The sequence below is a fragment of the Benincasa hispida genome, chromosome 9 (assembly GCF_009727055.1).
Source record: "Benincasa hispida cultivar B227 chromosome 9, ASM972705v1, whole genome shotgun sequence".
Lineage (NCBI taxonomy): Eukaryota > Viridiplantae > Streptophyta > Magnoliopsida > Cucurbitales > Cucurbitaceae > Benincasa > Benincasa hispida.
Genome location: NC_052357.1, coordinates 61,178,568 through 61,316,234, shown reverse-complemented (window position 1 = coordinate 61,316,234; position 137,667 = coordinate 61,178,568). Strand labels below are relative to the sequence as shown.

The 137,667-nt window shown below is 34.7% G+C and overlaps 4 protein-coding genes across 14 annotated transcripts; 1 reads left to right on the top strand and 3 right to left on the bottom strand.

Annotated features, from left to right (window-relative positions):
• Positions 1-29,127: 29,127 nt before the first annotated feature.
• Positions 29,128-29,804, bottom strand: LOC120084835. Its single transcript, XM_039040652.1, has 3 exons — positions 29,756-29,804; positions 29,344-29,684; positions 29,128-29,235 (listed from the first exon to the last, which is right to left on the bottom strand). The coding sequence occupies exons 1-3, from the start codon at positions 29,802-29,804 to the stop codon at positions 29,128-29,130; spliced, it is 498 nt and encodes a 165-aa protein (XP_038896580.1).
• Positions 29,805-48,127: 18,323 nt separating this feature from the next.
• LOC120086396 (bifunctional nuclease 1) lies at positions 48,128-52,461 on the top strand. 4 transcript variants are annotated; one of them, XM_039043025.1, is made up of 12 exons: positions 48,128-48,281; positions 48,399-48,546; positions 48,978-49,286; positions 49,443-49,613; positions 49,716-49,765; positions 49,850-49,906; positions 50,043-50,108; positions 50,188-50,262; positions 50,620-50,738; positions 51,481-51,572; positions 51,959-52,017; positions 52,158-52,461. In XM_039043025.1, the coding sequence occupies exons 3-11, from the start codon at positions 48,986-48,988 to the stop codon at positions 52,009-52,011; spliced, it is 984 nt and encodes a 327-aa protein (XP_038898953.1). In that variant the 5' UTR covers positions 48,128-48,281; positions 48,399-48,546; positions 48,978-48,985; the 3' UTR covers positions 52,012-52,017; positions 52,158-52,461. The 4 variants fall into 4 exon arrangements, with proteins under 4 accessions (XP_038898953.1, XP_038898951.1, XP_038898955.1 ...); XM_039043023.1 differs by having other exon boundaries at positions 48,199-48,546; XM_039043027.1 differs by having other exon boundaries at positions 48,199-48,546; positions 52,125-52,461.
• Positions 52,462-58,533: 6,072 nt separating this feature from the next.
• Positions 58,534-60,398, bottom strand: LOC120086625 (AAA-ATPase At3g50940-like). The gene is made up of 2 exons (XM_039043363.1): positions 59,234-60,398; positions 58,534-59,134 (listed from the first exon to the last, which is right to left on the bottom strand). The coding sequence occupies exons 1-2, from the start codon at positions 60,227-60,229 to the stop codon at positions 58,742-58,744; spliced, it is 1,389 nt and encodes a 462-aa protein (XP_038899291.1). The 5' UTR covers positions 60,230-60,398; the 3' UTR covers positions 58,534-58,741.
• A 68,058-nt stretch (positions 60,399-128,456) lies between these two features.
• Positions 128,457-133,711, bottom strand: LOC120086295 (inositol-pentakisphosphate 2-kinase-like). 8 transcript variants are annotated; one of them, XR_005484184.1, is made up of 9 exons: positions 133,340-133,710; positions 133,136-133,257; positions 132,566-132,775; positions 132,175-132,322; positions 131,348-131,385; positions 131,124-131,234; positions 130,312-130,911; positions 129,215-129,413; positions 128,457-128,965 (listed from the first exon to the last, which is right to left on the bottom strand). XR_005484184.1 is itself a non-coding variant. In XM_039042860.1 (9 exons), exons 2-8 carry the CDS (start codon positions 133,235-133,237, stop codon positions 129,270-129,272), a joined length of 1,353 nt encoding a protein of 450 aa, XP_038898788.1. In that variant the 5' UTR covers positions 133,238-133,257; positions 133,340-133,710; the 3' UTR covers positions 128,457-128,965; positions 129,239-129,269. The 8 variants fall into 8 exon arrangements, 6 of the variants coding, with proteins under 6 accessions (XP_038898788.1, XP_038898789.1, XP_038898785.1 ...); XR_005484185.1 differs by having other exon boundaries at positions 128,457-128,943; XM_039042860.1 differs by having other exon boundaries at positions 129,239-129,413.
• Between the last annotated feature and the right edge of the window lie 3,956 nt (positions 133,712-137,667).

Below are 137,667 nucleotides of genomic sequence, written 5' to 3'. Positions count from 1 at the left end.
GATGGGGTCGGTCCATGGATTTTCCTTCCTTTTGCCGCATTTCGCTCAAAGGGTTGAAGGGAGATAGTGCATCAAGCTGTTCGCAAGGGCCAACTTGATCCTCTTCCCTAGGGATCCCAGATGAGGGAACCCTAAGAGAGCCGCCGACTCCAACTACCGTCCATGTACGATCCATACTAGATCTTACCAACTGCCCATTAGCACCTCGTTTCCTTTTGTAGATCCATTTATAGCCTATAGGCTTAACCCCATTAGGTTGATCTATAATATCCGATACTGAATTGAAGTACATAGATTCCATTTCAAGATCCATAGCTTTGATCCATTCATCTTTGTTAACATCCTTCATTGCCTTCTTATAAGGCAATGGATTCTCAACTTCGCCATCAGCTACCATAGCTAGGATTTCAATTAAACCCATATAGCAAATAGGTGGGTTCGCAACCCTCCCACTACGTCGAGGTTTCCTCAACACTTGAGGTGTGATCTTTGGGTTCGGTATTTGCATGTTCTCAAATGTGCTCGTGCTTCCGAAGGTGAAATTATTTCTGTAAGTATAGACAACCACACCCTTTCTCTATAAGTATTGATTTTTTTTATGAAACTGTAAGTATTGAATTTTTTTTATGAAACTGAAAGTATAGAAACTGTAAGTATTAAATTTTTTTTTTATGAAACTGTAAGTATAGAAACTGTAAGTATCGAATTTTTTTTTATGAAAGTACGTTTTCACTCCAAAATTATTGATTTGCAATTAAATTAGCAGATTTGATGTCAAAGCATAACTATTGTATAAAAAAGGACCAGTTCCAATTTTGAGACGTATTCTTTAAGTAATAATAGACTTTCTAAAGAGAAGTAAAATATGATTTTGTTTAAATTTTTAACAATTATTATACAAGTTAGCATCCTAGATTTGTTTGATGGATATTCCTCTCGAATTTCAGAACAAGTATATGGCAAAACGACTGGGGAACTCAATTTGAGGGTTTGAGGAGATAAATTTGTTTAGTTTCTTGTGTTTGTAATTAGTAAGTTTTATTGTTTATGGTTGTGTCTTTTGCATAATTTATTATGTTTCTAATTAGTTTTTTTCTTTACATTGATAACATTTTTCTCGAATTGATAAGTTATTCATACATGCTTTTAGGGTGTTACTTGCTGTAGAATATACCAATTGTTTAGGTACCGTTTAGGTACATGCTTTTGATTTTTGAGTGACATGTTGTTTGAAATTTAGGTGTAAAATATGTAGGTGTTTGTTTAGGATATAAAACCTTCCATGGAGCTTCACGTTTCTAAAATTATGTGTTTTTGGCTATTGGGTGGGTTATGATTGATGTAATTATTATAACAATTATAAGTAAATGAAACAATTAGAACCAATCATTACATGGAAGACATACAAAAGTTAATTATAACATTTATAATTTAACCTAAGGTAATGTCATGCTTCATGCAATGTTTATTCATTACTAATATATAATAATTATATAACTAAGTAATGAACTATGCTATAACATACATTCCATACAACCATTCAAGCTTATATTATAACACTTATAATATAAATTATGCATGGATATGCTATTATGCATGCATACATATACTATAACTCTTATATTATATGATGCATGAGTATGCTTTATGTAATTTAAATCATGCATACTAGTATATTATAACACTTATAATTTAAAATGATGCATGAAAATAAATGCATAAGCTATGGTGGGTTTTAAAGCTATATGATATCCATTATGACATATAAAATAAACATACATCACATATATATTTAATCTAAAAAATTGATGGATCGGGATAGAACCTCTCTAAACAAGAAAAACAAAGGCTAATTATTACATAATTTGAGACCACCAGTTTGGAACAAGTGAACCGAGTCTTGAACCACTTGCCTCGAACTGCTCCACAAAGAACCCATGCAGCTGATCAGGTAGCAAACGCCTAATAGTCAAGCAGCAAGGTGTCAAGTCTATGCGATTGCGTAGCTAATGACTATGCGATGAGCATGATAGTCTATGTGATCGTGTAGTAAAGATGAGTGTGTCAAGTATCATATACTATGCGATCTCGTAGTTAATGACTATGTGATAAGCATGCTAGTCTACGTGATCATGTAGCACACAAGGATGCGTCAAGTATCCAATACCGCGTATCGTCCAACAAGCAAGCATCTGTGTGATCATGTAGCCAACGCAACACGATCGTGTAGCAAAACCTACACGATCGTGTAGCATTAGCTATGTGATCGTTTAGCAAATGCTACACGACGTGTAGTAAACTTTACACGTAAGAAAGTTAACTCAATTCTAAATAAGTTTGTAGAAGGACGTTTCTTGAAAAGAGTTCTGGATTTTGAGTTATGAATTTTTGAAGTTGAAACAGAGAATAGCTGAAGAAGCAGACAACTGCTTAGGAAGAACAAGCAAACAGCTCACCATGGAGAGCGAGAGCGAGATGAGAAAGATGGAGATCTCGTTCAGGATGATAATCTCGCTGATTTTGTGATGAGGATCTCGCTCAAGGAGGAAATCTTGCTAGAGATGAAGGCTGAATCTCGCTGGTGAGGAAGCCAAGTTTGTTAGAAGAGGTGAGTATCGCTAGGATGAAAATGTTGATCAGAAAAGCTTGGTCTCGCTCATGATGAGGATCTCGCTCATGAGGATCTCACTCATGATGAGGATCTCGCTCATGAGGATCTCACTCATGATGAGGATCTCGCTTATGAGGATCTCACTCATTATGAGGATCTCGCTCATGAGGATGAATTCACTCATGTTGATCATTTTGCTAGTAATGCTATCTTTGTTGATGAAAGTTCCTTTAATAAATGAATTAATTGAGGTATTTTACTAAGAATTCTAAGTAGTTTAACCAAGAATTATGTTCTTTCAGGCCAAGAAGAGGTAGGAGAGGCGTATAAACCGTTAAGAGCCCCGACGAGCTGTGAGTGACTAAATGAACTTAATGTTTTCAATAATTATGCATATAAGGCCAAGTAAGTTACAGTGATGTTAATGGTGAATTTATACTCCCTCAAGCAACAAATTGTTAATGAATAGCTTAACGTATCTACCCCGGCTTGTATATGTTTAACACAGGCCTAGAGGAAGTCTATGATAGAATGAGTTCTTGTGTAAATGATATGCAATGAAACTTAATTTGATGCTACGAAATAGACCGATACTGAAGGACATGGAGAAGTTAAATAGGTAATAGTACCAAAGGTATTAACGGTACTTAGAAAACTCCATGTGCACGTAGGTAGTTCTGAATGAGAGGCCGAAGTATGGGTCTCCTAGGCCATACACCACCAAAGGGAGGCCGAAGTATGGGTCTCTTAGCTGGTAATAGACGTTGGGAGCTAGAGCGTTGTAGACTCGTTCTCAACTAAGGAATAATGATGTTTAATGATGTACAAGAATGGTTTTGAGCTATATTTAGAGAAAGTTGCTTGAGATATTCATCGGTATATTTACGTGTTTATAGTGATGTAATGCATGACGTAATATGAATCTATAGTCACTCACTGGGTTACTAGCTCACAGATTTTCTTTGTTTCCCTTTTTCAGGTAGCGGTCAGATTCCTCAAGGTTGATTCTGTTGCTGCTTGCCACTGAAAGGCCTGGCTTATTAAGAAGACATAGGTTGATGATCTGTTTATGTACACATGTTCTGAGAGGGACTAGGGCTTTATTAGAGTTGTTTGGGCCCATCTGTGAATATTTTTCCCTTAGATGTTATGTCATGGCTGTATGCATATGTTTATATAATATTATGTAGAACCTTAAGGAGGCATACTGTATGCATACATTATTAATGTTTAACAGGTTGGCATTTAGATTGGAAGGCTAAGGTGGTAAGTGTTGGCAGTAGGGCTAGTAACTACCACGGTCATATCCTCTTTCAAATTAAGAGGGTATCAGATGCTTGTCAAGTATTCAACACAGAACTCTAAGAGAAGCTTACCTTGCCTGTTCCAGGCAAGGAATTTAAGATTTATTGTGATGCATCCCGACAAGGATTGGGATGTGTGTTTATGCAGGATGGGAAAGTGATTGCATTTGCCTCTCGTCAACTTAAGAAGCATGAGAGCATTTATCCTATGCATGATCTGGAATTGGCAGCAGTTTTTTGGCTCTAAAGTTGTGGAGACATTACCTATTTGGAGAGTGCTACAGAATATTCACATATCACAAAAGTTTAAAATATATATTTGCTAAAAAAGAGTTAAATCTAAGACAAAGAAGATGGATTGAATTGATTAAAGATTATGACTGTTCCATTACCACCCAGGTAAGGTTAATGTTGTAGCGGATGCACTAAGTAGGAAGTCCTCGGGACCCAAGACCATTATTGGTACAATGAAAGGGATGCTATTGAAGGATTCAGGAATTCTAAAACTTCCTTATCAGTGGAACCGTTATGAGGAGTGATAGCTACATTCAGGTAAGGCATACCCTAGTGGAAGACCTTAAGCAGGATCTGTGGAAAGACCCTGACCTTCCGAAGATTGCTGATGATGTAAGTAAGGGAATCAGAGTTGACTTTCAATTGAGAACAGATAATGTACTAGAGAAGGAGGGAAGAATGTATGTGCCTAATAAGCTACAGCTTAAGCAAGCCATTCTGGAAGAAGCACATAGTTTTTCTTATGCTATACATCCAGAGGGCACCAAAATGTATAGAACTTTAAAGAGATCTTACTGGTGGCCTAGGATGAAGAAAGACCAGGTACTCAGAAATAAGATGATTCCTTTGGTGAAGGTGCTATGGCGTAATCATGGAATCGAGGAAGCTACCTGGGAACCTAAAGAACAAATGAGGAAGAAATATCCTCAACTTTTCAAATGACATATCAGGTAAATTTCGAGGACGAAATTTCTTTTAAGGGGGAGGTGAATGTAAACCCCGAACTCTAAGTTTCCTAAATAAGCATGTCTAGTCAAGGGAGTGTTATATTAAATACTTGACAATTGGAAATCTATGTTTATTTATAGAAGTTAGAGAGAAAGAAAAAGAAAAACATATTAAATGAGGAAGCTCATTTATTGGCTTTGGCTGGAGACACTAAATGTGGGGGGTGACGTGGCGGTTTAATCCTTGAACTCGGGAGGCGGCAGGAAGTTTAAAAGGAAGGGAAACTTCAAAAGCATGGTTTCGACAATTGGCATGAGCGAATTTAGTGAAATTGGTGCCATTTGAAATCTGGGAGAATCTAGTTTTCGAGGTTGTCTTGCCAAAGAAAAATTTCAAGAGGAGAAGAAAAAAAAGTGAAGAATTTGCAGAAGAGGCAGAATCTCGGATTAATCGTGGCCCGAGGTGAATATTGGAAGCTCCAGGTCAAACCGTAAGGAATTTTCGGCTGAAATTTTAAGGTAAGAAAGTTACTCAATTCTAAAAAAGTTTGTAGAAGGAAGTTTCTTGAAAAGAGTTCTGGAGTTTGAGTTATGAATTTTTGAAATTGAAATAGAGAATCTGTATAGAAGAAAACAGCTACTTGGGAAGAACAAGCAAACAGCTCACCGTGGAGAGCGAGAGCGAGATGAGGAGGATGAAGATCTCGCTCAGGATGATAATCTCGCTGATTTTGTGATGAGGATCTCGCTCAAGGAGGAAATCTTGCTAGAGATGAGGGCTGAATCTCGCTGGTGAGGAAGCCAAGTTTGTTAGAAGAGGTGAGTATCCCTAGGATGAAAATGTTGCTCAGAAAAGCTTGATCTCTCTAATGATGAGGATCTCGCTCGTGAGGATCTCAATCATGATGAGGACCTCATTCATGAGGATCTCGCTCATGATGAGGATCTCGCTCACAAGGATGAATTCACTCATGTTGATCATCTCGCTAGTAATGTTGTCTTTGTTGATGAAAGTTCTATTAGTAAATGAACTATTTGAGGTATTTTGCTAAGAATTCTAAGTAGTTTAACCGGGAATTATGTTCTTTCAGGCCAAGAAGAGCTAGGAGAGGCATATAAACCGTTAAAAGCCCCGACGAGCTGTGAATGACTAAGTGAACTTAATGTTTTCAATACCTATGCATATAAGGCCAAGTAAGTTACAGTGATGTTAATGATGAATTTATACTCCCTCAAGCAACAAATGGTTAATGAATAGCTTAACGTATCTACCCCGGCCTGTATATGTTTAACATAGGCCAAGGTATGTTGTGAAATCATTACAAAAGTTAAGATTCTAATGTTTAAATATGCTTCCTAGAGGAAGGCTATGATAGAATGAGTTCTTGTGTAAATGATATGCAATGAAACTTAATTTGATGCTACGAAATAACCCGATATTGAAGGACATGGAGAAGGTATCTGGGTAATAGTACCTAAGTCATTGACAGTACTTAGAAAACTCCACGTGCACGTAGGTAGTTCTGAATGAGAGGCCAAAGTTTGGGTCTCCTAGGCCATACACCACTAAAGGGAGGTCGAAGTATGGGTCTCTTGGCCGGTAATAGACGTTGGGAGCTAGAGCATTGTAGGCTCGTTCTCAACCAAGGAATAATGATGTTTAATGATGTACAAGAATGGTTTTAAGCTATATTTAGAGAAAGTTGCTTGAGATATTCATCTGTATACTTACATGTTTATAGTGATGTAATGCATGACGTAATATGAATCTATAGTCACTCACTAGGCTATTAGCTCACAGATTTTCTGTGTTTCCCTTTTTCAGGTAGCAGTCAGATTGCTCAAGGTTGATCCTATTATTGCTTGCCACTGAAGGATTCGGCTTATTAAGAAGACTTAGGTTGATGATCTGTTTATGTACACATGTTTTGAGAGGGACTAGGTCTTTGTTAGAGTTGTTTGGGCCCATCTGTGGATATTTTTCCCTTAGATGTTATGTCATGATTGTATGCATGTGTTTATTTAATGTTATGTAAAACCTTAAGGAGGCATACTATATGCATACATTATTAATGTTTAATGGGTTGACATTTAGATTGGAAGGCTAAGGTGGTAAATGTTGGTAGTAGGGCTAGTAACTACCACAGTCATTTCCTCTTTCAAATTAAGAGGGTAATCTGGTAGCTCTTTAATTAGACTCATGCATAATCACATCAATCTTCATTGCCATTGCTAGTTTATCCATTTGTTCTTTTACTTTTATCCTTATACTACAGACTATTTAAGTTATTACTTAAGGCATGATTCACTTGTATGTCTCAGATACACGCGTAAGTTACATGAAATAACCAAGGATCTTAGATTATTGGATTGAGTAAATGCAAATAAAATAACATTTAGTTTCTTAATAATAATATGTATAAAATGTTTACAAACTACGAGACCACCGGGAGATTTAGGACACCAATCCCAAAAATCAGAAGCTCCAACGATGTGAGATTAATTGGCTAAACTTATTAATCAAATTAATCGATATTTATTATATGTGGGTACACTCCACTAAAGACCCACAACTACACTCCTCTCACTACAGATATGTTTCTGTGACCATGGATATAAACCAATAACAGCAAGTTAGTCCTTCACGAGTGTTCGTAGCACCAGCTGGTCAAATTACCATTTTACCCCTAGGTTACCTCTATTGAGGTTGATGCCCTAAATCTCGTAGGGTTCTATGATACAATTAAATTATTTGAATTATAAGTGATATAATTGTCATAATGTATTTGATACATTATAGCTTAAATGGAAGGAAATAAATATATCAATCAGATTCAAATATATTTTCTATGAATATGATTGATAGTTGTTAAATTTAATATAAATGTGATTTATAATAAATGCCATAAGATAAAGAAAAAAAACCATAGTTTATATTCTATGTCATACAATATTAAAACTATAGGTTATATGTTATATTTGATATAACATATAATTTAATATAAATATAATATGATAAGTTAGTTATCATATTTATTTATATTTTATTATTATTATTTTGAATAATAAGGAAGGAAGTTACAACTCCCTTCTCTATCTTTTTCTCTCCACCCACATTAGTGGGTCGTAGTTATATTTTATGGCAAGTAGATTAAAAGAAAAAAATAGTTTTTCTTTCTCAACTACTGAACAATTAATGTTGAACTTATTGAACGATTGAATGAGTGTTACAAAAAAATTCTATGAGTTTTCCTTGTGTATGATATCTCTCAATCTTCTTCTTCCTCTACCTTAAGTTTTTTTCCCTCAAACAAAAATAGTCGGAGCCCACCACTTCTGGGTTCTCACCCCGAGAATACTAAGGACTACGTTGCAATTCTGTCCGGTTTTGATTCGAGAAAATCTTGAAGAAGGTCTTTAAGAAGTTGTCGCATTTGTTCGAGGGAGTTTCACGAAGAAAGTGTTGGGTTATATGTCCTAAAACTCATAGTTTTGTAAACAATAAACATATATGAAGTTTATTCAGACAAGTGTTGTGGATTGTTTAATAACTCTAAATCCAATAAACTACGAACCCTTGGCTATTGTCAGGAATACTTGGACTTTATGTGTAGACATAAACTTGATCAAGTTCGAGTAAAATAGCCTAAACTGTCTATAGTACTTGGATTAGTTGGATACCTATTTCTAGAGATACTATTGAATACGACATGCTTTATGATTGTTACAAATGTTGTAAAGTGTCATAAACGATGTGATCAGTTCGTTCATGTAGAGACATGTGAGCGGGGGTGTTCTACAAGATGAGATTGTGTAAGACAGACTACGAAATATTCGTTGTTACGTATTAACACCATTTATTATTAACACTGATTAATTTCACTTCTTGATGACCTAGATAACTTGATCTGAATCTTGAGCTATCTATGAACTCCTGTTTATTCATGATTGTCCCTTGATCTGCATAGGTGAAGGTAAGCTTAGCATCGCTGCTCAATATGCCTCCCATTTCAGGGATAAGAATGGGTAGAGGTTGGGGATATAGAATTTGCAAGATGAAATTCACTTCTACCTATTTTAGGGATAGTAGAAAGGTTGTTCCCTTAAAGGCTGATCCCGTGTCTTGAATAGGGGGCCCCATCCTCTCGTTGGCCTAAGAGGGAATGGATTTAGTAATTAGGATCCTAAATCAATTTTTCATTAGGAGGACAGTGGTACTTAAGGAGAAAAGATGTAACTTAGGGGTATTTTAGTATTTGACCTAGCTGAGGTTACAAATAACCTGTGAAGGATCAATTTATTGATGACGGTTATATCAAATAGACACATAATATATCTACAGTGAGGGGAGTGCAATTACAGGCTATAATGGACAACCTTGTTAGTTAATGAATGTTGATTAACTAGGTAAAAGAGTTTGACCGGTTAGTCTCAGATCATTGGAGCCCATGATCTGTAGGTCCATCGGATCTCCTTGCTAGCTCAATATGGACAAAATTGAAGCACTAGTTGAAGTGAGAATTTGAAATGTTCAAATTCGGTCTTAAGCGTAAATTGTATTTTGTATGGAATATAATTAGCAATTAATTAATTAATTATTTTTTAGAATATACTTGATCATTAGCATGAAAGTATTTTTTTAAACTTGATTAATGTGATTAATCAAAGCTAGGTGTTTTAAATAATTTAATATGTGATATTAAATTTTTTTATTTTTATGAAATTGAAATTGTTTTAATTAAATAATTTCTAAATTTTGAAAATTGTATTTCATTTTGTTATTAAAAAAATAAGTTGGTGGAAAAATCCGACATTTGGATTTTTCCACTAACTAAATGGACTTTGGAGTGCCATTTCCCAAGCTTGACACCTAGAGATTAAATGTTAATGGAGTTTGAGGCGGAAGACCTGCAAAATGAGATTTTGCATGTGTTTTCTGTACAAAATGCTTTGTTTTTTAAATTTGCAAAACTAATGCTTCCACAACTTTTGACCTAAAATCATCCACCTCTTTTCTCTTTACTCTCTTTATTTCTATAGTGAAATTCCCTTATTTTCACTAACATAACGGTCCCATAACCATGTTCTTCAACCGGAGAATAGCAGGATTTATCGTTGGTGGTGTCAACCGAGCTTGGGAGAGGAAGATTGCAGTGGAGTCTTCAAAGGTTGTATTCTTTAACCCTTTGCATGCTTATTCTTGTTCTTTTTGCAATTAGAACGTTGTCGATTTCATCGCTTTCGTCCGCTGTGCATGCGTTCTTTATGTTCCATCAAATGGTATCAGAGCATGCTTATAACGTTTTATTGCATTTTGGTAGGTGTTAATTCATGTGATGAATGTTTGGTTGACTAAAGTGGATACATTACGGTTTTGGCATAAGTTTTCATTTAATTTCTTGTTGACATTTGTAATTGCTCACATGTATATGAGCTTTGATGTATGGCAGAGGGTCTGTAAATTTGCTAGAGTCATTAGAGTTGTTTATAGGCTGTAATTGCTAAGTTTCGGGAAAGAGGACAACTTCAATTTGGTGGAGAAAAGCTTACAGACCCCAGTCTGCCTCCCAAACTCAACCCGCAACACCTTTCGACCCAGTTGTTGAAGTCCCGTGCATGCCTCCATTTCATACTCGTGACCTGAGCCACTTTGGAGGAGCCCTGCGTGTGCCAGCTGTCATCTTGCCCGGGCTACCCGCTTGCAACCCGTCCGACCAGTTCCGTCAGCAGCGCCACGCGCACCAGCTGCCTCGTTCACCCAACCTGCCTGCGTGCCCACTTCGCGACTCTACTCGCGCCCTTTCGACCTGCATGTCCTATGAGTTGACTTCGTGGGCACACGTTAACCAGCCGGTCTAGATGGTCTGGACTGGTCTAGTTGACCTGGTCGAGGCAGTTTGACCAGTTTAACCTGGTTTTTGTTGTTTTCAAGCCGTTCATGTGGTTTTTGGCCGGTTCGAGTTGGTTCTAAGTGTTTGAAGCTTGTTCGAGGGAGCTGATTGCTAAATTATGTAATAATTTAGTTATTTGTTTGCTTTTAATGTCAAAACTGGTCCACTTTAGTGTTGTTTACTTATTATGCATGTGATGTATAATATTGTTTGATTAATGTGTGCATAAAGCATGCCATATAGTTTTTTAAAAAACCCTACCAAAGGATAAGCATGTGGTATGCATTTGTTATATATTATAAGTATTATAATGTATATAGTATGCATGCTAGGTTTTAATATAAGTGTTATATTAAAGCATGTTGGTTTAAGGAAGCATGTTATAGATGAATGTTCTAGGGTTATAAATGTTATAATTTATTTTATAATTGTTATAAAATAACCTAGACTTTTAAAATCTATAACAAAGATAAGATGCATGCTCAGCCTTTTTAAGAGTTAGAATAGGTCGATTACTTGTAAAAATAGAGTTGTTTCCTTACTCGGGGAGATCTTGTCTAAGGTTGGGGTACTTAAGTTGACGGTTTATAGAACGCCTCCTACCATGAAATCAAACTGGTGTCTAAGTCAATAACCCTAGTTTTATGAGCATGCGTGAGTGGTGTAAGGTAATAAAATGGGTTTATCATCTAGACATCATATGTTAATCTCGGTATAAGAGTTATATTAGGAAAAATCACCTCTAGACATAGGTTGTTAAATATTAGCATGTTAATAACCAAGTAAATACCAATCTTTTATAAAATAGAACACTTCAGTGGGAGATTAATAGTATATGATATATATTATTTCTAGCTCTCACGTCCCTAAGAGTTCACACCATGAGATCTATGCTTGGTTTCGAGTTGCTATTAGCGGCAACCTCCCTTCGAAAAGTGTTTGCATAGGTCAATAACAAGGTGAATAGGGGAAGTAGTTCATAGTAAGTGGGTGAAGGGTTTGTGTCAACACGTCCTACAGTTCCTTCCATTAGGTCACACCGTGAGATTCCTATGTTGCGCCTGCTGGTTGGCTTTATGCGACCCTTTGCTAGTCGTTTAGCGACAGCTATCCCTTCGGAGGGTTGTAACATAGCATTCAGAATACCGTGAACTCTAGAAATGGATAGGGTTTCTTAGGTCCATTTTCAAACAATTGTTTCTCTTTCGAGGGCTTGTTTGATTTTGATCTCTATAATTCGAAAGTAGCAGGTATACACTTACAAGACTTACTAAGGATTAGTAAAGTTCTTGACCAAATAAACAGTAACTAAGTACTATAAGAATAAAAGTTGTTCTGGTATTAGTATTTATTCAAGAATGTCTTGATTCAGTGAAGGAGTAGTCAACTGCCCTTCGATGGGGGCTATTTTGACTCACTAAATAATGAGAATGGATACATTATTTTTGCTAAATAAATTGGATTGAAAATAGTTAAAATCAATTCTCTAATAAATTTGTTTACTTTTTCAGCAATGTCATCATCCCTTATACAACTGCTAGCTTCTGAAAAGATTAATGGCGATAATTACGAAACTTGGAATCGAATATTAACAATAGTAGTAATAGATGATCTTCAATTCGTTTTAACGGAGGAGTGTCCTCCATCCCCTGATCCCAATGCAAACCGAATAGTTCAGGATGCGTATGGTCAAATTTAATGAGAAGGCTCGGGTTTATATTTTAGCTAGTATATCTGGTGTGCTGTCTAAGAAACACGAGAGGTTAGCTACCGCAAGAGAGATCGTAGACTTTTTACAGGGCCTGTTTGGACAACTGTCCACATATGCCATACATGACATAATTAAATTCGTTTACAACTGGAGAATAAAGGAAGGAACCTCTGTAAGGGAACATGTTTTGAACATGATGGTTCATTTCAATACTGCAGAAGTAAACAGAGCCATCATGAATGAAAAGAGTTAAATTAGATTCATCATGCAGTCTCTTCTGAAGAGCTTTTTTCAATTCAAAATGAATGTAATGATCAATAATATTGAGTATAACTTGACGACTCTTCTCAATGAACTCCAGATTTTCGAATCTTTATTAAAAAAAAATAAAGGTTGAGAGGCAGAAGCAAATGTTGCTTCCACCTTAAAAGAAAAAATCCAGAAAGAATCGTCTTCTGGGAGTTTCTTTCTCCAAGAATAGAAGTATTCAAAAGAAAAAGAAGGAAATTGGGAAGGGGAAGGCTTCAGCTGCACAGAAAGGAAAAAAAGAAGTTGCCAACGGGAAATGTTTCCATTGCAACGAAAATGGGCATTGGAAAAGAAATTGCCCTAAATATCTTGCCGAGAAGAAAGCTGAAAAAGATAGACAAGGTAAATTAGATTTACTGGTTATTGAAACATGTATAGTGGAGAATGAAGATTCTACCTGGATATTGGATTCAAGGGCCACTAATCATGTTTGTTTTTCTTCTCAGGAAACTAGTTCCTTGAAGCAGCTTGAAGAAGATAAGATTACACTCCGAGTTGGATCAGGGGAGCGCATCTCAGCTAAAGCAGTGGGAGCTGTTAAGTTAACTTTTGGAAATAGATATCTGTATTTAGAAAATGTTATTTATGTGCCTTTTTGTAAAAGAAATGTGATATCTGTTTCTTGTTTGTTGGAAATTTTGTACAAAGTAAATTTTTGTCTTAATGAAGCGTTCATGACAAAAAGAGGTATACAAATCTATTCTACAAACCTAAAAAGTAACTTATATAAGTTAAAACCATCTAAAGTTGAAGCTGTATATAACACCGAAATGTTTAAAACATCTTAAACTCAAAGAAAAAGGCAATGCTTTTCTCAGAGTACCTATCTTTGGCACTTGAGACTAGGCCACATTAACCTCAATAGGATTGAGAGATTGGCTAAAAGTGATCTTCTAAACTAGTTAGAAGATGTCTCTTTACCACTATGTGAGTCATGTCTCAAAGGAAAAATGATAAAAAGATCTTTTTCTGAAAAAAGTCTTTGAGCCAAAGAAACCTTAGAGCTCGTGCATTCGGACCTTTGTGGACCGATGAGTGTTAAAGCATGGGGAGGTTATGAATATTTCATTAGCTTTATAGATTACTATTCAAGGTATAGTTACATTTACCTAATTCATTTTAAGTCTGAAGCTCTTGAAAAGTTCAAGGAATTTAAGACCAAGATTGAGAACAAATTAGGTAAATCTATTAAGACACTTCGATTAGATCGAGGTGGGGATTTTTTTACTTGAAATTTTAGGACTATATGATAGAACACGGGATTCAGCCACAACTCTCTACACTGGAAAGCCTCAGCAAAACGTTGTATCCGAACAGAGAAATAGAACCTTGTTGGACATGGTTCGGTCCATGATGAGTTATGCTCGGTTTCCTAACTCATTCTAGAGGTATGCAGTAGAGACTGCAACTTACATTTTGAATAACGTTCCCTTTAAGAGTGTTTAAGAAACACCTTATGAGTTATGGCAAGATGTAAAGCTATTTTATGTCATTTCCGAATTTAGGGTTGCCCGACAACGTTGGTGTAAAATCCTAAGAAATTGGAACATCGTTAAAAAATTATGTATGTTTGTAGGTTACCCTAAAAGAACGGGAAGTGGTCAGTTTTATGATCCTCAGGATGATAAGGTAATTGTATTGATAAATGCCACATTCTTAGAGGAAGACCACATTCGAGATCGTAAACCCCGTAGTAAACTAGTATTGGAAGAGATTTCAAATAATGCTACAAACAAATCAACAAAAGTTGTTGATCAGCCTTTCTCATCAACAAGAGTTGTAGATAGATTAAGGACGTTTGGTCCATCACATCCTAGTCAAGAGTTGAGAGAGCCTTGACGTAGTGGGAGGGTTGTGAGATAGCCTGACTGCTATATGGGTTTAACTGAAACCAAAGCCAACATACCTGATGATGGCTTAGAAGAACCATTAACATATAAACAGGCAATGGAGGATGTTGATCAAGATTAATGGATCAAAGCCATGGACCTTGAAATAGAGTTTATGTACTTTAATTCAGTCTGAGAACTTGTAGATAAACCTGACGAGGTAAGACTTATCGGATGTAAGTAGATCTACAAGCCTAAAAGAGACCATATAGGGAAGGTACAGACCTATAAAGCCCGATTAGTAGCAAAGGGTTATACCCAGGTTGAGGGGATGGACTATGAAGAAACCCTCTCACCTGTTGCTATGATCAAATCAATCAGGATACTCTTGTCCATTGCCACTTTTTATAATTATGAAATTTTGTAAATGGTTGTCAAGGCTGCCTTTCTAAAAGGAGATCTTGAAGAGAGTATTTATATGGTCCAACCAGAAGGGTTCATTGAACAGGGTCAGGAGCAAAAGGTTTGCAAACTGTACAGATCTATTTATGGATTGGAACAGGCATTCAGATCTTGGAATATAAGATTTGATACTGCGATCAAATCTTATGGCTTTGAACAAAATGTTGATGAACCGTATGTATACAAAAAGATCATCAACTTCACTGTAGCATTACTAGTTTTGTATGTAAATAATATCCTCCTTATTGGGAATAATGTCGGATGTCTCAAACATCTTATATAGATAAGGTGTTGTCTAGGTTTAAGATGCAGGATTCCAAAAGAGGTATTTTACGTTTTAGGAATGGAATACATTTTTCAAAGGAACAATGTCCTAAGACACATCAAGAAGTTGAGGATATGAGACGGGTTCCCTATGCATTAGTAGTCAGAAGTCTGATGTATGCAATGCTATGTACTCGTCCAGACATATGCTTTTCAATAAGGATTGTCAGTAGGTATCATTCCAATCTTGATTATGAATATTGGACTGCTGTTAAGAATGAGGAGAATATTGCTGATCCATTCACAGAGGCTTTCCCGGTTAAGATTTTCGAGGGTCACCTAAAGAGTTTAGGACTACGTGTAGAATAAATAGGGCAAGTGGAAGAAAATGTGGGTATGAGATTCCCTAGTTTATTGTATTTAGTTTTCTCTCACAACACTCAACTTTGTTCTAACCCACTAGGAGTTTTAGTCCAAGTGGGAGTTTGTTGGGTCGTATGTCCTAAAACTCGTAGTTTTGTAAACAGTAACCATATATGAAATTTATTCAGTCAAGTGTTGTTGATTGTTTAATAACTCTAAATCCAATAAATTATGAACCCTTGGTTATAGTACTTGAATTAGGTTGGGTACCTATTTCTGGAGATACACTTGAATACGACATGTTTTATGATTGTTACAAATGTTGTAATGTCTCATAATCGATGTGATCAGTTCGTTCATTTAGAGACATGTGAGCAGGGGTGTTCTACACGATGAGATTATGTAAGATAGACCACAAAATAATCACTGTCAAAATAATTACTGTTACGTATTAACACCGTTTACTGTTAACATTGATTAATTTCACTTCTTAATGTCCTAGATAACTTGATCTGAATCCTGAGCTGTCTATAAACTCTTGTTTATTCGTGATTGTCCCTTGATCAACATAGGTGAGGGTAAGCCCAACGTCGCTGCTCAATATACCTCCCATTTCAGGGATAAGATTGGGTAGATGGTTGGGGACATAGAATTTGCAAGATGGAATTCGCTCCTACCCATTTTAGGGATTACAGAAAGGTTGTTCCTTAAGGGCTGATCCCGAGTCTTGAACAAAGGGCCCCATCCTTTCGTTGGACTGAAAGGAAATGGATTTAGTGATGATGATCCTGAACCAATTGTTCATTAGAGGGACTGTGATACTTAAGGAGAAAAGATGTAACTTAGGGGTATTTTAGTATTTGACCTAGCTGAGGTTACGAACAACCTGTGAAGGATCAACTTATATCAAATGGACACATAATATATCTACAGTGAGGGGAGTGAACCTACAGGCTATAGTGGACAGTCCTTTTAGTTAACGAATGTTGATTAATTAGGTTAAAGGGTTTGACCGGTTAGTCTCGGATTGTTGGAGCCCATGATCTGTAGGTTCATCGGGTATCCTTACTAGCTCAATATGGACAAAATTGAAGAACTAGGTGAAGTAAGAATTTGAAATGTTCAAATCCGGGTTTCAGAGAAAATTGTATTTTATATGAGATATAATTTACAATTACATATTTTATTTATTAATTAATTATTTTTAAAGTATACATGATCATTAGCATGAAAGTGTTTTCTAAAACATGATTAATGTGATTAATCTAAACTAAGTGTCAAAGATAATTTAATATGTGATATTAAATTTGTTTAAGTAATTTAATTTAATTGAAATTGTTTTAATTAAATAATTTCCAAAATTTGAAAATTGTATTTCATTTTTTTTTTATAAAAATTAGTTAGTGGAATAATTCAATTGTTGAATATTCCCACTAACTGAGTAGACTTTGAAGTGGCATTTCCCAAGTTTGCACCTAGAGATTACATGCTAGTGGAGTTTGAGGTGGAAGACATGCAAAATGGGATTTTGCATGTGTTTTGTCTACAAAAGGCTTTGTTTTTTTAAATTTGTAAGACTTATGCTTCCTCAAGTTTTGATCTATAATCTTCCACATCTTTTTTCTTTACTCTCCTTCTTTCTATAGTGAAACTCCCTTATTTTCACTAACAAAACGAAGCCACAACCATGTTCTTCAACTGGAGAATAGCGGGGATTTACCATTGGTGGCGTCGTTCATGCACGGGAGAGGAAGTTTGCAGTGGAGTCTTCAAAGGTTGTATTTTCTATCCCTTTTGCATGCTTATTCTTGTTTTTATTGCAATTAGAATGTTGTCAATTTCATCGCTTTCACTGTGTATGCATTCTTTATGTTCCATCAGTTTGGACACTATTTCTTAGACAAGTGAACTCCATGCCTGAAAGCCATTAAACCCTTCTTAGAGTCCTACATCGAATATCGAATCAACATTTTGTCGATATAAGTCGCTTGATACATAGCTAATTTTTTGTTCTTACAATCCCTAATGATTTGGATCCCAATAACATATTACGTCTCTCCCAAATCTTTCATTTGAAATTAGACTGCTAACCATTTTTTAACATCAGTAAGGTATCCTACATCATTCCTAATAAGTAGGATATTATCCACATAAATACTAAGAAAACTATTTTATCGTTGATGATTTTCTTATACACACAAGGCTCATTAACATTTTGGTCAAAACCAAAAGATTTGATCACAACATCAGACCTAATATTCCAAGATCGGGCTGAGACAAAAATATTCTTTTTAAGATTGTCATTCAGAAAGGCTATCTTGACATCCAGTTGCCATATCTCATTGTCATAATATGTGGCTATGGATAAGAGAATTCTTATAGACTTAAGCATAGCAATAAAGGAAAAAGTTTCCTCATAGTCAACTCCTTCTCTTTGGGTATAACCCTTTCTTACATGTCTAGCTTTAAAGGTATGTACCTTCCCAGCTAAACATCTCTTTCTCTTGTAGATCCATTTACACCCTATGGGTTTAACCCCTTTAGGTGGATCTACAAGATCCTATACTGACTTGAAGTACATCGACTCCATTTCAAGGTCCATGGCTTTGACCCATTGGTTCTTGTCTACTTCATTCATTAGCTGTCTATAAGACAATGGATCCTCAACACCACCATTTGGTATGACGACCTGAGTTTCAGTTAAACCCAAGTAATAGTCAGGTTGTGCTATAACCCTCCCACTACGATGAGGAACTCTCAACGATTGAGAAGGACGAGACTGACTTGAAGTGCTATTCCTTCATTTACTCTTGATGAACGACCAGCATCATTTAATACTAATTTGCTTCGTGGTTTATGATCTCTCGTGTGATCTTTTTCTAAGAATGTAGCATATCGATACAAACACTTTTTTTTCTTGTGGATCGAAGAATAGACCACCTCTCGTTTCCTTAGGGTAAACAATAAATTGGCGAATGAGGTTCCAATTTCTTAGGATTTTTCACTAGCACATGTGCTGGACAACCCTAGATCCTGAAGTAGTGCAAACTAAGTTTACGCCCCCCTCCATAACTCGAAAGGTGTTTTAGAAACATTCTTCGATGGAATGTTTTAAAGGAACTCTAATTATAGAGGACCTTTGAGCGGAAGCGGATCGTTCTAAACTCTATTGTGAAAGAATTCAAACATTTATAATCATACTAAACAGATTATGCATTAATCACTAAATTACAACATGGTTCTAAATTAAATACAAAGGATAAGAGAGATAATACCTTTGAAAAACTCTTTCTTCACGGATTTCCCTCGAACAAACTCGAATGCAATGAGCAACTGGAACTTGATCTCCCGAGTATCAACTCGATCCTCGAACAAAAGGTCACAACTACAACATTACCTTGGTATTCTTGATGTGAGAATCCAGGAGTTGTGGGCTCTGGCTTATTTTGGAATGAGGGAAGGATTGGAGTAAATGATCGAGTATACGATGACTGTATCGTGTAGCAGATGAAGGTCTATCGCATAGACTCGACGCTCGATCATTTAGATATGAGTAATATCGTATAGTAAACTCAATCTTATCGTTTAGAAACTCGATAGTCAATTCTAATAACTTGTTATCGTGTGTTGTGTATGAAGGAACTAGAGTTCCTATCGTTCCAAATTCATTGTGACAGAAATACCGTATTCACAAATAAACATACTTGTTATGCATTTAACAACAAATTATGGCATGCTAAGAACAGAACTTAAATGCAAAGGAACGAGAGACATAATAGTTGAAGAACTTTTCTTCCCCTGAACTCTCGCTCTCGTTAGGAACGACAATTCACTTAGTCGCTATGATCGCCCAGTCTATCGTCCACCAAATCTCACTGTCGTCTACCACCAAATGGTTTTCAACACAAACAAGCCGCAAGTAGGATACTACCACTCAGTAACCTCGGTATTCTGGAAGTGAGAATCTAGGAGGTGTGGGCTCTGTTTGATTTGGTAGAAGGGAGGAGGAAACAACGATCGTTTACAACAACCAAGCAAGTGGGAGAATTTGGTGTCCATCGCGTAGACGGGTGCTTGATCGTTTAGCAAAAGGTGCATGATCATTTAGTAAAAATGGGGCTAATCATTTAGATGATCGTTTAGGTAAATCGCTTGTGTGCCCAATCGTTTAGAAAAGACTACACGATCGTTTAGGTAAATTTGAGCTATCATGTAGGCTTTCATTTACTAGACGATGGGCGGTGTACTTATTGTGGAACGATTGTCTGATATCTTTTCAAAATGAAAACTATTTTCATTTTAACATTTAGTTACGAAAACTGATTGTAACCTCCCACTATCTCGTGCGGTATAGAGAAAAACCAACAATTATCTCATAATTGTTTCAATAAAAAATAAATATAATCATATTATATTTATAATCTATAGTTTAATATCACATCATATGCAACATATAAACTGTATTCCTTTTCTCTTCCACTAGATATAAATCATATTTATATCATTTTCCTCCAATTAATGTATCTCATACATCATGCCAACCATATCATATATAATTGACCAGTTCAATTATATCATATAAATCGAACTCCCTCTAGTCAATTTGAACACTTCAAAATGACCCAAAAACTTATTCTCAACTTGAATCCATTGAGCTACCAAGGGGGCTTTATGAACCTGTGGTTCAAAGCTCCAACGATACGTGAATAATTGACTAAAATCTTTAGCCACGAGATCCATCATCTGTTAACTGTTAGACATTCCACTAAAGACCAACAGTTGCACTCTTCTCACCACAGATATATTTCTGTGTCCATCAGATATAAACAATAAACAGTACGTTAACCCTTCGTAGATGCTCGTAAGTACAGCTGGGCTAATTTATCGTTTTGCCCCTATAGTTACATCTAACTCCTTAAGTACTATTGATCCCTCTAATGAACAATACAACATAGTCCTACTATGTGTGGACAACTCTCAGGCCATAAGAAGGTGTGTGGCGCCACATGGTTCAGACCCCGGAATTAGCCCTTAAAGGAGCAATCTATCTACTTACCTCTGCTTCAGGGAATGAGTGAATTTCATCTTGTGTACTTGAGTTCTCAGCTCCCAAATCAGACGAATCCCCAAAGTGGTAGGTTTGAGTCGGGAATTTGGCGATTCGCACTCATACAAATCAAAGGACCACCCTCAAAGGCAGAAGTTCCCAACTCACTCAAGATTGGGATCATGTTACCTATGGTCATCCTAGTGAAATGAAGTCTCTGTCATGAATGGCGTTATCTAACGAGACAATAACAGTTTGTGGTCCGGTTTTATACAAACTCCTTTGTATAGGACGCTGATAACAGGCAAAAATGCACGTTATCATAGTGCTAAGTTCTTAAACAATGATGGATTACGTTGATGAAATATGTTAATTTGCGTCCATTAAGTATCAATTTTATAATATTGCGATCGCATGCGTTCAACGCATTAGAACAGTTGATTTTTGTATTTTTGTGCAGAATATGCGTTAACGCAATGCAAGAATTGCGATCATAGGAAATCATTGGTCGAGCGCAACATCACTGCAAGGCTTTTCGATGATTGTGTTCGCAAACATTCGCCCAAGAAGGATCGCCGCAACTTGGTCAGCGCAACATGGTGGCCGCATCTGGGTGAAAGGCTAATCAATCACGATGGGACAGAAAGCTGATGACAGTCGAATCCGAACTAAGTTGACAGCCGATAACGATCACAAAGTACATTCAGCTTTTCGATGACAATTATTTGGCACATCAGTCAGGAATTAAAGTCGTCCCATCTGTACAACCATGAGAGAGAAGCCGCCTTTCACCATGGACACTCTATAAATACCAAGGGAATTCTTCGGAAAAGGGGTTGATGAGTAGATCAGTTCACCCTTCCTTTGTTCATACGTCTTTGTTCTTAGTTTTCTTTCATTTTAAGGCGGAGCAAGAGAAGAGTGGACGCCGAAGATCGCTCAAGGAAATTCGAGAGAGAACCTTGGGGCGAAGAAGCAGAGAGTGGGCCGACTCTCGCGAGAGCGAGATTATCTTTTAAGCACAAGTAGAAATCAGTGTAAAAGCCTGGACAGCAAGAGATTGCTTCCAGGCTCTTTATTTTATACTTGCATTGTTATTTTGTACTTCGTCTTCATATTTATACAATGGAAGTTGTATTTCTACATCTGTTCACTCTCTTCGCATGCATGAGTAGCTAAACTAGTCGAATGGGTTGGGGAAAACTAAGTTAACATGACCTAGGAAGTTACTTTCTTGCGATTTCTTGATTTATGTTGTGCCAAATACCTTTTAGAGCTACTCGAGAGAGTCTAAAGAAAGAACCTAATGACTCGAGAGAGCTAGGTTAGAATCTGGACTCGAGAGAGCAAGATTAAAACTGCATAAACAAGAGATAAGGACTTAGAGATAAGCTCTGTTTGTCAACCTGCATCGCATGCATCCTAGAGATGGGAATGATATTATGTGGTCGCCTTATTTGTGTGTGTGTCATTTCATCATCGCATAAATAGGAATAGAGGCTTATGTGTAGATCCTATAGACTTAGCGCATATATATCGCATGCGTTCTAACCTTAGAAGCCATGGCATTCGCACCGAGAGGTGGTTTACTGTTGTATGCATGTTGCATGATCACATAGCATGAACACATCCTAGGAAGTGTTAGCTGAAACTTTTCTCAACCCGTTCACCACATACTCATCGCATCTTCAGTTTACCAACTCTTTTCAAATTTTGCCACATTTATTTATTTTTCATCAACACAACAACTAATTTATTTATCCGGTTACCGCAAAGTTCTTCACAAAAATTACCGACGCAATCTGTTTTCACAAGTCCCTCTATTCGACCTTGGACTTACTAGGAAACTTAGAGGAATTTACACTTGGATTCCGTTGGGGAAACTTAAGTGCACAACGCAATTTCATCAATGCATATCATCCACATTTCCACTTCACAAAATCAAGCATCAGACGCCCCCGCTCGCATGTCTCCACATGAATGATGAGGATCAGATCATCTGCAGCAAGTCACAACACTTGTAACTATTCTAGAAAGCGAGTCGCATCCGTAGCGTCACTAGGATAAGGTCTTCCCCCTATATTCATATACTACAGACCATTTTGGTTATCACTTAAGGCATGATCCACATGTATGTCTCCGCATACATACTTAAGTTACAACGACAACCAGAGTTCTTAGCTTATTGGTTTGTGGTAAAGCAATAAAAACAGCCAATGTTTCATAGACAATAATGAAGAAAAATATCATATATTATTATGTCACAAGCGTTTGTTCAATATAATGTTACAAACTACAGGACCCAACGAGAGTTTAGGGCAGTGTAATGAATAGAAAAATCATTTTTCTTCTTTATCCCACTTAGCCATAAAATCGTCTAACCACCCACTAAGGGTGGTAATTTGAGAAAAAAAAATTTAATTATCTCATAATTAATAAATTATAAATAAATACAATAACTTACTTATCATATTATATTTATAACCTATAGTTTTAATATTGCTTCATATGCAACATATAAATCATAGTTCTTTTCCTATTTTATGGCATTTCATATAAATCATATTTATATTAATTCCTCCAATCAAATAATGTATCAAATACATCATATCAATTATATCATATATAATTGAATTAATTTAATTATATCATATATAATCAAATTCCATCTTATTAATTTGAACATTTCAAACTAACTCAAAAACTGATTCTCAACTTGAATCCATTAAGCTACCAAGGGGACCTTATGGACCTATAGCTTAAAACTCCAACTATACGTGAATATCTGACTAAACTCTTTAATCACATTATCCACCATCCGTTTACTTTCGGACACTCCACTAAAGACCAACAGTTGCACTCTTCACACTATAGATATATTTCTGTGTCCATTGGATATAACCAATCAATAATACGATGACCCTTCACAAATTGCTCATAAGTATAGCTGGGCCAAATTAACGTTTTGCCCCTATAGTTACATCTAACTCCTTAAGTACCACTGATTCCTCTAATGAACAATAGATCATAGTCCCACTATGACTAAATCCTTCTTGGGCCAAGAGAAGGTATAGTGTCATATTGTTCAAGCCCCAGAATCAGCCCTTAAGGGAGCAATTTATCTATTTACCCCTACTTTAGGGAAGGAATGAATTCCATCTTGTGTAGCTTAGTTCTCAGCTCCCTAATCAGACGAACTCCCAAAGTGGTAGGCTTATTGAATCGGCGATCTGGCCATTCTCACCCATGCAAATCAATGGATCGCCCTCATAGGCAGGAGTTCACAAATCATTTAGGATTAAGGTCATGTTACCTATGATCATCCTAGTGAAATGAAAGTCTCAATTATGAATGGCATTATATAATGAGATTAGACATTTCGTAGTCCGGTCTTATATAAACTCCTTTGTATAGAATATCCCCGTTTGCATGTCTAATACATGAATGATCATGATCAGATCATTTGTAGCAATTTACAACATTTGTAACGCCTACAAAGCAGGTCATACTCGTAGTGTCACCAGGATAAGGTATCCCTCCTTATTCATATACTACAGACCATTTAGTTTACCACTTAAAACATGATCCACTTGTATGTTTCCACATACATGTTTAGTTACAACGGTAACTATGGATCTTAGTTTATTAGTTACTGGTTAATGCAACTAAAATATCTCATATTTCATAGACTGAAGTGAATAAAATATCATATATTATAAATCACAAAGTGTTTGTTCATACAAGTGTTTACAAACTACAAGACCCTACGAGATTTAGGGCGTCAACCCCAACATGTTGTTCAAGATATGAACTGTAGTCTCTATTGCATACTCCCAAAATGAGCTAGGCAATTGAGCATAGCTTATCATAAAATGAACCATGTCTAATAAGGTTCTATTTTTCCTTTCTCATACATCTTTTTGTTGAGGTGTACTCTTCATCTCGATCAGATCGAAGTATTTTAATAGTCTTACCTAAAAGATTTTCAACTTCTGCCTTATACTCCTTGAAATTTTGACTTATGTTCCAGTAGGTATAAGTAACCATACCTCAAATAATCATCTATAAAAGAGTTGAAATATTTGTACCTTCCTCGAGCTTTTACATTCATTGGACCATAAAGATCCAAATATATGAGCTCTAAGGGTCTTTATCTCTATTACCTTTTCCACTAAAAGGTATTTTAGTCATTTTACCCTCAAGACAAGATTCACATGAAGGTAATGAATCATCTTCTAACTCCCTTAGAAGTCCATTCTTTACCAATCTCCCGATCCTATTGAGATTAATGCAACCTAATCTTAAGTGCCAAAGATAAGTATTATTGTTACTTGGAGAAATTCTTTGCCTTTTAGTTTGAGTATTAGTAGTCTTAAACATCTCATTATTTAAAAGTGCTTTTGTTTTGGATGGTCTTAACACATATAAGTTGTTTTCTAGTTTAGCCGAACAAATATATACCCTGTTTTTTTGTAATGAATGCTTCATTACTTGTAAAAGATAATGAATACATATGTTCGATTAAGCAAGAAATAGATACTAAGTTCCTTTTCATTTTAGGAACAATATATAGACTTTCTAAGAACATAAAAATCTATTTCCAAAAAACAACTTCGTAGCTCCCACTGCACAAGCTAAAATGACATCTCTAGTTCCAACCTTGAGCGTCATTTCACCGTCAACAAGCTGCTGGAAGGAACTAGTTCCCTATAAAGAAGAACAAACATGATCAGTGGCTTTTAAATCAAATATCCAGAGATTGTGGTCTTTTTTCACTAAACATGTTTCTAAAACAAGTAAATCACATTACCTTCCTTTTCCTTCTTCTTCTCAGCAAGGTACTTTGGGAAGTTCCGCTTCTAGTGACCTTCTACACTGCAGTGGAAGCACTTACCCTTTTCGATCGCTTTGGCAGCTTTTCTCTTACTCTTCTCAGCAGAGGGAGCCTTCCTTTTTCCTCTTTTCTTCTTCTATACCTTCTTAAGACCAGAAGATGAGGGTATAGACTTATTTCTTGAGGATGAACCCTTATGGAACTTTTTGGAATGGGCAACATTTTCCTTTTCTTCTACGGTCCCTTACCTTTCATAAGAGACTGGTAGGTCTACAACTCATTTAGGAGAGTCGTTATGGTATACTGGATTTTATTCATAACCGCATTGATGTAGAATTGAAGAAAGCTTTTCGAAAGAGATTCTAGAATAAAAGACACCCGACTTTGCTCGTCAATGACCACCCCATTCATTTCAGCCATGTTGAACTAGACCATTAGGTCGAGAACATGTTCTCTAACTGATTGTCCTTCCTTCATACGTGCATTATAAACATATTTGAGGGCCTCGTGCCGGATCTACACTGCCCAAACATAACCTGGAATGACTTCACGATCTCACGAACAGTGAGTATGACCTCAAGCTTCTAGTTAAGTACAATAAAGTCGCCAAGATATAGACTCGGGCCTTTTCATTAGCCTTTATCAAATAGTCATATGTATCCCTAACATTTAGGGGTGCATTTCGATCGGGGACCTAAGGACACTCCTCAATTAAGACAAATCGCATATCACCGATAACAAGAATCGTATTGAAGTTCGATTTCCACGTTGCATAGTTTTCACTGGTTAATTTCTCATTTTTAATTAAAGCGATAATTAAGGAAGACATGCTGAAAAAAAAACAGACAAACGACGTTTTAGTTATCTTTGTCTTAACCCATCACATAAGACATCCAATCAGTGTAGCAAAACCAGTCAATCATATAACCCTAAATGAACCGTTGATTTGATTTTGCAAGGATACTTTAGAGGTTTAGGACAACAGCCACCGAAATGTGATCAGCTATCTTTCCCCTGAATTGAGACTATCTCAGCTAATAACTAATTCCAGAATAACTCTTATTCCTATAGCACTTAGCTACCGTTAATTTGGTCAAGAATTCATTAACTCGTTTAATTCATCATGTAAGTGTGATCCTTTCATTTTCGAATTTCAGAGGCATGCTTCAATAGGTTACCGTTAGGAAAGACAATTGTCTAAAATTAACCTAAGAAATCCTATCCATTTTTCGAGTTTACGTTGTTCCAAAACCTATAGTCAGGCCCTCCGATAGGATGGTTGCTCTAGGACGACACGCACGCGAATCATAAGAATCCCACGGTGCAATCTAATGAAGGAGACCGTTAGGATACATTAACACGTGACCTTCTCCCACATACTCTGAACATTTCCCTCATTCACCTTGATATTGACCCATGCAAATACTTTTCAAAGGGTGGCCACGCCCATGACGACACGAAGCCAAACATGGATCTTATGGTGTGAACTCTTAGGGACGTGAGAGTATAAAAATGATATATCTTATATACCAATTTTCTCCCACTAAAATGTTCTAATTATTTTAGGATTTTATTATACTTAGCTAAATTTCGACTAATGAATCTATCTAAGTCTATCCTATTATAAAGCTTATAATAAGATCTTTGTACTAAAATTCTAGGTGTATTAAACCATTTTATTTACCTAGTGACATTGCATGCTAATAGGACCTCGGTTAATTCCACTCAGGTTTCAATCCAGTTCTCAGTTAAGAGGTGTTACATAAACCTCAACTTAATTACCTCCAGTCTGGATAGAACTTTATCAGTTGAGTTCCCTTATAACTTTAATCCTATTTGTCCTACTTAGTCAATTTTAAACTATTTTTTAAAAATAAAAAAAAAACTAAGTAATTATTCTAGTCTTATTAGAAATGTGATCTTAGGTCTAATTAATTTTCAACAATTTAAAATTAATATATTTTTCCTAAGATACTATGTTTGCATACAACTCTCTATTATAGGTTAATGGTTGCTAATCATTAATTTTTATAACTATTACAAATTTTAATGATTAGTCCTAAAACATGCTCACTATGATTTTAATTAATTAACAATCATATTTTAGTTAAAAAATTAAACCATATTACATGTATTTCATGACTTTAATATAACCATTATATTAAGTTATGGATGTATCATGCTCAATGCATATTGATTTTCAATTAAGTATAATACTTATATAATATTATGAAAATCAACTAAGCATATTCATATACATTAATAAATATAACTAATTATATTTTCTAATTACTGTCATGCAACATGCTTTTCCAATTTCATATATTTAACATATCGCATACATTAAATAAACCTTGAAATTATAAACCATGTATTTCATACCATACATTATAACACTTCTAATATACAAAAAATGCATGAACATGCTTAACCTCAGGTGAGATTTATTTAAATGACATCCACAAAGTATTTAAATAGCTAATGAACCTGCAATTTTGGCCCCTAGGATAAAATAAAGTAGTAAATTACACTAATTTAGCTTATTTTAATTTAAAAATTTCTTCTGCCACTCTAGAACCGGACCAAACCAACTGAACCGAATCACGAACCTGCGAACCAAGCGAACCAAATCAAATTGGACCACCAACTAAACCGCATTGAACAGGACCCGCTTTGCTAAACCTAATTCTCTGCAGAATTGTGTAGGGATGCAAAATGTCGGCAAAATTACGACTTTTGGCCAAATTAGTCTCGATCTTCATCGAAACAAATCCTAATTCTAGACCCAGACTTATAGAGGAACAATTTACAATAATAATGCAAAAAAAAAAAAAAAACAGTGGGGTCTTTACATTGATCATATCAAAATTGTAGATCTAAGGCCAAATATTGCAGAAAACATTCATAATGTAGTAAATCCCACCAAACTAATGCTAAAATAATTTTTGATTGCCAAATTGATAATACGATTTGGATTGATAACAATTGAAGGGATGAAAACCCTAAGGCACGGCGGAAGCCAAAACACAAAACCATTCTGTAGAATTTGTTTGTTGAATTGAGATTGGGCATCACCACTTGGAAACCTCCCTATTCTTGCACGGAATTGAGGCTATAGAGAATTGTGGGATTCTCTCTTTTGGGATTTGGAAATATCACAGAACGATTTTTTCTTCCTTTTCTCAAGAAGAAGAAAATACACACAGAGTTTGAGAGCCCACTTTCTTCTTCTGCAATACAAAACTCTTTTGTTAGAGAGAGGGAGAGAAAAACGTGGGATTGAACCCATGTTTTCTCGTAACTTCCCTAAAATGAGGAGTTAATTTATTTAATTTAAATAAAATAAAATAAAATTCAATTAAACTAAATTTATTAATTAAATCGTATTTAATTAAATGATTATTTAAATCATATTTAAATGATTTCCTCTCACATAAGCTATAGTTTTAATGTGCATCCAATGTACATTAAATTTAACCTATAGACATGGTTCATTTGACCCTTCCCTTTGTTCTTCTTTACTAGAATACTCATATTTTTTTAAGAAGAAGCAATATCAGGCTTATTAGAGGATGATCCTCTTTTTTCTGCAGTAGTAACATTTACCTCTGGTTCTAGTTCTTTTGCTCTCATCATGGTCTGGTAAGCCTATAGCTCATTGAGAAGCGTAGTCAAGTTATACTTTATTTTATTTAGCAGTGCGTTCGTACAGAACTACAAGAAACTCTTCGGAAGAGATTCAAGAATAAAACCAACTTGACTCTTCTCATCAACGACAGCACTGTTTACTTCTGCCACGTTGAAATGGACCATCATGTCCAGGACATGTTCTCTAACAGAGGCTCTTTCTTTCATATGGCAATTGTAAACATTTTTGATTGCATCATGCCTCAAGGAGAAAGATAGTTGTTTAAACATCCCACGAAGAGATTCCATAATCTCTTTGGTAGTTCTCACGCTCTCATGTTTCCTAGCCAATACATCAGATATGTTGGCAAGTATATAGGCAGGTGCTTTCTCGTTAGCCCTGATCCATTTGTCATATGCATCCCGAACATTTCGGTTTGCATTTGAGTTAAGAACGGGAGGACATTCCTCTGTTAAAACGAATCTTAGGTCATCTATCACCAGTATGGTATTTAAGTTTATTTCCACGTAGCATAGTTACCCTCGGTAAGTTTATCAGCAGCCAATAATTGTATTAAAGAACTCGTCATTCTTAAAATATAAACAAATTTTATTAATGATTTTCTTTTAAACCCAATCATGTTTTAGCAAAGTAATAATGTACCCAAACTTCATTATTTTTGCAACGATACTATAGTGAGTCAGAATAAGTGCTACAGTAAGGCAGTCAAATAATCGTTCACTAAAGCAAGACATTCTTGACTAAATACTACCGTTTTTTAGCTACCGTTTTTTTTCAGAACTTACTAACACTTTAGTAATTCCATAAGTGTAACCCTCCATTTTCAGACCTCAAAGGTCGGCCCCAACAATGCTACCGAATTGGAAAGTCAAGGTTGGAAAACGACAGAAAAAATCCTATCCGTTTCTAGAGTTTAAGTTGTTTCGAATCCTATGTTACAACCCTCCAAGGGAATAGCCATCGTTAAATGACTAGCAAGGACGACATAAAGACGACAAGCAGGCATAACATAGGAAACTCACGGTCCAAACAAATGGAAGAGACCATAGGACACGTTGACACATAACCTTCACTCACTTACTATGAACTACTTCCCTCATTCACCTTGATATTGACACATACAAACACTTTCCGAATGGAACAGTCGAGGTATAATCGACACGAAATGTTGTATAGACTTCACGGTGTGAACTTTCTAGGGACGTGAGCGTTGAAATCAATATATTGTATATTTGATTTTACATTGAACAACTTCCCTTCATTCACCTTGATCTTGATCCCATGCACACACTTTTCGAATGGAGCAGTCGAGGAATAATCGACACAGAGTGTTGCATAGATCTCACAATGTGAACATCTTAGGATGTGAGATTTAAAATCAAAACATCACTTTTGATTTTACTGTGAACAACTTTCCCTATTCACCTGATCTTGATTCATGCCAACACTTTTTTAATGTAGCAGTTGAGGTATAATCGACACGAAGTGAAACATGAATCTCGATGTGAACTCTTAGGGACGCAAGATCTAAAAATAACATATCGTATACGTTATTAATCTTTCACTGAAGCATTCTAATAAATTCCCAGTGAAGTGTTCTAATAACATGTCATATATGCTATTAAACTCCAACTGAAGTGTCTTAATATTTGTTTGGGTATATTTTTACTCAAGTTTGTTCTGGCTAAATAAACAACCTAAGACTAGGTGTTTTTCCAAGTACAATTTTTATATTTGGATCTAACCTACGATGTCTAAGTGATAAACCAGTTTTAAAACCTCACACCTCTCATGTATTGCTCATAAAACTGGTTAACAACGCTCAATTATTCCACCATAATCCCCAGGTATGAAGGTGTTACGTGGACTGTCAACTTAAATACCCCCAGCCTTAGACATGATTATAAACCGGTTGAGTTTATAACCATAATTTACAAGATTTTGACCTATTTTAACTATTAAAATAAGTGGTTAACCCACGCGAGCATGCAACTTATCTTTGTTATGGATTTTAAATGTCTAACCCAATTTTATAATAACTTATAAAATTATAGACATGCTAAGCATCAATAACATACATCAAAGGCATTCAACATTTAATATAACATTTATATTAAAATCTTTGAAACCCTATACATGCATACTATATATTATAACACTTTATAACATACCTTCAATGCATGTAACATGCTTTCTATGGTGGGATTTTAAATCTACATGGCATACTTTATGCACATACTTGATTTATTTAATTATAACATACATCACATGCATAAATAATTAAACACAAATTAATATGGTTTTAGTTTTGGCATTTTCAAGCAAGCAAAGTGTTGATGAACGCTAGGATTGATGCTAAAAAGATATGTTATGCTATGCTCGAAATGATGCGATACTACATCTAGAAATGCGTTAATTATGAATGTTCTTGTAGTATGCCATACGTTGTCACAAGTTTCCTTACGTTGGAACCAACTGTAATTCCATCGCAAGTTTCTCGGTATAATTCGAGATCGAACACAGGGATTGTTTGAGGTTATTGTGGTATGTTTGTGATATATGTGACCAAGTGTTTCAATCTTTAAAGAGTGTTTTGTACAAGTATATAAATTTGGCGTAAAGTAAAGGAAAGCGGCAAAAAAAATGCGATAATAAAATAAGTACAGTAAACCTAAGCTAGATGATACAAGATACAGGCTTCATGATACAAGATGCTGAGGTCCAGGCTGGCTGTGAAGGTTATACGAAGAACAAAGAATGTGGCGGCAAGTCTTATGTACAACACAGAAAGAGAAAGATAACTAATATAAACAGCGCAAGTTTCTTAATTGCATTGAAGCTATAAGTACGGTTCTACTTTTCTCTTGGCGTACACCTTTCAGTGATCGGCCGCACTCCCACATGTCTATGGTGAAATAGAGAAGAATGTAATGAACGCAAGGTTACTTCCATGTCTGGAAGTACTACTTGCTTTAGTTAACACATTCTTCTAACTTTCTCTCGATAGATCAGAATGGCATCTTCACTTCTGCTCTCACAGGTGAAGATGCCGTCTAGCATGCCTTAGCTAAATGCATTTATCTCTTTAACACAAGTTAAGTACTCGTTTAATTCATATTAACTACGAGGGGATTAGGAAGACATCATGGAGAAAGTGATTAACGGAGGAATGGAAGTAGACAGAAAATGGGATATGAAAGCAATCGAAACATTTAATATATCTATTAAGCGTTTGATACATGGTGTGAATGAAGAGATAAAGAAGGTGAAAGACAATGATGAAAAGAGATAGAACAAATACAAGCAAGTGCCAACGTCTTGGCACCAATTCGGGTGGAGATCTGCTTGCCGGATTGGATGGATCTGATGGATGGATGAGCTTCCCTCTCAGGCTTGCTCAACCGGTAGTAGGGTTCTCAACACAGAGCTTCTCGTCGAGTATTTGGCAGAATAGAACTGAGACTCACCTCTCGGCCTTGTCTCGTCTTCTTCCCGGATTTCCTAAGTTAAGCACTCAGCTCAGCCTTTCCTCTCAACACTTTGGCAGCAATTAGCCCCGTATCCAGTAGCATATTTTTTCTCTGAAATCTATAGGGTATATATAGGTGAAGATCTTTGACTCTGGCCTTGTGGTCCCCACTTGTTGTTATGGAAATTCCAAAGATGGAGGGATATTATTCCTTCTGTTATGCAATCAGGCTGTCAATTTTGCACAATTGTTAGTTGTACAAGTGTCACAATCCTCCGCTTTTGCGTTGCTCAGCTGCATCTTTCGATCATGCGTTCGCATGCGGTATTGTTTTTATTATCGCATGCGGTTGAAAGTCAACTCTGGATCGACTGTCGCATTGCGCCGTCATTGCGTTAATTGTCTCTTCATTATTGATTGATGGGCGCATTGTGACAGAGATGCATTGATCAGTTCTTATTGAGCCTTGAGCGCAAGCGGTGACTCGGTTTCCTGCAAAACAGAGTAAATCTCTTTTTCTTCCATCTTAAAGATGTTAGTGGGTGTAATTACGATAATTTATAATTATTGTATTTCGAAGCTAATTTTCATACAATTGGCGCATATTTATTCTCTTTTGGCCGCAATATCTAGATAAGGCAGTATAAATAACTTGTATTTCTACAAGTTATCACAAATGCCTAATTATTACAAAAGTCGACAAAAATCGCCTCCAAAACACTTTTGGATCGCTCGAACTGCCTTGAACCGGACCTGAACCTCTCGAACCGAACCTCTAATGCTCAAAACTGTGCTGAATCGAGCAAAAATATCGAGGACCATCAAGCATCGAGTATGCCATCGTGCATTGAGTATTTCACTAAATATCATCGAGTATGCCATCGAGTAACATCGAGTATGGCATCATGCATCGAGTATTTTACAAAATACCATTGAGTATGAGCATCGAGTACTATCAAGTATGGCATCGTGCATTGAGTATTTAACAAAATACCATCGAGTATGAGCATCGAGTACCATCGAATATGGCATCGTGCATCAAGTATTTCACAAAATACCATCGAGTATGAGCATCGAGTATTTCAAAAAGCACCATCGAGTATGAGCATCGAGTACCATCGAGTATTTCACAAAATACCATCGAGTTTCTCATCGAGTATGGCATCGTGCATTGAGTTTTTCACAAAAAACCATCGAGTATGGAAGATGGTTGCTGTTTTTTTGTAATAAATTAGTTATTTGTTTGTTTTTAATGTCAAAATCGGTCCACTTTAGTGTTATTTACCTATTATGCATGTGATGTATAATGTTGTTTGATTATGTGTGCATATAGTATGTGATATGGTTTTAAAACCTCACCATAGGAAAAGCATGTGACATGCATTTGTTATATCTTATAAGTGTTATAAAATATATACTATGCATGCTTAGTTTTAATATAAGTGTTATATTAAAGCATCTTTGTTTGAAGGAAGCATGTTATAGATGAATTCTCTAGGGTTATAATTGTTATAATTTATTTTATAATTATTATAAAATAACTTAGACTTCTAAAATCTATAACAAAGTTAAGATGCATGCTCACTTAAGGATAACCATCAAGCAATCCCAATTTTCATAGAAAATAGGTTGATCTCTTGTAAAACCGAAGTTACAAGAAAACTCACCCGACAAGATCTTGGCAAAAAGTCAGATAAGATGACTAAGGTTGAAGGTTTTTAAGTTGACAGTTCACGGAACACCTACTACCTGAAGATCGAACCAGCATCTGAGTTAGGTTAAACTAGTTTTATGAGCATGCGTGAGCCTGTCTCTTATACACATCTAGATGTGTATAAGAGACAGGAGTTCACACCGTGAGATTCATGCTTGGCTTTGGGCCGCCCTGGGAGCGAACTCCATTCGGAGAGTGTTTGCACGGGTCAATACCAAGATGAATAGTAATCGGATGGTTGTAAGTGGGAGAAGGAAGCGTGTCAACACATCCTACGGTCTCTTCCATTAGTTCGCACCGTGAGATTCCTATAATGCGCGCCCTGGAGCGACCTTACCAATCGGATGGTTGTATTATAGGATTCGGAACTCCGCGAACTCTAGAAATTGATAGGGTCTCTCAGGTCCGTTTTCATTCTTGTCTTTCCAACTTTGGGAGCATAATGATTCCGATCTTTGAGGTCTGAAAATGGAGGGTCACACTTACGAGAATTACTAAGTGTTAGTAAATTCTTGACCAAAGTATCGATAACTGAGTTACTATAGGGATAAGAGTTATTCTGGTGATAGTGTCCAGTCAAGATAGTCTTGGTTCAATGGAGGAATACTCGATCACCCCTCGGTGGAGGTTATTCTAAACCATTGAAATATCATTGCAAAATATAATAATGAAGGGTACATTATTAGTTTTTTTGATAAACTTTATTGGATTTAAAAGATTAATGTTTTTTTTACTAAAAAGGATATATTTTTCCATTCAGCATGACTAGCTCTTTAGTTCAACTATTAGCTTCTGAAAAACTTAACGGTGACAACTACTCAACATGGAAAACAAATATGAATTCAACACTAGTAATAGATGACCTGAGATTTGTCTTAATTGAGGAAGTTCCTCAGGCCCCTGCCTCGAAAGAAGCACAAGGTAAATATGATTTACTAGTTGCTGAAACATGTTTAGTGGAGTATGATATCTCAACCTGGATATTGGATTCAGGAGCTACTAATCATATTTGCTTCTTTTTTTAGGAAACTAGTTCCTGGAAAAAGCATGAAGAAGGTGAGATCACCCTCAAGGTTGGAACAAGAGAGGTTATCTCGGCCGAAGCAGTGGGAGACTTGAAGTTGTTTTTCAACGATAGATATATCATACTTAAAGATGTTTTGTATGCTCCTAAAATGAGACGGAATTTAATATCTATCACATGTATATTGGAACAAATGTATAAAATATCTTTCGAAGTTAATGAAGCGTTCATTTTCAAAAAGATATTCAAATTTTTTCTGCTCTACTTGAAAACAACTTATATAAATTAAGACCAACTAAAGCAAAATTTGTTTTAAATACTGAGATGTTTAGAACAGTCGAAACTCAAAATAAAAGACAAAAAGTTTCTTCTAATGCCAAGCTATGACACTTAAGACTTGGCCACATAAATCTTAAAAGGAATGGGAGATTGGTTAAGAATGCACTCCTAAATCAGTTAGAAGACAATTCTTTACCTCCATGTGAGTCTCGTCTTGAGGGAAAAATGACTAAGTGATCTTTTATTGGGAAAGGTCTCAGAGCCATAATGCCCTTAGAGCTCGTACATTCGGACCTTTATGGACCGATGAATGTCAAAGCTTGAGGTGGGTATGAATATTTCATCAGTTTTATTGATGATTATTCAAGGTATAGTCATATTTACCTAATGCATCACAAATCTGATTCTTTTGAAAAGTTCAAGGAATATAAGGCTGAAGTTGAGAATGAATTAGGTAAAACAATAAAGACACTTCGATCAGATCGAGGTGGAGAATATACAATTCCAAGACTATTTGATAGAAAACGGGATCCAGCCACAAATCTCTGCACCTAGTACGCCTCAGCAGAACGGTGTATCAGAAAGAAGAAACTGAACCTTATTAGATATGGTTCGCTCTATGATGAGTAGTGCTCAATTGCCTGATTCCTTTTGGGGATATGCACTTGAATCTGCTGTCCATATTTTGAACAATGTTCCCTCTAAAACTGTTTCAGAAACACCTTATGAACTATGGAAAGAGCGTAAAAGTAGTTTATGTCACTTTAGAATTTGGGGTTGCCCAGCACATGTGTTGGTACAAAATCCCAAGAAATTGGAACATCGTTCAAAGTTATGCCTATTTGTAGGTTATCCAAAGGAAACAAGGGGTGGTCTGTTTTATCATCCTCAAGAAAACAAGGTATTTGTATCAACAAATGCCACATTCCTAGAGGAAGACCAGATTAGAAATCATCAACAAAGCAGTAAAATAGTGTTGAAAGAAATTTCAAAAGACACTACAGATAGAGGTTCATCTACTAAAGTAGTAGATAAAACTAGTACATCTGGTCAGTCACATCATTCTCAAGAGTTGAGAATACCTCGACGTAGTGGGAGGGTTGTTCATCAGCCTGACTGTTACTTGGGTTTAATAGAAACATAAGTCGTCATACCTGATGACGGCATAGAGGATTCATCGACCTATAAACAGGCGATGAAAGATGTGGACCATTATCAGTGGGTCAAAGCCATGGACCTCGAAATGGAGTCTATGTACTTCAATTCTGTTCGGAAACTTGTAGATCAACCAAATGATATAAAACCAATTGATTGTAAATGGATCTACAAGAGAAAACGAGACCAAGTCGGTAAAGTACGGACTTTTAAGGCTCCACTTGTGGCAAAGGATTATACCCAGAGAGAGGGAGTGGACTATGAAGAAACTTTCTCTCTCGTTGCCATGTTAAAGTCGATAAGAATACTCTTATCCCTTACCACCTTTTATGATTATGAAATTTGGCAAATGGATGTCAAGACAGCCTTTCTAAACGGCGATCTTGAAGAGAGTGTCTATATGGCTCAACCAGAGGGGTTTATTGCACGTGGTCAAGAACAAAAGGTTTTTAAGCTTTAAAAATCCATTTATGGGTTGAAACAAGATTCTAGATCCTGGAATATAAGGTTTGATACTACGATCAAATCTTATGGCTTTGAACAGAATGTTGACGAGCCTTGTGTTTACAAGAAGATCGTCAATTCTACTATAGCGTTCTTAGTTTTATATGTTGATGATATTCTACTCATTGGGAATAAAGTAGGTTACCTAATTGACATCAAGAAATGGCTAGCAATGCAGTTCCAAATGAAATATTTAGAAAATGCACAGTATGTTCTCGGGATTCATATTATTTGGAACCGCAAGAACAGAACACCAGCCATGTCTCAAGCATTTTATAGAGACAAAATGTTGTCTAGCTATAAGATGTAGAATTCCAAAAGAGGTCTGTTACCTTACATATATGGAATTCATTTGTCAAAGGATCAATGTTCTAAGACACCTCAAGAGGTTGAGGATATGAGACGCATTCCCTATGCTTCCGCAGTAGGGAGACTGATGTGTGCAATGTTATGTACTAGACCTAACATATGATACGCAATAGGGATAGTCAGTAGGTATCAGTCCAATCTTGGATACGATCATTGGACTGCCGTTAAGAATATCCTCAAGTATCTTAGGAGAATGAGGAACTACATGCTCGTGTATGGCACTAAGGATTTGATCATTAATGGATACATTGACTCTGATTTTCAAACCGATAAAGATGTAAGAAAATCTACATCGGGATTAGTGTTCATTCTGAACTAGGAGCAGTAGTGTGGAGAAGTGTGAAGCAAAACTGTATTGCAGACTCCACAATGAAAGTTGAATACGTAGACATATGTGAAGCAGCAAAGAAAGCAGTATGGTTGAGGAAATTCTTGACAGATTTGGAAGTCGTTCCAAATATGCATCTGTCTATCACCCTATATTGTGATAATAGTGGTGCAGTTGCAAATTAGAGAGAACCAAGAAACCACAAGCGCGAAAAGCATATTGAGCGAAAATACCATATGATCCGGGAGATTGTACATCGTAGAGACGTTGTAGTGACCCAGATATCTTCTGAGCAAAACATTGTTGATTCTTTTACAAAGGCCCTCACGGCTAAAGTGTTTGAAGGTCACCTACAGAGTCTAGGTCTACGAAGTTTGTAAACTAGGACAAGTGAGAGAACTTTTGGGTATATTCCCTAGTTTATTGTATTCATATGTTTATTGTACTCATATGTTTCTCCACTTAAATTCAACATTGTTGATACTCCACTAGGAGTTTTAGTCCAAGTGGGAGTTTGTTGAATTTTTATGTCCTAAAACTCTAGTTTGTAAATTAATAAACATATTTGTTTTGTTTTTGATAAAGTTGTTAATAAAATTGTAATCTTTAAATCCAATAAACTAAGGTTCTGAGGCTATTTAATGTAGTTTGAACTTTATGTAGTGCATATATGGATCAAGTTCAATATATAGCCAAAATGGTCTATAGTATATGAATAAGATTGGGCGCCTTATTCTGGAGACACTATGGATGTGGCCCACTTTGAAGTTAGTACAAATGATGTTATCCTGAATCATTCATATAGAGATATGTGAGTGAGGGTATCCTATGCAATGAGTTTTCATAAGACCTGAACATTAAATAGTCACTTTTTAACGTTCTAAATGTCGTTTATTTATAAAACTGACTATTTTGTTAATTGATGACCTAGGTAACTTAATCTTAATCCTGAGCTAACTATGAACTCCTGTTCACTCAGAATTATCCTTAAGATCTACATAAGTGAGGGCCCAATAAGCCTCCCCATTTTAAGGTAAGATCGGGTGAATAGCTGAGAACAATAGGGTGCAAGACCGGAATTCACTCCTACCCGTTATAGGGATAGTAGATAGGTTGTTCCCTTTAGTACTGAATCCAGGTCTTGAACAAGGGGCCCCACCCTCTCCTTGGCCCGAGAGGGATTCGGTTTATAGGTTGGACCTTAAACCAATTGTTCATTAGAGGATAAGTGGAACTTAAGGAATAAGATGTAGTCTCGGGGGTAAAACAGTTTTTATGACCCAGTCGAGATTACGAACAACCTGTGAAGGATTAGCTTACTAATCATGGTTATATCATATGGACACAAATATACCTATAGTGAGGGGAGTGCAACTACGGGACTATAGTGGAATGACCCGTGAGTTAATGAATGTTGATTAGCTCCATCTAAAGAATTTAGCCAGCTAATCTCGGATCGTTGGAGCCCATGATTTATAGGTCCATTAGGTTCCCTTACTAGCTCATATGGAATAAACTTAGAACAGTATGATAGAATAATTCGAATTGTTCGAATTAGGTGAAGAGAAAGAAACCGACAAGTATATGTGATATAGTGGTCGATTTTTTAGTTTAGAGATACAACTTTAATATTTAAATATGATTTAAATATCAAGAATATGAATACGTTCATATTCGAAAGCTCGGAAATAATGGAAATGGTCAAAAATGTAAAAATCAAAGAGTTGACTTTTGACTTTGAAAAGTCAAACTTTGACCAACCTTATATTCAAATGTGATTTGAATTTCAAGAAAGTGAATGGGGATTTGTGCTCGGTAGGTCAAAATTAGTCAACACGGAAAAAATCATAAAAAGTCAAAATGTTGACTTTTTGGTCAAAGTTTGACTTTGACCAAATGACTATTTTGCCCTTTGACTAAAGTTAGTAGGAAAATCCAAACTTTTGTTGGATAATTCCACTAACAAAATAGTGGGCTAGGTGTTGGCTTATAGTGGATACATTAAGCCCACTAAGATAGTGGATATAGGTGTTGGGTTTTTATGGATTTGTTTCATGCAAATGTTGCATCGCTTTTTTTCTATAAATTGGGCTTTTGAATTTGGATTAAAGATTTTTGCCATTTTTTGCAATTTTTAGTTTCTCAAAATTGGGCTGAAAAAATTAAAAACCCAACCCAAAAAATCTCCATCTTTTTCCATCTCTTTCTCTCTCTCGGTTTCTTCATCCACCGGGTCCCACAATTTGGTTCTGAGTCCAGAGGATAGTAGGTCAATTCTAGTGGTGGTCCAGAAGAGTTCAGGTCGAGATTCAGCGAGGAAAAACGGTTTTCGGGAGCTTTAAAGGTAATTTTTAATTACTGTTTTTTTCCTTCAAATTGCATGTTTTTTCCTTTAAATTAAAAGTAATTAGAGTGTAATTAGATCCTTTTTCCACTGCGTATGCTTCATGTTCCATCATGTTCATACATGTGTTTACAAACTACAACACCCTATGAGATTTAGGGCATCAACCTCGAATCGATCCATTTATGGGTCGAAACATGCATCCAGATCTTGGAACATTAGATTTGATACAACAATCAAATCTTTTGGTTTTGATCAAAACGTTGATGAACTTGTATCTACAAGAAAATCATTAATGATAAAGTAGCTTTTATAATATTTTATGTTGACGATATCCTACTCATTTGGAATGATGTAGGGTACCTTACTAACATTAAGGAATGGATGGCAGCCCAATTCCAAATGAAAGATTGGAGAGATGCACAGTATGTACTTGGGATTCAAATCATCAAGGATCGTAAGAACAGAACGCTAGCTCTATCTCAAACAACTTATATCGACAAAATATTGACTCGATATTCGATGCAGAACTCTAAGAATGGTTTGTTAACTTTCAGGCACGGGGTTCATTTGTCTAAGGAACAGTGTTCTAAGACACCTCAAGAAATTGAGGATATGAGACGTATTCCATATACCTCAGCTGTAGGCAGCTTAATATATGTCATGCTCTACACTAGGCCAGACATTGGTTATGCAGTGGGAATTATTAGTAGGTACCAGTCCAATGCATGGTTAGACCACTGGACAACGATTAAGAACATCTTCAAGTATCTTAGGAGAACGAAAGACTAGAAGGTAGTGTATGAAGCTAAGGATTTGATCCTTATAGGATATACAGACTCTAATTTCCAAACTGGCAAGGATTCTAGGAAATCCACGTTAGGATCAGTGTTTATCCTGAACGAGGGAGTTGTAGTATGGCGTAGTATCAAGCAAGGATGCATTGTAGATTTCACTATGGAAGTTGAGTATGTAGCTACTTGTGAAGCAGCAAAGGAAGTAGTTTCACTAAGGAAGTCCCTAAGTGATTTAGAAGTGGTTCCAATGGACTCGCCCATCACCTTATACTATGATAATAGTGGGGCAATAACCAACTCTAAAGAACCTTGCAGTCACAAAAGAGGAAAGCATATTGAGAGGAACTATCACCTGATACGGAAGATTGTGCAATGGGGAGATGTGATCGTCACAAAGATTGCCTCAGAGCACAACATTGTTGATCCATTTACAAAGGCTCTCTTGCTAAAGTGTTCGAGGGTCATCTAGAGAATCTAGGTCTACGAGACATGTACGGGCAAGTGGGAGATGTGTAATGGGTATATGAATGCCCTAGTTTATTGTATTTAGCATTATCTCACTTTTTGGATTGTGTACAATCCATTGACTAGAGTTTTAGTTCAAGTGAAAATTTTTTAGGTTTTATGCCCTAAAACTCATAAATAGTAAATGTTATTAATTGACTGTCATCAATAAAAAGTTATAGATGTTAAATCAATAAATGTTATTGTTTGTATTATTGTCTATTTTGTCTTAAGAACCCTAAATCCAATAAACTAGCATCCAAGGTTGTCTTATGAGTCTTGAACTATATATGGAGATATATAGGGTCAATGTTCAAGATATAGCCTAAAGGGTCTATAGTGTAGGAATAAGGTTGGGTACCTTATCCTGTTAACACTATGGATACGACCTACTTTGTATTTGATACAAACGTAATGATCCAATACGTTCGTGTAGGTGACACACAAGTGAGGGTATTCTATGCAATTAATTTGCATAAGACTAAACTGCGAAATAGTAACCACTAGATTTAACACCGTTCACTAGTTAGGTTTCTATTTCAATAGGATGACCTAGGCGACTTAGTCCTAATCCTAAGTATATTATGAACTCATGTTAATGAGGGATTGTCCTTTGATTTGTATGGGTGAGGGTGGCCAAATCGCCAACCCAATATGCATGCCATTTTGGGGACAAAACTGAGTGGCGAGTTGGGAACATAATAATACATGATAGAATTCATTCTTTCCCGTCTTAAGGGTAAGTTGATGAGTGTTTCCTTAAATGGTGTCTTTGAGACTTGAACAAAGAGCCCTACCTTCTCATTGGCCCGAGAAAGGTTTCTGTTTATTAGTTGGACCATAAACAGATTGTTCATTAGAGGAGCACTGGTACTTAATAAGTCAGTGGTAACCAAAAGGTAAAACAGTAATTTGACCTAATTGAAGTTAGATTACTCGTGAAGGACTAACTTGCTGGTATTGGTCTATATCCGTGGACATAGAAAAATATCTGTAGTGAGAAAAGTGCAATTGTGGGTCTTTAGTGGACTATACGCACAATTAACAAATATTGATTAATTTGGTTAATGAGTTTAGCCAATTAATCTCATATCGTTGGAGCTTCTGATCTATAGGTCCATCAGGTCTCCTCATTAGCTCACTAGAGGATACTTAGGGATAATTTGAATTACTTACATTAATTTGAGGAACCTATATATTAATGTGGTTAATATATAATTAATTATGGGTATGATTTATAATTAAATTGGAAAGTAATATTTGAATAAGATTCCAATTAATTAATTGAAGTGAATTAGATTCATAAAGAATTAATTAATAGAGAAGTTTTGCACATATACATGGGATGTATATGATAATTAAATATACACATTAAATTGGATTTAATGTATAAATAGTTATTTAATTATTGTGCAAATTAAAATTAAATAAGTGTTATTTAATTGGGCCAATTAATTAAATAAGTATTATTTAATTAATTATAGAAAATTAAAATATTAAAAAAAAGACTTGTCTCTTCTCTATATAAAGATCTTCTTATGGCCCTTTGGGAATACTGTGAGACACACATTCTTACCAAAGAGAAAGACTAACAATACACAACACCCTAGTGTTATTGTGCATGATTTTCTCTAAAGGAATCCTCTCTACTCTCTAAAACTCTTTTCTCCTCTCCCTCTCCCAATAGTTAGATACCACCTATCCCTCTATTGGAATCCCAGAGAATAACGAGATTACTCTCGTGGTAGTATTCGAGATTGTTCAAGATGTTCGTGATCAAAATCGTTGGAGATCCGTTCGGTTGAACTAGGAGAGGATTGTTTGTGGCACTTGGAAATCTACAAAGGTAAGAATCATTCTAATCTTTTCACTAATGCATGCTAATTTTACATGTCTATATCTTATGTTTTTGTATAATGATTTTGTTTAATGTAAAATCAATTTGTGGAATGCAAGATGTTCTAACAAAATGCTTCTGCTGTGAGATTCGATCTCCCCCTTCACTATCTTTCATTAACCAAATTTTTACAGTGTTGTCCATTTCAATCCTAGCAATGTGATAAATATCTGATGGATCAAAATCCTAAAGCAAATATATTGTCAGTACAATTAATATCATAGGTTTCAAACCAACCAAAATATGAGTGCATAAGAGTTCACTTGACATACAATTGGAAGATGGAGTAGGAGATGTGAAAATTACAAAAAATAAATGTATGCAGTCTATCCTGACCACACTTAAGACCTCATTATGTTGACCATCTGCACTAGCAAATACCAATTGTAAATAAATGTATAGAAGCTTGTTGACCTTTGAAAGAATAAGATCACCGAACAAAGCCGTAAGGGGAAAGCGCAACCAAAGGTTGTGGAATGTTGCTAAACGATGACAGGAACGTACCTAAGCTGTACATTAGGTTGTCGCCGCTAGTTTTCTGAAGTGGTGTGGTTGAATCAATGCTGCAGGTGTGTCATACGTGAAGATGGTCACCAGTTATTGCTTGCCTGTCGCCCTAGCGTTGCCAGAGAAGTGTCATCACCATCGCTCGATGGTGGTTGCTGTACCATCGCCGGTCGCTGCAGGTCATGAGTGTGCTGGTCGGGCATCAACAACACGTAAAAGAGCGGGAGTTTGGACGGGCTGATGCAATTCGCGAAGGATGTGGGGAAGGAGGAAGAGAGACAGAGAAAAGATAAAGGTGGGCTAGGGATTTTCTTTTCTTTTGAGAGGGAAATAAAAATTGGAAGGAAGGGAAACAAAAAAAATAAGATTAAAAAATTATTTGGGATTCAAAAGAGAGGGTCACCTACAATGTCGGTTTTAAACCGACATTATAGGCACGCCTACAATGTCAGGTTTAAACGACATAAAAAAATTCGTTTTTTTTTTTTTTTAAGAAATTGATATTGTACATCCGTTTTTAGTTTTTTCCAACCGACATCAAAAGCTAAATTTTTTGTAGTGCTTGCATGTTAGGCTTTTTTTCAAGTAGGTTTAGCCCCCTAAGTTGAGTTTATCAGTAATATATGGATGCAATACATGTATTTTTTTTTTTTTTTTTCTTTTTAAATTTTTTTTTTTGGTTCCTCGTTGAGTTGGGTTTGTATTTTTGCGTTTCTGTTATTTTTTTTCCTTCTGTTACTCTGTATTCATACCGTCTTCATTGTTTCAAACCATTTTTTTCCTCCCATTTTTTTTCCAAATCTTCTCCTACCCCTTCAGTAATAGATCATGCATCTTCCCAACTCAATTCAACTCAGCATTCTAAACCTAGACATTCCAACTTGACCAAACTCTGCACCCTAATTTAACTCCACATATAATTTCACTCCTCAAATAATAATTACAACTCAATTCAACTATGCACGCCAACGCTCTTTTCTAAAATTTAATAACAAATATAAGTAGCAAAAGAAAATGTTGATTGAGAAATGTAAACGGTTGGGTTCAAACTGGTTTGAGAATTAAATCGCTACAAATAGACAGAAAATGAAAAACTCGAACCAACCTCCCATGTTACATAGCCAAACCATTTGAATGAATTTGACTAGAATAACAATACTCTCCACACCCATTGGGGTAACTTGGTTGGAGAGTTTTTTTTGGAGGGAATTGAAACAGATATCCAAAACTTATATTTGTTTCATAGTTTTCAATACTTTACATGGTAATAAGCTATTACAAAGCATCATCTTTCCCATAGACGAGTTTTTCTTTTCAAATATGTTGGTTTTCCATTTTTCCTCCTTTTTTTTAATTTTATATATAATTACATATTAAATATATTTTGTTTGTTAATTAATTATTTACTGTTAATTTAACAAATTTAATATAAATAAATATTTGATATAATAAATCAATAATAATCTATCAGAATATTTACTTAATTTATTTTTACGATAAAAATTTATTAAATGAATGTAATTACATATTTACATAAATTATTAAATAATTAGCTAACAATATCTTAAATATGTTTAATTACTAAACTATGATTAGTAAAACATAGTTAGTACAAAATTTATTTTTTAATAATAGTAATAGATTACTTATTTTCTTTTTATTATCAAATAATTATTTATTGAGAATAATTTTAATTAGATCATTTCATAATCATTATTGATTATTTATAATCAGTTCATTATTTATTGTGATTAATTTTATTACTTCATTCATTGTTAACCTATTGTATTTGTAAAACTGTTTTAGTATTCTTTATTAATATTATTTGTTAATATACCATATTTTAATCTTATTTTTTCATTTTTATATAATATATTATTTATTATTTAATTAAAATTTAAATTATTAATATGGAAGGAATAGTTAAGTATTAGATTATAATTAATATGATATTTATTAAGTATATTAATTAGTTAATTTTAATTATAAATTACTCTATTTTCAACTATTTATGATTAAAAATATTCATGATTCTTAATTAATTCATTTTATTAATATATTGAACTATATTTATTGTTTACTTAATTAATCTATTAGATTTGAATAATAGTGGCAGGCTTAATTTTATAAATTAAAAATAAATTAATTTTTTTTCATAAAATTGTGATAGTATATTCCACGCAAAATCAAACAAAATTGTCGATAACCCTCAAATATATTATTTACTGGTATCCTAATTCTCAAACATTCATTATTCTTAGTATCTATAGAATTATGAACCAAAGGACCCTCATGTAATCAAATTAAAGTTTCGAAATTAGTATTATGATAGAAAGATTTAATGAAACAGTCAAATATTAATGTCACATCCACTGAGCTGTCACCGCCGAAGTCTTTTGAGAATAGATATTTTATAGGGAAACTGAAATAGAAAACTGATATTTTTTTTGAGCCGGAGGGGTAGCCTTATCCAAGAACGTTTCAGGACGATTGTGATACACGTGGCAGTGAGCGGACCCTTTGATCTGGCCCGCCGCCGTCGACGGTTGAGAATATTTTATTTATGACGTAAGCCAGAATACAGGGTGAAGATTCCGCAGACCCAATTTTATCCATTGCTTTGCTTTCCTTCGAAAAGGTCACAAACACCCTCCAACAGTTATAAAATTTATTTGGCTTATTCCCCATTTTCGCCTGCACTCCGGATATTTTTCCTTAAAAAATATATAATGGATTATTCGGGTATTTCTCAAGAAAATAAAAAGGAAAAAGGAAACACAAGCAGGCTCCTTCTATTTTAGTTATGTGTTTTTTTTTAAAAAAAAAAATCAATTCCTCTTTTTAAAAATATTTTTGACTGAAAAATCTAGTTCAGCAATTTTTTTTTTTAAAAAAAGACAATAAAATAATATAATAATTTGAATAAATATCACTCTATATTTCTCAATTTTTAGTTGTATTAATTTAAACTCTGAACTAATAAATATAGCAATTCAAACTCTGAATTTTTACCTAATCATTTGAAACTTAGAATTTCAATTGATTAAAACTACTAAATTTTTAAAAATCAATCATTTTAGACGATACGTTATGATTATCTTTGAAAACCATCAATATATGTGTGTAGACTTTTTTCAAATGTCAGTATGGACGATTTTAGTTCATGCATAGATGATTCTAAAATGAATTTTTGACCAATAATCTAAATTGATTCATTTGTAAAGATTTAGGAGTTTAATTGATACAACTATAAGTTTCACACGAGGTTTTTTCAAACGTAACGTAATAAATGGTGTAAATTATTACACTTATAAAAACAATATTTAAATTGATTCAAATATTAGTTTAGGGTCTCAATTGATACAAAACTTTTTAGGGATATGAATTAAGATTTTCCCTAGTTTTTATTTAAAACAGTACAAGATGTGAATACATTTGTAAATTTATATAAAAAAAAAATGACGTAAAAAAATACAACTTAAATGATATAAAACTTGTAATGGTCAAATATTTGAATTCTCTGTCTTGAATTCTGTCTTGAATTTTTTAAAAAGTTATTGGAAATGGTTAATAAGAACTTTTTTTTTTTTTTTTTTAAGTTAACAATACAGATGTATTTCAATAATTTATTTAAACATAAAAATGAAAAATGAAAAAAATAAATCTCTAAATAAGAGGGATCAAGTTATATTTTAAACTTGATCTCCTTTTTGTTTTAACCACAATTGAATTATGTGATTAAAACTCTTTAATAAAAATTAAGAAGAGATCAAAATAAATAACTTCAAAGAAAAAAGTTTAGTAATGAAATCAACATATGGAAAGTACACTAATGTTCCTAATGAACATGTCAACAGTACAATAATGATAATGAAGTACAGCAATCAAAAGAATATTTAAAGAAGGTAAAAGACATCAATTACCCTCTCTTCCACACTAAATAATTAATAAATATGTTTGTAATTTTCCAACTCCGTCTTTTTCTTTAATCTTTCTTAATGGTCCGAGGGCCAGAATGGTAATTTAGAGTACATATGAGTGAATGAATAATTAAGCAATGGCGTGTGCTATGAGCAAAAGTCTTCATTCACACTCCTTTGCAGACTCCATTTATCTTCTTCCCCGTCTACCGTTTCTCCTTATCCGTTCATCTTGTCGGTCTTTTCTTTCCCAGTTCTGTCTTTTGATTTTCCGTCAATTTTCTTCTTTGATCTCTGTCGTTGATAATTTGTGAGCTTAAATTTAGCCATTGATTCCGTTGTTGAATTCAGATTTTGGGTTCTAGAATTCCGCGATCGAGAATCTGGCGGAAATTGTTTTACCGGATCAAGCTGTGATCGCCGATTTTTAGCCTACTATTCGGAGACTCCTGTTACGAGTTTTGGTCGTGATACGGCCTGATTTTCGTATCTATAAAAGGTAATGGATCTTCAAACACTTCCGAGTGTTAAGACTGATGATCAAGACCCACTTTATTTCCCACTGACGATAATGATAGATAACCCTGATAGGTAATGGAAAACGTTGAATCCGACTCTATGAATCGTTTATCTACTCTTTTTTCTTTGTTTTCCGTGGAAATCTCGTCGCCAGGGTACTGATTTTTTAATTTATTTAAACTGATGACTCTTAGCACTGTTTAATTTTCATCGCCTGAATTTGCTTACTTCAAATTTCAATTTCCTTTAAGTGAAGACTTTAAGTTTGCAGCGTTCACTAATTATATGCGTTCGAATCGCCAATTCCTTAAGCAAATTTAGTAGTTGTTGTAATTTTTGTGTTTTTTTGGTCAAGATTGGGGATTATGTATATTAGTTTTATCTGATCATTTTCATTTGGGTGAACTGAAGGACGCGATATGGGGTCGTTGCAAGGACCAGTTGTTTGCCCTACTTTTCGTGCGAAGCAAGCAGGGTTTTGTTCGTTGCCAATCAATCGTTCTTTAATGGCTTTTAGTTCTCGAAGAGGTGAATTATGGGGATTTACCGGGCTCAACGGTTTGAATGCTAAGTTACCAGCTATTTCTCTCAAAGGTTGTGCTAGAAAATGCAAGACATTGCGTTGCAGCTTCAGTTCATCATCTGACGACAACGGAAGTACAGCCGAGAACTTCAACGAGAAGGATGAAGAATATGTTGAATCGAGCGTGGTTGAGGCTGGTATGCTAAGCTGATGGCTTAAATCCCATGATTAGCGTTTTATTTTAACGAATAGAATGTCTATATATTGGGAATTTAATTCTAATGTATGTTAATTTGTAGTTAGATGGTGAATTAAATAATGGAAATGCCGTTTGGTTTGTTTGTGCTGTATAGTTGAGGTGAAAAGTGGTGCCGATGGTTTCGTAATTAAAATGAGGGATGGTAGGCACTTAAGGTGTGTTCACAACAACCCTCACGGCGGGCATCTGCCTGATTATGCTCCACATCCTGCAATTGTGTTGAAGATGGAAGATGGGACTGGTCTTCTTCTTCCCATAATCGTGTGTATGTATTAGTGAATGATAGTTTCAAACATGAGCTTAATGTTATTGTACAAATTTGATTCTCTTTTCTATATGGCCACTGTCAACGTTCCATCTTTTGCAGTGGAAATGCCGAGCGTGCTGCTTATGGCTGCTGTGCGCAATGTTCCAATTGTATGTTTTCTTTATCTTCTTTTGAAATTGGATATATTTTTTTCGGAATTTGAAATTTTAACAGTTATTACTATTTGTTTCCAGGCCAGACCAACAATGTATCAAGTGGTAAAAGAGATGATCGACAAGATGGGTTATGAAGTATGCTTTGCTCCATTTTTCTGTTTTCCCACCTTGTCTTCTGAGTTTACTCTGCAGTATAGCTATAGTATATGTTTTTAAGTGGGATGTGGCCTCTTTCTAATGTTAATCACGAAGATTTTATTGACCAATTCAGGTCAAACTTGTAAGGGTTACCAAGAGAGTGCATGAGGCATATTTTGCTCAGTTATACCTCTCAAAGGCACGTATAAATTTCTCCCTCTGGATTCTTTACCCCTTTCTTAGGTAAGTATAATAGAGTAAAATTGTGTGTGTTTCAGATTGGTTGTGACACTGACTGCCTCAGCTTTGATCTCCGACCTTCAGATGCTATAAACATTGCAGTCCGATGCAAGGTAAGTTAAACAGTTTCTTGCATGCCTTTTCTTGGTTGAGAATAGAGACTCGGGTCAAGTGCTTCTTTAAGTTGCTGAAAGAATTGCTGAAATATTTCAGTCAGTATGTGGCACTGAATTGCCTGCAACTACATAAATAAAGAATTGCTGAAATATTTCAGTCAGTATGTGGCACTGAATTGCCTGCAACTACATAAATACTTTGTCATTTGGGCTTTTGAGTAATTTGCTCATTTACTATTGGTCACAGAATGTCTCTTTTCATTTGTATGAGTTCTATTTAGATGTTTTTTCAAATATTGGGCATGATTATGTGCTATGATTGCTGAATCATGTCACTTCTTGCAATTGATGCAGGTCCCAATTCAAGTGAACAAGTATCTTGCATACAGTGATGGTATGAGAGTTGTTGAAAGTGGGAAGCTGTCAGCCCAGGCCCCTGCTACGGATGGCTTATTATTCACCGAACTGGATAGGTAATAAAATATTTTTGCAGTCTCATTTTCTTTTGTAGAAATTAATTGCTAAGAAACATGGACAAGCTGTAAGTTTATTATACACATAGACAAGGCAATGCCTTGTTCCTAATTAGAACAGAGGATATATAGAGGTTGAGGATTTTCTGTGGACTTCAGCATTTTCCACATTACTAATCTAGTATTTTAAACTATGATACATCCATTTAAGATAGAATTTGATAGAACGGATACAATATGTAACAGTAGAAGAAGTTGAAGTGGCTAATAACACATAAATTGATGAAATATGTTATATCAAAGGTTTGTAATGGAACTGCTACCAGGGCATACAGTTCTCAAATGGTTTGTTGTCAGAAACTCAAAATAAAATGTTGGCACTTGTTTATACTTAAATGAAGAATATTGATAGTTCTCATTCAAATAGACCATTTTCTGTTTATATCTGCATATATGTAAACAATATTTTACTATAATTTAACTGTCAGTGTTAGTGTCCTATCTATGTAGGATCCGAAAACGTTACCAAACTGAAGCACTAAGCTTTATAGTTTGAGTTTGTTCAACCTTTGTAGATGGGGCTTAGAAATTGATCTCAAGATTTTAACTGTGCGGAGAAAAGTTCTCCATTCACAAATTGCTGTGGACAGACTAATGGCCCCTTATATTCTGTCAACAGAAATTTGAGACTCTGCTTCATTTGACTAGAGAAAATGGTTCAATTGAATTCTTTCGTTTTCAGGCCTAGTGGTCAGCCTTGTGTTGAAGCCAAAGAGTTCAATCTCATAAGGAATATGCTGATTGCTGCTGTTGAGGAGCGCTATAGAGATGCTGGTAAGTCTGTTTCTCAATAATATATATATATATGTTATGGCATGATCATCATACTTATGTTCATTTATGAATGTTCTAAATCAATTTCATTTCCTTGATTTGGTACGGATGTTGGTGTTAATGTGAAGACAACATCAAATATGTGAAATCAGAATACCAAAAATAATTAATTGCTTTATATGGGATGGCCTCGTTGTTATACTTTTCCAATCACAAACAAAATGCCTTCTGTTTTGGATAATTCAAATAGTGTATCGTAGGAATCCTCCCTCTGTTTAGACAAGTGCTGTTTTAGGACAAAAATAAGCCCCATTGAGATGGGAGTTTATTCAGTTTTTGAGTTGAGCAATATGCATTTGGTTCTCATGGATTGTCTGGTATTTCAGCTCAATGGAGGGACAAACTCAATCTCCTAAGGGCTAGGAGGAATTTGGCATAACAAGAGGTAGGGAAGCTCATTTATTATCCTGTATTAGCTGAGATGTTGATGGCATATGTTACACTTTCTATATTCAATGTTTCTGTCCCACTTTTTCTTTTGGTGGAAACAAGGGAATAGAGACTGAAAAATACTTGCTGTTTCAGTTACTCCTGAAGATAGCATACCTGTACATAGAACGGAATTGTTCGTGGCCGAGGTCGGTTTGCGTGGGTGAACTATGTTGCCTCTTGCCTCTTCTACTTGCATTATGTATTTAGCAACTCTGTGAATATACATATCTATATATATGTGTAGATAGAACTTGGTTTCGGGTCCTTGGATGTGTTGGTGAAATGCATGACATAACCAATTGCTTTGATGCTTCACAATCACAATGATGAAGTTCTGAATGAACTACATTGCTTATTTATAGCAGTGACAATCGCCAAGAGTCCCATTTTCCTTTTACTCGCTGACTTACATTTAGTATAGATGGTATATATTGTATATTAAAAGATCTTTTTAGTCTAATCATTGTTGGGTGGGGAATCATTTTGAAATGGTGATGGCTTGTTTATCAAATTATACTCGAATTAACAAAAAGGAATAAAAGAATTATAAATGAAGTAACGATCCAAGGGATGAAAGCTGTATATTCTGGTCTCTGGGTATTGAATTTGGACATTTGCATATTGATCTGCTTTAAAAAAATAAGACGATAATAATCGTTTATTGATTTTATTCTTATGCTTGTTTATTTTATTTATTTTTTAACTGATGAACAGATTAGACTACTGATTTAAATTTACTAACGTATTTATAAGTTTAAATGTAGATAGTGTGTGGGATGAGGGATCAAATTTCTGAGATTTTACCTCAAGGTTATTATATACTTGATGTTTACATTGTTCGTACTTTAAATATGTTCTTAACAATTATATAAGAGCTAACTTCGTAATTTAATTGGGAGTAAATTAATTATTTATTTGCAACTTGCAATTAAGTTAACAACTTGCTTATTCTTACAAAAAGTTGATATTATAATGTGTTCTATAATTTAACAAGTACGCCTAAAAATAATATATATATTTTTTTTTTTTTAGAAAAACCGTCTATATATGTTGGTAAGCTTCATTTTGATTCTATGAAGACATTATTTCTCATACTATGGTTACATTGCTGAAATAAAAATTAACATGAGAGAAATAAAACAGAGAAATATGATATTCATAATACTACCAACTAAGAAATGCAAATTTTGAAGAGATGGAATCTAATCCATATAGATGACCAACAAGAACTGTGTGCTTGGCTCCCCTGAGTATAAATATCGACAATTAATCGACCTGCACGATCACAACGCGAAAGATAAAATTAGTCTCTACCAATGTGCAAAAAAACCCAATCCTGATGTGCAAAAAAATCGCTGAACTTATTTTACTAATTAATTAAGTTCAAGTTCTCCTAATTAAGTGTTTAAGGTGTGTTTTAACATTAATGATAAAGGTCACTAAGCATGTTTAATTAAATCACATGTCTAAAATGTGAAAGAAGGAAAATTTTCTAAGTGTTACGAGTATATGCATCTAGGTTGTAAACATAGTCGACGCATAGAAAGTTGAGAATAACAATGGCAAGTCGGAAAGGGCAAGAAAATATGTTTAGTGTGAAGAGGCGCATGTGGCCAATTCTATTGAATTATGCAACATACATGTTAGGTGGAAATTAATTAAGCAAACTCTTCATGCAAGGCCAAGTGTAAATAGGCTTAGGAAAGAAGGAGACTGTTTTGTCAAATGTTTTCTAAACCTTAAGTGAGGAAGTGTTGCTGCCATGTGAAGATTTTGAATGTTGAAGAATTCTCGGCAAACTAAAGGAGAATTTGAAGAATCCCTGATCAATTCCAAAGGAAATAATGCTCAAATTCTAAGGTAAGTAAAAGCTAAGTTGTGTTTTAGCAATTTCCTTAAAGGGAGTTTAGTTTCTATGAATGCTGGAATTAAAGTTAAGAACTCTGGAAGATTGAATTTGGAATATGTTATGGATGAATAAGCAGGCAACTGCATACGAAGAACAAGCAAGCAACTAATCCAGTGATGTTATGCATTGATGCATACAACATAGTCAGTTTACAACAAAGGCGCTTGGAGTACATCGCATAGTAGACATTCATCACATAGGCTAAGAAGGTGTTTTAGCGCTTATTCGAAAAACCTTAAGGAAGGATTCCCAATTATAAGCCAAGTTATAAGGTAAGATGGCTAATGATAGCCGATGCGATGAAGATGGTTTCGATGCGTCGAACTTAGTTATGATGCAATGAATTATTAGTATGCAGTGAAGTTAAGTTATGCATTAAGCTAAAAGAGGAGCTAATTATGTTGACCAAGGGACCTTTTCTTTTCAGGGTAAATGCAAATAGGAGAGGCATACAAACCCCTTGGATAAGTAGCTCAAGGCAGTGAGTAACAAGTTTTAATTTTAATAAATGTTTTCTAATGTGAGTTTTATAAATGAATTTCAACGCATAGACAGTTCATATGAAATTTTATATTATGATTTTCTTCAATGCATGCCTTAAAAATGAATGTTGATCGTATGATCCATGTTTTTAAATGATGAAGTTATTTATGAGTCTAGCATACGTTTTACAGTAAGCCCATGTTATGTTGTACCGCATGATAAAAATTTATCAAGGAAATTTTATAAGCATACTCCATATTTTGCAAGGCACTATGCGATGTGAAATCATGAAGTTTGATCATTTCAAATGCATATTCTGTATATGTTCTCAAATGTCTAAATGTTTGTGCCTTATACAAACCCTACTCCAATGTTGGTACCGAAGGTATGATAAGGTACCCAGATTTCAGTGATGTTAGAGATCCTTGACACTGAAGGTATGGTAAGGTAGTCAGGACCCAATTCAGCTTTGCGTGCACATATGACGATGTTATTGAGGTTGATGAGATCGAGAAAAAGCCCTCTTTCTCAATTAAGGTTATTAGGGATTGCGCAAAAGGGCTCCCCCACATGTTCAGGCAGTGGAGTAGTGATTTTTTTTCAGAAAGATGCTAATGAGTTTATTTCATGATTTTTTTATATGATATATTTTTGTGATTTCGGTTCCATTTCCAAAACCTTAATTATAATTGTATAACTGTTTCCTTGATAAGTAAGTTTATGTTATTTATGATTTAAAGTATGTTTTATTTAAAATAGTCATCCACCATGCTTCCTAGCTCACTTTTTAAAAATGTTTTCTTCCCCAGGTAGGATCATTGATATTCATAGTACTACCAACTGAGAACTGAAAATTTTGAAGAGATGGAATCCCATATAGAGGACCAACAAAAACTGTGTGCTTGACTCCCTTGAGTATAAATATCGATAACTAATCAACCCGCACGATTGTAATGCGAAAGATAAAATTAGTCTCTACCAATGTGCAAAAAAAAAAACCCGATACTGGTGTAAAAAACCCAATCTTGGTATATAGTTCTTGATCTCAATTTCTGTACGTGAAAGGTGTAACCTGATCTTGATGTGCAAAAAAAACCGATCTTGACATATAGTTTTCAACCTCACTTTCTGTACATGAAAGGTGTAAATCGTTGAACTTGTTTTTACTAGTTAATTAAGTTTAAGTTCTCCTAATTAAGTGTTTAAGGTGTGTTTTAACATTAATGGAAAAAGTAAGCTAAGTATATTTAATTAAATCATGTGTCTAAAATGTGAGAGAAGGAAAATTTTCTAAGTGTTACGAGTATGTGCGTCTAGGTTGTGAACATAGTCGGTACATCGAAAGTTGAGAATACCAATGCCAGAAAGGGCAAGAAAATATGTTAAGTGTGGAATATTGAGTCTCGGGTGAAATAGAAGGAAGTTAATGCTCAGAGGAAGTAGAGGACTACATGCTTGGAGCTATGAGGCACCATGCAGCTAGTTCTATTGAACTATGCGATAGAAGATTATGCGTTGAAGAGAGAAGGAATAAGTGGCTGCAAATCCATGCAATGAAGTTAAGTTGAGAGTGAGTAAGCAAGTGGTAGTCTTGTAGGCGTCAATGGAAGGATAAACATGTCCGATGGAAATTAATTAAGCAAACTCTTCATGCAAGCCCAAGTGTAAATGGACTTAGCAAAGAAGGAGGCTGTTTTGTCAAATGTTTTCTAACGCCTAAGTGAGGAAGTGTTCCTGCCATCTGAAGATTCTAAAGGTTGAAGAATTCTCGGCAAACTAAAGGAGAATTTGAGGAATCCCCGATAAATTCCAGAGGAAATAATGCTCAAATCTAAGGTAAGTAAAAGCTAAGATGTTTTTGAGCAATTTACTTAAAGGGATTTTAGTCTTTATGAATATTGGAATTAAAGTTAAGAACTCTGGAAGATTGAATTTGGAATATGTTATGGATGAATAAGCAGACAACTGAATACAAAGGACAACCAAGCAACTAATCCAGTGATGTTATGCGTTGATGCATACAACATAGTTAGTTTACAACAAAGGCGCTTGGAGTACGTCACATAGTAGGCGTTCATCGCATAGGCTAAGAAGGTGTTTTAGCGCTTATTCGAAAAACCTTGAGGAAGGATTCCTAATTATTAGCCAAGTTATAAGGTAAGATGGCTAAGGATAGCCGATGCGGTGAAGATGGTTTCGATGCATCGAACTTAGTTATGATACAATGAACTATTAGTATGCAGTGAAGTTAATTTATGCATTAAACTAAAAAATGAGCTAATTATGTTGACCAAGGGAACTTTCCTTTTTAGGGCACATGCAAAAAGGAGAGGCAAACAAACCCCTTGGTTGAGTAGCTTAAGCCGGTGAGTAACAAGTTTTAATTTTAATAAATGTTTTCTAATGCGAGTTTTATAAATGAATTCCAATGCTTTGGTAGTTCATATAGAGTTTTATATTATGATTTTCTTCAACGCATGCCTTAAAAATGAAGGTTGATCGCATTATCCATGTTTTTAAATGATGAAGTTATTTATGAGTTCAACATGTGTTTTATACTAAGCCCATGTTATGTTGTACTGTGGGATGAAAATTTATCAAGGAAATTTTATAAACATACTCCATGTTTTGCAGGGCACTGAGCGATGTGAAATCATGAAGGTTGATAATTTCTAATGCATATTCTGTATATGTTTTCAAATGTTTAAATATTTGTGCCTTGTACAACAAACCTTACTCCGATGTTGGTATTGAAGGTATAGTAAGATACCCAAATTTCAGTGATGTTAGGGATCCTTGGCACTAAAGGTATGGTAAGGTGGTTAGGACCCAATTCAGCTTTGCGTGCACATATGACGATGTTATCAACGTTGATGAGATCGAGCAAAATCGTTTTCTCTCAACTAAGGTTATTAGGGATTGCGCAAAAGGGTTCTCCCACATGTTCAGACAGTGGAGTAGTGGAGTTTTTCAGAAAGATGCTGATGAGTTTATTTCAGGATTTTTTTTAATATGATATATTTTTATGATTTCGGTTCCATTTCCAAAACCCAATTCACTCTTTTAAAATGTTTTCCTCCCCAAGTAGCCGTGGTTGTCCTAAGGCCTAGTAATTCTCAATCAGATCCACATAGACTGGAAGTCTAGGTGGCTCATCATGTTTTGTTATTTAGTTTTTATGTCATTGTAGGGAGAATAGGGTAGAGTTCGTGTTGACTAGATGTTGTATATAAGCTTGGTTTCAGAAACTATTATGCATGTTGATGCTGATATTTCTGATTAGTAGTAAATTATATGCTTTAAGCTATTGCTGAAACTATGTGTTAAATTCTAGACAATTATAAATTGTTAATCAGGTTTAACAAGTGCTAAGGATACACGTTTTCAGGAATATGTTGGACAGTTAATGTGCTTCGCATCTCTTTTTGGATTAAGAGGTTTATCTGAGAAGAATGTGGCAAAAGGTCTCTATGATTCTTTTTCTGATGGTTGTTTCTTGAAGCGTAGGACATAAAGTTAATGGTTCTTGTTTGATCAGAATGGACGAGTTTGATCTGAGGACAATTTCCTTTAATATCAACTTGAACGGGTCAGCTTCAACACCGAAGTAAGTATGATTCTGTTTTTCCTTTCTTCTGTTGTATCTGCATATAAAATGTCAACGTTACAAGTTCCAATCATGTCCGTGTTCTTGATTACGAAGATTCTGTACTTCCATGAAGTCGATCATATTGTAAACCTTCGTCTTGTTAATTCTATAATCGAACTTCGTTGTTGCTTGAACTTGAGAAATTACTGCTAGGATATATCATCAAAATAATCTCCAGTCAGAAGAGAATACTGTAATTTAAATGAGCAAAACGAGAGAAAAGGACTGATGCAGATTAAAACTGGTTGACCTATAATGGATTATGTGGAGATGTTCTACAATTTCCATTAGTAGAAAAGGAGGAATTCGACGGAGCCACAAGCGCATCTAGATTACCGGTGCTCTCTCTTATCAACTATATTAGGCTAGTAGACAGATGTGGCTTCTTATAGTAGCTTTCTTTGTTTAAGAGAAAAACCTGCGAAACCTCCATTAATGATCTAGTGTGTATAGAAAAATCGATTCCTGAGATGCATGTAGCATTTTCCATGCTACAAATACAAACTCCGATTGCATCTGTACAGGAAAAATAATTCAGTTCGACGACAAGATATGAAAGCATAGATAATGCTCTTAATTCGAAAATTGAGTAAAATTTCTAGTTGACTTCAAGGGGAGGTAACAGTAGCAGCAAATCTAAGCTTTTCCTGAGTCTGTTCTGAGGTCTGGCAGTCGAGTTTTCTCTTGCTTGCCATGGAGGAATTGAATGAGGCCTTGAAGTGAACTTGTAACGTTGTCACTCTTCATTAGCTCACCAGCTAATTCAGCAGGCGTTGCCTCAACTTTATCTAATAGTTCTTCAATTTCTTCAAAGAGGGGATGTTCCTGAATTAATAGGTAATTATATGCTAATATCTTGAAACCACTAAGGTCGCAATAAGACATATGCAGGAGCAAATCCGTACGCCCAGGTCTCAACAATGCCGGATCTAGCCGCTCCAGGTGGTTCGTGGTTAATACCACTATCCGCTCGTCTCCACAGCTCGACCATAGGCCATCAATGAAGTTCAATAATCCAGACAGAGTAATCTGATTACAACAAACAATTTGATAAGTATCATCCTCAATATGTCATCAAGCTTTAGATGGGAAAAAAATTTAGTTTCTTGTCGGTCAGGGACCTACTACCTTTTCATCCTCAGCAAACTTGGTTTGATTTTCTGAATCTGAACTCCTGTCTTGCAGCTCAATAGAACAATCAATGTCCTCAATTACTAATATTGAACGACTTCCAGTGCCAATCAATAGCCTTCTTAAATCTGAATTGCATTGGACTTCCCTCAGATCCATATCATAAATGTCAAACTTCAGATAGTTAGCCATGGCTGCAACCAAGCTTGATTTCCCTGTTCCTGGTGGTCCATATAACAAATACCCACGTTTCCAAGCCTTTCCTACTCTTTTATAATATTCTTTCCTCTCAATAAACTTATTGAGATCGTCGATCAATGTCTTCTTAGTTTCAGGGTTCATGGCTATAGTGTCAAACGTGGCTGGATGATTGAGGTCGATTGAACCCCAATAATCAGTCCCACTATAATCTATTGTATGGAGCTTCACGGCTTTCTTCTCATCTCTAATGGCATTTGCTTCTCGTAGAATATGTAGAAGATAGAATCTTAGTGCCATGTCCCTGTGTTTCTTGTGAAAGCTTAGCTCGAAGTGTCTAACATCTGAGCGCTCAAGCACATTACCGTCGCGGTTCTTACTTGAAATTGGTTTTTCAATACGCGAAGAAACCAAAACCCACTTGAAATCGACACCTTCGAATATGTCAATAAGTTCTTGATTCCTATCAATGGTCACGGCTAATTCCTTCTGTTTTTCTGGCTTGTGGACCTTAATCCTTCCCGAGGATGAAGAGAGCTTTGTGCCCAAGTAAACATTAGCAGCGTCAAACATTTGGTTGGCGGTAAGCCCATCAAGTTCTTCGATAACGATGATGAGTTGGGAGGAGAAACGGGTTGAGAAGTCATGGAGCCGTGCGAAGAAATAGTCTCGAACCGCATCGGGAATTAGTTCGTTGTAGAAGGTTCGGAGGAGCACCGCGGAGGCGGTGAGTGATGCCACCGCCGATAGAATGGTCTTGGCCGAAGGCAAGCTCTCCTGTGGATTCACCATCATTTTGGCGAGCTGAGGGAATATAGACTATGCTGGGAGAGAATATCTGTGATCAAGGTGGAGAGATTTAGAGGCCTTTTGGTCGTGGGTTTGAATTGCTTGGAGAAAAAGAAACTAGAACCATCTTCAGCCGCTTCGGAGGTTTAATCGGATGTCATATGTCAGTGGAGATGGGTAGTTACGATTGATTAACATTGTTCGGAGTCTTCGGACACGGAGACTGATTTGATGAAGAGCCCGGGCATTGGATCCACAAAAGCCCTTTTTTAGTTCAATATTGGGCTTTTGCAAGGAACCTTTTGAGCTGGGTTGGTTGTGCAAGTGTGTTCTACGTGAAACTGTCCGAGCCCATTTATTTGGAGGCCCCAATTATCTAATCAGGTGGGCACGGCAGAGATGCTCCCTCATCAACATTATGCGATGGATACATTGGTTAATGGTTAGGAACTGGTTTTGAAAAATATCTATTTTTACGATTTTTCAAAAAATTGTCTATATGTTTCGATAGGTGCGTAGTCGATTTCTTTTCTTCCAATTTTGCTCTCCAATTACGCTATACTCGAATATGCATCCACCTTTTTTTTTTTTTTTTTTTAAAAAAAAAAGAGAAGAGATGGGGTGTAGTTAAATGATTTTTTTTTTTTTTTTTTTTAAAAAAAAAAGAAAAAAGAAAATTAACTTTTTTAATTTTTAAAATTTTTTTATGGTTTTAAAAACCGATTTGATGGGATTTCTTTTTGGGTTTTTCGGGATGAACATTTTAAATTTATGGGTGTTTGGGACACTGAGTTGAGATAGGATATTTGGAGTTTATATGTTTATAAAATTCATATATCTGTAGAGTTCATAATTTGTATTTGGGGTGCATAGTTATTTAATCTGAGTTCATATGTATGTGTTTGGGGTGCAGAGTTAAGTTCATATGTTTGGGTATCTGATGTAGGTTTTTTAAGTCTGTGGTGGCTGTTGAAGCCCGAAGTTAGTTGCATGAAAGTAGTATAAGAGTTGGTTACTAAAGTTTGTATAAGAGTTGGTTACTAAAGTTTGTCATCGGAGGTAGTTGTCGAAGCCTCAGATTAGTTGTTGGAATTGCTCCCTCAAAGGTGGTCATCGAAGGTAATTTTCATTGGAGTTTGTAGTCGGAGGTGGTTGTTCAAGCCTACAAAGGTGGTTGTCGAAGTCGGTCATCGAAGTTTGTTGTCCGAGCCTAAAATTGGTCGTCGGAGTTAGGTCATCGAAGGTGGTTGCTGGAGCCCAGAATTAATTGTCGAAGTTGGTCATGCAAAGGTTGTCGGAGCCCAAATTTCGTTGCTATATTTGTCATCGGAGTTGGTCGTTGGAGTTTAGAGTTGATCATCGGAGCCTAGAGTTGGTTGTCGAAAGTGGTTGTCGGAGCTAAGAGTTAGTTTTCAAAGTATGACAATGGCCGATTAGTAGAACCATAAAAAATATGGGTAAAATGTACATAAGAAAGTAAGAAATTTAAAGGTGAAAGGAGTGTTGGTTTAATTTTGAAAAAAATATTTACCAGATATAAATTATTGTCTATTTTGCATTATCAATTTTGAAAATAAAATCAATTTTAAATATTTTCATTTTTAGCGCGACGCACTAGATTTAATAATGTATTTTGGATTCAATATGATTTTTTTATAAAAAAAAAAACTAGTTATATAGATTTTGTGTTTTTTGATTTGTTATAGTTTCCCATAAATCTAGACGAGAATTAGTTGTTTCATTTTTTTTAATTGAGTCGATAATTTAGTATGTAGATTTTGTATGTAGAAGATTTTAGAAATAGAGAAATATGGAAAACTATTTACACAAAATAACAAAATTTTAATATTTTTTTATAAAAACATATAGAAATCTATAATTATCAATCGGTGATAAAAATGGATAGAAATTTATCATTGATAGATGCGGATAGAAGTCTATCAATGTCTTTTTTGCTATAACAGTAAGTAGTTTGACATTTTTTCTGTTTGTGAAAACTTTCCTTGTTTATGTATATAAATATTGTTTAATGGATTGATGAGCAGTAAGGGCATATTTGTCCATTTTTTTTTTGTTAATTATCAAGTAATTTAATTCAATATTTTACATTTAGTCATTTTTGGAATATAAATTGAGTTTAGATATTTTTAAAATACATTTGTTCAGTCGCCCCTTAATTTAATTATTGAAAAATTGTATTTTATGTTGCATTTTGAAAATGGAAAAAACATATTCAAAAGCTATCCATCTTTCAATCGTCGAGCTACTCTATCAATATTTATAAATTTTAGACGAAAAATTCATAATCCAAGGGTGGAATCATTAATTAGTGGTGCTTTGATCCTTCTTTTTAAGAAAAGCCTGGGTGTATATTAGGGATTTAAAGACAAGTAAAAGTTCTTAAATTCTACAAAGTGATGCTCCAATTGTTTTTTTAGGCTAATTTCGTTGATAAAAGACGAGAAATTTGAATTAAACCCTATATATCATGTTCAAAACTAAATTAAAATAAAAATAATGATGATCCTCCTAAAAACTCGTAGTTTGTAAAAATTAAACTTATTCTATTAACAAAAAAGTTATTATTGAAATTTCTATCAATAAAGATGTTATTGAATTGCATTCTTTTATAAATCCAATAAACTAACCCATGGCTTAAAACTTTATTTAGAGATATAAAAGAGAATCAAGTTTTAGTATATAGTCAAAACAGTTTGTAAGTATATTGATAAGATTGGGTACCTTATCCTGGGACACTATGGATGCAACCCTCTTTGTATATGAAGGTTCTCGATTTAAAGAGATCCATGAGTAGAAGTGGATCGTCCAAATTCCATTTAGATTGAAAACATGAATTTACAGTAAACATATAGATTATGCATTCTAAGTAGAATTACAACATGCTTTTAACAAGAAATAGAGTTCAAGAGATTATACATTTGAAGAACATTCTCTCGTAAAACACTCAAACTGTCACGAACTCAACAAACAACAACAAACTTGAAGACCCTCTTCAAGAAATCTCAAATCAAAAGTATGAAAATACAACCACAGAGAGTCCTCAATTATTCTCAAGATGAGAACTCAAGAGTGGTGGGCTTTGACTAGTTTGGTAAGGAGAAATTTTGAGTTTAGAGGAGGAAGAAGATTGAGGAAGACAAAACACTTCTATCGTATAGGAAAGTTCTCAATCATTTAGGGAATCATCTCTATCGTATAGATTCTCACTTATGTAGATTCTATCCGGAAGAAAAGAAACTAATTTTTTTTAATTTCATTTTCCATAAAAAAATCAATTAACTACCTACTAAGGCGGTTAGAGAAAAAATAGGATTTATTATTCAAAATAATAAAATAATATAAATAAATATGATAACCAACTTATCATATTATATTTATAATCTATAGTTTTAATATTGTATCATATACAATATAAACTATAGTACTTTTTCTCTATTTTATGACATTTAATATAAATCATATTTATATTAAAATTAACAACTATTTGAATCTCATTCAAATATTTATTTCCTCCAACTAAGCTATAACGTATCAAATATATTATAACAATTATATCATATATAATTGAATCAATTTAATTATATCATATATAATTAAATTCCCTCTTATTAATTTGAACAATTCAAATTAACCCAAAAACTGATTCTTAACTAAATTCTTTTGAGCTACCAAGGGGACCTTATGGACCTAGAGCTTGAAGCTCTAACGGTACGTGAACAATTAATTAAACTCTTTAATTACATTATCCACCATCCATTAACTGTCAGGCACTCACTAAAGACCGATAGCTGCACTCTTCCCATTATAGATATATTTCTGTGTCCATTGGATATAACCAATCAACAGTACAATGACCCTTCACAAATTGATTGTAAGTACAACTGGGTAATTATTCCCCTATAGTTACATCTAATTCCTTAAGTACCACTGATCCCTCTAATGAACAATAGATCATAGTCCTACAATGACTAAACCCCTCTCAGACCAGGAAAGGGTGTGGCGCCACATTGTTCAAGACCTAGAATCAGCCCTTAAAGGAGCAATTTATCCACTTACCCCTGCTTTAGAGAAGAGCGAATTTCATCTTATGAAGCTAAGTTCCCAGCTTCCCAATCAGATGAATCCCAAAATGGTAGGCTTGTTGAGTCGACGATCTGGCCACTCTCACCCATAAAAATCTAAGAACTGCCCTCATAAGCAGGAGTTCACAACTCACTCAGGATTAAGGTCATGTTACCTATGGTCCTATCATGAATGGGCTTATATAATGAAACTAAACATTTCGTGGTCCAGTCTTATACAAACTTCTTTGTATAAAATATTCCTGCTCGCATGTCTAATACGTGAATGATCAGGATCAGATCATTTGTAGCACTTTACAACATCTGTAACACCTATAAAGCGGGCCATATTCGTATCACTAGGATAAGGTACCCAACCTTATCCATATACTATAGACCATTAGGTTATCACTTAAACATGATCCACCTGTATGTCTCCACATACATGTTCAAGTTACAACAATAACCTTGGATATTAGTTTATTGGTTTGTGGTTAATGCAACTAAAATATCACATATTTTATAGACAAAGTGAATAAAATATCATATATTATAAATCACATAAGAGTTTTTTCATACAAGGTTTACAAACTATAGAACCCTACGAGATTTAGGGTATCAACCCCAACAGTATCTGGATACAAACGATGTGATCCCAGAATCGTTCATGTAGAGACATGCGAGTAGGGGCATCCTATGCAAAAACTGTTTGCATAAGACTAGACCACAAAATAGTCACTTTTCTTTATAACGACTATTTACTGTTAAAACTGACTATTTCAATTCGATGACCCTGTAACTTGATCTTAATCCTGAGCTAATTATGAACTCATGTTTATTCGGGATTATCCTTTAATTTGCATAGGTGAGAGTGGTCCAACATCACCGCTCAATAAGTCTCCCATTTTAGGGGTAAGACTGGATAGATAGTTGGGGACATAGTCCAGCATGAAGAAATTCACTCCTACCCATCTTAGGGTTAGTAGATAGATTGTTCCCTTAAATACTGATTCCTGGTCTTGAATAAATGGGCCCCACCCTCTCATGACAGAGAGGGATATGGTTTATTGATAGGACTATAAACCAATTGTTCATTAAGGTTTAGTGGAGAGACTTAAGAAGCAAGATGTATTACAGGGGTAAAATTGTAATTTTGACCTAGCTATAGATATGAACGACCTATAAAGGATCAACTTACTAATTATGGTTAAAATAAGTGGACAGAAATATATGTATAATGAGGAAAGTGCAACTATTGAGTTATAGTGGTATGTCTCAGTAGTTAACGAATAGTAATTAATTCGGTTTAAAGAGTTTAGCCAATTAATCTCAAATTGTTAGAGCCCATGATCTATAGGTTCATTAGGTCCCTTTACTAGCTCGTAAAAGGATTAAACCTTAGAATAGCGTGTTAAGAGAATTTGGAATATTCAAGTTCAATTTAGGGTTTGGATTATTATATTTGATATATTCAAAATCATTAAATTGATTAATTGGATTTTGAATTTCTCAAATTCAAAATTATAAAACTTATCTAATTTAAAATTGAATTTGATATTCAGTTTTTTAATATTAAGTTTTTCAATTAAACCAATTGCAAAAATTTTTAATTGAGTTAAAATTCAAAGTGAAAAAATATGGGATTTCCCACTTTGAAATCCACCTCATGCCACCAAGTTAATTGGAATTTGAAGTGGCAACATCAAATTCAATCTAGTCTATATAGATTGAAGCTTTATAATGAGGGTTGAAGATCAGATTGTTCTTTATGCATCCATAATTATGAAGTTTTAAATCCAAAAACATTTCGATTTTAGAGAGTTGATAATATTTTAATATGATTTAAATATTAGATGAGGTGTTATATTAATTTAATATTTAATATTTAATTAAATTAGTTTAATTAATTATCTAATTTCAGTTTTGAATTTATATTCAAAATCATTAAATTGATTAATTGGATTTTGAATTTGAGAAATTCAAAATTATAAAACTTATCTAATTTAAAATTGAATTTGATATTTAGTTTTTTCATATTAAGTTTTTCAATTAAACCAATTGCAAAAATTTTAAATTGAGTTAAAACTCAACGTGAAAAAAATATGAGATTTCCCACTTTATAATCTACCTCATGCCACCAAGTTAATTGGAATTTGAAGTGGCAACATCAAATTCAATCCAGTCTACATAGATTGAAGCTTTATAATGAGGGTTGAAGATCAGATTGTTCTTTATGCACCATAATTATGAAGTTTCAAATCCATAAAATTCTTCCCTCTTCAAACTCTAAAAAAAAAAACTCCAAATTCTCTTCAATTTGAAGTCCACACTTCAATATAAGGCCTGAGGATAGTAGAGAAGACTTTGGTAGTGGTCTACTACTGAGATTGGAGAAGAAATTGGAGAAGAATTGAGTAATTTTGTGAAAACTACAAATGTTGTATTCCCATAAACCATACTTCTGTTTTTGCTAAAACATGCATGTTTTTCCTTTAAAATTAATGTAGTTCGAGTGCTTAAATCCATAATAGCTTCCGTTTGTTGATTTTCAACTCCACCAATTAGTATCAGAGCATATTTTAAACACTCAATTTATGTTAATTTGTGCATGGTGGGTGTTTTTCATGAATTGCATGAAATGGTTTTTTCTATGGCTTTGGCATCTTAATTTCTGTTCAATTTACAAGTAATTGTTGTAACTGGCTCTTTGTTTATGGGCCTTAATATGTGTTTAAGAGTCTGCAAAATTATTAGAGTCATTAGAGTTACAATTAGGTTGTAGTTGAAGGAAATTCGGAGCAAGCTCAGCTGCAAAATTCAGTTTTTGAAGCTTCTGTGAGACAACATTGTGACACTACCCTCATAGCGTTGCAACATTGTTCTTCAGCCAGCTCAGATTTTAAGAACAAATCCCATGGCGTTGCAACGATAGGATGAAGCGTTGACGCTATTCATCCCAGCCTAATTCGCACGCGCACCAAACGACCAACGATTCAACTAAATCGGTTTAACCGGTTCAACCTTTGGAGGTCCAGTTCAACTTTTTTTTGACCGGTTCAACCATTTTTGAAGCCTTAGAGGTCTAGTTCAGGAGTTCGGGTTTGGTTCGATTCGATTCGGTTCAAGCAGTTTAGAGGCTTTGTGAAGCTGTTTTTAATTTATTAATGTAATAATTATCTTGTTTGCTTGTTTAGGATGCCAAAACTAGTCATATGTGGAAGAGAAAGCGGGAGTAGCAAGCAGACGTAAGAGGGACAAACCTCATTTTGATTTCATCATTGTGTTTAATTATTTATGCATTATGAATGTATGTTTAATTAAATTAAATATTGTATGTGCATAAAGTATGTCATGTAGATTTAAAATCCCACTATAGAAAGCATGTATCATGATTGAAAGTATGTTATAACATGTTATAATATATAGTATGCATGCAATAGAGTTTCATGTTTTTAATATAATTGTTATATTGAAATATGAAATGCTTGATGTATGTTATAACATGTCTACAATTTTATAAAATGTATTAGCCATTTAAAATCTATAACCAAGATAAGCAATATGCTCACTTAGGATTAACAAATAACAACTTGTTTTAATAGTTAAAATATATCGTTATCTTGTAAAACTTTGGTTACAAACTCAACCGGTATATAATTCTATCTAAGGCTGGAGGTGTTTAAGTTGATGGTTTATGGAACACCTCCTACCTTGGGATTATAGCTGAATTATTGAGCATTGTTAACTGATGCGTTGTAAATGTGATGCAATAATGGTATGAAATTGCGGTGATTTGTTATGCGTTGCACATGCATGTTTTCCTAATAAGATCCAAGTATAAATCTTACTAGGTTTCCTGGTAAGTCCAGGGTCGAACACATGGACTACTGAGTTACTATGCGACAATAAATTTGATTCCTTTGCGGTGGCAAAAATAAATAAGTTGGTTGGTGTTTTGTTTAAGTATATTTCCTATGCGACGGATTCAAGTAAGAAATTGATGAAATCGAGAATTACAATGAATATGCGATGAACGGGATGAGAAGGGATTTAACACACTTCCTAAGATTACGTTCACGTTATGCGATCATGCTATACACACACAATAACATGTCATCTCTCAATGCAAATGCCATAGTTCCTATTTCTAGGACCATGCGATGTATACGATAACGTCGATAGGACTTATGTCTAAGCCTCTATTCTTGTCTATGCGATGATGAATAATGCACACATACATAAGGTGACCGCATACTATCATATTCTATTTCTAGGGTGCATACGATGCATAATAGCAAACAGAACTTATGTCTAAGTTTCTATCTCTTACTTATGCAGTTCTAATCTAACTCTCTCAAGCCTAGATTCTAATCTGACTCTCTCAAGTCTAGATTCTTTCTTTAGACTACTCTCTCAAGTATCTCTAAAGGATGAATGACGCATACAAAAGATAAGATGATCACATAAAGTGTGAATCTTAGGTCATGTTAGCTAAGTGCTTCTCAACCCATTCGAAAATTTAGCTACTCATGTGAATTATGGAGAGATCGAATAGATATTGAAATGAGAATTCTATTTTCTATAAATAAAGTGCAAAATACAAAACAACAATGGAAAGTAGGGATAAGAAACCCAGTAGCAATATCTTTCTTTCCATGGCTTTTTACACTATCTTTTCACTCCAGCTCTGCCCAGATGAATATCCTTGCTTTCACAAGTGTTGACCCTTTCTCCTTTTATAGTGCTTCCTGGTAGTCTTTCGAGCTCCCTGGGAATGATTTCTCGGCGTCTATCTTGGCTCGCCTCCGTCTTCTAAGTATAAGTATGAACAGACTAATGACTATCTATCTTCTATATGATCTCCATTTTATATATCGCGAACTTTTTTTTTTTACCCTTTTACAATGGTGGCCTCCGATATTTATAGAGCTCAAGGTGAAGAAGCTTTTCTTTCTAATGATTGCAATGATGGGTGGTCATTAAATCTTCTACTATGATGCGCCGATTAATGGTCACCGAAAGTTGAGTGTACTTGCTACAGTGTGTCGTTAACGGATTATCAACTAAATTCGGATTCGACCGTCATCAGCTTTCCATCCCATCATGATTTATTATGCTTTCACCTTGATGCGCCATCTTTATGCGACCACCTTCTTGAGCAACTTCTACAAGCGCATACGATCGCATGACTTTGTGATCGCAATCTTTCAATGTGTGTGGACGCCTAATTCCTTGGATCGCAATTTAACTTGTGCCAACGCATTTTTCCTGCACAAAATAAGTAAATTAGCTACTTTTATGCGATGGGCGCATGCGATCGCAATTTTCTCAGTTTAACAATTTTGGACATGATTTTGTGTATTTTTACCGTCGCATTCTGATGCGTTGTAAATGTGATGTGATTATGGTGTATGTTTGCAGTGATGAGTTATGCGTTGCACATGCAAGTTTTCCTAGTAAAACCCAAGTATAAATATCACTAGGTTTCCTGGTAAGTCCAGGGTCGAACACATGGACTACTGAGTTACTATGTGACAGTAAAATTGATTCCTTTTCGGTGATAAAAACAAATAAGTTGGTTGGTGTTTTGTTTGAGTATAAATCCTATGCGACGGGTTCAAGGAAAGAGTTGATGAAATCGATAATTACAATGAGTATGCGATGAACGGATTGAGAAGAGATTTAGCTAACACTTCCTAAGATTGCATTCAAGTTATGCGATCATGCTACACACACATAACAACATGTCATCTCTCAATACAAATGCCATAGTTCCTATTTCTAGGACGCATGCGATGTATACAATAATGTCGATTGGACTTATGTCTAAGCCTCTATTCTTGTCTATGCGATGATGAATGATGCACACATACACAAGGTGATCGCATACTATCACATCCTATTTTTAAGGTGCATGCGATGCATAACAGCAAACAGAACATATGTCTAAGTTTCTATATCTTGCTTATGCAGTTCTAATCTGACTCTCTCATGTCTAGATTCTTTCTTTAGACTACTCTCTCAAGTATCTCTAAAGGGTGAATGATGCATACAAAAGGAAAGATGATCAAATAAAGTGAAGATCTTAGGCCATACCAGCTAAGTACTTCTCAACCCATTCGGAAAATTAGCTACTCATGCGAAATGTGGAGACATTGAACAGATGTTGAGATGAGAATTCCATTTTCTATAAATAAAGTGCAAAATACAAAACAACAATGGAAAGTAGGGATAAGAAGCCCGGTAGCAATGTCTTGCTTCCCGTGACTTTTACACTGTCTTTTCACTCCAGCTCTGCCCAGAAGAATATCCTTCCTTTCGCAAGTGTCAGCCCTCTCTACTTTTATAGTGCTTTCCGGCAATCTTTCGAGCTATCCAGGAATGATCTCTTGGCGTCTTCTTCTCTTCGCTCGTCCTCGTCTTCTAAGTATAAGAATAACTACAGACTAATGGCTATCTATTTTGTATATGATCTAACTTGTTAATGGCGAACTTCTTTAACGATGGTGGCCCTTTGGTATTTATAGAGCTCAAGGTGAAAAAGCTTTTCTCTCTAATGATTGTAATGATGGGCGGTCATTAAATCTCCTGCTTTGATACGTCGATTAATGAACACCGAAAAGTTGAGTGTACTTGCTACAGTATGTCGTTAACGACTTGTCAACTAAATTCGAATTTGACCGTCATCAGCTTTCCGTCCCATCATGATTTATTATGCTTTCACCTTAATGCACCGTTTTTATGCGGCCACATTCTTGAGCAACTTCACACGAGCGCATACGATCGCATGACTTTGTGGTCGTAATCTTGCAGTGCGCGTGGACGCCGAATCCCTTGAACTGCAATTTCACTTGTGCCAACGCGTTTTTCCTGCACAAAATAAGTAAATTGACTTTGTGGTTGTAATCACATGAACCTTTCTGCCACTTATTCCCAAGACGTTATCTCCCCTGGTTTGAGAGAATATGCCCATTTTCTTGCCTGATCGCATAATGAAAATGGGAACAACGTTAGTCGAACTTCTTCAACTGAGATGTTTGGGAACATAAAAGTGTTGCAGATTTCAATGAAACTCCAAAGATGGGCGTGCGGATCCTCGCCACGCCTTCCATCAAACTATCCGGCTGTCTGAATCATCTGCAACATAATCGGCTTTATCTCAAACCTTGATCCATCCAAAGCGGGCCTCATGATTCCTCAGGAGAAATCATAAAGGTTGGACGATGCATAGTCTCGGATGGGTCTATTGTGGTCGTTCTCCAGGAGAATGGGGTTTGCCATGATGTTGTTCATGTTTGCTACTCTTTCTTCCGGTTGTTCCTCCATTCTAAGATTTCTCTCTTATTGTTGTCGGCGGTTGTCTCTCTGTCTTCTTCGGAACATTCTTTCAATCTTTGGGTCGTAGTTGGGCTCAGGAACGTGTTCTTCCCTCATACGACACCTGCTTCTTCCCTAACCAAAGAAGTGGCAGTGCATAGAGGTCGAAAGCTGCAAAGAAAATAAAAAAGTTACTGTTAGCGCAATATGTACTGCCGTAGTCCCCGGCAACAGCGCCAAAAACTTGATGCATTGTAAATGTGATGCGATTATGGTGTATGTTTACGATGATGAGTTATGCGTTGCATATGCAAGTTTTCCTAGTAAAACCCAAGTATAAATCTCATTAGGTTTCCTGGTAAGTCCAGGTTCGAACAGGGACTACTGAGTTACTATCAACTGTAAAATTGATTCCTTTGTGGTGACAAAAACAAATAAGTTGGTTGGTGTTTTGTTTGAGTATAAATCCTATGCGACGGGTTCGAGTAAAGAGTTGATGAAATTAAGAATTACAATGAGTATGCAATGAATGGGTTGAGAAGCGATTTAGTTAACACTTCCTAAGATTGCGTTCAAGTTATGTGATCATGCTACACACACACAACAATATGTCATCTCTCTATACAAATGCCATAGTTTCTATTTTTAGGACGCATGTGATGTATATGATAATGTCGATTGGACTTATGTCTAAGCCTCTATTCTTGTCTATGCGATGATGAATGATGCACACATACACAAGGTGACCGCATACTATCATATCCTATTTCTAGGGTGCATGCGATGCGTAACAGCAAACAAAAATTATGTCTAAGTTTCTATCTCTTGCTTATGTGGTTCTAATCTGATCTCTCAAGACTAGATTCTAATTTGACTCTCTCAAGTCTAGATTCTTTCTTTAGACTACTCTCTCAAGTATCTCTAAAGGGTGAATGACGCATGCATAAGACAAGATGATCGCATAAAGTGAAGATCTTAGGTCATGCTTTCTAAGTACTTCTCCACTCATTCGAAAAATTAGCTATTCATGCGAAATATGGAGAGATTGAACAGATGTTGAGATGAGAATTCCATTTTCTATAAATAAAGTGCAGAATACAAAACAACAACGGGAAGTAGGGATAAGAAGCCTGGTAGCAATGTCTTGCTTCCGGTGGCTTTTACACTATCTTTTCACTCCAACTTTGCCTAGAAGAATATCCTTGCTTTCACAAGTGTCGGCCCTCTCTCTTTTTATAGCGCTTCCCAGCAGTCTTTCGAGCTCCCTAAGCTGTCTCTTATACACATCTAGATGTGTATAAGAGACAGCTCCAACTCTGCCTAGAAGAATATCCTTGCTTTCACAAGTGTCGGCCCTCTCTCTTTTTATAGCGCTTCCCAGCAGTCTTTCGAGCTATCCAGAAATGATCTCTCGGTGTCTTCTTCTCTTCGCTCGTCTCCGTCTTTTAAGTATAAGAATAACTACAGACTAATGGCTATATATTTTGTATATGATCTAACTTGTTAACGACGAACTTCTTTAACGATGGTGGCCTTCGGTATTTATAGAGCTCAAGGTGAAGAAGCTTTTCTCTCTAATGATTGCAATGATGGGCGGTCATTAAATCTCTTGTCTGATGCGCCGACTAATGGTCACCAAAAAGTTGAGTGTACTTACTATAGTGTGTCATTAATGGCTTGTCAACTAAATTCGGATTCGACCATCATCAGCTTTCCGTTCCATCATGATTATGCTTTCACCTTATTGTGTCGTCTTTATACGACCACCTTTTTGAGCAACTTCTCGCGAGCGCATACGATCGCATGACTTTGTGGTCGCAATCTTGCAATGCGCGTGGACGCCGAATCCCTTGGATCGCAATTTCACTTGTGCCAATGCATTTTTCCTGCACAAAATAAGTAATTTAGCTACTTTTATGCGATGGGCGCATGCGATCACAATATTCTCAGTTTACTACTTTTGAACATGATTTTATATATTTTTACCATTGCATTCTCTCATTGTTTTACTTATTTGCGCTGTAATAAAGTGCATTTCTACCCGTCATTACATTTCCTCATTGTTTTACTTATTTGCCCTGTAATAACGTGCATTTTTACCCGTTATCACACCCTCAAATTTAAAATAATGCTTGTCCTCAAGCATAAACTAAAGATTTTCTTTAGAGAATCAACCGCCTTTTTCCTACCTAGATTTCTCAAGGTGCATCATTCAAATTTTATGAACCAAAATCTTCTTAATTTCTATCCTGGTCTCTTCCTAAAATATTTCTAATATTTAGGGACCGCAAGCTTAACCTTAAAAAATTCTTTACTTGTTTCCAGGATATTGCATGATTTATTTCAAAACTTTTTCCACCCTGGGTGTTTCCAAATGATTTTTATCCTAGCGCAGTTTAGATATTCTTTTTGTGATCTTGCGTTGATCCAAGTGCCTAGCCTTCATTTTGGCTTAACCTCACAGCTGTCATGCAGACATCCAACTATGAGCAAGGTGCTCTTTCTTAGTCTAAACTCATGCCCATTTTATTTTGCGGTGGAGTTGCGATCACTTGATTTATGTGTTGATCACGATTCCTACCTTCATTTTGGCTTGCCCCCATGGGTGTCATGTGGACATCCAACTATGAGAAGGATCCGATCTCAACATTAGGATTTTTTTTTCAAATGTCTAAAAGTAGCAAGGTTGAAAATAAATACTGGCACCCCCAAATTTATATGCAACAATGTCCTTATTGCTGATAGACTGAAATGACTCATGCGACGCTCTTAGAAAGTTTCGTAAAAATCATTTTGAAAGAAAGCTGGTGGACCACTAACTTCTTGAAATGTTTCATGAGTTGATCGTCATGAAATTAAGTTGATCTAGTACATGCAATGAGAAATAAAGGCATGCATTCCATCATTGAAATCTGATGACGGGCAGAAATGTATGTTATTATAGGCTTTTTATTTAGAATTATGAGGGCTGATAAGAAGAATATGCGGTGATTATACTAAGAATTCATGAGAAAGTGAGCTTGCGTCGAACAACAATGAAAATCTTGGCTAACCCACTATTATGCGTTATTTTGCATCCAATCGATCACATACAGTGAATCTCACCATCGCACAAGCGATCGCATACGTTCGACGCATGGATGTTGCGGCCATTAACCGCATGTGTCCATCGCATAGAGGTTGTGGCTATAGAGTAATAACCGTAATAGAGGGAAGAACGCAAGGGTGGTGGAATACGATGATACTTCGGGAACCAAGCATGAACGCATACCTTGGAAGTATCAAAAGGTGATGTTGACATTTCACCCACCACGCCGTTAGTAGCAGAGATTCAAAGCAGGTCCATCACGTCATTAGCAACAGAAATTCAGAGAAGGACCATTAATGTTGTCGGTGATCGAGCTCTATAAATAGAAGCCTTAGAGCCAACTGCAAATGATCCGAGCTTCTTCCTTAGGGTAGATCCTTATGATCCAGACGAAAGCGTGAGAAGATATTCTTGAGAGTTCTTCATTCCTTCAACCATTCTGAGTGACGACCGGAGCTCCACTGGAGATAGATGTCGAGAGAGACTACTCCACTATCCATCCATGGCAACACCGACAGCCTTGACACACATCTGATGGAAGCAAGACATTGCCCATCTGGCCCTCCATATCTCTTCTATCTCTGTATTTTATTACATTGTGGCTTAAGAGATTAATACATTTTGTGATCAATGCGTTTCTCTACTTCCTTTGATTCCATCTTCATTTACCTCTTCTTATCACCCTTTACTTTCATTGCAACAACTAAGTAAGATTGCTAGAGTATTACATACTTAATCATGTGGCATAGACATATTAAGCATGTAGCAAACCAACGAGAGGTGTGCGTTGCGCGAGTGTTGTGAGAAAATCCTCTTTGGTTAGTATGAGGCTGTAGCAATGATTGTCCATGAGCGATCACAATGCTTGTCTATGAGCAGAATCAATAGCGACTAACTGCCCGAGAGGGAAGTAGTTGAACTCACTAAGAAAAGTAAGCAGTGTTCCTAGGGATAGGAATAATTTTGTGTCAACCATGCTTTATGTGATTACCTTGTCTTATGAGCGCATCATTCATCATTTAGGCATACTTGTGAAAGTAGTCTAAAAACGAAATCTAGGCTTGGGAGAGTCAGATTGGTTCACATAAGCAAGAATAGAGGCTTAGGAATAAGCTTTGTTTGCTATTACACAACGTATGCACCCTATAGATAGGATAAAAAAGTATGCGGTCACATCGCATGAGTCCAAAAGTAGGATACGGTGGTATGCGGTCACCTTGAGCACGTGAGCAAGAATAGAGACGTAGACATAAGTTCTATCGACACTATCACGTATGCATCGTATGCGTCTTTGTCAAGTGTGTATAGCATAATCGCTGTCTCTTATACACATCTAGATGTGTATAAGAGACAGCGGTCACCTTGAGCACGTGAGCAAGAATAGAGACGTAGACATAAGTTCTATCGACACTATCACGTATGCATCGTATGCGTCTTTGTCAAGTGTGTATAGCATAATCGTATAGCTTGCGCTAGCTGGGGTTACCCTTGAGATCAAGCTTATTGATGCGGTGAATTCATCCCCGCCATTTTATCTATTTTCCCATTCATCTTATTACGCGTTAACAGTTTCCATGTCTCTAACTCTCATAGTCATACTTCCACTGCTTAATCTGTTTAGTTAGGAGTAGAAGTAGCGCATAGCCCTTAATGGAGAACACATATTGCATATCCCTTAGTCCAATGCATGACCAGCGATGCATGGAGAACGAACGATGAACGCATATTTATTTACTCCATTTTCCACTCATCAGTTACTTCTACAATAAAAAAAGATAATAAAGTGTTTGTATCGACAAATGCTACATTCTTAGAAGAGGACCACATAAGGGAGCACAAACCATGCAGTAAAATAGTATTGAATGAGCTTTTCAGTGAAACTACTGAACCTTTTAAAGGAACCCTTGAAGGTCCTTGAGCGAAAAAACGAGATCGAACCCAAACCCAAAATTTACAGAATGTTTAAATTTTATAACAAACAAACATTATGCTTATAAGAATTAATTTTAGCATGCTCAAAAGAAAATTTACAGAATAAAAAATTGGGTTTCGAAAACCTTTACTTTGAAGACCAATCTTCAATTGAAAGATTTCTCGAATCGATGGTAGACACCACCATTAGAATTCCTTTGTATTCTCTGGATGAGAATCCATGAGAAGTGGGCTCTACCTAGTTTGGAAGAGGGATTTGAGAGAAGAGAAGAGGAGGATGTGTTCAAAGATCTCAGAATAATTCTATATTTTCTCTGTGTTGTATTTCTATGTAAAAAAAAACAGAATGAGAGAATGAAGATAACCCACACTCCACTATCATGTTTTTTAGAGAAAAAAGGAAATTGTTTTTTTTTAAATAATAAATTAATGTTAATTAAATTTTAATATATATTTATATGATAACCAATTTATCATATAATATATATTAAAATATATGTTATATCAAATATAACATATAACCTATAGTTTAATATTGTATCCAATACAATATAACCTATAATTTAATTCTATCAACAACGATATTTAGTATAAATTTCATTTATATTAAATTTAATTATATGAATCCAATTCACATAATGAATATTTTAATCATATTCAAATATTTATTTCCTCCAAAAAAAACTTTATATTATAATGTATCAAATATATTATAGTAATCGTACCATATATAATTAGATTAAATTAATTATATCACATATAATTAATTTCCTCAATTAATTTGAACAATTCAAATTAATCCAAAAATTGATTACCATTAGTTCTTGTTGAGCTACAGAGAGGACCTCATGGATTTGTAGCTTGAAGCTCTAGTGGTACGTGAATAATTAATTAAACTTCTTTAATTAAATTATTCACCATCTGTTAACTGTCGAGCATTCTACTAAAGATTGACAGTTGTACTCTTCGTACTATAGATATATTTCTGTGTCCATTGGATATAACCAATCAACAGTACGTTGATCCTTCACAAATTGTTCGTAAGTACAACTAAGCCAAAATTATCGTTTTGCCCCTATAGTTACATCTAACTCCTAAGTACCACTGAACCCTCTAATGAACAATAAATCATAGTTCAACTATGACCAAACCTCTATCGGGCCAAGAGAGGGTATGACTTCACATTGTTCAAGCCTCGGAATCAATCCTTAAGGGAGTAATCTATCTACTTACCCCCGATGTTGGCGAAGAAGTGAATTTCTTCTTGTGTAGTTGTGTTCCCAGCTCTCCAATCAGAGAATCCCCAAAATGGTAGGCTTGTTGAGTCGGCGATCTAACCACTCACCCCCATACAAATCAGAGGACTGCCTTCATAGGCAGGAGTTCACAACTTACTCAAGATTAAGATTATGTCACCTATGGTCATCCTGGTGAAATGTAAGTCTCTATTATGAATGGTGTTATATAATAAGACTAAACATTTCGTGGTTTGGTCTTATACAAACTCCTTTGTATAGAATGTCTCCGCTCACATGTCTCCACATGAATGATCAGGATGAGATCGTTTGTAGCACTTTACAACAATTGTAATATCTACAAAGTGGGTCATACTCGTAGTGTCACCAGGATAAGGTATCCAACCTTATCCATCTACTATAGACCATTTCGGATATCACTTAAAACATGATCCACTCGTATGTCTCTACATACATGTTTAAGCTACAAGATAATCTTAGATGTTAGTTTATTGGTTTGTGGATTAATGCAACTAAATGAAAATTATAAACTATAGAACCCTACGATATTTAGGACATTAACCCCAACAATCTCCCACTTGACCTAAAGCTAGTAGGGTGTACAATATAAAAGTCAAACTAATATACAAAGTACACAGACAATAAACTAGGCCAAAAGACCCTTAGTACAAATCTCTCACTTGCCCTAATCTAAACGCGGCCTGTCCTATAGACCTATACTCTGCAGATAACCCTCAAACACCTTAGTCGTAAGAACCTTTGTAAACGGATTAGCAACATTGTGCTCTAAAGCTATTTGCATAATGATCATGTCCTCTCAATGCACAATCTCTCGGATGAGATGATACTTCCGCTCTATGTGCTTCTCGCGCTTTTGACTCCTAGGCTCTCAAGAATTTTCTACAGCACCACCATTATCACAATAAAGGGTGATGGGCTTTGACATGTCTAGAACCACTTTTAGATCAGTCAGAAATTTCCTGAGTCATACAGCTTCCTGAAGCTTCACAAGCCACTACATACTTTGCCTCTATGGTGCAGTCAACCATGCACCCCTACTTAGTGCTCCTCTAGACTATTGCCTCTCTGTTAAGAGTGAACACTGATCCTAATGTGGATTTCCTAGAATCCTTATCAATCTGAAAAATCAGAGTCTGTGTATCCTGTAAGGATCAAATCCTTAGAACCATACACGAGCATGTAGTCCCTCATTCTCCGAAGATACTTGAGGATATTCTTAATGATGGTCCAGTAATCATATTTTGGATTAGATTGATATCTACTATCCCCACCGCATAGCAGATGTAAGGTCGAGTACATAACATCACATACATTAGGCTGCCAACAACCGATACATAAGGGATCTGTCTCATTTCTTGAACTTCTTGAGGTGTCTTAGGACACTATTCCTTAGACAATATTACTCCATGACTGAAAGGTAGTAAACCTCTCTTGAAGTTCTGCATCAAATACTTGACAAGCATCTTCTCAATGTATGATGCTTGAGACAGAGCTAGTGTTTTGTTCTTTTTATCTCTAAAGATCTGAATTCATAGAAAAAAATGAGTCTATCCTAAATCTTTCATTTGGAATTGGGTCGCTAGTCAGTTTTTAACTTCAGTCAGTGGACCTATATCATTCCTAATGAGTAGGATATCATCTATATACAACACTAGAAAAGCTACTGAACTGTTGATGATTTTCTTGTATACACAAGGCTCATCAACATTCTGATCAAAGCCATAAGATTTGTTCGCAATATCAAATCTTATATTCCAAGATCGAGAAGCTTGTTTTAGTCCATAAATGGACTGATTAAGCCTGCAAATATTTTGTTCTTGACCTTGAGTTATGAATCCCTCAGGTTGCTGCATATAAATGATCTACTCAAGATTGCCATTCAGAAAAACAGTTTTAATGTCCATTTTCCAAATCTCATAGTCATAATATGAGACAATGGACTGGAGGATCCGAATATAATTTAACATGACAATAGATGAGAAAGTCTCCTCATAGTCGACTCCCTCAACTTGGGTATAACCCTTTGACACAAGTCTAGCCTTGAAGGTTTGCACCTTCCCATCAGCACCCCGTTTTCTCTCTTAGATCCATTTATAACCTATAGGTTTAACCCTATCAGGTTAATCTACAAGATCCCAAATTGAATTGAAGTACATCGACTCCATTTCGAGATCCATAGCTTTGATCTACTCATCTTTGTCAACATCCTCCATTGCCTTCTTGTAAGACAATGGATCTTCAACATCTCCGTCAGCTACCATAGCCAGGATTTTTGTTAAACCCATATAACGAACAGGTGGGTTTGCAACTTTCCCACTACATCAAGGTTCTCCCAACACTTGAGGTGGATTTGACCTACTAGATGATCCAACTTCAACAACTCTTGTTGAGGTGTTGGATTCTTTGATAACTCTTGTTAAGTTTTAGTAGTTTCTTTGGAAATTTCATTCAACACTATTTTACTACAGGGTTTGTGCTCCCTTATGTGGTCTTCTTCTAGAAAAGTAGCGTTTGTCGATACAAACACTTTATTTTCCTTAGGGTCAAAGAAGTATCCACCTTTCATTTCTTTGGGGTAGCTTACAAATAGGCCCAATTTTGAACAAGGTTCCAATTTCTTAGGATTTTCTTCAAGTATATGTGTTGGGCAACCCCAGATTCTGAAATGATATAAACTAGCTTTATGACCATTCCATAACTCCAAAGGTGTTCTCCTAACACTCTTGGATGGAACACAGTTCAAAAAATACATTGCAGTATGTGCTACAAAACCCCAAAACGAATCAGGTAAGTAAGTGTAACTCATCATATACCGATCCATATCCAACAAAGTTCGATTTCTCCTTTCTGATACATCATTCTGCTGAGGTGTACCAGATGCTGAGAGTTGGGATATTATTCCATGTTCTATCAAATAGTTCATGAATGTAAGATCCAAAAACTCTCCACCTCGATAAAATCAAAATGTCTTGATTGTTTTATTTAATGCATTTTCAACTTCGGCCTTGAACTCTTTGAACTTTTCAAATGATTCAGAATTATGTTGCATTAAATAAACATACCCATACCTTGAATAAGCATTAGTAAAGATGATGAAATATTCAAACCTTCCTCTTGTTTTTACATTCATCGAACCATAGAAGTATGAATGTACTAGCTCTAAGGGTTTTTTGGCCCTATGACCTTTTCTAGTAAAAGATCTTTTAGTCATTTTTCCTTCAAGACATGACTCACACATAGGTAAAGATTTTTCTTCTAACTCGCTTAGAAGTCCATTCTTTACCAATCTCTCAACCCTATTGAGATTGATGTGTCCTAATCTCAGATGCCAAAGTTGGGCCTTTTTTTTAGGAGAAATTCTAGTCTTTTGTTTTGAGTTACCACAATTTTAAACATTTTAGTGTTAAGAAGGACTTTAGTTGCTAACGGTCTTAGCATATAAAGATTGTTTTCCAACTTAGCATAACAAATATTAATACCATTCTTTAAAATAAACACTTTATTTATAGAGAATTGAATACAATAATATTGTTCTAACAAACACTTTACAGAAATTTAGTTCATCTTAAAACCAGGAACAACATATACATTTTCAAGTAAAATATATTTATTCTGTAAAGTTAGTTGGAGTACCCCCATTGCCACAGTTAAGACGACATGCCCAGTTTTAACTCGCATCATCATCTCCCCAGATTCTAGTTGCCACCAGAAACTAATTCTCTGAAATGAAGAACAAACATGGTTAGTGGCGCCCAAATCAATTATCTAGGCTGAATCATCATTCTCCACTAAACAGGTTTCCAAAACAAGCAAATCAAATTTATCTTGCTTGACCTTCTTCTTTTCTGCCAAGTATATCGGACAATTCCTCTTCCAATGTCCCTTCTGGTTGCAATGAAAATAGACTCCATTTGCAACCTTGCCTTCTTGCCCTTCTAGGCAGTAGCTAGTGGGTTAGCTTTCCTGTTTCCACCTTTCTTCTTCTTCCACTTTTTGGTGCTGGAAAAAGAGGGCATAAACTTTGTGAGGTCGAACCTCTGAAAAACTTCTTAGAGGATGAAGCAACATTTTCCTCACCCTTCTGTTCCCTGGTTTTCATCAAGGACTGTAAGGTCTATAGCTCATTGAGCAAGGTGGTCAGGTTGTAGTCAATTATGTTCATAACAACATTGCCACGGAACAGTAGGAAACTTTCAGGTAAAGTTCCCAAGATGAAGCTAACCTGATTGGCTTCATTGATGACTGACTCATTCATCTCCACCATGTTGAAGTGGACCATCATGTTAAGAATATGTTCTCTAACAGATGCCCTTTGTTGCATATGAGCATTAAAGATGTATTTGATAGTGTCGTGCTTGAGCTGTGTGGACGGTTGTCCGAAGATTCCCTTCAGAGACTCCATGATCTCACAGGCTGTGAGCATGGACTCATGCTTCTTGGCCAAGACTTCAGAAAGGCTTGCCAAGATGTATGCTCGAGCCTTCTCGTTTGCCTGTGTCCATCGCTCGTATGCTTCTCGAACATTTCGAGTAGCATTTGGAGCTAGAATAGGAGGATAGTCCTCCATTAGAAAAAAAAAAAGTGGAAGTCATCGATGATTAAGATAGTGTTGATTGTATTTTTCCAAGTTGTGAAATTATCGCCCGTTAGTTTGTTCGCGGCGAGTATATTTGCATTAAACCACTTAGAAAAACCAATCAATTTTGTAATGTACCCTAAGTGACATCTATTTTGCAATGATGCTTCAGTGAGATAAGACAAAAGCTACTTTAGGATGATCAGGTGCCTATTCATTGAAATGAGACAGTCTCAACCAATAGATAGAACAACTCTTTATTACTGTAACTATCGGTCACCATCGTTTGGTCCAAAAATTGTTAAACTCACTTAACATTTCTTGTAAGTGTAATCTGTCAAACCTCACCCCAGACCATCCTCCGAGCCTGGGAAAGGGCATGACAGCAGTTATCAACCATTTCGTTGACACTTACTGCCTAAAAACTCTTGCGGAAATAATTCTGATATCAATGAACAAATTCATAAACAGCGGATTGATTAAGTAGGCCCATTTTATATTATAGAATGATATAACGTTAGACTTAACAACAAAGTTTACAACAACACTCGTAAAACCTTCTGGGGGTGTAACTGTGGCACGTGGCAGACCTTGACCTTAGCAGCACCCTGGAACTCCTCACTTTCCGCTTCCTGGGGGGGTAAAACATAAAACATGGAAAACATGAGCTATAAAGCCCAGTGAGTGGTGCCTTTAGATAAATAAATAACTTTGTCAATAGAAATATATTTTTTTGGGAAAGAAATACATAGTCAACAAGAACATTACCACAAGTTCATTATTATTTTCCAGCCAGACCGCTGGATTATCCCCAGCTTAAATGCTGGTTAAACTAAACAACCCCAGCTTGATCGTTGGTTATCACATAATAAAACATCCTCAGCTTTATCATTGGTTACTCCTGGCATGATCGTACATTTTTTCTAGTATTTTCACACGTATACTCAAGCAATGTATCAACAATTCCTATGGAAACTTTCCTTGTACCCTATTATCCCGCCAATGTGCACATCGACTATTTTTCCCGCTAGCTATGCTTAGGTAACTTGACTATATTTCCCGCCAGTCGTCACCGACTATAATTTTCCGCCGACCAAAGCCGACTATATTTTTCCGCCAAGTACCTTTTCAAGCATGCTAACTATATATCCTAGGTATAATTCCAGTTTCCAACACAAACATACAAACAATATCTTAACAAGCATAGTAATCATATAAACATATATCCCTGATCATGCCAATTTAACATTATCCTCTCTATATATTTACCTATATATAGTAATTATATCAATAATACAACACACAATAACCACTCACCTTGGTTGGTTAGGAACTTTCCTTTCCGAAGTTCCTTAGGTTTCCTTGGTTTCCCTTTTGAATCCTAAATTCCAGATTCAAATATCAGCTTAGATTACTCATAGTTCCAGACCTTATTTTAAGATACTTTCTTCTGTAAACATGTTCTATAATGTCTCCGGAATGTTATCTCAAAATCTCAGCTCATAACTTCTCGTGGTTTGGCCAGAATCATCAAAATATTAAGACTGGCCTAGCTTACTCGATAGCTCGACCCTTCTATCTTTTCCTTATTCTCCAGGCCCGATTCCTTAGAGCTTCTTCTCTGGCACCACACCATGAAAACTAGACTCTTTTAGCTTTCATATGGCTTTAAAATCACATCAAACGCACGAGTATTCTGGGAGAACTTCTCGTCCCAATTTGATGTTGCTTTACAGACTTCACTGTCCAATGTGTCCTCTTTGAACTTCTATCTCCAACGCATGGATTTTGCTCTAACGCAAGGTTTCCTTAACTTTTCACTCTTCTTTATGTATTTTGAGTTGTGATATGAAGAATGAAGCCTTTGGTCCTATTTATAGGCGTCCAAAATTGCTCCATGGCCGACACCTCCTACTTGGCCGCATGACCAAGTGTCTCTTCCTTACACCATCAACGCAATCTTTGCATCAGCACAACCTAAGGTGTCTTCTTCTCCTTTCACCAACACATGGCCCTTAACTCTGTATGTCTTTTTATGCTACCACCTTTTTTACTTAAGGCTTAAGAATTCTTCCTAACAAGCCACATGTCCGGATGACATCTTCCATGAGTTCATCCTTCATATGCGTCCAAAAACTCTTGGATGTTCAACGCATCACTTCCATTTTCCTTCCTTCAGCCGTATGCCATCACCAACAACCCTTCCAACGCATCAACACAACTTCTTCCAATGCATTGTCCCTTCCAACGCATCAACACAACTTCTTCCAACGCTTTGGTCTCTTCCAACGCATCAACACAACTTCTTCCAATGCATTGGTCCCTTCCAACGCATCAACACAACTTCTTCCAACTTATTGGTCCCTTCCAACGCATCAACACAACTTCTATACTTAGCCAAATTTCCAAATTTTCTCTCCTTCCAACGCATCCCACATAACATTCTATACTTAGCCAAATTTCCAAATTTTCCCTCCTTCCAACACACCCCACACAACATTCTATACTTAGTCAAATTTTCCAAATTTTCCCTTTGCCCAAGTACTCTTTCCAAGATCTTGTGGCCAATGCATAGCAATGCCTAGTCCAACACTTAGTCAATTTTCAGGGATTTAAGCTTAACTCAAAGCTACTCACATAGCAATGCCTAGTCCAACACTTAGTCAATTTTCAGGGATTTAAGCTTAACTCAAAGCTACTCACATAGAAATGCCTAGTCCAACACTTAGTCAATTTTCAGGTATTTAAGCTTAACTCAAAGCTACTCACATAGAAATGCCTAGTCCAACACTTGGTCAATTTTCAGGGATTTAAGCTTAACTCAAAGCTACTCAAGGAAAATTTATTCAACACTTAGAAATTTCCTTTTCTTCACATAGGATTTAACTTTAACTTAGTTAATTTACTTAACCACCTGCTTAAGTAGAGGACATGGAAATCCGGGTTTCACATAATCCCTCATTTTAGATTCTAAAGTTACACCCCAATGAGCCAACTATAGGAAAAAAATCAGTTGGGGAAAAAACTAAAGTAACCCTTAGCCATTTCTGGAATTTGAATAAAACATCATGCAAAAATGCCATCCGTAAGGGGACAATCAAGGTGCCACGAGGCTGTGCATGAGACTTTACTTTAAACTAATGAGAGAAACCGAGGGATGTGCTATCACCCGTTCTGCTCCTACTTACTATAAACACTCTCTCCATTCACCTTGATATTGGTCTATACAAACGCCATCCATAGCGAGACACTCAAGGTGCCTTGAGGCTGAATATAGATCTCACGGTGTGTCGCGATGGAGAGGACATCCAAATGACAGACCGCACGTCCTCTCCAACTCGAAGCATCGCGATGCCCTATCCTAGTGTCGTGATGCTATGAAGATGACCTTCGTCTGCCACATCGTAGTGTCGCGACGCTAGGACACTTGAAAGAACTCATTTACAAGAGATCCATGAGCGGAAGCGGATCGTCCAAATTCTATTTAGATTGAAAATACGAATTTACAGTAAACATACAGATTATGCATCCTAAAAAAAATTACAGCATGCTTTTTAAACAAGAAATAGAGTTCAAGAGATTATACCTTTGAAGAACGTTTCTTCATATAAACCCCTCGAACTACCACAAACCTCAAACTCAGCAACTTTGAAGACTTTCTTCAAGAACTCTCGAACCAAAAAGGAAGACACAACCACCAAAAACCTTCGATATTCTCGAGGTGAGAACACAAGAGTGGTGGGCTTTGACTATTTTGGTAAGGAGAGATTTTAAGTTTGGAGAAGGAAGAAGATTGAGGAAGGAAGAACACTTCTAACGTATAGCAAAATGCCTCAATCGTATAGTGAAAATCTCTATCGTATAGGTTCTCAATTATCATGTAGATTCTATTTCGTATAAAAGAAAAGAATTTTTTTATTATTATTTTATTCCAATTTCCATAAAAACTACTTAACCACCCACTCAGGTGGTTAGAGAGAAAATAGGATTTATTATTCAAAATAATAAAATAATATAAATAAATATGATAATACACTTATCATATTATATTTATAACCTATAATTTTAATATTATATCATATACATTATAAACTATAGTTCTTTTTCTCTATATTATGGCATTTAATATAAATCATATTTATATTAAAATTAACAATTATTTGAATCTCATTCACATATTTATTTCCTCCAATTAAACTATAATGTATCAAATACATTATAACAATTATTTCATATATAATTGAATCAATTTAATTATATCATATATAATTAAATTCCCTCTTATTAATTTGAACAATTCAAATTAACCCAAAAGCGAATTCTCAACTAAATTCTTTTGAGCTGCCAAAAGGACCTTATAGACCTGTAGCTTGAAGCTCCAACGGTACGTGAATAATTAATTAAACTCTTTAATTACATTATCCACCTTCTGTCAACTGTCGGGCACTCCACTAAAAACCGACAACTGCACTCTTCGCACTATAGATATATTTCTATGTTCATTGGATATAACCAATCAACAGTACGATGACCCTTCACAAATTGCTCATAAGTACAGTTGGGCCAAAATATTGTTTTGCCCTTGTAGTTTACTCTAACTCCTTATGTACTACTGATCTCTCTAATGAACAATAGATCATAGTCCTACTATGACTAGACCCCTTTTGGGCCAGGAGAGGGTGTGGCACCACATTGTTTAAGACCTGGAATCAGCCCTTAAGGTAGCAATTTATCTACTTATCTCTAATTCAGAAAAGGATTAAATTCCATCTTGTGTAGCTATGTACCCAGCTCCCCAATCAAACGAATCCCCAAAATGGTAGGTTTGTTGAGTCAGCATTTGGCCACTCTCACCCATACAAATCAAAGGACCGCTCTTATAGGCAGGAGTTCACAACTCACTCAAGATTAAGGTCATGTTACCTATGGCCATCCTAGTGAAATGAAAGTCTCTATTATGAACAGTGTTATATAATGAGATTAAACATTTTGTGGTCTAGTCTTATACAAACTCCTTTGTATAGAATATCCCCGCTTGCATGTCTAATACATGAATGATCAGGATCAGATCATTTGTAGCACTTTACAACATTTGTAACACCTACAAAGCGGGCCATACTCATAGTGTCACCAGGATAAGGTACCCAGCTTTATCGATATACTACAAACCATTTAGATTATCACTTAAACATGATCCACCTGTATGTCTCCACATACATGTTTAAGTTACAACAATAACCTTGGATGTTAGTTTATTGGTTTGTGGTTAATGCAACTAAAAAAGCACATATTTCATAGACAAAGTGAATAAAAATATCATATATTGTTAATCACTTAAGAGTTTGTTCATACAAGGATTACAAACTATAGGATTTTATGAGATTTAGGACATCAACCCGAACAAGCGTTATGATGCTACTATATAGTCGCCCACTGTACAGTTTCGAACTTCTTCAAAATGCCTCCGATTTTGGCCCTGTTTTCACTAGATCGTCATCGGAAACATCACGAGCGACTCAAAACTTAAATGTACAGACTCGATAGCAAAAAAGTGCCCCAAAACATGAGCCCGTACAAAACAATTTTGTAAATTCAAAGCAATAAACAAAGTGCCAATCCCGAAAACCATCCATAATTGCAATACCAACATTCATCACAATCATCACTTGAATAGACAACATGAAAAATCCCACTAGAAGTTGTAAAATTAATTCTAGAATTTTGGAAAAATTGGGCCCAAAACCTGCCTCTGATACCAATTGAAGGCACCATTGAAGGTCCTTGAGCGGAAAACGAGATCAGACCCAAACCCAAAATTTACAGAATGTTTAAATTTTACAACATACAAACATTATGCATCTAAAAATTAATTTCAACATGCTCAAATGAAAAATTACAAAATAGAAGATTGGGTTTCAGAAACTCTTACCTTGAAAACCAATCTTCAATTGAAATATCCCTCGAACTGATGAAGGACACTACCATGAGAATTCCTCTGTATTCTCTGAATTAGAATCCAAGAGGAGTGAACTCTGACTATTTTGGAAAAGGAATTTGAGAGAAGTGAAGAGGTGGATGATTGTTCAGAAATCTTAGAACAATTCTATATTTTCTCTGTGTTCTATTTCTATGTAAAAAACAGAATGAGAGAATGAAGATAACCCATACTCCACTATCACGTTTTTTAGAGAAAAAAGGGGGAGGGAGTTAAAAAGATTATTTTTTAAAAAAAAAAATAAATTAATAAAATAAATTAATTTTAATAAAAACTTTAATTTAACTCCCTCCCAAAAGATTGTTTTTTTTAAAAAAAAAATAAAATAAATTAATTTTAATAAAAACTTTAATATATATTTATATGATAACTACTTGATCATATAATATATATTAAAGATATAACATATAACCTATAATTTAACATTGTATCCAATATAATACAACCTAGAGTTTAATTCTCTCAACAACAATATTTAGTATAAATCCCATGTTAAATTTAATTATATGAATCCAATTCACATAATTAATATTTAAATCATATTCAAATATTTATTTCCTCCCAAAAAAACTCTATATTATAATGTATCAAATACATTATAGTAATTATATCATATATAATTAGATTAAATTAAATATATCATGTATAATTAATTGGCCTAGTTGTATAAATAGAATTCAAGCTCAAAATAATAGAATATGTAGTACAAGGATAAAATAATTGCATATATAGATCAAAAAATGGTAAAAGACTAAAAAAACCCATGCCTAGTCATTATTTTGTTTGCTTCTTCCCAGTTTTCTCAAATTAAAATCTATCACTGATAGCAGCTATCAATGATAACCACTTATAGCTGCTATCGCTGATAACTTCTATCAATTGTTATCAATGATAATTGCTATTAGCGATAGCTTTCAATTTGAGAAAAATTAATACAATCTTGAAATATTAGCTTTTAGTTTGCTATCAATTATCAGTAGCTATCATTGATTCACTTTCATCAATTAGAATCAATGTTGAAATATTACTACTTAAGGCTATCAGTGGCTATCAATGATAGATTTATAAATAATGATCAACTTTGAAAGAAGACCAACAACTTTGATTACCATAGTAGTTATCACTAATAATCTTTTATCATGACTATCACTGGTAGCAGCTATCAGTCGTTATCACTGATAGACTTTCATTAATTAGAATCAACCTTGAAATATTAACACTTAAGTCTATCAATGATAGACTTCAATAACTGGTTATCACCCTTGAAAGAAACTCGATATATAGATATCACCTAAGTTTTATCACCGATATCACTAACATCACTCATATTGTGGTTATCAGTGATAGTTTCTTTCATTGATAACATCTTATTGATAACATCACTGATAATATGTTATCAATGATCTCACTGATATCATGCTATCAGTGATAGTTCTTTATCACCGATAACGTACTATCAATGGTAGCTTCTATCATCGATAACGTGCTATCGGGTAGCTTCTATTATCGATAACATGCTATTAGTATTAGCTTCTATCACTGATAACATGCTATCATTAGTAGCTTCTATCAATCATAGCCACTGAACATCTTTTTGCCCCTTTCTTGTTCTTCCCAAACATTTATAAGTCCCTTTCTTTTCGATGATAGCTTCTATCACTGATAAACATGCTATTAGTGATAACTTCTAGGAATTCCACTTATATTTTAGTTCGATATTCAACTTTATTAATTAAATTCACTAAGTTGGCTATCAATGATAGATTTCTATAAGTGGCTATTAATTATGAAAATATAATAAAAAACTAAGCTATCAATGATAGAAAATACTAGTGGCTATCACTGATAGACTTTCATTTGCTATTTATATTTATTATTGGTTATAATAATCAAACTTGATGATTGACTTGTTGGTGTTAAGTCACTTATGAATTGAGTACTTTTAAGTCCTGGGTATGGAACTCAAACCTCATAATTCTTGTGAAAAAAAAGGGGGAAGAAGAAAAAATTCAAATAAAGGAAAGAAAAATTTTTAAAATAAGAGAAAGAGAAGAAGCAAAAAATGAAAAAATGAAAGAAAATTAAATAGAAAAAAGGAAGCAAAACCCGGATAAATGAAAGAAAAATTTTAAAAAGAAAAAGAAAGGGAAGAAGCAAAAAATTGGAGAAAGAAAAGAAAATAAAATAATAAAAAAAGATAAGGGAAGAAGCAAAAATCGGAGAAAGGGAAGAAAATAAAAATAAAAAAAGGAATAAGCAAGAACCGAAGAAAGAAAATAATAAAAAAAAAAAGGAATAAGAAAAAACCGAAGAAAGAAAAGAAAATTTAAAAAAGAAAAGGGGGAAAAAGAAGGAAATGAAAGAAAATAAAAAATAAAGGAAAGAAGCAAAAATCGGATAAACGAAAGAACAAAAAAAAAAAGAAAGAAAGAAGCAAAAACTGAGAAAGAAAAGAAAATGAAAAAAAATGAGGGAGGATGTAAAAATCGAAGAAGAGAGAAAATAAAAAGACTAAAAAAAGGTGTACAACAAGATAAGATAAGGGAGGGCAAAATTGAAAATTAAAAAAAATCAAAGATTGACTAGCCAACTCATCCATATTTGCGAATATTTTAAAGATGTAATATATTTTTAATTTTTTTTCTCTTATTCTACTGTGCATTACAAATGTCCTAATTAATTCTCTCAATTAATTTGAACAAATCAAATTAATGCAAAAATTGATTCTCATTAATTCATGTTAAGCTATAGAGGGGACCTCATGGACGCTTGAAGCTCCAACGGTATGTGAATAATTATTTAAACTCCTTTAATTAAATTATTCACCATTCGTTAACTGTCGAGCACTCCATTAAAGACCGACAACTGTACTTTTCGTACTACAGATATATTTTCTATGTTCATTGGATATAACCAATCAATAGTATGATTACCCTTCACAAATTGCTCGTAACTACAACTAGGCCAAAACTACGATTTTGCCCCTATAGTTACATCTAACTTCTTAGGTACTATTGATCCCTCTAATGAACAAACAGTCCAACTATGGCCAAACCCCTCTTAGGCTAGGAGAGGATGTGGCATCTCATTTTTCAAGACCCGGAATCACCCCTTAAACGAGTAATTTATCTACTTACCCTGACGTTGGGGAAGACGTGAATTCTTTCTTGTATAGTTGTGTTCCCAACTCCCCAATTAGACAAATCCCCAAAATGGTAGGCTTGTTGAGTCGGCGATCTGGCCACTCTCACCCATACAAATCAAAATACCACCTTCATAGGCAGGAGTTCACAACTAGTTCAGGATTCAAGTCATGTCATCTATGGTCATCCTGGTAAAATGTAAGTCTCTATAATGAACGATATTATATAATAAGACTAAACATTTCGTGGTCTGGTCTTATACAAACTTCTTTGTATAGAATATCCTCGCTCACATGTCTCCACATGAATGATGAGGATGAGATCATTCGTAGCCCTTTAGAAAAATTGTAACATCTAAAAAGCGGGTCAGACTCATAGTGTCACCAAGATAAGATATCCAACCTTATCCATCTACTACAGATCATTTAGGTTATCACTTAAAACATGATCTACCCGTATGTCCATACATACATGTTTAAGCTACAAGATAACCTTCGATGTTAGTCTATTAGTTTGTGGATTAATGCAACTAAATGTCAAATAAAACATCACATATTTTATTAGATAAATAAGATATTTGTACAATACAATTAAAAACTATAGGACCCTATGAGATTTAGGGCATCAATCCCAACACCTTCAATACGAGTTTTTGAAGAGCCAAATACATTGACAAGAGTTGTCGATGTTGGTTCATTTAGAAGGTCACATCCACCTCAAATGTTGAGGGAATGTCGACATAGTGGGAGGATTTTGAACCCCCCTGTTCATTATATGGGTTTAACAGAAACCCTAGCCGTCATATCTGATGGTGAAGTTGAGGATCCATTGTCATATAGAAAGCAATGAAGGATGTTAACAAAGATGAATAGATCAAAGCTATGAATCTCGAAATGAAGTCTATGTACTTCAATTTAGTCTGGAATCTTGTAGATCAACCTGATAGGGTAAAGCCTATAGGTTATAGATGGATCTAGAAGAGAAAAAGTTATGCAGATGGTAAGATGTAGACCTTCAAGCCTAGACTAGTGGCAAAGGATTATACCCACGTTGAAGGAGTTTACTATGAGGATATTTTCTCACCTGTTGCCATGTTAAAGTATATCCAGATATTGTATCCATTATTGCTTATTATTGTTGGGGTTGATGCTCTAAATCTCGTGAGTTCTTTAGTTTGTAATTGTAATGTACAAACAATTTTATTTATTTAATGAAATGATCGACAGTTAATGGATGTTGAATAATTTAATTAAAGGAGTTTAATTAATTGTTCAAGTACCATTGGAGCTTCAATCTATAAGTCCATAAGGTCCCCTTTGTAGCTCAATAAAGATTTTTGATAATTATTTTGGATTAATTTAAACTGTTCAAATTAATTGAGGGATTTAATTATATGTGATATAATTAAATTAAATTAACTATATGTTATATAATTAATATAATGTATTTGATATATTATGATATAAAGTTTATTATTAGAGGAATTAAATATTTGAATTTGATTCAAATACTAATTAGATGGATGAGATTCATATATGATTTATATTAAATACCTTGCATTATTGAGAGAAATAAAACTATAGGTTATATTGTATTTGATACAATATAAGAACTATAGATTATGTGTTATATTTGATATAACATATGGTTTAATATACACTTATAATGATAAATCGGCTATTATCTATATTACTTATATATAATATATATATATATATTATATATTATATATTATTAATTATTTATTAAAAATAATTTATTGAATTATTTTTTATTAAATGTTTTTTGAATTTTTATATTTTTTTAAAAAAATTAATATGGGAGGGAGTTGTAACTCCCTCCACCTTTTTTTTCTCTCTGTGCGTGGAAGTGTAGGGCAAGTTTTTCCAAAAGATCCGATCTTCTTTAACAAAAGATTTTTTCTAACGAAGGCTCTATGGGATTCTCTCGCAGAAGAAAATTTTTTTTCTCTCCAAGATCACTCTCTTTTCTTCCCAAAGAAATATAGAGCCCACCTCCTGTTATTCTCAATCCTTACAGAAAATACAGAGGAAATTCTTATAGTGGTGTCCTCAACTGACGTGTTTCGTGATCGATTTGGAGAAGAGGATTCATGAGGAAGTCTTTGTCTTCAAAGGGTATAATAATCTTCTCCCTTTTTCCTCTTTTTGTCCATGCTGTATTTTTTTTTTTTTTTTTTTTTTTTTTTGTTGAATTGCATAATTTTTGTTCTGTAATTTTTGTATTCTATGATAAAATTGAAATTGTGAAGATCCCCACTTCACTGTGGACCTTCGGGTTCTTTCAGTTAGTCTCAAAGGCAGGTTATTGGTCCAATTTTAATTTTTCAAAATTGAATTTTAACAAAAATTGGTGGATTTTGCATTATATAATTTTGTTCATATTGATGAATGTATATGAATGAATTGGTTTGCAATATTTTAGATGTTTCGTGATTGGTCTGTTAGTCTTTACTTCTTTATTTTTACGATTTGGTTTGCAAGGGCCCTTTATTTGGGCATTAATGTGCAATCGAGTCTTAAATTTGTTTGTCTTGAGTTGTTTGGTGAGTTTTTCAGTATTTTTCTAGAGAAAACGAGGCTAAAATCAAAGAAGATCGAAAGGATTTCGCGACTGTACAGTAGCGTTGCAACGTTGTGCCCTAGCGTTGCAACGCTACAAAAGGGCGAAACGGAAAATTTTCCATATTATCGCAACGCTAGGTCACAGTTTGTTGGCAACGCTCTAGGATGGAAAGTTTATTTCAGTTTGCACGCGGTTCGGTTCGTGGTTTAGCTGGTCCATGATCAGTTAGCTTGGTTCAAGCGATTCGTGGGCCGTTCAGGTACTAGGCGATCTGGTTAGTGTGGTTTAAGACCTGATTCACCTGTTTTGAACCGGTTTGACTATTATTTTGTAATAGCTAGATTTTCATTAATTAAATTAGTATAAAAGTTATATTAATTTAATTAATTTCGTAGGAGTCCAATCTCGACCCAATAATTGTTGTTTAAATTATGCATTTGATATATGATTTAATTTAATTTATATATGTCATAATGTATACCATATAGTAAAAATCTCACTATAAGTTATGCATTATTCATGCATCATTTATATTATAAATGTTATAATATATAGTTACATGATTTAATTTTATAGCATGCTCATGCATCATATAATATAAGTGTTATAATATATGCTTACATGCATTAATAACATAGCCATACATCACTTATATTATAAGGGTTATAACATATAGTCTGGATGTATAGATGTATGTATGTTATTAATTATTTCATTATTTTAGTATGTAAGTGTTAAGTATGTTCAGTAATGAAATGGGAATTGCATGATGCATGACATTACTTTAGATAATCTTATAATTGTTATAATTTTATTAAGTACGTCATTCGATGCAATAAATGATTTTAATTTGTTTTATTTATGTTATAGTTGTTATAATTAAATGAAATTAGAAATTAAAATCAATTATTCAGAATTGCATGCAAACTTAGGTTCAAATCATTTTAAAAATAGTTTTAAATTCACATAGATCTAAGATCACAAAATTTCTAATGAGATTAGAAATTAGTTTAATTTTTTAATCAATTTAATAGGATTAAATTAGTTTTAATTAAAAGATTAAATTTGTAGCAAAGTATCTATAGGAGACCTTTTGTCTAAGACTAGTTCTGTCTAGGATGGAGTATTTAAGTTGACGAAAATAGAACACCCCTACCTGAAAACTGACCTAGAAAGGTGAATTAGATAGATTTGCTACAAGCATTCAATTATTGACTAAAGTTTATTAAAATGTTTGATGAACATTAATCAAAGTTGTTTAACTATCCAAAGTAAGTGTTACTTTTGGGCAAATTTAAACAATCACTTAGTAAAATAATTAGTTGTATTTTTCTAAGTTAAATAATCTTAGATAAAACACTCAGTGGGAGAAAAATGGGACATATGATACTTCATTTTTCTTTTTCATGTTTCTCCATTAAAGTTCACACCGTGAGATCTATACTCGGCCTCGCGGCACCTTTGCTTGTGTCCCCCTACAAGTGGTGTTTATATAGGTCAAAAGTAAGGTAAATGGAGAGAGTATTTATAGTAAGTGGGAGCGGGATGTGTGCCAACACAATCCACGGTCTCTCTCATTAGTTTGTAGTACATTTTTATGCTCGGCCTCGAGGCACTTTTGCTTGTGTTCCCTTGCAAATCTTTGCATGTATCTTTACTCAAACTCTAGAAATGGATAGGATTGCTTTAGTTTTTGCCCCAATCAGTTTTTCCCTACGATTGGCTCATTAAGATGAAACTCTAGAATATAAAATAAGGAGTTACACTTACAAGAAAATGTTAAGCTAATTAAAGTTTCTGGACCGAACAATGGTGACTAATAGTTACGGTAACAATAAGTTGTTCTGTATATTGGTTGAAATAGTCTCATTTCAGTGAAGGGGTATATGATCACCCTACGGTGGCTCTCATTTTAGTGAAGGGGTATATGATCACCCTACGGTGGCTTTTACCCTACCTCACTAGAACATCATTGCAAAATAGATGTCACATAGGGTGCATTAAGTTATTTTGCTAAATTTGATTGGTTTTTCCAAATGGGTAATGCAATAATACTAATATAAATAAATTGTATGTTTCAGCAAATTTTTACAAAATGACTTCTGTAACATTAAACATGCTCGCCACCGATAAGTTAATAGGCAATAATTACATCACCTGGAAAAATACAATTAACACAATTCTAATCATCGATGACCTATGATTTGTCCTGGTGGAGGAATGTCCTCCAGTCTTAACTCCAAATGCTGCTCAAAACATTTGGGAGGCATACGAGCGTCGGGTACAGGCAAATGAAAAAGTCCAAGTGTATATCTTGGTAAGCCTTTCTAAAGTCTTGGCCATAAAGCATGAGCCCATGCTCACTGCCTGTGAGATCATGGAGTCCCTGTGTGGTGGTGGGAGGGGAGGGGGGGTCGAACAATCGTCCGCACAACTCAGGCATGGCGCTCTTAAATTCATCTTCAATGCCCTTATGTAAGAAGGGACATCTATTTGAGAACATGTTCTCAACATGATGGTCCACTTTAACATCGCGGAGATGAATGAATCTGTCATTAATGAGGCCAGTCAGGTTAGCTTCATCCTGAAAACTTTACCTGAAAGTTTCCTGTAGTTCCGTAGCAATGTTATTATGAACAGGATTGACTAGAACCTTAACATTTTGCTCAGTGAGCTACAGACTTTCCAGATCTTGATGAAAATCAAGGAACAGAAGGGACAAGTAAATATTGCCTCATCCTCTAAGAAGTTCTTCAGAGGTTCGGCCTTGGGAAGTAAATCTATGCCTTCTTCCTCCGATACCAAAAAGTGGAAGAAGAAGAAAGGTGGAAAGGGGAAAGCTAACCCACTAACTACTACCCAGAAAGGCAAGAAGGCCAAGGCTGCAAAAGAAATCTGTTTCCATTGCAACCAAGAGGGACATTGGAAGAGGAAGTGTCCCATAATCTTGTAAACCCTGAACCCTAATTTCTCTACTTGTGTATGTTCCCTACTGAGACCAGTATGATGAGTAGGTTAAGGTGAGAATTAATGTTTAATTGTAGGGAAAAGGGTAAGAAGTTAGAAGAAAAGTTTAAGTTTGAAAGCTTGACTCTTGGGTGAAGCTAGAAAAATTGGTCAAGTGTAACCCATGCGTTGGAAGCTAGCTACGTGGGGCACTAGACGATGCGAAGTGATGTGCTACATGATGGACGATAGCGCTAAACGATGAGGCGATGGCGCTACATGATCAACATCAACACTAGACGATAGCGCTACACAATGGGCGTGAGTGCTAGACGATGGGTGTGATGCGCTAGACGATGGCACTATACGATAGGCGTGAGCGCTAGACCATGGGCATGGTGCGTTAGACGATAGGTGATTACTTGTAGAAATGCATGTCATCTTAGGCCTTTTACTTAGAATTATGAAGGTTATTAAGCAGAATAAGCGGTAATTATGCTAGGAATTCATGAGAAAATGAGCTTGCGTCATTCAGCATTAAAGAATCTCGGCTAACCCGTTATTATGTGTTATTATGCATTCAATGTTCTATTTTTGTAGCTAATGCAAGAAGTGGATGCAACTTCGGAAATCGAACCACCGCATAGATGACCACAGCGGAGAAACTCTCCATTGCAAAGGCGAATGCGTTCAATCAACGCATGGATGTTGCGGTAATCAGTCGCATGTGTCCATCGCATGGGAGTTGCGCTCATCAAGCGATTACAGTCATCATGTAGAGTTGCGGTATTAAGCGAATGCGGTCATTTAATGATTGCGGCTACGTGATAATGCATGCTAATGGGATCAATGCAAGGTTGGTGGAATGAACGCATCAACATATCTACCTCGAGAAAATCAAAAGCTGATGTTGACATTTCACCTACCACGTCGTTAGTGGCAGAGGTTCAGAAAGGACTAAACGCGCCAAATGTCAGAATCAGAGCAGTCCATTAATGTTGTCGGTAATCCATACTCTATATAAAGAAGCCGATGAGCAGGAATTCAAGTTATCCAAGGTTTTCGCCTGAGGTTCGCCTAGGGTGAATCCTTGTGATCCAGACAAAATGCGTGAGAAGACGCTTAAGAGTTCTTCACCTCCTTCATCCATTTCGAGTGACAATCGGAGCCTTTGACCGGAGCTAGATCTCGGGAGAGTCAACTCTACCGCCTATCCATGAAACCACCGACAGCCTTGACGCACATTCGCTGGAAGCAAGTCTTTGCTTTCAGCCGGTCATTTCATTTTCCTTTCTTTTCTTATATTGTATTGTATACATTTTGTGATTAAGGAATTAATACATTTGTTTTCAATGCATTTTTCTGTTTCCTTCGACACCATCCCCATTTTCTTTGCTTAATATCTTTACTTTCATTGCAAAACTTAGTGAGATTGCTTGGGTATCGTATACTTAGTCATGTGGATTAGGGATATGAAGCATGTCGCAACACATCGAGAGGTGTGCGTTGCGTGAATGTGTGAGTAACCTTATTTGCTTAGTGTGAAGTTGCGGCAACGCCTGTCTATAGGCTAACACAATGCTTGTCTATGAGTAAAGTAAGCAACAACCAACTATCCGGGAGGGTAAGTGGTTGGTCACATTAAGCAATGTATGCATTGTTCACTAGAGATAGGAATAATCTTAGTTAGCCAAGTTCATGCGGTTACCTTGTCCTATGAGCGCATCATTTATCATTTAGGCATACTTGGGAGAGTAGTCTAAAACCCAAATCTAAGACTCGAGAGAGCGGATTAGAACGCATAGGCAAGAACGGGGAACTTAGAGATAAGCTCCGTTTGCTAACCTGCATTGCATGCACCCTAGGAATAGGTATGATATTATGTGGTTGCCTTATTTGTGTGTGTGTCACTTTGTCACCGCATAAATAAAAATAGAGACTTATGTGTAGGTTCTATAGACTTATCGCATATATCGCATGCGTTCTAGCATTAGAAGCTGTAGCATTCGCACCGAGAGTTATCGTGTCTCTATTGTATGTGTGTTGCATGATCGCATGGCTTGCGTTGACTAAGGTTGCCCTTGCGGTCACTCTTAAGGGTTGCAATGAAATCATCTCCACATTTTATCTATTTTACCACTCATTTGTTTCATGTCAAGAGTTATCGTGTCTCTACCTCTCATGCATATTCTCATTGTGTTGTCTGTTATTTAGAAGTAGGAGTAGGATTAGTTTAGCAACCCTCCCAACATTCTTTTATTTAACTGCCACATGCACATTACCACATTCATTTTGCTACAAGTCTCCGTGTTCGACCTCGAATCACACGAGAAACTTGCATTCGCGTTATACTTGGCATGAACGCAAGAAAACTTGTGACAGGACACATGGTCATCGCATACATTTGTTAACGCATATTCATTCCAACGCATGACCATCAGCGCATGACTATCAATGCATATCTTAAAAACATGCATCGCATATTGCGTCCAAGGGATTTTAGTTGTTGAATAATTTGACATCTAATTTCCCGTCATCAATAGGCATCAGTGTACACGACGAGCGACAATGAGAGCTACACTATGAGTGGCAACGAAAGCTGTACAATAGGCCATGTGCTACACGATGCGCGAGATCGAGATCGTTGGGTGACAAGCATCAGCGAGAGAATCACTTAACGATGAGCTGCACGATAGGGCAGTGAGGTAAACGATTAAGCATGCGTTGATTAGTCTTAACCACTCATTAAGGTCAACAGCTGTCCTAAGCACCAGATTTAGCTCTATGTAAGCTGAAGGTGTCATGCTAAGCTTTAATGGTAAGCAGTGGAAAGCAGTATAAAAAGGGAAGGTTGAAACTCAAATGATCAGTTTGATCAATTTCTCGGTGAAAATTGAGAGATCTTAGTGTTGTTGGAAAGCTCTGAGAGTCTACTTTCAGTGGTGATGCTGCTAGAAGAAGGTCTCACCGGAATAAGGCCGGAGAAGGGAAAAAGGGACCAGAGGTTCTGTTCTCGGGTGAATCCGGGTCGTCGATAAATAATTGAGTTTTCAGGACAAACCACGAGGATTTTGAAGTTGAAATTTTAAGGTAAGCTTCCTGGGAAAATTTTTAACAAGTGTATAGAAGGAACTTTCTTGAGATGAGCTCTAGAATTTGATTTATTAATTTCGTAAGTTGAATCTGAAATTTCATGAACAAACAAGCAGCTGCTTGGGTTGAGTAGGCTGACAGCTCGAAGTAAAACGCTTGAACAGACCAAGGGCTGAGCTTTTCTATGCGTTGGACCTATTATCTGGGCTGAGGAGAGCTTGCATGGAAGTCTTGGATGCATAAGCAACCTTGTGGACGACCATGTGAAGCTGAAGTAATACTTAGAGAAAAGTGTTGGTTGCATTTGTGAGGAGTGGTTGGAAGCATTGCATGAGCCAAAGTCTCAAGGAAAGTCCTAAGTGTTAAACCTATAACAAGGTATGCATTGAGTAAAAGTCTTCTAGAGGAAGGCTAAATGCAAAGCTTATTTGAGGGTTAGTCTCAAAAGGGAGACCAATGCTAGTAACTAATATATGTTTTAGTGTCCATAGGATTAACACCCGTGTTAGAAGTATATCGACCCTTGAGGAGTAATCCTAAAAGTTGTGAGTGACTAAATGTTTACAATGTTTTAAAGAAACCATGTTTTAAGAAAGATTTTTCTCATGTTAGTTAGTTATACAAAGTAGTTTCTAAGCAAACCATGAGTTATGTTTTAAGCGCATGCCATGTATGAAAGTTTATTGAAAAACTATTTATGTGTGTTTAAATACACAAAGCATGCGTTAGTATCTTTAAAGACATGTTTTCTATGCATATTGTTTTACATGCTTTAAAGAGAAAGTCATAATATGACTAATTTTACTTGAAGCTCAATACTTAGGGACATCTGAGAAGGTATCTGAGCATCTTAATACTGAAGGACATTTGAGAAGGTATCTGAGCAAAAGTGCCTAAGGTATAACGATACTTAGTTATAACCACGTGCATGTAGATAATGAAAGTCAGAGATTGAGCAAAAGAGTTCTCTCTTGACTAAGCAGTTGACGTTGGGACTTAACCACAGCAGGGTTATTCTCAACTAAGGAACAGTTAATGTTTTATGATGAAAACAACTTTACATGTTTTATGCTTGGAAAATGTTTATATTGCAGTATAAGATTACTGTAAAGATTTATATTTCAGTATGATCTCTTTATTGAGACTTATGCATGAGAATCAGTTTTCTTTCTTAAGTCACTCACTGAGCTAGCATGCTCACCCCGTTTTCAAATGTTTTTCTTTTCCCAGGTAGCGGTAAAATCCTCAAGAGGTAGCTCTGCATCTGCTCTGCCACTCAATGACAAGTGTTATTGTAACCCTTCTGCTAGGTGGTTACTGTAAATATTTGTACACATGTTATAGTTGTTCATGTAGGGACTAAGTTTTGGTTATCGGGACTTATGAAACTTGTAATGTAATCTTTGTAAATGTTTTTTTGTTTAATACTTAGTGTTGTTTGGCCATAGAGGCAGCAACTATGCATGAAATTGCATGTTGGTATTAGATTATTTTCGCCAGAGTTATTAGATAGCAAATGTCAGTAAAAGAGTTGATAACTGCTGTAGTCATGTCTTTTCCTAGGCTCAGTGAGTAGCCTAGGAGGGGATGTGACAAATCTTGGCAAAAAAGAAGAAGCCCAAGCAAGGTAAATGTGATTTACTTATTTTGGAGACAATGATGATTCAGCTTGGATAATAGATTCAGGTGTCACTAACCATGTCTGTTCTTCATTATAGGGAATTAGTTCTTGGCAGCAACTAGAGGCTGGGGAGATGACGATGCATTTGAAATTGGGCACGTCATCTCAACTAGGGTAGTAGGAGGACTCCGACTGACTTTACAGAAAAGTTATATTTTATTGGACAATGTATATGTAGTTGCTTATTTAAAGAGGAACTTAATTTCTGTAAAGTATTTAATTGAACAAAATTATTAAGTACATTTTTCAGTAAATAAAGTGTTTATACAAGAATTTCTCCTGAGGAAAATACCCATCTTTGGCACTTAATATTAGGACACATAAATCTTAATAGGATTGAGAGACTGGTCAAGAATGAACTTCTAAACGAGTTAAAAAAATTTGTTACCTGTATATGAGACATACTTTGAAGGCAAAATGACTAAAAGATCTTTTACTGGAAAAGATCACATGGCCAAATAACCCTTAGAACTTGTACATTCAGACCTTTGAGGTTCGATGAATGTTAAGGAAAGATGAGGGTTTAAATATTTCATCACTTTTACTGATGATTATTCTAGGTATGGGTATGTTTATTTAACGCAACATAAGTCTAATTTTCATTAAAAGTTCAAAAAGTACAAGGCTGAGTTTGAAAACGCATTAAATAAAATGATTAAAACATTTTTATTTGATCGAGGTGGAGTGTATTTAGATTTAAAATTCCAAGACTATTTGATTAGAGCATGGAATTGTATCCCAACTCTTAGCACCTAGTACACCTCAGCAAAATGGTGTATCATGAAGGAGAAATTGAACCCTGTTAGACATGGTTCAGTCTATGATGAGTTATGCTTACTTACCTAACTCGTTTTGAGGCTATGTAGTACAGATTGTAGCTTACATTTTGAACTGCATTCCTTCCAAATGTGTTACTAGAACACCTTTGGAATTATGGAATGGTCGTAAAGGTAGTTTACATCATTTCAGGATCTAGGGTTGCTCAAGACATCTGCTTGAGGCAAATATTAAGAAATTGGAACCTTGTTCAAAATTGTGCCTATTTGTAGGTTACCTTAAAGAAACGAGAGGTGATTACTTCTGTGATCCTAAGGATAATAAGGTGTTTGTGTCAACAAATGCTACCTTCTTAGAAGAGCACCATATAAGGGAGCATAAGCCCCACAATAAGAATGTGTTGAATGAATTTTCCAATGAGACCACTGAACTTTCAACAAGAGTTGTTGAAAAGCCCAACAACTCAACAAAAATTGTTGAAGTTAGTTCATCTAGTAGGTCACATCCACCTCTAGTGTTGAGGGAGCCTCAACGTAGTAGGAGGGTTGCAAACTCGTCTAGTCGTTATATGGGTTTAATAGAAACCTTAGCTATTGTAGCTGACGGAGATATTGAGGATCCATTGTCTTCCACCAAGCTAATAAAGACTGAATGACAATCTTGAAGAGACCATTTATATGGATTGATGGAGTTGACATTCAACATACAAAACCTATTGGGATCTTAAACACTCTAATTATATTAATTTAGAGGATTTGCATGCAAGTTCATATAATAACAGTAAAAAGGGTTTCAAGGACACAACCTTTGAAGAACTTCAAATTGGTGCAAATTCCAACTGATTTCTTCTTTCCAACAGGTTGTAGACTANAAACTCGTCTAGTCGTTATATGGGTTTAATAGAAACCTTAGCTATTGTAGCTGACGGAGATATTGAGGATCCATTGTCTTACAAGAAGACAATAGAGGATGTTGACAAAGATGAATAGATCAAAGCTATGGATCTTGACATGGAGTATATGTACATCAATTCAGTTTGGGATCTTGTAGATCAACCAGATGGGGTTAAACCAATAGGTTGCAAATGGATCTATAAGAGAAAACATGATGCCGATGGGAAAGTGCAAGCTTTCAAGGCTAGACTTGTGGCAAAAAGTTATAACAAGTTAAAGGAGTCGACTATGAGGAGACTTTTTCACCTGTTGCCATGTTGAAGTCTATCCAGATACTCCTGTCCATTGTCTTATATTATGACTATGAGATTTAGCAAATGGATGTAAAGACTGAATGACAATCTTGAAGAGACCATTTATATGGATTGATGGAGTTGACATTCAACATACAAAAACTATTAGGATCTTAAACACTCTAATTATATTAATTTTAGTGGATTTACATGCAAGTTTATAAAATAACAATAAAAAGAGTTTCAAGGGAAAAAAATTTCAGAGTTTTTCACTCACAAACCCAGATTGCATCAACTAATTCTCTTCGAATTATCATGTATATATGTGATTTGGACATGCAAACTGATTAAAGTAGGAGATTGACACTCAATCTTCTACTAATTAAGTGGAATATGTGGAAGACAAAATGGAAAAAGTGGGAAAAATCTACTTTCCATTTTAAATTGTTTTTCTTTCAATTTAATTTTTATTTTTAAATAAAAATCAAATTAAAAGACTTAATTTTTAATTTTGAAAAATAAAATTCAAATTTATTTAAAATACTTTATTTTAAATAAATAATTAATTAGACAAATTTAATTAATTAATTTAATAATAAATATTAAATTAATTAAAACTCTAATCCAAAACATGAATCCTTATTCATGTAATTAATATTTAGATTTCAAATTATTTCAACTTTAAAAAACCATTTAATTTGTTAATTAAACGCTTAATTATATCGAATATAATAATCCAAACCCTAAATTGAATTCGAATATTTCAAATCCTCTCAACATGTTATTCTAAGGTTTATTCCTTTAACGAGCTAGTAGAGGGACTTAATGGACTTACAGATCATGAGCTTCAACGATATGAGATTAATCAGTTATACTCGTTAAATCAAATTAATCAATATTTGTTAACTACCGAGACACACTACTATAGCTCAGTAGTTACACTCTTCTCACTGTAGATATATTTCTATCCACTTAATTTAACCATAATTAGTAAGTCGATCATTCACAAGTTGTTCATATTTACAACTAAGTCAAAATTACCATTTACCCCTATAATACATCTTGCTTCTTAAGTCTCCACTGATCCTCTAATGAACAATTGGTTTATGGTCTACCAATAAATCGAGTCCCTCTCAGCCATAGAGAGGACGGACCCCTTTGTTCAAGACCAGGAATCAGTATTTAAGGGAACAACCTATCTGCTAACCCTAAAACGGGTAGGAGTGAATTTTGTCTTGCAGGACTATGTCCCCAGCTATCTATCCGGTTATACCCCTAAAATAGGAGGCTTACTGAGCGGCAATGTTGAGCCCCTCTCACCCATGCAGATTAAAGGATAATCCCGAATATACAGGAGTTTATAGTTAGCTCAGGATTGAGATCAAGTTATCTTAGGTCATCAAATTGAAATAGTCAGTTTTAATAGTAAACAATCGTTATAAAGAAAAGTGACTATTTCCTGGTCCGGTCTTATGCAAACATCTTTTGCATAGGATACCCCCACTTGCATGTCTCCACATAAACGACTTTAGGATCACATCGTTTATATCAATATACAAAGTGGGCCGCATCCATAATGTCCCCAGGATAAGGTACCCAACCCTATTCATTTACTTATAGATCATTTTGGCTATATACTAAAACTTGATCTACTTTTATGTCTCTACATAAAGTTTAAGTATTCATGTTATAGCCAAGGGTTCATTAGGTTATTGGATTTATAGAATATGTTTAATGTTTACAAATTTCAAGTTTTAGGACATATGACTCAACATGAAGCAACTGAGGGATGCATAACCTAAGGTCAAAAGCAAATGGTTTGTAAGCTTAATCGGTCCATTTATGTATTGAAGCAAGCTTCTCGATCTTGGAATATAAGATTTGATACTGCGATCATCTTATGGCTTTGATCATAATGTTAATGAGCCTTGTGTTTACAAGAAAATTATCAACAATTCAATAGCTGTTCTTATGATATATTTAGACAATATCCTACTCATTGGGGATGATGTAGGTATGCTAACTGAAATTAAGAATTGGCTAGCAATCCAATTTCAAATGAAATATTTGGGAGAGGCATAGTTTGTTCTGGGCATTCAGATCTTTAGAGATCGAAAGAACAAAACGTTAGCCCTATCTCAGACATCGTACATTAACAAGATGCTTGTCAAGTTTTCGATACAGAACTCCAAGGGGTTTACTCCCTTTCAGGCAAGAAGTTATTTTGTCTAAGGAACATTGTCCTAAGACACCTCAAGAGGATGAGGAAATGAGACGGATCCCCTATGCATCGGCTGTTGGTAGCTTGATATATACAAAGTTATGTACTAAACCTGACATCTGTTATGTAGTGGAGATAGCCGGTAAATATCAGTCTAATCCAAGATATGATCATTGGAATGTCGTTAAGAACATCCTCATATACTTTTGGAGAACGAGGGACTACATGCTTATATATGGTTCTAAGGATTTGATCCTTACATGATACACAGTCTCTTATTTTCAGACTGATAAGGATTCTAAAAAATCTACAGCAAAATCAGTGTTCACTCTTAACAGACGAGCAATAGTCTAGAGGAGCACCAAGTAGGGGTGCATTGCTGACTTCACTATGGAGGTTGAGTACGTAGCGACTTGTGAAGTTGCTAAGGAAGCTGTGTGGCTCAGGAAGTTCCTAACTGATCTTAAAGCGGTTTCATACATGTCTAAGCCCATCACACTTTATTGTGATAATAGTGGTGTTGTGGCTAATTTCCGAGAGCTTAGAAGTCACAAGCATCGAAAGCATATAGAGTGATAGTATCATCTCATTCGAGAGATTGTGAATCAAAGGGATGTGATCGTCACATAGATAGCTTCGGAGAACAACGTTGTTGATCCATTCACAAAGGCCCTCATGGCTAAGGTGTTTGAGGGTCACCTGCAGAGTATGGGTCTATGGGATAGGCCACATTTAGTCTAATGCAAGTGGAAGATTTTATATTGGGCACGTATTATGTGCTAGTTTATTGTTTTAGTATGTATTTTTATATTAGTATGACTTTTATATTGTATACTTCACTAACTTTAAGACAAGTGGGAGATTGTTGGGGTTGATACCCTAATTCGTATAGGTCTTATAGTTTATAATTGTAATGTCCAAACAATTTTATTTATTTAATAAAATATGAGATATTTTATTCGACATTTAGTAGCATTAACCCACAAACTAATAAACTAAAATCCAAGGTTATCTTCTGTAACTTACACATGTATATAGAGACAAACAGGTGGATCATGTTTAAGTGATAACCTAAATGGTTTTGGATAAGGCTAGGTACCTTATCCTGGTAACACTACGAATACGACTCGCTTTGTAGGTATTACAATTGTTGTAAAGTGCTACAAATGATCTGATCCTAATCATTCATGTAGAGACATGTGAGAGGGGGTATTCTATACAAAGGAGTTTGTATAAGACTGGACCAAAAAATAAATAGTCTCATTATATAACACCATTAATAATAGAGACTTACATATCATCAGGATGACCATAACTGACATGACCCGAATCCTGGGTGAGTTATTAACTCTTGCCTATGAAGGTGGTTCTTTGATTTGTATAGGTGAGAGTGACAAGTTTGCCAACTCAATAAGCCTACCATTTTAGGGATTTGTTTGATTGGGGAGCTGGGAACACAGCTACACAAGACGAAATTCACTCCTTCCCTAATGTTGGGGTAAGTAGATAAATTGCTCCTTTAAAGGCTGATTTTGGGACTTGAACAATGTGGCGCCACACCCTCTCTTGGCTCGAGAGGGGTTTGGTCATAGTTGGACTATGACTTATTGTTCATTAAGGGGATCAGTGGTACTTAAGAAGTTAGATGTAACTAGAGGGACAAAACGACAATTTCAGCCCAGTTGTACTTATGAGCAATTTGTGAAGGGTCACTGCACTGTTAACTAGTTATATCCAATGGACATAGAAATATATCTATAGTGCGAAAAGTGCAGTTATCAATCTTTAGTTGAGTGATCGACAGTTAATATATGTTGAATAATTTAATTAAAGGAGTTTAATTAATTGTTCAAGTACCATTGGGGTTTCAATCTATAGGTCCATAAGGTCCCCTTTGTAGCTCAACGGGAATTTTTTAGAATTAATTTTGGATTAATTTGAATTGTTAAAATTAATTGAGGGAATTAATGCTAGCTCAAAATTTATCGTCGCCTATAAATCCTTACTGGTCAAATAAAATTTATAAATCACCGAACAAACAACTTATACTAACTAGTAGTATAAGTGGCAAGTTTGGGGTTAAACCATGGGGAAGCACGGAAGATTAGTTCCTCGAAGCTCATTTTTACTTAAAGTGGTAAAATGTGGGTTTGGTATGGATTGGAATAGGAAATGCATAAAAGAAATAAAATGCAACGAAACTAAAAGAGAGAAATGCAATTAACTACGACATTCTAGCTTAGGGAAATAGAATGGACGAATGCAATTCTTGTTCATCGAGTTATTAGATGCAATCTTAGGTTCTTAATTATGCCTAGCCCAATTAATTGGAGTCTCAATCAATGGTTGTAATTACCTAACTAGCTAAACATGCTCAAATAAATCCATATTAAACATAATCAACCAACCGCATTAAGTTTTAGGGCTAATGCTAGGATGAGTGTTCAACTTCCACCGTCTCCACCGTCTAATAAAAAATTCAATGTAGTTTTTTTCTAGGTTGATAGGAGAAATACTATTTATTTTAGACAATAAATTGCAAGCCTAACTAACCTATTGCTTCCTTTGAGATTAACCTATAATTATATGTCACATATTATAAGTTATCTTTAAGCATTCAAATTACACAATAAATGATTGGTTGTCAATCAATAATAAAATAATGCAATTCGTAAACGCAAAGTTCAGATTAAAACCCATAGAAAAGAATATAGAAATTAATTCAAACAAAACTCCCAAAATTACATTGTTCCAAAATCCACAAAACTAGAAAATAGCTAGAACTTATCTTCCCATGGAGTTGAAGAAGACAAATTCAGCATCATTCCATTAATTACATGAGAAGAAGGAAGAAAATAGATAAAAACACAAGTGGAAGAGGGAGAAGTGGAAGAAATTCGGCTGGAGACCGAATTAGAGGTTGATAAACTGTCCTAAATCGAAGAGAAAATGTTTTATACAATAGTTGCAGCGTTGCAAAGCTGTACCTAGTGTTGCAACCCTATGACAGTCAACATGCACGCCTCCGATCAAAGTTTATAGCATTGCAACACTATGTCGTTGGCTTTAAAGGGAAACCAGTGACGGTTTCACAACATAAGTGGGGTTCGATCCCATTTTTTAGTTTTCACATAATTTTAGAAATTACAGAATTAACAAAGAAGAAGAGATTATACATTAAAACTCTAAATTATACAACATGCTTTTGTATAAGAAATATGGATGAAATCGCTTACCCTTGAAGCCAATTTAGATCATGGTCTCTTCTTCGATCAAGATACCACCACAAACAAACCTTCTGTGTTCTCTAGGGTTGAGAATTGGCAAGAGTTGTGAGCTTTTCCCTAGATTTGGAAGAGGGAGGAGAGATTGAGAGGGAGGAGAATAACCTTTCTTCTCTGTGAATTTTTTGGAGAGAATTACAGGGTGAAGTTCTTCCAGATCCACACATTGCATGTTTCTTGAGAGAAATTAGGGAGTTGTAACCCCATCCCTTTAATTAAATTAAAAGTAATATATACTATATGTTATATCAAATACAACATATAACCTATAGTTTTATTTTCTCTCAACAATGCATGACATTTAATATAAATCATATTTATACAAAATTCAATGATATAAATCTCATCCATATAATTAATATTCGAATTAGATTCAAATATTTAATTCCTCTCAACTATTCATGGTATTTAATATAAATCATATTTATATTAAATTTAATTATATGAATCTCATTCATATAATTAGTATTTGAATCATATTCAAATTCCTCTCAAAATACTTTATATTATAATGTATCAAATACATTATATCAATTATATCACATTAAATTAATTTTATTAATTAATCATATATAATTAATTTCCTCAATTAATTTGAACACATCAAATTAATCCAAGAAATAATTCTCAATTAAATCCTTATTGAACTACAGAGGGAACCTTATGGACTTGTAGACTAAAACTCCAATGGTACTTGGATAATTAATTAAACTTTTTAATTAAATTACCCAACATCCATTAACTATCGGTCACTCCACTAAAGATCGATAGTTGTATTCTTCGCACTACAGATATATTTTTGTGTTCATTAGATATTACCAATCAACAGTGCGATGACCCTTCACAAGTTGCTCGTAAGTACAGTTGAGCCAAAATTACAGTTTTGCCCCTGTAATTACATCTAACTCCTTAAGTACCACCAATCCCTCTAATGAACAATAGATCATAGTCCAACTTTGACTAAACCGCTCTTGGGCCAGGAGAGGGTGTGGCACTACATTGTTCAAGACCCGGAATTAGCCCTTAAGGGAGCAATTTATCTACTTACCCCAACATCAGGGAATCAATGAATTTTGTCTTGTGTAGCTATGTTCTCAGCTCCCCAATCAGACGAATCCCGAAAATGATAGGCTTATTGAGTTGGCAATCTGGCCACTCTCACCCATACAAATCAAAAGACCGCCTTCATAAGCAGAAGTCCACACCCACCCGGGATTCAGGTCAGGTCACCTATGGTCATCCTGGTGAAATGTAAGTCTCTATTATTAACGGTATTATAAAATGAGACTAACCATTTCATGGTCCCTTCTTATATAAACTCTTTGTATACCCTCGCTCACATGTCCCTACATGAATGATCAGGATCAAATCATTTGTAGCACTTTACAACACTTGTAACATCTACAAAGCGGATCATATCTGTAGTGTCACTAGGATAAGGTACCCAGGCTTATCCATCTATTATAGACCATTTAGGTTATTATTTAAACAAGGTCCACCTGTATGTCTCTACATACTTGTTTAAATTACATAAAATAACCTATGATCTTAGTTTATTGGATTGAGTGTATGCTCATAAAATAACAATTATTTTATTAACAATTTGTTTATACAATGTTACAAACTACAAGAATACAAGAGATTTAGGACACCAATCCCAACAACCTTGTCTTTGCGAGAATGTAAAGCTACTTCCTTTGAGCGTGGCGCAACGCTCCAACTAGGGGGGTAATGGTAATTTCTTAGCCTTCTTTCCCTTTTGTGCAATTTAGCTTCAAACTTGGCTGTTTTATCGTCTTTTCACATTGACCGCCTGATTCCACCTCCAAAATGCTCAATACCTATAAAATAATTAAATAAAAACATTAAACATAGTAATGACCTTGAATTAAGAAGAGGGAAATAACACATTTTCGGTGTTATTGAACACCCCCAACTTAATTCTTGATCGTCCTCGAGCAAGGTAGAATCACACATTCGCACAAAAATATGTTTGCTCAATCACAAGGGTCATTACTCTAGTCTCAACAGTCTATAAGGATAAGATTTACAATAAAAAATGAAATCCGATTACAATCAATCAATGAAGCATATTTTAAAAATGATTCTAAACCTATTCATGCATGAATGACTCCAAAGCTCTACTAATTAAGCTCACAAAACTATAATGGTTTTATAAGGCTCTCAACTCATTTTTCCCCTATTTTGGCTCGAAGGTTCAAGAGCTAAGCTTCCTAGACTTAACAATGCAATGACACACTTAAAAAAACCAAACTTTTATTCAATTTTTTATTCTTTTCTCATTTCTTACTTTACACAAAAAATGAACCCTTATCTAGACACATCACCTTCGTTTTAGCTTGTGCACATAGGTTACGTGAAAGACATCCAGTTACGAGCAACGTCTCCTAACAAGGTGTCGAACCTTACTCATTCCTCAGGGTACTTTAGCATAAAGGGAAACTACAGGTGTCATAGCCGCCCCAGGTTAATCATAACCCCAAGAAAGAGGAGTAATCCCCTTGAAAAATAAATACAAACTTTCTTTTACTTTACTACATGCTTCGCCTTTTATAAACTTTCTTTTTATTTACTCTACACTTGGCTTTTACGATACAAAACAAGAGTTTGGCAAGAATTAGGCGTGCATTACTAGGTTGAGCTTTTAGTCACTTAACACCTATCACTTAGGCCTTTTGGGGTGACATCAAATGTACAAGCCACATAACACAATTCTAAGCATGCAAGACATACTTTTGTTAGACAAAGGACTTAGACGTGTATGAGAGATAAGAAAAAATTTTAAAACGGACTAAATATCATGATAACGATCTTCAAACATAATTTCATGCAAACCTAATAGCAAAGAGAGTGTTTCATCAACTACTCATCATAATAAACCAAACAAAAGAGCAAGCAAGCAATTCAAGCATACAAACATTGTTCGAGCATAACACTCAAGGACCCCAAGCTATCACAACATACCCCACCCCCAACTTAAAATGATACATTGGCCCCAATGTATCTCTAATCTAAGCCCAAAAATAAAGGAGTTAGGGGAATAGAAAACCTCCCCTAGTGACGTTTTCACACACGGGATGGTGCTATGAGGCTCACACTTAAATTGATCTTCTTCTTCTTTTAAGGCAAAGAAAAAGAGCCTACAAAAGAAAAAGAAGAAGTTAAAGAAGAAAGTAGTAAAATTTTCACCCGGCTCCTCCAAGAAGAGCAAATTTTTAACGTCGATTGCTCGAAGTAACATGTCCCTCGTCAAGGCACAAAGAAATTCTCGTATTTCTCTGGTCTCTTCTTAGATGAGTCAATATAGCCTGGTAAGGCTATAAAGCTCTTCGTCTTTTGAAGAGAACCAAACATGTCAAATTTGTATTTTTTTTTTTTTTTTTGTATATGACAAAAAAGGTAAAGAGAAAGAATCAAATGACACAAATAAATCTAAAGAGTCTAAAGAAAGAAACGATGCAATAGACTCATGAGACCTAGAGGAAAAAAACTTGAATATATACGACATGTCAGAAGTTAAAATAGGGAGAGGTCTTTCGACCTCTAACTCTATCACCTAGATGTCATCGAGTGTAGGCTCAGGATCCTTCTTAGCCTCACAAACTGGGAAGCATGGAGTGACGTCCTCATCATCACTAGAGTAGTAGCACTCCACAAGGGACTTCACTTCCGGGTATAGACAATGGGCTGCCTTGGCACACTCTCCAATCTCTACACGACCTCTATTAGCTGGGCAACATGGTCGGTCATGATTTGTAGCTAAGCTTGAACGTCATGCTGAAACTGAAGAGAGCTATTAGCAAGTTCATAAATTAAGAACTCCAAAGTCATACTTGGGCACAAATTTTCGGGAAGTAGTTCCTTCTCCTCCACTGATCGATGTGGACTACCTCATGCTTCTGAGCCTTTAGAAAATCCAAGGAATGGTCTGGCAACAGCTCGTTCGACATCCCAACTAAAGTTGCAAGCTGAGCAACAAGGTCACTCAGACTTTGATAGTGAGTTCTAACCTCTGCCTCGAGGCAAAGACTCTCCTGCTGGAAGCGTTGGAATTCCTAATGCCTACGGAGGGTGTCTTGCTGAAGCTCAAAAGTACTATCAGCAAGCCCATAACCAAAGCCTCTAAGGACTTACCTGACCCTGAAGACTGAGCATGAGTTGACTGGTGTAGTGCTATGAAATCTTGGTTGTCTAAGCTCTGCTTCCATTCTGAGTATCTATGATTAATGGACTCCTCTAACTAAGAATGGTGAGGCTCGTAGTCTAAATGACCATAATACCTCTCCTCGGAATGACCATGTGGTACTAAAGTCCACTGCAACCTCAGGTCTACTGCCTCTGCTTGCTGCGGACTCCACTCCATCATGTGGCCAACCAAGGCGGTCAACTTGGTAATTCGGCGATTAAGCCCACTTACATCGTCACCAAAACTTGCAATGTCTAAGATTGATTTGAAAATCCTATCATGCTTAATTGACACAAAAGAAAACAAATCAAAGTAAAAGAAGTTTTAACTAAAAACTAACTAAGAAGAACTAATTGGCTTCCCCGGAAACGACGCCAATTTACTAGCTCGAAATTTATCATCGCCTATAAATCCTTACTAGTCAAATAAAATTTATAAATCAACGAACAAACAACTTATACTAACTAGTAGTACAAGTAGCAAGTCCGAGGTTAAACCATAGGGAAGTGCGGAAGATTAGTTTCTCAAAGCTCATTTTTAGTTAAAGTGGTAAAATAAGGGGGGGTGCAGCGGCGGGAGGGGTGTTGGTGCAGATTGGAATAGGAAATACATAAAAGAAATAAAATGCAATGAAACTAAAAGATAGAAATTCCATGACATTCTAGCTTAGGGAAATGGAATGGACTAATGCAATTCTTATTCATTGAGTTATTTAAATGCAATTTTAGGTTCTTGAGTATGCCTAGCCCAATTGATTGGAATCCCAATCAATGGTTCTAATTACCTAATTAGCTAAACATTCTCAGACGAATCTATATTAAGCATGATCAACCAACCACATTAAGAGTTTTAGGGTTAACGCTAGGATCAGTGTTCGACTTCTACCGTCTAATCAAACATTCAATGTGGTTTCTCTCTAGGTTGATAGGAGTAATACTATTCATTTTAGACAATGAATTGCAAGCCTAACAAACCTATTGCTTCCTTTGAGATTAACCTATAATTATATATCACATATTATAAGCTATCTCTAAGCATTCAAATTATACAACAAATTATTGTTTATCAATCAATAATAAAATCATGCAATTCGTAAACACAAAGTCCAGATTGAAACCTATAGATAAGAATAAAAATTACATCCAAACAAAATTCCCTAAATTACATTGCTGCAAAATCCCCTAAACTATCAAATGGCTAGAACTTACTTTTCCATGGAGACGAAGAAGACAAATCCTGGCATCGTTCCATTAATTACATGAGAAGAAGGAAGAAAATAGATAAAAAACACAAGTGGGAGAGGGAAAAGTGGAAGAAATTCGGCTAGAGATTGAAATGGAGGTTGATAATCTTCCTAAAATTGAAGAGAAAATGTTTTATACAGCAATCGCAGCGTTACGACCTTGCGACAGACAACGCGCGCACCTCCGTTCAAGGTTCATAGCATTGTAATGATGCCTTGTATTTGCGAGAATGTAAGGCTACTGTCTTTAAGCATTGTGCAACGCTCCTTTGAGCGTCACAACACTTCGACTAGGGGCATAATGGTAATTTCTCAGCCTTCTTTCCCATTTTTGCAATTTAGCTCCAAACTTGACCGTTTTCTCGTCTTTTTTCACCGAACATCTAATTCCTCCTCCAAAATGCATGATACCTACAAAATAATTAAATAAACACATTAAACATAGTAATGATCTAGAATTAAGAAGAGGAAAATAGCACATTTTCGGTGTTATCAATTAATTATATGTGATATAATTAGTATAATGTATTGATACATTATGATATAAAGTTTATTATGAGAGGAATTAAATATTTGAATTTAATTCAAATACTAATTATATGGATGAGATTCATATAATTAAATTTAGTATAAATATGATTTATATTAAATATCATGCATTATTGAGAGAAATAAAACTATAGGTTATATTGTATTTGGTATAATATAAGACTTAAGGTTATGTGTTATTTTTTATATAAAATATAGTTAATATATAATATTATATATTATATATATATATGATAACTTTATTAAAATATTATCAAATTATTTTTATTAAATGGTTTTTGAATTTTATATTAATTTTTTTAAAAATTAATATGGGAGGGAGTTGTAACTCCCTCTCCCTCTTTTCTCTCTAGTGGAATAATGTGCGTGGAAGTGTGTGAGGTAGTTTTCCCAGGAGATCTTCATCTTCTTCACATACGATTTTTTCTAATAAAGGCTCTCTAGGATTCTCCTAGTTCTCACAGAAGAAAATTCTCTCAAAATCACTCTCCCTCTTCCCGAAAGAAACACAGAGCCCACATCTCCTGTTATTCTCATCCCCTACAGAGAATACAGAGGAAATTCTTGTAGTGGTTTCCTCACTGACATGTTCGTGATCGATTCGAAGAAGAGGATTCATATAGAATTTTTTGTTTTTAGGGGTATGTAATCTTCTCCCTTTTTCCTTTTTTTGCATGCTGTAATTTTTTTTTTTTAATTGCACAATTTTTGTTATGTAATTTTTTGTATTCAGTGATAAAATTGAAATTGCGAAGATCCCCATTTCTATTGTGGACCTTTGGTTTCTTTCAATATGACTATGAGATCTAGAAAATCGGCGTTAATATTGCTTTTCTAAATGGCAATCTTGAGGAGACCATTTATATACAGCAGCCAAAGGGATTCATAACCCAGGTCAAGAGCAAAAGGTTTGCAAGCTTAATCGGTCCATTTATAGACTGAAACAAGTTTCTCGATCTTGAAACATAAGATTTGATTTTGCGATGAAGTCTTAGGGTTTTGATAAAAATGTTTGATGAACCTTGTGCTTACAAGAAAATTATCAACAATTCAATAGTTTTCTTAGTCTTTATGTAGATGATATCCTACTCATTAGAAAAAATGTAGGACTACTTATTGATGTAAAACAGTGGCTAGCGGCCCAATTCCAAATAAAAGATTTGCGAGAGGTGCAATTTATTCTAGGCATTCAGATTTTTAGATCGTAAGAACAAATCGCTAGCTTTGTCCTAAGCATCATATATTGACAAAATAATTGTTAAGTATTCAATGCAAAACACCAAAAGAGGCTTACTACCCTTTAGGCATGGAGTTGCTTTGTCTAAGAAACAGTATCCTAATACACCTCAAGAAATTGAGGAAATGAGATGGATCCCCTATGCATCAGCTGTTGGTAGCCTGATGTATGCGATGTTATGCACAAGACCTGACATCTATTATGCAATGGGGATAGTCAGTAGATATCAATCTAATCCAGGATTAGATCACTAGACTACCGTTAAAACCATCCTCATGTATCTGATGAGAACGAGGGACTACGTACTTGTGTATGAGTTTAATGATTTTATCCTTACAGGATACATTGACTTTGATTTTCAGACTGATGGGGATTCTAGGAAATCCACTTCAAGATCAGTGTTTACTCTTAATGGAGGAGCTGTAGTCTGGCGAAGCACCAAGCAAGGGCGCATTGTTGATTCCATCATGGAGGCAAAATATGTAACAGCTTGTAAAGCTATCAAGAAGGTTGTTTGGCTCAGGAATTTCTTGACTCAATTGGAAGTAGTTCCAAACATGTCAAAACCTATCACCATTTACTGTGATAATAGTGGTGTTGTGGCTAATTCTAAAGAGCCTAGGAGTCATAAGCGTGGGAAACATATTGAGTGCAAGTATCACTTGATTCGAGATATTGTGCATCGAGGAGACCTGATTGTCACGCAGATAGCTTCAACACATAATATTGTTGATTTGTTTGCAAAGACCCTTACGAGTAAGGTGCTTGAGGGTCACTTGGAGAATCTAGGTCTATGAGACATGCCTTATTTTATCTAGCGCAAGTGAGAGATATTACTAAGCACGTATTATATTCCCTAGTTTTTTGTTTTTGTGTACTTTATACTTATTTGTTCTTTATTTTGTACACCCCACTAGCTTTAGGGCAAGTGAGAGATTGTTGGGGTTGATGCCCTAAGTCTCTTGGGTCTTGTAGTTGTAATTGTATTGTATAAATAATTTATTTATCTAATAAAATAAAGAGGTATTTTATTTATTATTTAGTTGCATTTATCTACAAAAACCAATAGACTAAGATCCAGGGTTAAACTTAATCATGTTGTAAAGACATACAGGAAAATCATGTTTAAGTGATAACCTAAATGGTCTATACTAGATGAATAAGGCTAGGTACCTTATTCTAGTGACACTACAAATACGATCTGCTTTGTAGTTGTTACAATTGTTGTAAAGTACTACAAATGATCTAATCCTAATCATTCATATATAGGCATGTGAGTAGGGGTGTTCTATGTTAAGAGTTTATATAAGACCAAACCACGAAATGTATAGTCTCTCTATATAACACCGATGATAGATGAGACTTGCATTTTGTCAGGATGACCATAGATGACTTGACCTGAATCTCGAGTGAGTTGTGAACTCCTACCTATGAAGGTGGTCCTTTGATTTGTATAGGTGAGAGTGGCCAATCTCACCGACTCAATATGCTTACCATTTTGAGAATTTGTCTAATTAGGGAGCTAGGAACACAACTACAAAAGAAGGAATTCACTCCTTCTTTACAGTTAGAGACTATAAATAAATTGCTCCCTTAAGAGCTGATTTTAGAGCTTGAACAACATGGTGCCATACCCTCTCCTGGTCTGAGAGGGGTTTGGTCATAGTTGGACTATAGCTTATTATTCATTAGAAGGATTAGTGGTACTTAAGGAGTTAGATGCAACTGAAACCCCTAAGCTTGTTTTACTAAATAATTATGTTTAAGCCCTCTTAATTAAATGTTTAATGCCTTTACAAGTGATGATAGCATCATATGTAATGTTGTGAAAATATGATGAGCATGTAGGTGTTGTTAAAGAAGACAAAAATTTCTAAGTGTTAAAGGTAGGCTCTCGGTGTAACGACCCGACTCCCTAGGACTTAAGTTAGGCCGTTATTAAATACATGCATGCGTGGAACTTAAAATGACAATCTGTTGTGGTGAAATAAATGCTAATTAAATAAGGTAAATTTAAAAGACTTATGCATTTAATTTCAAATATTAAAAACAACAGTAGGGTACCCATAAATCATAAATGATAATAAATAAATCTGGAAGCGATTCTAAATAGTAAGTTTTAAACATCAACACTGAAAGTTAAGAAAAACATGAAAAGGAGTTTAAATCTCATGAGCAGAAGCATAAAATTGGTCCCAATGGTTTGATCACAAATTTCGCTTGTCATTCGTCGGTGCGTCCCTACTCTTACCTGAAACATAAACATTAAAAAAAAAGGTGAGTATAAAATACTCAGTAAGTAACCCCACTACTGGGGTCAGGCTAGGCATCTATGTCCTCTAGATGCCTACCTCTGATGGAACATATAAACTGCTCTAGTCCTCATGGGACACATATATACATGAAAAACTTATTTCTATCCTACTGTAGTTAAGTATGTCCACTACCTCTAGTAAGTCCCGTAGGACCCACAACCTCTAGTGAATCCCGAAGGAAACACAATCTCTTACATACGTATGGTTATGCATACAACTCTTTCGTATACACATCAACCCACTTAATGTGAATGTGTACCTCTTTCGTACACATGGTTACGTATACACCTCTTTCGTATACACATAACCCACTGAAGGTGTACCTCTTTCGTACACCTGGTTAAGTATACACCTCTTTCATATACACCTAACCTACTAAGTATGTACCTCTTTCGTACATCTAGTTATATATACACCTCTTTGTATACACATAACCCACTGAGTATGTACCTCTTTCGTACACCCTAGATCCTCTCTATAAATGTAGGGATGCGTACCTCTTTCGTACACATGGGTAGGCATACACCTCTTTTGTATACACATAACCCACTGAGTATGTACCTCTTTCATACACCCCAGTACTCTCTAGGTATGTATCACTTTCATACACATCAACCCTAGTACATCTCTTTCATGTACTGCCGCTCTTGGACGTGCATTACTTTCATGCAGACACATAGTCTGGAAAGGAAAGGAGATTGCATCTAACTTCATATTACATATAACATTCACCTAATCATGAATCCTCTAAAATATTCTCATCGTCAACTTCATGTTAATTAACCTCAATATACGTATTTAATCTAGTTTTAAATGGATCAACTGTAGCACATCACTTTCATGCACTAAATCATGTAAACAATACAGTATTCGGGATTTCGTAATATATCATACAGTCTACACATTCTCATAATAAATCGCATAACTATATAGATCACCAAATGTCTAATGCTCATCTAGCTTTAAGGCACTCCAATAAGAGTGCTACTTAACTCATAATTTGAGGGTCATGCTCAATCATCATTTAATATAACTCATAAAATTCCAAATCAAGCTCATACGTAATCATATTTCGATATATTACCACATGCTCATATATCCTTCATAAGCAGTCCATCCAACCTCAAAACAATCAAAATTATTCGAAGGAAAACTGCTACAGGATCCTCAATGTTAAATCTATAGTGTATCGTCTAGCACAAAAGTGATTCCAGTAGTAAGATTACTTACCTCAAATAAAGTCCAAAAGTTAAGTCAAGCGAACAAACTCCTTTCTAGCCTTCCACAACTTTTGAATGAGATCCTAGAACATGGACAAAAATAGATCTTAACCTTTAAGCCCAATTTTTAAACATTAAATCATTCCCAAATTACCAGCACAACTTACCCAAAAGTGGTTTGACCAAGATCACCTCAAAGTTCTAACACCAAAATTTTGTTGGAATCATACTCAAGTCGTTCGCGTCTAAATTCAAAACTTCTCAAAACTTAGCCCAAAGTGTAGTTTGTTCCAAATTGTCTTCAACCTCTCAAACAATGCCATAATCTAAGAAATTCAATAATAATGGTTAGAACCTTAAACAAATTCCAGCAACAACATTTTAATTCAAACCTTCTAAGGCTTAATATACTTACCAAAATATTGCTGAGTCCAAAATTAGTTTCAAACTCAAATCCGTTTGCGAACCCAACTTAATCCTGCGCAATGCCTGACAACACATTTCGACCTTAAAAATTCCTTCACTGCTTGAATATGTGGCCCAAACATAGTGGGTGTTAACAATTTTAGCCAAAACCAACCGAGTAATCAAAATCTTCAAGAAAATTATAAAAGACTCATATCTTACCCAAAATTTCACCACAAGCCAAAATCCAACGAATGGCGACAAAGGGAGGCAGTGACTGGCGAAGGTCAGCGGCTGGGCTGGCGGCGTGGCGAGACTCAGATGGATCCTCCGGTTGGCGAGCGGTGCGAGATCGGTTTGGGTAATGAGGGAGACGACGGCGAGGTAGGTCTGGGCAGCGAGGGTGGCAACAACGGCAAGAGGAAAAAGTTTGGGGAAGAAGGGTTTTCTGCGTGGGGAGAAGGGATGAGTTTCTTTTTATTCTTTTTTAAATAATAATAATAATAACTAAAAAGGAAATAATATAATTACATTTAAATAATTTTCTTAATCCACTTTATACTATTTATTTCCTTTCCTTTTCAAAAGAAAATTAATTCCTGCCATTAATTTTCAAATTGAATTTCAAAATTGAATAATTTTCACTTCAACACTTAAATTCCCGCACTTATACTTCAAAATCCAAAATTCCAAAAATACCCTCCAATAAAAAAATTACTGAAATTATATAAAAAGTGAAAATTTGGGGTGTTACACTCGGGTTCTTTAGAAGACAAAAAAATACTCTAAGTATGGAAGGTTAAGCTCTCGGTTGAATGAAGAAGAATAAATACTTAGAAGGAAAACAGAGATGTCCATGCAATGAAACCATTTCAATGTATGTGACAAGTCATGCTAGTTCATACGACCAATTCTTCCTGATGAGATGTGGCCAAGCGTTTATGGAAAAATGAATTATGTCTAAGTATGGTCGTGAGGTTTAGGGAAGGTTATGAAGGAAGTTAAGTTAAGGGTCAAATATGACATTGGCTAAAGCTAAGCAAAGTGGTATACGATCAGCTTCTAATTACCATGCGGCCAAAATAATAGCCAAGTACGAAGTAGGTTATGGAAATGGATGAGGGTCGATTATTTACACAAGGCTTGCCAAGAATTTTGCAGAACAGACAGTGCAAGATGGCCCGGTTATGCAATAAACGACGAAGGAGCCCAAGTGATCGCAAGCCCTATGCGATGAAAATAAGTTAAGGATTTTAGTTTTAATAATTTGTTAGTGGGCTAAGTGATAGCATTAGAAAAGGTTAACTAAGGATTAACGGGTCAGGTGGCATTTAATTAAGCAAACTTTTCATGTAAGCCTAAGTATAAATAGACTTAGCAAAGAAGGAGATTGTTTTGCCAAATTTTCCTACGCTTAAGAGAAGTGTGAGTGCTTATTGAAGCTCTGAAGGTGTTGATGGATTTTTGAGAAAGTTTCAGCTAAATCAAAAAGGATTTAATGCTCAATTTCCAAGGTAAGTGAGCTATGAAGTTTTTAGTAAGTTTATCTAAAGGAAATTTAGTTAATTAATAGTTGAAAATAGAATTATGAGGTTTTAAAGGTTGAATCTAAGTTAATGTTATAGATGAATAAGCAGGCAGCATCATACGAAGATTAAGCAAGTAGCTGGTTTGTTAAGGAGCGCGACAATGCAAAAAGGCGTGTAGTAAGGCATGTGAGGGTTGGTTGACACATAGGCATAGAAAGGTGTCCTTGCGACCATAGAGCACCCAATAGAGAGGGAAGCCAATCTCTATACAAGAAAAGGGTAAAGTGGTTCATTATAAAGGATGTGATAAACTCAGTTATGATGCGATGATGATATGCGATAATGTTAAGTTAAGTATTATGTTAAGCTCAAAAGGGAGCTAATGACACTAACCAAGGGACCTCTTCTTATTACAAGGTAGACGCAAGTAGGAGAGGCTTACAAACCCCTTGGATAAGTAGCTTAAGAGAGTGAGTGGCAAGTTTTAATAAATGTTTTTCCAAAGATATGTTTAATGAATGTTTCTATCACATAGGCAGGTTATATGAAGTTTTCATATCATGCATTAGTGGACGCATGCTTTTAAGAAATGTTGATCGCATGATCCATGTTTCAAATGATGAAATTATTCATGAATTTAGCATGTTCTGTAAGCCTATGCCATGTTTTATAGCATGATGAAGTTTTATCAAGGAATTTTTTAAGCATGCTTATTGTTTTACAAGGCACCATGCGATGATAATAAAACTATGAGGAATGTTTTAAATGAATGTATATTCTGTCATGTGCATAAATGTTTTATGCCTTGTGTGAATCCTACTCCAATGTTGTACTAAAGTATGGTAGGTACCCAGATTTCAATTAAGCTAAGGATCCTTGACACCGAAGGTATGTTAAGGTGGTCAGGACCTAGTTCAGCTCTACGTTCACGTATGATTATGTTATTGACGTTGATGAGATCGAGCAAAAGGGCTCTTTCTCGACTAAGGTTATTAGGGATTGAGCAAATGGGCTCTCCCATATGTTTAGGCAGTGGAGTAATGGTGTTCTCCAGGAAAATGCTAATGAGTTTTATGTAGGGTCATTACATAATGTATTATTACGATTCTAGTTTCATTTCCAAAACCCTGATTACGATTTTATAAATATTTCAATGATCAACTTGTTCATGTTATTTATGATTCAAAGCATGTTTTATTTAAGATGGTCACTCATTGAGCATTTTAAGCTCACTCTTTTAAATACTTAATTCCCCAGGTAGTGGTCGACATCCTGAAGCCGAATAGATCTGCAATCAGTCATTATCTAAGATTTTCTGCAGAAAATAATGTTTAGGTGGTTCACCATATCTGTTCAACAATGGTTTTGTCTGTACATATCATGGAGTCTAGATAGAAATACTGTGACGAGGATTATAATTATAATAATGTCGGTTACTAGTTTAACTGTAATGTGAATGAATGTGAATTTTTTAGATCAATAGCACTTGTGTTAACATGTTGTTATGGAATAATGCTTGGAACAATTATAGTATTGAAATGCTTATCAGGTTGTTAGGTGCTAAGGATACAGGTTATGCAGTTAGTAGGATAGTAGTTGTTACAAAAAGGTTAGAAATTGTTGTCCTCACATCCCTTCTTAGATTAAGAGGATAATGTAGAGAAGGGTGTGACTGTAACTATAGAGGCAAAACGATAATTTTGGCCCAGCTATACTTACAAGCAATTTGTGAAGGGTCAACGCACCGTTGATTGGTTATATCCAATGGACGTAGAAATATATCATAGTGTGAAAAATGCAACTGTCAGTTTTAGTAGAGTGACTGACAATAAATAGAAGTTGATTAATTTAATCAAAGAGTTTGATTAATTAATCGAGTATCATTAAAGCTTCAAACAATAGGTCCATATGGTCCTCTCGTTAGCTCAATTGGAATAAAAATGAGAATCAAATTAATTTGGATTGATTTGAATTGTTCAAAGTAACTAAGGGAATTGTTTATATAAAATTATATGAGATATGATTCGAGAGAAAATATCAAACTTAATATGAATTTGATTGATATTAAATAATGGAGAGAATTTGTTTTTATAATATTAAATTAAAGTATATATATATGAAATAGAAATTAATTTTATTTAATTACATGTATGTTTTTTATTATATAAAATATGTTGTTAATTAAAGTATATATTAATTAAATGAAAATTAGTTTTATTTAATTATATGTATTTTTTTTTAATTACATAGACCTTTCATTTTCTTCAAATAACTTATAAACCTTTCATTTTCTTCAATAAATTTTCTCATTATTATTTGGAAGATGAAAAGAAAGGTTATTTCATCTTCCACTTGCACTATTATAAATACTCCAAAATGTGTTGGAGTTGTAAGGTGTTGAAAATATTGAAGTTGTTGGAGGTTCTGGAAAAGTTTGTTTTCTCTCAAAACAAAATCATTCTTTCTCCAAATTATTCAAAGAAGTCCACGGACTCTTTACGGTACTCTACCTCAAGAATACCGAGGTCTCCAATGGTGGTATCTGTTGTTTTTTAACACTTGTTGCTTTTTTATTGTTCGTGTTCGAAGTTTTTGGAGAGAAAATCGTGAAGAGACTAGTCTTCGAAGGTACATTTTTTGAATCTTTTCTTCTTCTTAATTTATATATATATATATGTATGCTTAATTGACCAGTGTATTCTTCTTCCATCACATATATTCTTTGTACGTTATGTAAAATTAAAATTAGGACGTGATTTTTTCTGCAATGGGTACTCACATATCCTTCAGGAAAATGTCAGCATACCTCGCATGCATCTGGCTAGGATTGTCAAACGTACTTCATGTGCATTTGGCTGGGATTGTCAGTATGTCTCGAGTATGTCTGGTAGAAAATGTCGACATGTGCACAGTAGAGAATTAAAAATAGGATACATAGTTTGGTGTTGTTTTCTAAATTTTGGATGGAATTTTTGTGGACTTTATCCCTAATATGTTTGCGAAAATTTATGATCATGTCATCCCACTGTTTTGATATGCTTTATCTAATGATGATCGTGTTTTAAAACTTATTTAGATATCTCCATACTTAATTGCTGATTTATATTGTTTTAAATGGTTTCTATAAATGTTTTGAAAGGAAAACTCTATATATGTATTAAACCACCACTCATTGAGCTTCACAACTCATTTTTTTAAAAAAAAAAAAAAATTTGTTTCCCCCACCCCCAAGTAGCGAAGGAGTTCGGTTGCCACACGAAGTCAAGGTCTACAACAGGATTGATCTTCTTACATAGTTTCAGTATCTTAAAGTTTAGTTTGTATTGGGACATGTAAAACTATTTGTATCAATATTGAAGTTGGTTGTTTAGTAAATAATAATTTAACTTATGTTGTTCTCTACATAAATACAAGTTGTTTTTAGGTAGAGCGGGTTCAAGTGTACAGTAAATATCAAATCCTCACGTCTCTTCCTAGGTTAAAGGAGTTAATCTGGGAGGGGGTGTGACAATAACATTCTCAAGTTTCTACTTTTCAAAACTACCACGTTTTCTGAAAACTCATTACAATAGTTTTTTCTTGATCTATTCCAAGCGCAATCGACCATCGTGATTTAGTTAAAAAAAAAATCAACTTCTTTCTAACTTATCAATTATTTTGGGCCTTCTTGGTACATCTCGCGTTAAATAGGGATTCTGCTAATTTTTTCCAAATATTGTATAATCTTCACAAATCTTATACCAAAGCTTACGTAACTTTGCAAATCTTTAGCCCAATTAAGTATATGGGTCTCATTGATTTTTAAATTTCAGGAAGAGAGTTTTACATAAAACAACTTTGAATTTTTTAAAGAAAAACTTTTAGTATTATTTTTGGACAATTTACCCTTTTTATTATTTTTATTTCCAATTTTTATATATTTCCCTATTTACGAAACTTTCTTAATGATGGAGAGAGAAAATGCATTTAATATGATGTTTTAACATTTTCAAATGGAGAGAAAAAATGCATTTATTTGTTGAGATTTTTTCTTTATTTAATTTAATTGGAGAGAGAATTCATTTAATGAAAATTTATTTTCTATTTTCGTTGGTTTCATATATTGTCTTTTTTCGAATTAATAGTTATTTAAAATATACTTCAGAATATTTTGTTAGTTATTTGAAAATATTCTAACAAATATATCAAATGTAACACAGTATATAAATTAGAGATTGATTCAATTCTTAACATAAAACACCATCTCATTTTTCATATTGATTTGGAAACATTCTAAAAAATATATGAAATATACTGGTAAATATATTTGATATCTACTCAAATATTCATGGTTATTTTTAAATATACCTTATAACATAAATTTTAAAACATATATACAAGCGTGTATATATCATATATCATAAATTCAAAGTAATCGAATATCAACAAAAATATGTATCATAGTATATAAACCACAGATGAACTTGATGTTCAACATAGAACATAGATATAAACATATATATCACAAAACAAAACAAGAAATCTAAATACAAAAACTATCATCGTTTATATAAAATAAACGATTATATATATCATAGTATATATATACATACATACATACATATACATTTATTCTTGTTTTGTGTGTCCAACAACTCTACTCATGGATGTTGTTTTATAAAAAAAACATGGATGAAGCCTAAATGGCAACTTTAGTGAAAATTTGTATTCTATTAACCTATTTTTTAAATAAATTATGTTAAAGACGAGTGTAATACGAGTCTAGAATTAAGGTTATACATGTAGAAAGCCCTTTTGGGAAAGATTAAATTTTGCAAAAAAAAAAAAAAGAAGAAGAATTAAGACTTGACAGATATATAAAATCTCGATATTAATCTTGGACAAATCAACACCGAGATTCTGTATATTTCTCATATCTAATTTAATTTTTTGCAAAATTAAAATTTTAAAAATCACAAATTAACCACTTGAAAACCACTTGGATAATTGGTAAATTGAAATTCATATAGTTGTGGAAACAGAAATTGGACTATAGATTTAAAAAGTTACGTAAATATTTGATATACTATTTGATAAAGATAATTTACTTAGTAGAAAATTTGAAAATATTTAAGATTTGGTTTAAAATGTGAAAATTAATAATATTTAGAAAATTTTGTAAAATCTCAATGTATAATTTGTACCAAGGTCTAGAACAATAAGTGAGAAAAAGTTTATTTTCAAATCTCGATGATCAATCTCGTTCTAAATGGACTGAGAAAAATTAATTTAACAAATTTTCAAAAAGCGTACTACTTTTGAAAAGTGAAAACTTAGATAACTATGGATAATTTTCCTATAATTTGTGCTATAGGACCCAATTTCCTAAACAAAATTTATAGCATTTGCACCCCATTTCAAGTGTAGAGTAGACTATGGTGACACAAATAAATAAATAAGTAAATAATAATAAGGCAGGAAAGAGAATCTGATTCGTGCCCTCAAACAATTTCCTAACAAAAAAAAATTATAGCATTTGGACCCACTTCAAGTGTGTAGAATAGACTATGGCGACACAAATAAATAAATAAGTAAATAATAATAAGGCAGGAAAGAGAATCTGATTGGTGCCCTCAAACAACTCCCCTTCTTCTCCAATACCATCCAGTAAATTAATTTACAACTAAATATATAGGAAATTTTATGTAAAAATCTAGGAGGCTTTTTTTTTAGTAGTTTCAAAAGCAAAGCTGTTAGGGCCATCTTGCAAATTCATTATTATTATAAATGTAGGGTCATCTAGCGAATTGACGTTAAGTAAAAGGGTCATCTTGCAAACCCATATAATATTTTTTCCCTTATGCGATTGTCTTCACTTCGTGTTGCACGTATTAGCTTTTGCAGTTGCAATCCACTCCATATTCAAGACTTCAATTATAATAATTGATTTTTAAATTATTATAACCTATAATTAATTAAAGTATTATTTCAAATCCTTCATTTTTCTGTATTTATTATTTTTTACAAAAACTATGCATTTTATAACACGGACTATAATATCCAACTCGACCTCCCAAACACACCTTATATGATTAACAAACTGAGCCAAATTTAAAATGACGGATACATGCATATGTTATGTGCTACCGCCGAAAGTACCGGTAAAGCCAGATTCAGGGTGCCACATCCTTCTATTATATATATCCAATTTCTTTCAATGAACTTTATTTATTTATTTCTATTTTTCAAATCATTTTTTTCAATGTTCGAAGTAAATAATTTAGATTATGCATCTAGAATAAATTTAAAAATAATTGTTTTAAATGACAAAACGGCCAGAAAAACGATAAAATTGAACCAAACAGTTCAAGAAAAAATTAACAGCCTTCCCAGAAATGCATCTAAAAAATAAAATAGACAGTTCAAATCAATGTACGACCCATACAGATCCCTGGTAATAGACCATTCCAAAATCCAAACAAACTCTCCTAGGGTTATCCTTGAAGTGGTCGCCAAATCACTCTACATAGAACCCCATGATAAAAGTATATACTACACATTTATGAATTTCAGAACAGGGAACCTGTAGACTTTCCTTTCTTTTTTTATTTTTAGGCAAAAGAGTCAATAGTGGATTCTAACATACATTACTTAAAATTCAAATTCAAATTTATTATTAAAAAAAATAAAATAAAATAAAAGAAGAACTTCGATCAGATGATATTGATACATACCCCAAATATCGTTCTGAGACATTTGCCACGCATGAACTCCATAGATGCTTTTGTCAGTCGGGAAGATTGGGATAAAAAAGCATGCTTCTTCAGTGGACTAGATAAAACAGCAGACAATCTGCCAAAGAAAGCATCCAACTCTGCATAAGAGCATCAAATAACTATTATGAGCAATGCAGAAAGAAACAACTACTTGATGAAGGAGCTTTTGGTAAAAAAACTCAACGACCAGATAGTTGAATCGAAGATCGACGAAGACAATGGCACCAAAAACCTTTTTTTTTCTCTTATTTTTTTCTTTTTTTGCTAATAGCAGCAAAATAAGTAGAAAAACACAATGAATCTCTAGTATAATATGTAAAATAAATAAACGTCCAATGCATGCTTGCCAGAAAAGAAGAATTGCCACAAACTTTGGCGAGTACCCTTCAAAGTGTTGTAAATTCACAAGCCTTCGGGCCTGTAATAATTGTCTGCCCCTAGCTCTGTCACAAACATCTGTGTGTAATTGCGAACTATTTTATTGTCTTGTTCATAGTATTCTTCCATCTTCTTAAAAGGTTTCAGATCCAGGTCTATGAAGTTCACCTAAAAATTTTAGACCAGGTATAGAGTTAAGAAAAACACATGGAAATCACTATGTTCATGTATTATTTATCAAAGGTGTGACAATGGATAAGTTCGTGGATTAAAAATAAATAATTAAAAAGAACTCCAATTAAATTAGGAAAATGAGCATTAGGCTTTCAAGACCAATAATAAAAAGGAGACTCATAAATAAACATTAGCACTGTGCATTTGACATTTGTGATCCAACCTATACCTATTCATCACAGATCAGACACATGCACGTTGACGGCGAAAGAGGCGAAAGAAGCAATCCATAGAAAGATTTGGCGCCGCTCACTAAATTCTGTGGTTAATGATATTTGTAAATCGGTGGTTCCTGTTTGGAGAAGAATCAACANCAATCCATAGAAAGATTTGGCGCCGCTCACTAAATTCTGTGGTTAATGATATTTGTAAATCGGTGGTTCCTGTTTGGAGAAGAATCAACAGGAACCCACCGAGGAACTCAGCTGTCCAACTATCAGCTGCTGTCACGGCTGCTGCTAGGAAACTCTTTACTACCAGTAGCAACGTTCAGAGATTCTATCAACGCATTTCTATTGAGATCATAGGGCTGCCTTACCGGAAAACAAATCAGTCTCGGAGGAATGTATTCAATAGAATTCCCATTTTACCAAGTCTAGTAGACAATAGAGTGATAAAGTACAAGAGAAGTTGATACACACTGCATCGGAATTAGAAATTTAGTGTAAATAATGCAAGTTTTCATGAATTTCAATGTTTTCAAATGCTAAGAAAAAGTGCCTAACGAAACGTATATACATGTGTATATACAGTTAAAATAAATTAGAAGTTTGCAGTTAACTTGAAACTTTTAATACTAAAGACGATACAAATGAATTCAGTGTGCATATACCTTGTAGTCAAAAGTTTGCTTGGTTGATTCTACAAATATGCTGTTATATGTAGAGCCAGGACAATCAACGTGCCAGGGTCTAAATGTGATCATCAAACTACAGTCTTTAGCGGTTGCAGCTATTAAATAGTTCCTCACAATCTCCAAGCTTTGATCAAGATGGGCAGAATGTAATGTGGCACATCTGTTCAACCATTCATCATCGTTCATGTGTCTACAAACCAGGCAGGGCTCAGAAATAACGTCATAGTACGCATGAATAGCCCCTTCTATGTCAAAACTGTCAAGCTTTTGAACCTCAAGAAGACGATTCAAACATCCAGATCTATATACAGCCTCAGCAACAAGTTGTAGAAAAGTCATAGTTCGTAATCCATTTCCTCTCTGGATAACAGATTGAAGAGCATCTTCAAATGCTTCCTCAATTGCTAAATTAGTGTCAACAGCATAGCCACCCGATGCCCCAAGTACTAGGGAACCATTCAAGAAGACACGAAAATTATTCTGAGGGGTAGAGAAGAGATCTTTGATTGCTTTATATATACGGTCCTGGGATCCAGAGAACAAATCTAGAGGATCGTAATCACTTAACTCTGATATCTGTTGCATAAATTGGATGCCATGTTAAAATTTAAGACGTTTCAGAAGAGCACTCAATTAATTACATAGAAGCAAAGCAACTAATGGCCTTATAGAGGCTCTTTTACTTGAGGTAGGCAGAAAATCAGACACTGAATTGTAGAATTGGGATCTGACACACATTTTAAGTAATACAGAAAAATAATTGACGGCAAAAAGAGGTGCAAAATTACCTCGCCTTTCTGCAACTTCAATGCTTGGTGCATCCTAAAACGAGTCACACTTTTCTTAATGGCATTTCTTTTGCTTATGAATCTTGAAGTTGGAAGACATCCCCATTTTGGCTGATTTGGGGAAAAAAATGAAAACATGCATTTAATAGAAATTTCACTTCCCGTGGATAAAAAGACCATGAGGGGGAGGGAAGATGGGACAAATGAAAATCATTAAGGTGCACCTTTATCTCGACAGATATGCAAAATTCACCTTCACCACCTAAAAACAAAGAAATGTGTGCTGGTAAATATTTAATAGAATGAAGCCTTTTACATCTTAAGTAGAGACTTCCAGATAAGTGCTTGTCAATTAACAATGTTGAAACAGTTATAACACACAAAAAAAAAAAAAAAAAAAAATTGAGAACAAAGTTTCTTTAATAAATAAAAATAAATTTCAAGAAGAAAAAAAAGTTTCTTGCATATAAGATGATTATTAGTTCTTGAGAGTTGATCCAGGTTACTGTCTCAATTGCAATTATGCAATTTTAATCGTAAATTACATTCAAAAGTAATAAAAAAATCTCCTACCTCTTCTTGGATTCCTTTTTCTATTTTCCAACTTTTTATTCATGTTGTTCATTGTTTTTTCTCTAACTTATCTCTAAATAAATAACACTATATGAACTATTTGAAGCATACTTCCTGTTCCTTGCTCCAGAGAGTGTTTATCAGTTACAAAAAACCAGTAGACATCAGAACAAGCTTCCTGCTAATAGAAGTAAATATTCACACAACAATCCCATATGCTTGAAGTAATACAGCGAGGTAGTCCATGGCAAGAAGCACATAAGCAAACCTCCATAAATCATGAAACATGCAAACAGTCAATGGGATATTCTGCATCTGAATTTTTAGTTGATTAGTAAGCTAGAGAATTTCTTGATAATGTACTTACTATGTTACAAAGAAGTTAGAAGTCTGTATGATAATATGCTAATCTTTAAACGTGTTTAATATCAGTAGAAGGATAATAGGCATAGCTAAAGGGAGCTCGAGGAAACTCTACCTTGCGGAAAAATAGAATGGTCAGATTGAAGGAGGACAAAATCACAATGTATATTGACTCGCCCTGCACTAACCCTCCAAGCAGGACGCTGACTAAGAATGTTCTTCTCAATAGTCTCTAGGAATTCTCTCGTTACAAGGACATGGACCTACCAATGTTGGTGAGAATACACAGTCAGAATCATTGATTTTGTTTTCTTAGAAAGACTTCAATTGTTCTACAGTGAAGAATTAATCGTTCTTGAATTATCACTGTCGGAGGTTCACACGAACTACCATTAACTCAACAAATGTATCGCTGTGTTTGAGATATAACTTTTGAAGGTTCACATGAAGTACCATTAACTTATCGCAATAAACAAGATTAGCATTAAATGAATATAGTAACATACCCCAGCATCAACATGTTTGGAATCCAATAACGGGATCATTACATGCTGCACATAGATTTGACACACAACATCACGATCTGTGCACGAAACAAGGTCCCCTACATCTCTCCACAGAAGACGCTCATGCGCGGACAAAGCCATTAGGTTCCGCACGCTCGTGCCGTGTGATCCATTTCTTGGAGCCTTTTGTATCCGTATAACTTTCCCAAGCTAAGAATAGAATTAGCATAGAGATAAGCGGCAAGCAGTAGATTGAAGCAAATGCAATTTCAAGCAAAAAGAAACTTTCATCGATAGTTCATTGTCTTACACGAATACAAAAACAATTCATAAATTTTTTGAAATTTTCCAACGAGAGGACATTTTAACAGAGTACTAAACGATCTTATGGAAGAAAAAAGAAAGGACTAGAAATAGACCAGTGCAAATGATACTTTATAATGAAAAAGACGATGAAAACTGTTCAGGAGATTCTTCCATTAAACTTTAGAGAGAGAGAGAAAAAGAAATTCAAACATAAGAATAAAGGATGATCTCCTTGGACACGATATTGATGCAAGGTAGTCATACAAAAAGAGGAGAAGATCCAGTGTAAGCGAGAACGAGGTTGACAGCTCCTTCGCCTCTGTAGGTCCAATCAGCAGCATCTTTCTGCTCAAGTACGATTTCCATCCAGCAGAATCTCTTGCAGTCTAAATTCAAACAATGGACACATGAAATCAAAGAAAAAATAAATAGAAGAGAAGAGAAAGAGAATTCGGAAGCTCCATGCACCTGATCAAACCTTTGGCAAGAATGCTTTGAGTAGAATCAAGGTCCGGTTAAAAAAAACCCTAACAACTGAGAAGAGTCAAGGCCGATCAGCCGCTCAGCTTTGAGAAAATGAACTACGGAGCAGAAGTTCAGGCAGAGACCTTCACCGGAAGAGAGAGCTTTACAGTGTGGATGAAATCGCCTTGCAAACGAATTGGGACTTCGAAATGACAGTGAAAGCATTGCTTGCGCAGACTGGAGCAGCCATAGTTTCACTCTGCGAGAAAGCTCGAAGACTCGTTCATCATACGGAAGAAACGTGTAAGGCGATTCGAACAGCTGCGTACGCGTACCCGCTTCCATTTTTCTTTCCGCTGCCCCCACAATTATTTGTTTATAAAACTTATAACTTAGTTTTCAGTAATTATATATTTATAGCTCTCACAACTTTCCTACTTTTAAGATAATTATCAATTTCTTTTTAGATTGTGTTTAAACACTATTTTAATATCTGTATTTCTAAAAGGTTAATTTTGATCCTCTATTTTTAATCCTAGTTTATTTTGTAGGTCCCTATACTATCAATTTTTATTTATTTTAATTTTTGTACTTTAAAAAAAGTAACTATCTTGATCTTCATTTTGATTTTTATTTCATTTTTAAAGGATTAAAATGGAAACTTAGTAAAACATTTTATAAAGTCAAAATTGCACAGATTAATTTTTTTCATTAATTACTAAGACCATTTTTAAAAAATAAAAAAAACAAAAAAAAAACTAATGTTTCCTTTGAAAACCATTTGATTTTTTAACTTTTTTTAATTAAACTTATAAATACTCATTGAACCTTTAAAGTTCTGTGATATCTACTTTTTACTAATGTTTTTGAAACCTCAAGTAAAATTTTGAAAACTAAAAATGTGGCTCCGTCTAGTAAACATTTGATTTTTTGTTTTGGTTTTTAAAAATTAAGTCTATTTTCTTTCTATTCTTGTCATGGTTCCGTCTTTCTTGAATAAAAATGAATTCAAAAAACAAAAAAAAAAATGTTGAAAACTATTTATTTTAGTTTTTAAAACTTGACTTGGTTTTTGAAAACATTAAAAGAAAGTATATAATTAAGCATTAAATTTAGAGGTTGAAGAGGTGTTTGTATATTTAATTTTCAAAAAACTAAAACAAAAAACCAAAAATGAAATGGTCATCAAATGAGGCGTAGTTTTTAAAATTTTGTTATTATTTTTAAATTTTGGTTAAGAATTTCATTCCTACACTCAAGAGAGATGCGAATCATTATAAAAAAAAATAAGATGAAATAAACTTAAATTTCAAAAATAAAAAACAAAAACGAAGTCTTCATTTGGTAACTAATTTTTTCGTTTTTCATCTTTGAAAATAAAGTTTTTTTTCCTATCAATCTCTTATAATAGTTTTCACCTATCTATAGAGAGATTGAATTCTAAGTCAAATTTTAAAAACAAAAATAAATTAAAAAATTATATATATTTTTTGTTTTCAAAACTTTACTTATTTTGTGACAATATGGTAGGAAACAAATAATAATAAAAAAAAAAATTAGAGGTGAAATCAGACTTAATTTTTAAAAATTTAAAACTAAAAACAAAAGGTTACCAACGAGAATAGTTCTGAAAAAAAACCTAAAAACAAAGCCAAAATGAATTGCTTTTCATTTCCGTATATTCTAAACTATCAAAATTCTTTCAATTGACTTCGGACTTATTTATTTTCTCCTTTTCCTCTTTATTATTACGACTCGAGAATATAACTATAGCAGAATATGCATGATGAGACAAAAAAGAAAATAAATTACTCTTATTAGAATCTTTTTGAAAATTATTACAATCAGTATAGCACTATATATTTAAAGTTCAATCTCAAGCATTTCTATTTTATTCTATTTTGATTTTTCAAAATAGAATCTCTAATTTTCAAACAAATTCATTTTCAAATCTAAATGAGAACCAAAATATAAAAAAACTAAAAGTTGTAGATATCTTTCTTAAAAAAAAAAAAATAAAGAATAAAGAAAACCAAAATATGTGATAGATGTTGATATCAAAATATCTTTTAAGAAGAATTTATTCTCTGGTAGTCTGTAGAATCACATTTTCTTCCTAAATATATGTGATGAAAAACGAACGTCAAACCTCAAAGTTAATTGTACAGATTTTATTCTAGTTGGGTTGTATTCATTTTGACATATCTATTTAAGATGTCGACTAAATTTAAGCTAACATGATCATAGTTCAATTAGCTTAAGCCAATTTTTCTTTTCAGTTGAATTACTTCAAAATTTTCTTTTGATTATTCAACATAGTACTATAAATTTTTAAAAAGCTTTTATACTAGATTAAGAATATTTTCATACTTTTTCTTTAATAGCAATAACACTTCAAGAAGAAAACGGCATCTTTTTTCTTTTGGTAAAACACACTTTTCCTGAAAAGGTTGGTTATTCAAAATTCATTTACAACGGTTTTTTTTAACATTTAAAATCTCAATTAAATTTCAAATAAAAAAAATAAATTTTTAAATTTATATTTTTAGTAAGCACCATTTTGTTAAACAAAAAAAATATCACCAATTAGAAGACATTTCCATGCCAAAGCTCACTTCAAGAAAAGAAAACAGTGTTTACTTTTTGAGAAGATCAAATAAATTAGGGTAAATAATAAAAACAACCTTTAAAGTATGGTATTAGTTGTAATTGAATCTTTAAACTTTCGATTATAAAAATTGGATCCCTAAATTTTTAAAAGTATTGAAATTAGACCCTCAAACTCACAATAATTATAGAAATTGGATCCATGATAAAAATTAAACTCTCCAACTTATCCATTATATAATTTATTTAATTACGTAAGTTTTAAAGTCCAATTTTAATACACGTATAAGTTTCGGTGCTCAATTTTTAAAATTGAAAATTTAAGGGTATAATTACAATTAACACCATACTTGAAGTGATTTTTGCAATTTGTCCAATAAATTATTGAATGTGATTACTATAATATAGTTGTCACTCTTATCATGGTTAGATATATTGTTGGTATACATTTCAAAAAAGAATCTCTCAAATTTTTGTGAACTATATTATGTATAATATCCAGAAGAGAAAGAGTGGCCGTTCAAATAATATCTTTAGATTTTTTTTTTTTTTTTATTCCCAAAGGTTCTCTAGAAAACTTACTCAAAAAGAAAAATCATCTTAAGAAACCAAACCATGAGGGGCTATTTGGTTTAAGGTTTTATATGTCCGAAAATGAGATGCCTGGAAATAAGATATCTGTAATCAAAGATGACTGTGTTTGGTTGCATATGAGATTGTTATTGAAATTTTACAAACAAAAATTGTGTTTGTGTTTAATTATGAAAATCTTATAATAATTATAATAGATTAAGAATAAACAATATGCAATATATCAATAAAAAGTTAATTACGAATCAATAATAATTTTAATTATAAATATTTGAAGACTGAGTAATTTATAATTAAAATTATCCAATTAATACATTTAATGAATGTCAAACTAATTATAATTTAATACTTAATCATATTTAAGTTCAACAGTAGTAATTTTAATTTTAATTAATTAATATAAAAAATTATATTTAATGAACAATATATTATATAAAAAGAGAAGAAAATGAGACAAAAATTGATATATTAATAAAGAATACTAAAAATTATTTGTTAAATATGATATGTTAATAATGAATGGAGTAATAAAAGTTAATCACAATAAATAATTAATTTCTTATAAAACAATCATGATGATTATATGTTTATAATGAATGATTAAATAAAATTAAGCTCAATAAATAATTACTTGATTATTAAAAAAAATGTTATAAATTATTATTATTGAAGAAATGATGTTTAATACTAATTGAATTTAACTACTTAGTTTACTAATTAAATATATTTAAGATAGTGTGGTTAATAAATAATAATTTATGTAAAAGACAATTCCATCCATTTAATAAATTTTTATTATAAAAATAAGTTAAGTAAATATTTTAATAGATCATTATTGATTTATTAAAATAAATATTTATATTATTTCAGTTAAATTAATATTTATTAACTATATTCAAAGTGAAATTATATGTAAAATGAAAAACAAATAGAGAGAAAAGAGAAAGTCACATTTTGGAAGGAATAAAAAACTCTTATATGTGGGAAATGATGATGCTTGGGAATAGCTTATTCCCAAGCAAAGAGTTGAAAACCTTGAAAGAAATATAGGAATTTGATACCTATACCAATTTTCAGATAGAAAACCTTCCAACCAATCGACCCCTAAAAAAATTGGGTATATAGCAACATTT

Excerpts from the sequence above, each read along its gene's own strand:
- LOC120086396 (XM_039043025.1), top strand. The coding sequence starts at position 48,986 with ATGGGGTCGTTGCAAGGACCAGTTGTTTGCCCTACTTTTCGTGCGAAG. Across the intron at positions 49,766-49,849 it reads CTGTGCGCAATGTTCCAATT|GCCAGACCAACAATGTATCA; the intron begins GTATGTTTTCTT and ends ATTTGTTTCCAG. Across the intron at positions 50,109-50,187 it reads CTCAGTTATACCTCTCAAAG|ATTGGTTGTGACACTGACTG; the intron begins GCACGTATAAAT and ends TGTGTGTTTCAG.
- LOC120086625 (XM_039043363.1), bottom strand. The coding sequence starts at position 60,229 with ATGATGGTGAATCCACAGGAGAGCTTGCCTTCGGCCAAGACCATTCTA. Across the intron at positions 59,135-59,233 it reads AGTTTGCTGAGGATGAAAAG|ATTACTCTGTCTGGATTATT; the intron begins GTAGTAGGTCCC and ends TGTTGTAATCAG.
- LOC120086295 (XM_039042860.1), bottom strand. The coding sequence starts at position 133,237 with ATGGAAATCGTACTTGAGCAGAAAGATGCTGCTGATTGGACCTACAGA. Across the intron at positions 132,323-132,565 it reads CCAAACATGTTGATGCTGGG|GTCCATGTCCTTGTAACGAG; the intron begins GTATGTTACTAT and ends CAACATTGGTAG. Across the intron at positions 131,386-132,174 it reads CCATTCTATTTTTCCGCAAG|GTGGTGAAGGTGAATTTTGC; the intron begins GTAGAGTTTCCT and ends CTTTGTTTTTAG.
- LOC120084835 (XM_039040652.1), bottom strand. The coding sequence starts at position 29,804 with ATGACGAGTTCTTTAATACAATTATTGGCTGCTGATAAACTTACCGAG. Across the intron at positions 29,685-29,755 it reads TGCTGATAAACTTACCGAGG|AGGAATGTCCTCCCGTTCTT; the intron begins GTAACTATGCTA and ends TCGTTTTAACAG. Across the intron at positions 29,236-29,343 it reads TCGTTGATGAGAAGAGTCAA|GCTTACCAGACCATGATGAG; the intron begins GTTGGTTTTATT and ends AATGAGCTATAG.